General features: G+C 63.0%; 2 protein-coding genes across 4 annotated transcripts; one reads left to right on the top strand and one right to left on the bottom strand.

The window, feature by feature from the left end:
• Positions 1-23,120: 23,120 nt before the first annotated feature.
• On the bottom strand, positions 23,121-30,383 carry DACT2 (dishevelled binding antagonist of beta catenin 2). Its single transcript, XM_059699816.1, has 4 exons — positions 30,074-30,383; positions 26,368-26,500; positions 25,595-25,843; positions 23,121-25,254 (listed from the first exon to the last, which is right to left on the bottom strand). Exons 1-4 carry the CDS (start codon positions 30,302-30,304, stop codon positions 23,660-23,662), a joined length of 2,208 nt encoding a protein of 735 aa, XP_059555799.1. The 5' UTR covers positions 30,305-30,383; the 3' UTR covers positions 23,121-23,659.
• A 34,025-nt stretch (positions 30,384-64,408) lies between these two features.
• SMOC2 (SPARC related modular calcium binding 2) lies at positions 64,409-137,011 on the top strand. Of its 3 annotated transcripts, none has more exons than XM_059699804.1 (13): positions 64,410-64,674; positions 87,401-87,572; positions 91,536-91,642; positions 93,371-93,470; positions 104,537-104,584; positions 106,090-106,173; positions 107,940-108,014; positions 116,420-116,606; positions 118,809-118,891; positions 127,381-127,480; positions 129,270-129,544; positions 132,638-132,675; positions 135,602-137,011. In XM_059699804.1, the coding sequence occupies exons 1-13, from the start codon at positions 64,588-64,590 to the stop codon at positions 135,617-135,619; spliced, it is 1,374 nt and encodes a 457-aa protein (XP_059555787.1). In that variant the 5' UTR covers positions 64,410-64,587; the 3' UTR covers positions 135,620-137,011. The 3 variants fall into 3 exon arrangements, with proteins under 3 accessions (XP_059555789.1, XP_059555787.1, XP_059555788.1); XM_059699805.1 differs by having other exon boundaries at positions 64,412-64,674; positions 106,123-106,173; XM_059699806.1 differs by lacking the exon at positions 129,270-129,544 and having other exon boundaries at positions 64,409-64,674.
• The last annotated feature ends 1,774 nt before the right edge of the window (positions 137,012-138,785 follow it).

Raw genomic sequence — 138,785 nt, 5'->3', positions numbered from 1 at the left:
GAAGCACAAAGGTGTGGGCGGAGGGAGCTTGAGCTGGGTGTGAGCTGGGCTCCCCTGCTGCAGGGCGGGGGGCTGGTCCCCAGTCCTGGATGGTCCCCCCTCCTCGCCAAGCCAGGAACTCCGGTAGAGATGACACTGAGGCTGCAGGGCGGGGCCTTGCTGAAGGCAGAAGCTGTTCACAGTGGGGTGCACCCTGCCTGGGGCCCCGCTCCAGGGGGACATGGGAGCTGCTGCCTGAGCCCCCCTCCCCCCCACGGTCACAGCTCCGGTAGCTGGGGCAGCAGAGGACCCTGGGTCACTCCCTGTCTGTCCTTCCAGGTGCTGGACGGCAGGAGGGAGGGGAAGGAGTGACCAGTTAATTACAGGGGGGCCCCTCCCGCTGCCCTGGCTCCTCCCCTTCAGCTCAGCCCAGACCAGATTCTTTGCATTCCCTCCTCCTCCTCCTCCTCCTCCTCCTCCTCCTCCAGCCTGGCCACCACCTGCTAATTTAGGGTCGAAGGAAGCAGTGAGCTGTCAACAGGCCCAGGGGTGGGTTCAGGCAGCAGCAGCAGCAGCAGCACCAGCAGCCGCTGTGTGGAGAGGACTGACCTGATGGACAGACAGACAGGCCCTGAGCTCCCCACTCCCCTCCCACACCTCAGCGACAGGAGCACCAACCTCCTTCAGTTCCTTTAGTAAGAAGTTTAATGCTGCCACACGTCCTCTCAGTCCCCACTGACCACCAGGCCCTCTCAGTCCCCACTGACCACCAGGCCCTCGCTGGACCCACTGACCGCCAGGCCCTCACTGGACCCACTGACCGTGTGCCCTCACTGGACCCACTGACCGCCAGGCCCTCGCTGGACTCACTGACCACCAGGCCCTCACTGGACCCACTGACCACCAGGCCCTCACTGGACCCACTGACCGCCGTGCCCTCACTGGACCCACTGACCGTGTGCCCTCACTGGACCCACTGACCACCAGGCCCTCGCTGGACCCACTGACCACCAGGCCCTCGCTGGACCCACTGACCACCAGGCCCTCGCTGGACCCACTGACCACCAGGCCCTCGCTGGACCCACTGACCACCAGGCCCTCGCTGGACCCACTGACCACCAGGCCCTCGCTGGACCCACTGACCGCCAGGCCCTCGCTGGACCCACTGACCGCCAGGCCCTCGCTGGACCCACTGACCACCAGGCCCTCGCTGGACCCACTGACCGCCAGGCCCTCGCTGGACCCACTGACCACCAGGCCCTCGCTGGACCCACTGACCACCATGCCCTCGCTGGACCCACTGACCGTGTGCCCTCACTAGACCCACTGACCGCCAGGCCCTCGCTGGACCCACTGACCGCCAGGCCCTCGCTGGACCCACTGACCACCAGGCCCTCGCTGGACCCACTGACCGCCAGGCCCTCACTGGACCCACTGACCACCAGGCCCTCGCTGGACCCACTGACCGCCAGGCCCTCGCTGGACCCACTGACCACCAGGCCCTCGCTGGACCCACTGACCGCCAGGCCCTCGCTGGACCCACTGACCGCGTGCCCGCACTGTGGCCCCACGCCGTCCCAGCACCTGGACTCGTGGGGACCCACCGCTGAGAACAGACACGCTTCACGAAGTAAAATGGGTTTTGGCAAAGGCTGAGCCAGGCGTGGGGGCCACACGCTGGGGGCGCATCCCGTCTGCGAGGCTGCATTGGGCTGTGGGTGCAGACCCGGTCCCCACCGGCTGCCTGACCTCTGACCTGGGAGCGGTCCGGGGGCTGTGAGGGAGGTCAGGTGCCTGGCTCACGGGTGAATGACGGGGGTCACAGCTCTGCAGCCCCGGCCAGCTCCAGGCAGCTGCCTCGAGTGAGGCTGAGACGGGGTCTCAGCTGGGGACAGCAGGATGGGGACAGCGGGACAGGGGGACAGGGGACAGGGAGACAGCGGGACAGGGGGACGGGGGACAGGGGACAGGGGAACAGGGGGACAGGGGACAGGGGGACAGAACAACTTAAAGGATGGATGAACTTCAGACCAACACTGTCAGTTAAAGTTTTTTAAAAAAACTACACACACCACCATTCCTGCTGGTCACTAGTTCAAGCGACAGCAGAGCCGATCGCGGGGACCAGCGGCCTGAGGCGCCAGGTGCCGGTCTGGCGCATGTCCCAGCCGGCGATGGACACCAGCGAGCTCATCCCAGGAGAGACAGGACGAGGGCCGCACGTCTCAGGAAGCCGAGGTCTAACTGGACGGTGCGTCCGGCGGGAGGGCCCCTGGGCTGGGGGGCAGATGGCAGAGCGGATCCAGCCAGGCCTGGGGAGGAAGAGGGGGAGGCCTCAGGGCCAGTGGGAGCACCTCTTACCAGGGACTGGTGTGTCCGGTTACTAGCGACCCGGCTTAACAGTGACCCGGGAGGACCTCCAGGGGGCGGACGGACAGGCCGTGGGACGAGGGCGACCCTCAGGCCTCCTGGGGAGGGGGCGCAGCTCCTGTGCTGCCCCCAGTTCAGGGGCCGCAGCCGGTTCCATGAGGGGCCGCTGGCTGAGGCCACCATCACCGGGGCCCGCGAGGGCGCCCAGAGGAGGTGAGAGCCGCCGGGGAGTGAGAGCCCGTCCTCCCGGGGCGGGTCCTGGGCGCGAGGCCGCGCTGCTTCCCAGAGCACTGGCTCCGGGGCCTGCCCGGCTCCGAGCGGCCTCCCGTGCAGCTGGCCCGCTCTCACCAGCCCCTGCCAGGCCTCCCGCAGCCTGAGGCGCCAGGTGCCGGTCTGGCGCATGTCCCGGCCGGTGGGGGCTGGTGGAGGCCGGGCTGCGGGAGCCGGGCTGTGGGGGTGGGGGTGGCGCAGGGAGGGGCAGTCGGGGCCCCCGCAGGGGCCTGGCCCACCTTGCGCCCCCTGTCCCTCCCCGCTGGGTGCCCAGGTCACAGCAGCACCGGTTCCCCAGGGCAGGAGGGAGAGCTGAGCTCCGGGCCAGCCCAGGCCTGGGTCCCGCCCCTAAGAGCAGGGGCCTGAGCCGCCTGCAAGTCCCGTGTTGGAAAGCAGAAGGTGGAATTCTGCCAAGGACGATCCTTCAACCGGCGCAGGGGAGCCATTCTGAGAGCACCGCGCCTTCAGAGCCAGCGCCAGGCCCTGTCCACGCAGACACAGCTCTGTCCCCATCGACAGCGCGTGTGCGACGTCCACCTGCGGGAAAACCACGCCACATGCTGACCCCGGGTGGGGCTGAAACCCACGCGTGAGGACGTGCTGGAGGCTCCTTAGCCAGGCGGTTCCCCGCTGACTCCGCACCCCACCCAGCTGGCCCGGCTGCTCAGAGCCCCTCAGAACCAGCAGCCACGTCTCGGGCACCGTGTTCTAGGAGAAACGAAACCCGGAACCGCTCCAGGCCCCGGTCGGGGCGGCGCACACTGAGGAGCCGGCACCCAGTCCCTGCTAACGGGAGGGGCCCCGCCAGGCAGCCCAGCCCGGAGCGCGGCGGCCCCACCTGCCTCGGCCTCGTCTGGGGCCTGGGTGTCCTGAGGTTCCAGTTCGCACCCCTCATCCCCTGCGGGACCAGGGCAGGCGCGGGACCAGCACCTGGCGACTCAGCCCCATGGCGCTGCTTCTCTGAGAGGCCGCTCTCGCCGGTGCCCCGAGCGCCTCCACCCAGGCCTGGCCTCTGGGTCCGGGTCCCGGGCCTCACGCCTGCCCCCAGCCCCTGTCCACACAGATGCCCCCCTGAGCCCAGGAGGCCTGCCCTTGGCTCTGCAGGTGGCTGGGCTCCGGGCTTCCTGGCACCTGGTCCCGGCCACCGGCCACCGGGGCCCAGAGGAGTGAGCAGGGAGGGGAGGGCTGTGACCACAGAGCCTGCCCCCCAGGTAGAGGCCACCCCAGAGCCGGGCCGGCTCCCCTCTGCCGGCTCCTCCCGCTGCCCACCGACCGGGAACTGGGAGAGGGTCTGGGACCAGCTCACTCTTGGTCTCTGCCCTTTCGGCGGAGGGTTCTCAGAAAGGGCCCAGGAGTGCTGTGGGCTCCCAGCACGGCCCCACCCACGGGTCCCAGGAGAAGTCCAGCAGGTGGAAACCGCCCTCCCCCCACACCCCTCCCCCCACAACCCACACCCCTCCCCCCACAACCCACACCCCTCCCCTCCACAACCCACCCCCCTCCCCCCACAACCCACACCCCCTCCCCCACCCCTTCCCCCACAACCCACACCCCTCCCCCCACAACCCACACCCCCTCCCCTCCACAACCCACACCCCTCCCCCCTCAACCCACACCCCCTCCCCCCACAACCCACACCCCCCCCACAACCCACACCCCACCCCCCTCAACCCACACCCCTCCCCCCTCAACCCACACCCCTCCCCCCTCAACCCACACCCCCTCCCCCCACAACCCACCCCCTTCCCCCCACAACCCACACCACCTCCCCACCACAACCCACACCCCTCCCCCCTCAACCCACACCCCTCCCCCCTCAACCCACACCACCTCCCCCCACAACCCACACCCCTCCCCCCACAACCCACCCCCCTCCCCCCACAACCCACACCCCCACCCCCCACAACCCACACCCCTCCCCCCTCAACCCACACCCCCTCCCTCAGGACCCTCCGGCTGCAGCCTCACTTCCCAACAAAGGAAAGCGCCTCTGCTTATGATGTCCTCTGTGCTTTCTGTCCGCCCCGCACAGCCCCCCACACCCACCACCGCCATGCTTGGGGGGCGGGGGTCAGTCCTCGGGAGTTGGGGGGGTCAGTCCTGGGGGATTGGGGGTCAGTCCTGGCGGATTGGGGGGTGAGTCCTGGGGGATTGGGGGTTAGTCCTGGCGGATTGGGGGGTGAGTCCTCGGGGATTGGGGGTCAGTCCTGGGGGATTGGGGGTCAGTCCTGGGGGATTGGGGGTCAGTCCTGGCAGATTGGGGGGTCAGTCCTGGGGGATTGGGGGTTAGTCCTCGGGGATTGGGGGTCAGTCCTGGGGGATTGGGGGTCAGTCCTGGCGGATTGGGGGTTAGTCCTCGGGGATTGGGGGGTCAGTCCTGGGGGATTGGGGGTTAGTCCTCGGGGATTGGGGGTCAGTCCTGGGGGATTGGGGGTCAGTGCTCGGGGATTGGGGGTTAGTCCTCGGGGATTGGGGGTCAGTCCTGGGGGATTGGGGGTCAGTCCTGGGGGATTGGGGGTCAGTCCTCGGGGATTGGGGGTCAGTCCTGGGGGATTGGGGGTCAGTCCTGGCGGATTGGGGGTTAGTCCTGGGGGATTGGGGGTCAGTCCTGGGGGATTGGGGGTTAGTCCTGGGGGATTGGGGGTCAGTCCTGGGGGATTGGGGGTTAGTCCTCGGGGATTGGGGGTTAGTCCTGGGGGATTGGGGGTCAGTGCTCGGGGATTGGGGGTTAGTGCTCGGGGATTGGGGGTTAGTCCTGGGGGATTGGGGGTCAGTCCTGGGGGATTGGGGGTTAGTCCTCGGGGATTGGGGGTCAGTCCTGGGGGATTGGGGGTTAGTCCTCGGGGATTGGGGGTTAGTCCTGGGGGATTGGGGGTTAGTCCTGGGGGATTGGGGGTCAGTCCTGGCGGATTGGGGGTTAGTCCTCGGGGATTGGGGGTCAGTCCTGGGGGGTTGGGGGGTCAGTCCTCGGGGATTGCTCCCGTAGGGGCAGCCCTCCGTCCACGTGTCTCCCCCGAGGCTTGGGGGGGGGGGTTAGAAACCAGCGCAGACGCCCCCGGAACAGGACATGCGGGAGGGAAGCCCCGCGAGGTCCCCAGAGGCCTCGGCCCCTTTGCCTCCTGGAACCGAACCGGCTCAGAAACCCAAACGCAGCCACACCTGGGGGGGCGGTGCGGGAGGGAAAGAGGAGGCGGTGCGCCGGGCCCCGCCCCCACCCCGCACCTGCGCACCCGCCTGGGCCGGCAGGACCAGGGGCGGGAGGCCGGGCGAGGCCTGGCGCGGGGACCGGGGCCTCCCGAACCCTCTGCGGGCACCTGGGGCGCAAACCCTGAACAGCGGCACCCGCCGGTCCGGCCAGTGCCTGTCCCGGTCCCTGGGCGGGTCGCTGGGGCCCGCGCGCTCACCTGCGGGGTCCCCGTTGGGGTCTGGGTCAGGTTCACGGTTCCAGGTCCGGGGTCTGGGTCTGGGAGCGGGTCTGGGGGCGGGTCGGGGTCTGGATCCGGGCTGGAGTCCGGGTCGGGGTCCGGGCTGGAGTCCGGGTCGAGATCTGGGTCGGGGTCTGCATCCGGGTCTGCGTCCGGGTCGGGGTCGGGGTCGGGGTCGGGATCCGGGTGGGAGTCCGGATCCGGATAAGGGTCCTGGTCGGGGGAGGGGTCCAGGTTCGGGTCCCGGTCCGGGGCTGGCTGAGGGGGGGTCCGGGACCGGCGTGAACGCGACCCCCGCTCCGTTGGGGTCTGGGAGGAACCCCGCGGGCCACGGCTGTTGGGGCGGCTCTGGGGGGGGCAAGGGAGGGGGCAAGGGAGAGGCCCGGCTTCGATTGGCCGAAGGCGCCTACACGCCCCGCCCTCCGCCCCGCCCCCGGCCCGCTACGCCACGCCCACAACCCTGCCCTCAGCCCCGCCCAGTCCTCGCCCCTCCGCCCCGCCCCCGGACCCGCCCCCTCCGCCCCGCCCCAGGCCCCGCCCCTGGGCCCTGGGCAGCCGCGAGGCCGCGCGGGTCCGGGTTCCAGGTCGCCCATCGGGGGTCGCCCCGTCCCAGGGTCGCAGTGTCCTGGGGTCGCACTGCCCAGGGTTGCCCGCCCAGGGGGTGCCCCGTCGGGGTCTCCGTGCCCCGTGCCCCGTGGTCACACTGTTTGGGGGTCACTGCCTCCGGGTCGCCCATCCGAGGGTCGCCCCGTCCAGCTGTCACCCCAGCCAGGTGCTCCGGGGGGCGGTCTGGACCCCAAGGGTGGAGCGCACGTCGCCCCGAGGTGCCCCGACCACGCACCCCCTCGCGCCCTGACGCCTAGGCCGACCGCGCACCACGGGGAGGGGGTTGAGGGGGGCGCGAGCCGAACCCCACTGGCCGGCCCTAGTTTCCCCCGCTGACCTCCAGCTGACCTCAGCCTGGCCCCCCTGCTGTCCACTGCAGCCTCCCTGCCCCGCGCGCCCATTCACCCTGGAGGCGCCGGGTGCACAGCGGGGACTCCGCGGGGGTGGGGGCCCTGATGTCCTGAGGGGGGACCTGGCACCCACTCCTCAGGGCTTGGGAGGCCCAGGCTGGTGCCACCTGCAGCCCCAGGAAGGGCTGGGCCAGGGCCTTGGGCAGCCAGTCCTGCAGCCTGAGCCTCAGGGGCTGCGGTGGTTCCGGTCACCACCTGGGCCGCGGGCAGAGCTGGGTGGGATGACCTTGTGGAGGAGCCCTGAGGAGGGGAGCCGGGGGCGGGGGCAGCAGAGCCGGGGGAGCCCAGAGCGCCCCAGGCCTGGCTGCACCCGCCCCGCCCCCCCCCCCCCCTGCCGCCCGGATGCTGGGCTCCAGCCTAGGGGCGGCCGCCTCACCCCACGGCCCTCCCAGCCGAGCCGGCCTCACCGGGCGTGTGACGTGATTTCCTCTTCAGACCCAGCGAGCGTGTGCGCCCCACCCAGCACCCCTTTTCGGACCCGTGTTTCCTGCTGAAGCCGAAGCCTGGAGCTGGGGTCCGGATAGACACCTGTCAGCGCTGCTCCGCCTCCACAGAGCGCCTCCCTCTGGCCCTCAGCTCTGTGCACCCCCCCCCCCCCCATGGTATCACCGATTTGCCCGCAGCGCCCTTCCTACGTGCCCCCTCAGCAGGCAGCGCCCCTGCCGGGCAGCTTTTGTTAAAGGGTGCCCACCGTCTACTTGAGTCGTCAATATTCTATTGAACTCAGCCAGGTGGGAAGCAGTGCCCCAGTTTACAGAGGAGGACGCGGAGGGTCAGGGAGGGCGGGACTGGAGGGGCAGGGCCAATCGGGCAGGACACAGACCCCCGGATCGGAGGCCGAGCGCCCACCGCGGCCACAGCATTCACTCCCCAGCTCTGCTCACACAGGAGAAGCCTGCAGAGCAGGGGCATGTGTTCCAGCCGACTCCTCTCCATCGTCCGGTGGCTGTGTGACCAGTGGTTCCGAGTGGAAGCGGGCGAGGGCCTTGGTGGCGAGGCCCCCAGATCCCGGGCCCGACTGTGGGTCCGAATGGCGCTGTCACTCCCTTGTCCTGTGATCTCAGGCTACTCGCCCTCAGCCGGCCTCAGTTTCCCCACCTGCCCAGTAGGCTCATATTTCTTACGGGGGTGGGGGCGGGGTGAGGGTTTACTGAGGCGACGTCTGTAGAGCCTTTGGAAGGAGTGAGCCTCCTGCTCGTTCTGTGCAACAAGACCCCCGCCACCGGGCGGACGACCCCTGTGACCGGTCCGCTCTGCCGTCTTGGCCGACGCCCCTTCCCCGGCCCCTGAGGCTCCTGCACTAACAGAAGCAGCCGTGTGACTGAGGAGGCCCCGGCCACCGGAGCGCACAGGGACCACCCGGGTGCAGGACCCAGACCAGCTCGGCCGGGAATCTCCAGAAGGCCCCGGCCCCAGGCGTCCCGAAGCCGGACGGTGTGTGGCGGCTGTTAGTGTTTGTTTAGAAGCTTCTGGGAAAAGGATGCCAACTTCCCTGTTTCCCGAGCCTCAGAGCCTGGAACCCTCGCTGTCCTCTGAGCCTGGAACAGGCCCCGCAGGCCCGGGATGTGGGGGGGCCGTTCCCCTTGGGCTGCTCCCTCCTCCTGGCCCGCCGCCGCCCTGGGGGTCCCCAGGCCGCCCGCTCTGCGTCCGCCTTCCCCGCTGTTCATAAGGATCCGGTCACCTTGGGGCTCCTCCCGTGTGACCCCATCCTCGCTCCCCCGCCGGCAGTGACCTTCCTCCGGATAAGGGCGTGAGCTGAGGTCCTGGGGTTCGGAGGGCAACCTCTTTGTTTGGGGAGGAGCACAGTCCAATCGGAAGCATTAAGGCAGTGGTTCTCAGCCTCGGCTGCACATGAGAACCGCCCGGGAATCTTTAAAATCCTGGTTTCCGGGCCTCATCCTCCGGAAATTCTGTTTCTTTGTGATGGGGCGGGGCCCCAACATTAGTAACAAAAGAAACAGAATTTCCAGAGGATGGGGCCCAGAAATCAGGATTTTAAAAAGACTCCCAGGTGATTCTCATGTGCAGCCGAGGTTGAGAACCGCTGCCTTAAGCTAACGCACCGTGTCAGGTGTTTCCGTGATCGGGGTCAGGTGTTCCTCCAGGCCCAGGGGCCGAGGTGAGGGGGGCCGAGGGCGAGGCCGCTTCCCGGTGATCTGCTTCCCTCTGTTTCCAGCTGAAAGCAGGACTCGCAGCGGGAGCGCCAGGAACCGCCGGTTTCTCCAAGGCCCGTCGACTCCTTGGCAATATTTTCCAGGAACGGATCTGGCTTCTGACCCAGCGGAGCCGGGAGATGAGCTTGAGGAGGTATCCTTGCGACGCCCTTGCCCCAGGGAGCCAGCAACCGTGGCTGCACCTGAGGGGGTGCCTCTGCCTGACACCCCGCCGCCCGGCCGGCCTGCCGCTTCCAGCTCAGAAACAGCGGCCTGATCAGCGCCATCAGACTCCAGAACCCTGTGCTCTCCCCGTTCTGGGGCCAGAGCCTGAAACCAGGGCCTGAGCTCCCCGGAGGCTCCCGGGAGGGGCCTTCCCGCCTCTGCAGCCTCTGGGGGCTCCTGGCCGCATCCCTTCAATCTTCACATGGCCCGCCCCTTGAGGATCGACCTGTTTCCGGGGAGCCGCCTCCCTGGTTGGCTGTCCGCCTGTCCTCACACCTGTCAGCAGCCCTTTGACAAAGTCCTCTCTTTCCTGTGGGAGTGACAGCTGGGACTGAGAGGAGACAGGAGAGCAGCGGCCGTCCGGGCGGGAGGTCAGAGGGGCCTGTGCCGTCCCTGGAGGCTGGGGGAGGGGAGGGTGGTGAGGCGGGGGTGCTGACTGGGGAGCGGAAAGCCCTCAGGGCAAGTGGGGCGCACACACCAGCACCCCACACCTGTGAGGAGCAGCTGTGGCCCATGGCACAGGCGAGGCTTCTGCAGCACAGAGAGGGCGAGCGACTTCCTCGAGGGCACACAGCAGCAAAAGGGCGGAGCTGAAAAGGGAAGCCTGGGCTGCCCACAGCCTGTGACTCCTTTACCTGTGACCTCTGGGTAAGCGGCTCCTCACCCTGTGGCCATTTGCTCTGATGGGCCCCCCCCCCCCCAGTGGACAGGGGTCCTGTCCTCGCACAAGTGCCTCTGGGCGGCTGCTCTTTGTCCCGCGGGGTCCCTCCCAGCTGGTAACCTTGGGGGAGTCCCGCTGCCTGGGGCGAGGGCCTTGTGTGGAGAACGCCCCCCCCCCCCCCACCTTAGATGACAAAGTACCATTATTTTTCCCGGTCTGACTTCCCGATCTGGCTTCCGCCGCCTGCCTCCTGGCAGATTTTGTTTTACCTGGAAAAGAACTGGATTCAGGGTCTGCAAACCGGCCGGCTTCCTGCATTCGCTCTGCGAGCCATGGCTCTGCCCCGGTGCCGCCTGGTCCAAGTCCCTCCCTGATGCCCCCCCCCCCCGGCAGCATCTCTCACCCCTGCAGCCCCCATGCAGCCCACAGCACCCTCACCCCTGCAGCCCCCATGCAGCCCACAGCACCCTCACCCCTGCAGCCCCAGGGTCCTCAAACCAGCCTGGGAGGGGCCGGTGGGTTGACCCCTTAGACAGAGGGGTGCAGACACCAGGTGGGCACTCCGCCCGCCCCTGTGCCACCCCCCTGCCCCCAAAGGCTGTGGGCACCGAGCTGTCCTGCGTCCGGCTCCTGGAGGGCTCGGCCTGCGCAGTGCGGCCTCCGGAGGGACCTGTGTGCACAGTGGCAGGCGTAGCAGGCCTCCCGGGCAGCGGGATGCCCACCCGCCCCAGAGCCTCGCTCAGCCTCCCCCGCCCCCGCCCCCTCCCCCTGCTGACGGAACCAGGTGTGGTCCCCCAGCCCAGCTGTCTGCCTTGGGGGGCGGCGGAGGCTGTCGCCCTCTGCTGGCCGGTCTCAGTTCCTGCAGAAGGTGGAGCCCTCCCTGCCCCCAGCCAGTGCGGGGGGGGGGGGGGGGGCAGCCCAGCCCACCCTTCCCATTGCCCAGTCAGAGCCAGGCCAGCACTGCCCTCGGCCGGGTGGAGCAGAGCTGGACGGGGGGGCCGGGAGGGCTCTGCCGCTGAGGCGTGGGGCTCCCATTCTCGCGGACCCGGGCGGCTCGGGGCCCTGTGCCTGTCACTGTGGCCATGTCGCCGTTTACCCTGCAGAGAGGGTGCAGGAGCTCACGCCCCGAGATCTCAGAGACAGACCTCCAGAAAGGCTTTTGTTCAGGGGAGTGGGGGCCCGGCCTTTCCTCTGCTGCCTCCGGGGGCGCCCGCACCCCCGCAGGGAAGGGCAGGCTCCTGCTGGGGGAGGTGAGGCCATCCTGGAGGGCAGAGCTGGACAAGTGCCCTTTGTTTCCTTGTGAGGGAAACTGGGGCGCAGGGACGTTCTCTGGGTCCCGTGGACCTCGCACTGTCCACGCTGGTGACGCGCCGCCCTGGAGATGCCGCACACAGCCGAGCTGTCGTCTCTCCGGCAGCACCCTCCCCGGCCTGATCTACCTCGATCTCTGCGTCCTGTCCCGGCGGAAGGGGCAGTGCCCACGGCACAGTGAGTGAACGGTGAGCGCACGAACCCGTAACCACAGAGGCCACCGGGCTCTGCCGGGCGTGCCGTCCGGGGACGGGCCAGCACCTGCTGCCTGGGGGGCACCTGGTCTCGGGGCCTCGTCCCGCCTGTCATTCCTTCTGACTCGTCCTGGTGTTTTTAATTTGCTATTTAATGGGTGTGTTTTTTAAAAATACATTTTTATTTCTTTCAGAGAGGATGGGAGAGAGAGAAAGATCAATGATGAGAGAGAATCATCAATAAGCTGCCTCCTGCACGCCCCACACTGGGGGCTGAGCCAGCCACCCCGGCCTGTGCTGGGCATTGAGCCATGACCTCCTGGTTCATAGGTCGACACTCAACCACTGAGCCACACCAGCCAGGCTAATGTGGTTTTACGTAAAAAATAAAAAATTTACATCATTGGTAGTCTGCATGAATGCTAATCAAGTTAATAATACTAATAAAATAATAAAAACTTTGAATTTTATTCTTCATCATTCCATTGTGTGACGCCAGTTTTAAATGCAAAGCAGTGCGCTTACGCGAGGCCTCACCGAGGTCACAAAATGCGTGTCCTATAGTTCCTACAGCAGATGCTCTGTCCTCGCCAGAGCAGTGAAAAGACTGAGAGATGGACAGCAAGACGGTGTCACTGTGGTAAAATACAAGCCGCACACTTCACAGTGCGCGCATTCCTAAGGGGGCAGTGCATTCGCACAAAGGTTCAAATTGCTGTGCCATCACCACCACCTTCCACTTCCAGAACCTTCGCCTCTCCCCAGCGGACACCGTCCCGTGAGGCACGGCCTCCCTCCCCCCCGCCGCCCTGGCTCCCAGCATTCCCTGCCTCTCTGTGTCCTTGATCTCCCGGTGCCTTAGCACAGGGAACCTGCAGTCTGTGTGCTTTGGTGGCTGGCTTCTCTCAGCACCTCCTCCAGGCTCCCCCAGGCTGCGGCAGGAGTCAGAATCACCCTCATGTTCCAGGCTGAGCGATATTCCTTCCTACGGCCGGACCGCCGTTGTTTACCCACCATAGTCCACGGACACGTGCCTTGGGCCGTGGTGAATAGTGTGTTTTCCACGTTTTCTCCCTGCGGTTGATGTCCACCTGCCGAGAGCCCTCCTCCTTTCGGCCACAATTCATACTCGAGCCGTTTTCTGCCACAGGAGCATCCTCTCGCCTGTCCGCACCCACGTCCTCCGGCGCAGGATAGTCGAACCAGGAGAGGCAGACAGCTCTGAAAGAAAGGGCTACCCCAAGAGCCGTGGGCAGAGCCCCCAGAGCCATGAGAGGCCCGGTCCCTCGGCCGTCTCGGCACACGACGTCCTTCCCTGCCTGCCAGGTGAGGCGCATTTTCCTGTTGACACTGATCCTCGTTGCAGTACTCACTTTAGGTAACACTTTCCACGCCTCCGTGTTCAGTGGTGTCTGGGAGTGAGCCTGGGCCAAGGCCACAGCCGCACGTGGATCTCGGGACAGGTTCTCCGAAGTCGCCTCCGGCTCTGTGCCGGGACCTGTGCAATGCTCTGCCAGCCTCAGGTCCCCCGGCCGCTCCCTGCGCCTGCGCTCCTCCCGCCACCGGAAGCCGCCCGCGTGACCCAGGCTGTCGTGTTTGATCCCCATGGTTTCAAGTCGAGACAGCCATCCTCTCCGATTAGAGCGACTCTCCAGACGCGCCAGCCCTCCGCTCCGACTGGAGCTGCTGCCCTGGGAGCCTCGCGCCACGGTGCCTGCGGGCGGAGGTCTTCGTTTTCTGTGCAGGTAACTTTACATCCAGCAGCTAGAGGGAGCTCTGCGTCTTGGTCCAGACATGTTCCTCTCCTAATATATAGATTTTTAAGTCTTACTAATGTTCTTGCCTCTGTGGGCAAGAGCCACCAGCTTCTACTTCAAACTGTGTCATCACCATCATCACCATCATCACTATCATCACCGCCATCACCATCACCATCATCACCATCATCACCATCATCACCATCACCATCATCACCATCATCATCATCACCATCATCACCATCATCACCATCATCACCATCACCATCATCACCATCATCATCATCACCATATTCACCACCATCATCACCATCATCACTGTCATCACTGTCATCATCGTCACCATCATCTTCACCATCATCACCACCACCATCACCACCATCATCACTATCATCACTGTTATCACCACCATTATCACCATCATCACCGTCATCATCGTCACCATCACCTTCACCATCATCATCACCATCATCACCATCATCACCATATCACAATCACCATGACCATCACCACCACCACCACCACCACCACCACCACCGCCACCACCACCACCACCATATCATCACCACCATCACCACCACCATCATCACCATCATCACTATCATCACCGTCACCGTCACCATCACTATCACCACTGTCACCATCATCACCACCATCACCACCACCATCATCACCATCATCACTATCATCACCGTCACCGTCACCATCACCTTCACCATCATCACCATCACCACCATCACCACCACCATCACCATCATCACTATCATCACCGTCATCGTCACCATCATCACCATCACCACCATCACCACCGTCGCCATCATCACCTTCACCATCATCACCATCATTATCATCACCATCACCATCATCACCTTCACCACCATCACCATCACCACCATCACCATCATCACCATCACCACCATCACCATCATCACTATCACCATCACCACCTTCCCCATCATCACCATCACCATCATCACCATCACCACCATCACCATCATCACTATCACCATCACCACCTTCCCCATCATCACCATCACCATCATCACCATCACCACCATATCACCATTACCATCACCATCACCACCACCACCACCATCACCATCATCACCATCATCACTTTCACCATCATCACCATCACCATCATCACCATCACCATCACCACCACCACCACCACCATCACCACCGTTGCCATCATCACCTTCACCATCACTTGGGGAGACAGCTTGGGGAGCAGGGGAGTCTCCTCTGGCGCTGGGAATTTTGCCGACCTGAGCTAAGGGAGGCGGCTGGACCTGTCCCAGGTGCGGGTCTGTCTCGGGCGGGTGGGGGGCTGAGAACCCTGAGCTGGGCCTGGACGGCTGGATTCTGTTTTCTCCTTATTCCAATTTGGCCACCAAATCGTTCTCAAGTGTTTTTTGGGGAAAATGCAAAAAAAAAAAAAAAGTCATCTCAATGATAGACGCCTGTCTAATTTACCATCTAAACATGACTGAAAGTTCACGCTCTGGAAATGGAAGAGAGGGCACTTTCCCACGGGGCCCGGGCGGGGGGGCCTGGGGGGAGCAGGGGGCCTGTGCTCCTTACCGTTCATTTGCTGGTTGGAAGCTCAGCTCACGGCATCCCCATAAACCGCCCGCACCCTTCAATTACTGCGACGCTGGGATTAGACTCACAGCGAGCAGTGGGCTGGGAGCCCTCTCCTGAGGCCGATTGCTTTGAAGGTGGCGTGAACCACCAGAGGCGGCCAACCTAATCCCTTTCCCATCCAAACGTAAATACACAGCGTTTGACGCCACTGAGAACGGGCAGCCTTTCGGAACCTGGGGGCCGCTTGCTGGGAATTGTGTAAACGGTGGTTCTGGAACCTTCCTCTAAGGATATGTAGAACTCCGCAGTCCCACCAGCAGTTAGAAAGGTCTCTGCTTAACGAGGAGGCGCGGGGAGAATAAACATCTGGGTCTGAGCTTGGGCTCCACGCGTTTATGCGACTCAGGACGGTATTTCCCGACGTGACAAGGTTCGCTCACATCCGTTTCCTCGTTGGTATTTCGATGTTGACGTGGGCTCCCCAGGTCCTTGGACGTGGCAGTAGGAGCTGAGCTCAGGGCTGGGGGGTTGCGACCGCCGCCCGAGCCTTTGGGGTCAGGCTCCCGCGGAACCCCCTCGCAGCTGTCGTGGCGTGTGGCGGGTTTTGACCACGGCGCCTGGGACACGGTGGTTCTGAAAACCACGGTAATTGTTTCTGTCTCCAGGCAAAACCTGGCTTTGGTTTTGTTTTCAGCGTTTGCCTGTGGATCCAGCAGGGGGCAGGCGGAGCCCACGGATGACTGGGCCGAGGCGTGAGGAGGGGCCTTTGGGGGCCGGTCCTCTCCCCAGAGCGTCCCTGTCCAGCCTTCGCCTGGAGAGAAGGTTCCCACAATCTTAACAGGAAGAGCAGCCTGTACGCGAGGAGGCGGCCCCAGGACGGGGCAGGGAGGCCCTGGAGAGCCCGCGATGACACGCGTGACGATATGACTGGGAACGTTACTGCACAAATAGAACCCAGAGCAGCTGGGCACCCTATGGGCCACCGGGGCCTGGGCGTCCTGAGGCTGCGGTCGTCCTCGCGTGCTGAGGGGGCGCCCAGTGCGGGGGGCGGGGGTGCTGTCTCCTGCGGGCGGCTGGCCGCAGCCTGGTCTGTGGGGGGCGCGGAATGGGAGCTCGCGGGGGGTTCGTGCAGAACCGGCTCCCTGGCTCCGCTTCTCCTCGTGAGGGTCAGGGTCCGTCTGTCCGTCTGTCCGTCTGTCCGTCTGTCCGCGGTTGGCAAGTCGCCTGCTTGTTCTGACGCGATTGCACCGAACCTGCCGGTCGGCCAGGAAGAGCTGACACTGACAAAGTACTGAGTCTCCATCCACAACCACGTTCCGTCATTCATTCATTCATTCATGCATTTATTCATTTATTTATTCATTTTTAAATGAACTCATTTACTCATTATTTTTATTGATTTCAGAGAGGAAGGGAGAGGGAGGGAGGGAGGAACATCAGTGATGAGAGAGAATCACGGATCGGCTGCCTCGTGCACGCCCCACACTGGGGATCAAGCCCACAACCGGGCCTGTGCCCTGACCCAAATCGAACCGTGACCCCCTGGTTCCTGGGTCGACGCTCACCGCTGAGCCGCCGGCCGGGCTGTGATCTTTATTCGCCGCCCCGAGCGCCTCTCCTGTTGTGACGCCCATGTCCCCGTGCTGTCACTTCCCGGCGCCCCGTCCGTTGCCGGAAGCGCTGACTTTCTAGTGAAGTTGCTTCCACTGTCCAGCTGGTCACAGGGCCCAGCCGGGCCTCAGCTGCGATGCGGAGTGAGAGGGGACTTCAGAGGCTGGGCGGATGGCGGCTCCGGCGAGCCCTGGGAGGGTGGGAGGCCGGGGCGGCCCCATTCAGTCTCATTCACGAGAGGTTTCCTCCCTCACCCTGTGACTCAGCGCCTGCTGCCTGGAGGAGGCCTGGAGGTGACATCACGGGCCCTCACCCTGACTGACCTCTGTCCTGCTCCTGCCCCGCCCTGCGGGGGGGCCCCCCCCCAACGTCATTTCTGGAAGGAACACTGACTGGTTCTGACCCCAGAGGACACAGCGTGCGGCATGCGGGCTGCGTGGCCACACGCCGGGTGTCGCCTGGCTAGGGCATGGCCGCCGACTGGCTGGTCCACGGACACGGAGCCGTACGGTTTGCGGTCCTTCGTGAGTGATGACACGTTGTGAGCTCCTTTGGCGCCAGTAGAGGTGAGATAGGAGGAGGAGTCGGGCTCTGCCATGAACGCGATCGTTTTCCTGGGTTGGTTTTGTCTCTCGTGTCGGCTGCTTCTGACGGAGGTGCCTTTAATCCCTCTCCAGAGCAGTAACTGGTTAAACACAAACCAATCACAGCCCGGCCGGCGTGGCTCAGGGGGTGAGCATCGACCCAGGAGCCAGGAGGTCACAGTTCGATTCCCCGTCAGGGCACAGGCCCGGGTTGTGGGCTCGATCCTCAGTGTGGGGGCGTGCAGGAGGCAGCCGATCTGTGATTCTCCCTCATCATGGATGTTTCTATCTCTCTCCCTCTCCCTTCCTCTCTGAAGTCAATAAAAATATTTTTAGAAATCAATCAATCAATCAATCAATCTATCAACAATTACCTGCTGAGGTGGTGTGACGACGGGTCCCTGAAGCAGGCACTGCCTCGCTGTCACTGGGACGCCGATCCAGGAATCGGAAGAGAGGCAGGCGGGACGTCGGCGAAGGCAGGAGCCCCGTCCAGGGTCCAGTCTGAACGTGGGCGCACGCTCCAGGGGGGCCTCTGAGCACAGACCAGGCGTGTGGTGTTCAGGTCCCTGCGTTGAGTGTCGGATACGTCCCAGGTGCAGGGCGGCCAGGACCCCGAGGGATAGCACAGGGCAGTGCAAAGGGGTGCAACCACCGGCGGCTCCTCATGTCCCGTCTCTCCAGCCCTGTCCACAGGATGGAACGTCCCCTGTGTGGGGGGACGAGACGGGACGAGGCCTGGAGGCGAACGTAGGCCCTGCTTCCAGGGCCCCCAGTATTGGTCACTATGTCAGGCTCGTCAGGGCTGAATCGTGCCCCCCGACATTCAGATGCCGGGATGCTACCCCAGCACCTAGAGCCACCGTGTGTGTGGAGAGGGCTCTAGCAGGCGATCAGAGGAGGGAGGTCATCGGGCGACCCTAACACACAGGCCTCGTGCCTGCGGAACGGGGATCCGGGCACGGAGACGCGTGGTGGGCGGACGGCATCGACACACCAGGAGGCCTCCGAGGGGCGTCCATTTGGGATGAGCTGGGGCCTTCCTCTCCTTCATGTCGTTTCACGCTTGCTGGTCACAATGTGGAAGGCGTTCAGGAATGTTGGGCAGAGCGCTTCTGGGTGTGAGCCTGGACGGCACACGAACTCATCACGAGGCAAGAATGTCTGGTGAGCTCAGCAGGGCGGCCGGCGAGCCGTGGGGCGTTGCTGGGCCCGACCCTCCTGGGGGACCCGCCGCCTCCGCCCGGGAGGAGAGGGAGGAGAGGGAGGAGAGGGAGGAGAGGGAGGAGAGGGAGGAGAGGGAGGAGAGCTAGCCCAGCCCCGCTCCTCGCTCTGGGCCTCAGGGCCTGCGTTTCTATTTCTAATATTAAGTCACGTGGCCTCCCACCGCTGTGAGCAGCACCCCGCCCGCCACCCTCAGGGAGGGGGTCTCCTTGGGAGATGGGAAGCAGCATTTGGGGTGGGGCTAGGGGTGAGGTCGGGGCTCCCCCAGCCGGGGGGTGAGGCAGCAGGAATCGGCCTGGGAGGAGATGTGCCGGGTGGGGTGCTGCCCACGTCCCGGGTGCTGAATGGTCGTTTCGGGGATCGGCCACGCGTGTCCTGGTTAGAACAGGCTTTCGAGGGGGAGGGGGGCAGGGCACCTCCCAGCTTGTCGATGAAATGAGCGGTGGGTCAGGTGATGCCTTGCTTCGTTTAAACCCTTGCTTTTATTTGGGCAAAGAGACGACCAACCGTGCTCTCACGCCTGTCGCCTCTCTCCTGCGCGTGACACTCTGGTAGACATCTCTGGTTCTTGCCCCGCTCCCTGTAAGGTCTCCGCGTCACTGGGCGTCATGTTCGGAGGATGGGACTGTGTACACGGGTCACACACACGTGTTCACTTACGAGGACGCGGCGGCCGCAGAAGAGAAGCGCGGTTGTTACCTGGGGACTTACTGGTCACGCTGAAGAATTTGCGTTCAAGGTGAAGGTGATGTCCCAGGACGGAGCTAACACCAGTTCTCGCGACAACGCTGTGGCTGCCGGCGCCGTGCGGGTCCCTGCGGCCCGAGGAGCACCCGAGAAAACAGCTTCGCCTTTTCTGACCTAGTTTCCTCCCGCCCCTATCGCCTTCCCACGTGTATTCTTAATCTCCAGCAAAGCAGCAGCTGCTTTAAAACGATGGGCTGCAGAGTCCGGGTTCCGGGGAGAGTTCTGGTGTTTCTAGGCGAGCGGATGTAGCAGGCTCTTAGCCAGGGCCTCGCGGCGAATGCGTGCTGCGCGGGGTCCCGGTATCGGCTACACAGGGCTGTGTGTCCGCCGGGCCGGGACCCATGGGCGCCCCGCTCCCTCCCCGCCCCCCTCCTCCCCTTCCTGCTTTGCTTAGCTGCTTGGAACCTTCTCCGACGGCTTCTCGCGGGCTCCCCATCACCCTCCTTCCCTGTCTGTCCGGAGCTCCAGGAGTCCTGTCCGTCCGTCCGTCCTCCGAGCGTCAAGGTGCCGGAAGGGAGCTAAGTCCTTCCTGGGGATTGCACTTCCCTGCTCCTGCTTACAGCACAGACCCCAGTGACGCCTCCTCTGGGCGTCATGGGAATGACCGTCTCTCTGTGGGAAGGGCCCCTGCCTGCACACAGGGCCCTCCAAGGGCAGGGCGGGCCTTCGGGGGGCGGAGGCCTGGAGGAGTGGACATTGGTCCATGTTTACAACGCCCATCCCGGTCGCATCGCCAGCGGCACGAGTCCCCTTGCGTGGTGGCGGCTGCGTTTTTGCCGGGAGAGGTAAGCAGGTGACGTTGCTCAGAGGCAGGTCATGGATGTGGGTGCACTCCCCTCCCCCCCGCTCGCTCCCCCGCCCCCTGCATCCTGATCCCGTGAAGGGGGAGGGGGCGGGCCGGTCGCCTGGCAGAGGTGGCACCGGGCGTCCCCTCCATGGCCCTCGAGCTGCCGGACCAGGCCCTGCAGACATCCCAGCACCGGGAAGCGCGAGTGAGGCGAGGAGAGAATCGGGGCGCAGCCCTTACACATAGGACGGCTCTGAACCGGAGCCCTCCAACCATGACATGAACTGGGGTCCTGTGAGAAGGTGAGGCTGGGCCCCCTAAATTGTCCCGTGAGTCTTTCTTGAGCTCAGAAGCATCTGACCAGGAACAACCCCAAGCTTCCTTTTTGAAAGTCCCCTTTCTGGTCCTCCAGGCCCCAGGCTCCTAGAGCGCCTCGGCCCTCGGTCTGCCCGGCCGGGCTTAAGACGCGGCTTCTGTCGGCCCACAGAGGGTCTGGGGAGAAGGGGTCGGCCCCGCAAACCGCACGCGGAAAGGACTAATTGGTCCCCAAATGGAGGCCGATGGCTGCTCTCAGGATCTTGACTTTGAAGATATTTATTTAAGACAAACATTGGCAGCCGCGGTTCAGGCTCTGAGTCCTCTTGACCCCGCGGCCTCCCCCTGCGGGCTCTCTCTCTCTCTCTCTCTCTCTCTCTCCCTGGGGGATGGCAACTCGAGGCCTGTATTTATTCTCCGGAGTCTCGGAGCAGTCACGGACGGTTTAAAAATTAACCCAGCCCAGACCCTCAGCGCACGCCCCAGCCAGCCGCCCAGCAGCCGGGTGCAGGGCCCGGGCACCATGGCAACCGGGTCTGGACCCCCCACCCCCCAGCCCTGGGGGCGCTTCCGCTCTCTGTACATAGAAGCATCTTTTCCTGCCCAGAGACGGCAGTTAATGCGCTGAGGGGGGCTGAGCGTGGTTGGGGGGGGAGGGGGGAGGAGGGAGGCTGGTCCCCTGAGTCCTCCCCCCTCCCCTCCCTCCCTCCCTCCCTCTCCCCCTCCCTCCCCCCTCCCTCCCTCCCTCCCTCCCCCCTCCCTCCCTGTGAGGGACACGCCCCTGTGTGTGAGACCAGAAGCAGTGGCCCGAGCGGCCTCAGGGCTCAGACGCACCTGCCACTGTTGGGGGGAGTCATATCGGGTAAACCTGGCGAGAACAGAACAAAACACACACGGGGTCCGTGTGCGGGGACCCTGCTGACGGGCAGGGCCCAGGTTGACAGGCGGCTCCTCCTCTGCCGGGCAGAGCCGCACGGGCCCCCCTTCCCTGCACGTCACCCTCTCAGCTCTGTTCCCACCAGGTAACCAGACCAGGAGGGGAGACCCGCGGGCCGGACGGGACGGTGTGGACGCAGCTCCGAGAGCTCTTCTGCTGGCTCAGGCTCCGCGTGTCAGAGCCACCCGGGCAGGGCCACGGGCGCGAGGCAGCCCGACCTGAGGTCTGTGTTCTCGCCCCCACCGCCCGGGGCCCGTCCAGGAGGCAGGAGGCCGGGCCCCATTGTCACCGCCACTCCCCCAGGTAGAGGCCACGGCTCAGTTCAAGCCGCACAGCCCCTTCCCGACGGGGATGGAGTCCGGGGGCCCCTCCGCACGGGCAGACCCGCCGCTGGGGCGCGTGCACAGGCCGCTCAGTTCAAAGCACAGAAACCGGGGTGTCCATGTCGGTCCTGCTGCCGCTTTACGAGATGGAACCACGGCGCCCGGGGGCCCCTCGGCCGAAGCGGAGCCTCTGGTGCTCGCGGGGCACAGGCAGGGCCCCCTCACCACAGGCAGCGAAGGGCGAGCCGCTCGGAGGCCGAGGCCCAACTCGCCAAAGGCGCTCCGTGAGGTGAAGTGGCACACGGACGCCGGGAAGTGGCGGGAGGCGTTGCTGTGGGATTTCTCCAGCAGCTGGGGCCGCAGAGCGAGTGTCCCCCTCGCAGGGCAGCGCCCGGGGGCCGGGGAGCAGCGGCCGGCAGCCTTTCGGACTCACGGACCACCAGGGGCGACCACAGCTTAGGACGAAGGACTCCCACACCCCTCCTCACAGCGTCGGGATCAGACGCTCCCGCAGCCCCCGTCTCTCAGGCCTCGGGGGGCCGAGCGGCTGCCCTACCTCCCGCGTCCTCGTCGGGCCCACACGATGGAGCCAACGCCCCTCTTGCCTGTGACCCCGGAGGTGGCGGCAGGAGCGAGCCGAGGGACCGACACCACCGCCATCTGGACGTCTCCGCCCGGTGAAGTCAGCACCGAGGGCGCGGCCGAAGCAAAGAGGATCCCGGGCAGACAGTGAGGTCATGAGCTTTGCTGACACGAGGCCCAGCCCGTCCCCGAGGGAGGGACAGTGAGTCAGGAGGAGAGAGGGGCGGGAGCCCGGAGGACGGAGCGCGCGGGACGCCTGGTGACACAGGTGAGCCTGACCGACCGACAGCCTCTCCGCCCGCGGGCTCAGCGCCAGCGGTGCCGGAGACGGGGAGGACGCCGCGGCATCGCATCGGGAGGGGAGGTGCGGGGCCACGAAACACGAGGACCAGCGTGCCCGTCACGGCGCAGAGCAGCCGCCGACGTGAGGAAGCCTGTGCCTTCCCAGCCGGGGCGGGAGTCAGGGATAACACGGCCTCATCATAACGCGGGGAAAACCAGCAGCGGGCACAGCCACCAGCAGGCGGGAGGGGAGGTGGGACATGAGCCCACGCGAGCCCAGAACCGAGCAGGCCTGACCGCGGCCCAGGACGGTGCGGGGGGCTGGCGGGCATCGGGGCACAGGGGCCGGGGCACAGGGGAGGCGGCTGCGGGTGTGGCAGGTGTGAAGAGACGCCCCACAGGCCGCGAGCCCGAGTCTTAGAAGAGAGGCCCACGCACCGGGGGACAAGCAGTGCGGAGCGCAGACCCGCCGGGCAGTCCTGCCGGCCCTCAGCAGGAGGACGGTGTGAATGGGGGACCGGGGACCCCCCCCCACCGCCGGTCATGGCGAGACCTGCCAGCCCCTCCTGTGATGAGCAGGTTACCGGGAGCACAGAGGGGCCGAAGCAGCCAGGGCCTTTCGTGGATCCGGCGTCACCTGCCAACAGGACCTGCGGGGCCCCCCCACCCGCCCGAAGGAGGCGCAGGGATTCTGGGCCCAGGCAAACCCCGAACAGCAGAGCCCGAGGCCCTCGGCAGACCGCCGGGGCCCAGCCCACGGTGACTCAGAGACGGCGGCCAATCCTGGGTTTATTCACCTGAGGCGGACGTGGGGGTCTCGTCCCCCCCAGTTGCCCGCAGGGTCCGGCCGCCGAGCCCCGAGGAAGACGCTTTCAGGGACGGGAGCAGGACCGCGTGGCCACCCGGGGGCGGCAGACGCCCGGGCGAGTCCGTGTCTGGGGCGGCTCGTGAGGCCCCACAGCTCGAGTTCTCCGGTGTCTGACGGGGCGGGAGGCGCCCGGGGCTCGGGGACCCTCGGCCCAGCCTGGCACCTGCTCCTCCCTCCACTCCGGGGCGACGGCCACTTTTCCAAGCGGAACTTCAGGCCACAAATGGGCAACAACATGGGAGAACCCACATCCGCATAAGAAACAGGCGAACACGCTGGACTTTGTCCTCGGCACTGGGAGGCCCCTCCGAGCCTGTCACACCCTCCCCCCAACCCTGTTCCTCAGGAGGACGGCTTCCGGAACACAGGTCAGGTTGCCTGGCCTCACACGGGGTCATGACCTTCAGCGCAGCGGGTTCACACCAGGGTCATGACCTCCAGCGCAGCGGGCTCACACCAGGGTCATGACCTTCAGCGCAGTGGGCTGGAACCGGCAGATCTTCTTCTTCAGGGCCTTGGAGGCCTTGATGCGGCAGAGCTTGGGCACCGGGGACAGGGGTGGCTGGGAGCCAGGGGTGCGCAGGGGCTGTGGGGGGCTCGTCCTAGGCCAGGCCGGCCGGCCCCTCACGTCCTGGACTCCGCCCTCCGCGTCGCTGCCTCTGGACTCCCGGTCCCCGAAGCGGCCGGCCGTGTGGCCGCTGGCCCTGTCCGCGCTGGTCGCGGTGGCGGGGGAGTGGAAGAGGGAGGCACACGCGGCCGCGTGCTCAGAGCCAGACTCGCTCCTGGCCTGCGGGTGCCTGTGGGGCGGCCTGAGCCGGGCCCGGGAGCACGCAGGCCGCGGGCCACCCCCTCTCCGCGAGGCCGGCCTTGGGGGCCCCAGACCAGGGCCCTGGGCGCCAGGCAGGCGGGCCCGGGCTGAGATCTCCACGGACGACCGCCACCTGCGCTGCCGCTGCCGGGCCGCCCTGCTGGCCACCCCAGGGGCCTCCTCCCGGGGGAACAAGGCCTGGGCGGACGCCCCGTGGCCTTCCCGGCGGGCCACCAGCAGGGGGACGAGGAGGGACACTGGGTAGAGGCTGCACTCGGAGCAGGACCGGCCGGGAGCCCCCCTGGCCTGGGAAGGCCTTCTCTGAAGTCCAGCGCCCCATGTGGGGGGCAGCAGGGGGGCCAGGACGGCGGCCCCAGGTGGCGGCTGCCTCCCCGGCCTCGGTGCCCTGTTGCTGGCTCCCCTCCCCATCTTCACAGCCTTTGTGGTGGGGAGGCCAGGCTTCTGGCCCGTTCGCAGCCCCACTGGGGCAGCGCTGCAGACGACAGAATGGGGGTGCACACAGGGCCCCAGGCCCATCCTGGTGGACAGCCTGGCTGTGCCCTCCCGGCTGGTAGGAGTGGCCTGCAGAGCCCGGGGCGCACCCCCCAGCTGAGTGGAGCCCGGAATGATCCCCGCATGGACGCAGCTACGGGGGGGTTTCTGTCCCTCCTCCGGAAGGGGGGGTGGGGGGCTCCCACAGGGCGCAGGTCCCCACTGCTCAAGGCTATTCCCACCCGTGTCCCTCCTCAGAGCCCCCCCTCCCACGTCTGCTCTTCTTGGGGAGCAGGTCAGCCCCCCTGGGTGACGCTCAGTCTCTGCTCTCTGGGCTGGGGGTCCCTGCTCACCCACATGGCCCCTTGGGGTGCCCCCTAGGCCCCGCCGTCCAAGCAGCTTGTCTATGTAGGCTCGGGCTGCGCCAGCCTCGGGGATCGGTCCCGTCCGGATGGGGCGTGGCCCTGAGTGGCCGGGAAGGGACTGGCTGGAGGGCTGCGGGGGGCTGTCCCTCTGAGGGGTCTCCGTGGGCAGAGCGAAGAGGGGGCTCTGCAGAGCCACCGCGTGCAGGGGGCTGGGGTACAGGTACACCTCCCTGCCCCCCTTGGACACCAGGTCACGCTGGTACGTGGGGTCCAGCCTGAGGGGCAGGGGGCCTAGCCCGCGGCGGAGAAGCAGCGTGGACACGGCGTCGACGCCGGCCGTCGGGGGCCCCGCCCCGGCCAGGGGGGCTCTCTCGAGGTCACCTGGGAACGAGAGAGGAGGGGTCCGGGAGGAAGGGAAAGCGCTGGCACGCCTGTCCCGCCGACAGCCCACCCTCACGGCGCAGGTCTCCCCCCGCGGGGGCCCCTCGTGCACACGGGTCCCCTGCCGGCTCCAGCCTCCCCTCAGAGCGACCGACGCGTTTTATTGCAACAGCCCCACCCCAGGGGGCGAAGTGGGTGTTTGACTCCCACCTCCACCCCAGCCCAAGCTGCTACAGGGAATGGGAAGCCGCCCGAAGGGAGGTGCCCCCCCCCACAGGCGCCCGCTGTGCTCGCCTCCCACCGCCTGGATGGGACCCCCACCTTCCCGGCTCTCCCGTACCTGTGGACACGGGCCTGGGCCGTGAGGGGCCCGCACCGTCCTCGGTGGCCTGAAGTCCCCCCGCGGGCAGGGGCACCCCGCACATGGTGGTGCCATCGGCCGACCAGGGCCGGCCGTCCCCTGCGCTGGTCCTGGCCTGCGGGGCGCTGGGCAGCAAAGCGCCCAGGGAGGAGGACAGGCGATCGCTGCACACGGATGTGCAGGAGGCAGACAGGGAGCAGGAGCCGCCGTCGCTCATCTCGTAGAAGCCTGGGCGGGCAGACAGGAGGTCCGTGCAGGGCGTGGGTCTGGGTGTGTGTGGGTCTGGTGTGTGTGTGTGTGTGTGTGTGTGTGTGTGTGTGTATGGTGTGTGTATATATGTGTGGTGTGTGTATGGGTGTGTGAGCGTATGTATGTGTGTGTGTATGTATGGGTAGGCGTATATGTGTGTGGTGGCGTGTATGGGGATGTGTGAATATATGCGTATGCATACATATGTGTATATGCGAGGCACATATATATTATATACGTGACATATATGTAGCAGTGCATGAGCTCACACATATGCACACGTGTACACACATGTTTGTGTACACAGGCGCATGCATTTCTGTTACCATGTGTGTCGATATGCGCACACACATTTCACATACGTGTCTGTGCATACACATGTGTATGCATGTGTGCCTGCGTCTGTGTGTGTGCGTGCACACGCACAAATGTGCCTGCTTTCTCTGTGTGCAGTGTGTCTATGTGTACACACACATGTGCCTATGCCTGTGTGTGGCGTGTACCTGAGCTGGGCCGACTGTCGCCGTCGGGGCCCTCGGTGGACGTCCTGCACACGTCGAGCTGCAGCTCGCTGATCTGCTGGTCCAGTTGGTCCAAGTGGGTTTTCAGGCCGAGGTCCTGGCATCTCAGCCGGTTCTAGCACAGGAAAGAGCACAGACACTGGGACGCCACGGCCGTGTCCATCACGGACACAGGTTAAGCCTGAGGCCCCCCGAGCCCCGCGCATCCTCACCCTGCAAGCAATCCGCCCGCTCACAGGAGAGAAAGGCCACTGGCCCCCACCCCTTCGTGGTTTCCTCCTGATCGTAGCCTTATCAGCCATGGTCAACTGGACACTTTATACACACACACATAGACTCACACTCACACAGACACACACATACATACACACAGAGATACACACATAGACTCACACTCACACACACACACACACACATACATACACACACAGACTCAGACACACAGACACACACACACAGATACACACACACCTACACTCAGATACACACACACATACACACATACACACTCACACACACACACAGACACACACATACACATATACATATTTCAGAGAGAAAGGGGAGGGAGCGACAGAAACATTAATGATGAGAGAGAATCACTGATTGGCTGCCTCCTGCACGCCCCGCACTGGGGATGGAGTCTGCACATGGGCATGTGCCCTGACCGGGAATCGAACCTGGGACCCTTCAGTCCACAGGATGACGCTCTATCCACTGAGCCAAACCATCCAGGGCTCATACAGACAGAGTGACTCCGCCCGTGAGTGAGATCAGGAGCCGACAGCACAGAGACGCCCAGTGGCCGGCACCGCACGCAGATTCCCACCTGCTGTCTGGTTCTTTGCACATATTGTACATACAGCACATTAAGTAATACACATATAGTACACATACGTGTATATCAATAACACACATGGTACACATGTGTATATTGCACCACACACAAAGCACACATAGGAGTGTATCTTATATAATACATAGCACATGTGCATATTATATGTGTGATACATAAGTGTTTATATAATACATGTGGGCATGCCACATAATATACACGTGTACATTTTATAGAACATACACTACATGCCTGTGGATAGTGCTCAAAACACATCCACAGTGTTCGCACACAAATGTGTATATTACACAATATGCATATACACACGTGTGCGGTACATGTGACACAGCCATGTTATATACCGCACGGCACATGCGTGTGACGAGTGCTTATCATGCATGTACACACGTGCCACCAAGTGCAGGTGAACCACCTGCCCTGACTGTTTAATAAACGCTGATTTCTCCTTTCAGTGGCAGAACCTCGCTGTGTTCAGGGTCTGCTGCACACGCTTCTTGTTTTGACTAACGATTCATTTTAAGGAAAATAATTAACGAACGTAATTATGTGGTGCGTCCTGTTCAAGGAAATCATTAATTGTGTTTTGATTTCACCCAGGAAATGAGGAAATCCCGGCTCAGGACCTCGCTCCGGTGCCTTCCGCCCCGGGAACGCAGCGGCGCGAGGAGGCGGCCGCGGGAGGAGCGGGCCCAACCACCGTAGGCTCCCAGGGGTCAGGCGGGCGCAGAGTCTGACAGCCCCCGGGCCAGGCCCACCGGACGGCTCCCAGGAGTGGGGGGGTGCCGCATGAATGCAGATTCCCGGGCCCCTGCCACCCAGGGGCCGGATCCCAGGCCAGCCTGCATGCTTGGCCACACACCACAAACGGCCGGGAGACGCCTCCCGGGGCCACCACTGGACACACCTGGGGCTCACCCTCCTCTGCAGGCCACTCACAGGGAGGGGACAGCTGCCCGGGCTTGGTCTGTGCCCTTCAGGTGCCCTGTGGGTGGGCCGCGTCACCCTCCCCCTGTCACCCTCTCACGGTCCCTCAATCAGTAGCAAAGGCCGGGGCCCAGGTTAGCCTCCTGGACGGCAGGCAGGAGCCACCAGGGTCCGGCCGGCGGCCGCACCCTCCCTGTGACCTTGAGCTCAGGCCTCCCCGGAGGGCTCAGGGGTCAGGCCCAGGGCCCTGCACGCAGCTGGCCCCGCGCTGCGCCTTGTGCAGCTGCCCGGACACTCGGGACAAGCCGGGACCCGCAGCCTCAACCCTGGGGAATTCCTAGGGAACCTCTCAGGCAGGGCCGGCCGCCCCCACCTGCCGCCCGAGGGCACGCCTCCTGCTGGGCGCGGAGCCTCCCGCCTCCTGGGCAGCCCAGTGTCTCCAGCCGCCTCCTCTGGGGCGGAAGCAGGTGAGCACAGGCTGCCCAGACAGCGTGACTGCTTGGGTCAGAGGTCACGGGCTTCAGCCACAGGGAGCGGCGAACCCTGAAATCTCCTCTCCGTGGCACATCAGGGCGCTCACTGCCCAGTGCGCACTGACCGCGCCGAGGGCACCCTCCCGTGACTTCGGACGCAGCGCCTGGTGAGTGTGGATGCGAAGGCAGCCTGTCAGCCAGGAAGCCCTGCAGGGTAAGGTGCTGCCGTCAGTAGGTCCGGTCGGTCCACACCCTCCTCCTGCCTTCACACCGGCTGGTGAGCCCGGCCGGGTGGGCGTGGCAGGGCGTGTGCATGTGCGTGTGTGTGCGCGCACGTGTGTGTGAGCGTGTACCCACGTGTGCACACGCAGGGGTTAACTGGGAGTGGCTGGCGGGTGGCGGCCGGGACGGAGTCTGGCTGTACTCTGCACCCCAGGGCGAGGACACTCCTGTTTGTCCCCGTGCTCGCGCTGGGCTGATGTCACAGTCAGTCTTCTCTTCGGATCACGTAATCCGTTCCGAGAACAAAGTCCCAAGACAAAGTCTGCGTGTTCCTTCTGGCCCCCACATTAAAAAACTGAAACAAAAGAACCTGTTTGATCCTCTCCTCCAAAGGCTGCGGGTAATTAAAGGCTGGCGCGCACCAGCTGATTTGTTACTGAACGTTAATCATCAACTTGTGCGCCCCCCTCCCTCCCTCCGACCGCCTCCCCTCCCAGCACAGCTCAGGGCACCCCCTCTGCGGCTGCTGTGTGCGCCCCGCGCTCACGGGCAAGGTACGATGGTCCGGCCGCTGGGCCCACAGGGAAGGCTGCCGAGTGAGGTGTCTGCAGGGAGGGGAGACCCCAGGGTCCTGGGGCGGACACAGGCCTCCCTGCCCCGGGACCCGGCTGTAACCAGTCAGTCATGACCCAGCCCAGAGCCACGGGGCTTCGTGGCTACTTTGTAAGGAAAGCGACTTCTACCCAGGGCCTCTCCGCTTTCCCTTAGAAACAGGAGCACTGCAAACACCTGCAAACCTCACAGCCCAGAGGAGCTGTCAGGCCACAGAGGACCTGGGGGGTCACCAGGCCGAGACCCCCCCAGAGGACACGCCTCTCTCTGCAAGTCGGGGCGCACCCACGCGGGCTCTCCCCAACCTGTGGTTACAATAACACGACCCCATGCAACCCCAGCACCTTCCTGGGGCCCCTGGGGGTGCGCTTCGCACGCAGGTACTTCCGGCCCAGAACCTGCGGCAGGAGAAGCGGGTGCGGACCGATCCCAGAACCTCTCAGACCCGAGCCCACGCGTTCTCCCCAGGACGGCGCGAAGCTCAAGCCCAGGAATGCGCCCCTGTCCGCGGGGAGCAGCGCGCCGTCCGGCAGCTTCCTGGATCCGGAGGGGTCCCCGCGCCCCGCGCCCCGCGCCCCGCGCCCCGCCCCGCGCTCCTTACCAGCTGCTCCTGCAGCGCCACCAGCACCGCCTCCAGCCGCTCGTGGGCGCGGGGCGCGCGGGGGGCGGCGGGCGCGGGCGGGGGGTGCGAGGCCAGGGCAGCCCGCACGGCAGCCTGCTGCCTGGCGCGCAGCCCCCGCAGCTCCTGCAGCCCCGCGAGCGCCGCCAGCAGCCGGGCGCGCACCCTGCGGCGGTCCCAGCCCGCAGGCCCGGGGTCGCGGGGCGCCCACATCCCTCGCTTCCGCGCCCAAAGCCTCCGCAGCCTCCCCGGCCTCCCGGGGGCGGCGCCCGGCCTCTCCCCGCCCCGCCCGCAGGTCGCCCAGGTGGGGTGGGGCCTATGGCCAGGAGGGCGGCCTCTCTGCACCGCCCCAGGTCATGGCCGCCGGGCCCTCCCAGGGGCGGGGAGGGGACGGGAGGGAGGGAAGTGGAGCAAACATGTGAAAGCGCTAACTTGTTAGAAAGACACTCCAGGCACAGAGTCGCTGGGGTGGGAACTGTCTCCGCTGGAACCTGTGGGTTTGGAAGGCACCTCGCCCGGCCTCTGTGCTGTGGAACCCTCGCTGGTCTTTGAAAGGGCGGCCTCCTTGCGCCGTGGTGGGCAGACCAGGAGGCCTTTGCTGACGCGCACAGCTCCGTGGCTCGCGGTCTGTCCACGCGGTTGTCACTGTGACCGACCATTTCAATCGGGACCCCGGGCAGCAGGGTGAGCGCGTGCCCTGGCGGCAGGCAGAGCCCTCAGCCGGACCGGTGGCACGGGTGGGAGGCCCCCGGGCACAGAGCTCGGGGTTCATGGGCTCTGCGCCCAGACTTCACGCCTGTCCCTTCGGCCCCGCCCTCCCGCTCAGCCACCTGTGCACCTGGGGGCGACTGGCGACCCGGTGGCTGACAATGTCCTGAGAGTGAACCGGAGGCCTGATGACCGAGAGTCCGGGTGCCGTGAGGCCCCACAGGCGGGCAGGGTGCACCTCGACCCCCTGCCCCTCCCTTTGCTCACGTCGAACCAGCTACCTGTGCTAAGGCGCTAGGTCAGGTCCCCAATGGCAGTCACCCCCACTCCCTGGCTGCACCCCCATTTCTAAACTATCCGTTGGGACATTGCATGAACGTAGCTCCTACGGTAAGGTCTCTGTGACCGGCTCCTCTCACTGAGCGCGTTTCCCAGGTCCGCCCACCTATTTCCTTCTTTGTTGGTGAGTGATATTCCTCGTGTGAATAGAGCACTTTATTCCTCCTCCGCTCCCTGTCGGACGGGGTCTCGGCTCCGTGGCCGGTAGGAATGATGCCGCTGGGACATCCATGTTACCATGGGGACATATGTTGTCATTTCTCTTGGGTCTCCGCCTGCGAGTGGAACTGCTGGGCCACAGGGAACTCTGTGTGTGACTGTATGAAGAACTGGCAGCTGCTTTCGAAAGTCTGACCCCCCCAGCGCTGCCTGAAGGCCCTGCCTCCCCACATCTGCCCACAGCTGTCGCGGCTCTAGCACCCCGGGGAGTGAGGTGGCGTCTCGCTGTGGTTTTGCCAGGCGCCTCCCCGTGGCTAATGCTCTGGCTGATGCGTGGAGGAGAGCGGGCCCGATGAGGACCGGGGTGCACGGGGCACGGCCATGTGAGGGCCCAGGGGGCGGACAGCTGTCTACTGACCGCTGCCCAGGTCACTCGCTCCTGGACGCAGCGCCCGGTCACCACCAAGCAGCCTGTCACTCATCTGCTCTACACGCTGCGTGGTCCCAGCCCCGCTCAGGGAGGCCACGTGCGCTCGGGTGGGCTGGGAGGCGCTCTGCCATCCGACCCTCCTCCGTCCGACCCTCCTCCGTCCGACCCCTCTCGCTCCTCCCATCCGACTCCTCCTGGCCCCTCCTCAGCCTCCCCCGACCGCCGGCCCCCCCCCTCCCTCGCGCAGTCGCCTTGCAGTCTCTCCAGTGCCCGGGACCTGTGCCGGGCGGGCCTGCAGCTGGAAGGCGCGATGGACTTCTGCTCGGTCCCCGCTCCCCGCGTCCTCCTCCAGGCCTCCCTTTCCCACCAGGTCCGTGGGCGCTGCAGGGTCCCGGGCCTCCTCACCTTTGGAACACCGTTCGCAGCTGACACCTGCTCGCACCGCTGTAGTCGCCTCCTTAAGGTGGTTAGGATTCCTCGCGTGCCTCCCCTGGGCTGCGGGCTGGGTGAGGAGAGGCGGCTGCTCTCACAGGACGCAGCTCCGCGCGGATGGAGGGCTGCTCGCTCACAGCAGCTGCCGGAAGCCGGCTTGTGGGGCTCACCAGCGGAGGCCGGCGGAGGGGCTTGGGCGAGCGGTTCGGCCGCTTCTCTCGATCGTCACTAAACGCACGTCTGGCTCCTCGCGGGGAGCTCGCTGCGTGTGCAGGTGACTGCGTTCTCCTCGCAGTTTGACGCCCTACCTCTGCGTGGGGACCTGCCTGACACTTGTCCACGTGTGGGCTCCTGCGGCCGGTTCAGCTCACCCCCGGCAGCCGGCCGCTCCCCTTGCTGGCCAGTGGGCCCCTGCAGACCCTCCCTGCGGGCGCCGGCCCACAGCTGCCCCGGTGCCCGGCTCAGGGGCTGGCTTGCTGCCCTTCACCGGCTTTGAGGGCAGGAGACAGCCACGCCGCGGCCCCCAGGAATCGGGGAGGGAACCCTGCGGGTGCTGACGACGCACAGGCTTGCTCTGCGCACAGGAGAGACGTGTCTTTCAGGAGGCGTTGCCTCGAGTTACAACCGCGGACGCAACAACTGGACAGAGTTTCCAGGAGAAGCGTTTCCAACCGTCGGGAGTGCAGGGCAGCGAGGCGCATGGTCTGCAGGGCCCTGCGCTCAGGAGGGGGCCCAACCAGGGTCCCCAGCGCCACCCGGACTCCCCACCACAGTGCAGGACGCAGAGCCCTCTGCCCAGGGACCAGGACAGGACAGCACCAGGCACCAGCGCTGGGTCCCCTGGTGGCGCTGGGTCCCCTGGTGGTGCTGGGTCTCCTGGTGGCGCTGGGTCCCCTGGTGGCGTGGGTCCCCTGGTGGCGTGGGTCCCCTGGTGGCGCATGGTCCCCTGGTGGCGTGGGTCCCCTGGTGGCGCTGGGTCCCCTGGTGGCGTGGGTCCCCTGGTGGCGTGGGTCTCCTGGTGGTGTGGGTCTCCTGGTGGCGTGGGTCTCCTGGTGGCTCTGGGTCCCCCTGGTGGCGCTGGGTCCCCCTGGTGGCGTGGGTCCCCTGGTGGCGCTGGGTCCCGTGTGCATGGCTTCCTCTCCCCACCCCACCCTCCTGTCGGTTAGACACACCCCAGGGCAGCGCTGCGGGAAAACAGGGCCAGGAATGAGCTCAGGGTGGGCCGGGCGGCCAGGAGCCGGGGGGCGCTGTGGGGATCACATCTCCCGGCCTCCTTGCTGGGCGCTGACTGGCATCACCCAGAGGTGCCTCACTCAGCGCCGTCACTCAGCACTCCGCCCGCTGACTCCACGCCCTGTGCTGTGCCCTCACCCCGCCCGCCCTCCCTCTGGGATCGACACCTAGGGCTCCAGGAGCCGCCCCTCACACCTCCTGTCCTCACCCCGTCCTGCCCCGCAGGCTGTTCCCATCTGCCCTCCCAGGCCGGGCAGAGGCTGGCAGAGGTGCAGAGAGGAGCCGGCCACCCCCTCAGGGTCCACCGTGGCACTGGGGCCCCACCTCTGGCCCTGAGTGAGGAGAGTGGGAGGCAAGGGATTATGGGAAAAGTTTGGGGAGAAAAACCTCAAGGTGAGAAAATTGTTTCTTCCAGACAATTGGAAACAACAAAAGAACACACCACACCTCCTCCCTTGTCCTCTGTCCACTGCAGGCCCTGCCCACACGTGTCAGTGGAATGCGTGTCGATCTATTTTTCTGAAATTATTTCCTCCTCCCACACCCACCCCATCCCATCCCTCCACCCGCCTCGTCGCCCCTAAGCCTAAGCCTCTCGAGTCACCGGGTGGGAGCGGCCTGGCCCAGAGGAGCCTTCGCAGGGCTCCCCCCCCCCCCCCCCCAGACCAGGCCTGAGAGAGGGCACTGCCCGCGGTCGCCCCTGGAGGCAGCAGCCTGGCGGGCGTGCGGGGCTCAGGGGAGCTCGGGGAGCCTGCCAGGCGGGGGTGGGGGGAGGTGGGCAGGGAGGGAGCGTTCCATTCTTCCCGGGAAGGAGGCAAGGGGGACGATGTCCTGTGGGCACCCAGATGCAGACAGAGAACACAGATCCCCATGACCTTCTGTTGCTGAATTCAGAACTTCATTGAGGAGCACGACATGGAGTCTCATGCAGTTTTCACATCATGAACTCGTCTTCTTGGGGCTGCTTCTCAAGGCCTTTGGGTGTAAGGACCGTCCTCAGCTCATGGCGGACAGAAGCAGCGGGAGGGCGTGGCCGGGTCTGCAGGGAGGGCTGTGCAGGGCTGTGCAGGTGGGGAAGGGGGTGCAGGGGGGTGAAGGGCTGTGAAGGGCTGTGCAGGGGGTGAAGGGGGTGCAGGGGGGTGAAGGGCTGTGCAGAGCTGTGCAGGGGGGTGAAGGGCAGGTGCAGGGGGGTGAAGGGCGGGTGCATGGGGGTGAAGGGCGGGTGCAGGGGGGTGAAGGAGGGTGCAGGGGGGTGCAGGGAGGGCTGTGCAGGGGGGTGAAGGGGGTGCAGGGGGTGAAGGGCGGGTGCAGGGCTGTGCAGGGGGGTGAAGGGGGTGCAGGGGGTGAACAGCGGGTGCAGGGCTGTGCAGGGGGTGGAGGGGGTGCAGGGGGGTGAAAGGGGGTGCAGGGGGGTGAAGGGGGGTGCAGGGCTGTGCGGGGGGGCGGTGGCGCAGACTCGGGCCTAGGCGTGGGCTGGCTCTGGTTTATAAGAACATCTAGTCTGTGAGAAAGTAACCAAAAAGCTCCTCCTTTTCCCCGTAAACGTGGGTAACAGCCGTGGGGGGGGCTGAACCAAACCCTGCAGCCCCCGCCCCTCAGGGAACATCGCCCGAGCCCCAGGCGCCCGGTGCCGCCGGACCCGCTCCTCTCACCGGCCGCGAGGCGGAGGCCGGAGCAGGGGGACTCTGGCGGCCACCTGGACAGTGGACATGGACAGTGGACATGCGCCTGGGCGAGTGGGAGGGACGGCACGGAAAGCCCGGCGCCTGCGGGTCTGGGCAGGGAATCCCGTGGACAGGCCGCAGGGCTGCCTCTCGGTGAGGCCGGCAGGGCTGGGTGGGCGGAGCTCCTGCCCCTGGGGGCGGGCAGAACCGGTTCTGCTGGGGGAAGGTAGTCCCCCAGGACCCAGGTGCTGCAATAAAAACACACGGAAGCCCAGCGTGTGCCTCAGCGGTCGATCCAGGAGGTCTCGTCCAGTTCCCCGTCAGGGCACCTGCAGCTCGATCCCCAGTGTGGGGCGCACAGGAGGCAGCCGATCCATGATTCTCTCTCAACGTGGATGTTTCTCTCTCTCCCTCTCTGAAGTCAATAAAAAATCCTACACACATACACACGCATGCACACACATGTGCACACGCACATGCATGCACACACGCACGCGCGCGCTCACACACTCATGCAGATGAGCACACCACATGCACGCTCGCACATGCACACATGCACACGATCACACACACACATGAATGCACACACACACGCACGCACACACACACGCACACGAGCACTCTCTGCGTTTCCCTCCTCCTTCCCCTGGTACGGGGGAGCCTGCACTGTCGGGGGTGGAGCCGCCATGGCTCAGGGCAAAGGCGCAGCAGGAGCCTCTGTGTTTATCCTCACGGGCAACGGTGACTGTTTCTTTACATTTAAACATTAGTTCCAATTACGCTTTACATGTAACATATTGGAAAACTGGGAATTAATTTCGGGAATTCACACATTGAACACAGGCGCTGCGCGGGGCAGTGGGACCCGCCAAGTGAGCGGGTCTGCGGCCCCGACGAGCTGAGGACCCTCAGGAGGCGCGACGCCGTGCTCTGCGGGGCTCGCAGGCGGCTTTGGGACCGATCGGGAGGAGGGGATGGTCGTGTGCGGCTTTGGGACAGATGGGAGGAGGTGACGGTCGTGTGCGTGTGGCCCAGGGCGTGGCCTGTCTGGACGCGTTCGGTGCATGAACGGGTTCGTGCGGGTCGCCGGCAGGGAGACGTGCCTGGCCGGTGGTTGGGACATTCTTCCTCCGTCGTCCCCTCTGACCGGGGAGCACCGCTGCGGTGTTTCTCCGGGACCCTCCCCACGGCCTCCCAGCGTGGAGTGTAGCATCCTCATGGGGGTCTGGCCGGCGCATCGCATTGGTCACTGCTGCGTCTTCACTCTGCGTCAGGCCGCGGTGCCCTCGGGCCAGGCCCCGCCCAGCCAGCCCGGGTTCGGGCGTCTCGGGAGACGGGGGCTTCTGTCAAGTGGCATTCCCCATCCACGCGACCGTGTGACCTCAGCAGCCCCGTAATCGAAGAGAACAGGTATTTACACATAAAAAACGAGGAACCTGTTAAAGTTCCCCCACGTCCCGTGTGGTTCAGGGCTCAGGATCTGGAAGAGGAGCCGCACGCAAATGAGAGAGAAGAGACAAGAGATAATAGTTTGGAAATGCTGGGGGGCCAGGCGGGCAAGTCCAACTCAAGGGGAAGGACTTCCCTGGTGCTCAGGCCCCGCCAGCCTTTTATTGGTTTGGGATCCGCCCATGGCCCTTAGGCAGGCAGTTTCCAGTGACAGGCTGACTAGCCCATCAGCAAGGATTTACATAACAGTAAACGGGGAAGTTGCTTCAGCCATCACTGTCTGGACTAACAGTGGGTGCACAGCCCTGACCGTTGCCAGAGCTCAAGGGTCGCCAGCCTCCCGGGATCCTCGGCCACTCCGCTCTGCTGGTGAGGACCAAGGATGCCTTCCCACACCGACGAACACATAGATGGATGAACAGAAAGGACTGAGACAGAGAGGCGGGACACAGACTGTGGGATCTCCGGGGGGAGGGGGTGGGGGAGGGAGCAACCACGGAGCTTAGATCAGAAGCACAGCCATGGGCAGACAGTGGTGCCTGGGGTTGGAGCGGGGAGAATGGGCATGTTAACGTAAAAACCACTGAAACCTGTAAAGAATTTTTGTGAGTTTATTTGAGCCAAACTGTCGACATATGCCGGGAAGCAGTTTGAGATAATTGAGATAGTGCTCCGGAGAATGGCGGGGTTACATCCGTATTTATACATTTTCAATCAGAGGAGGGACGGAGGTGGGTTACATGAAATCCATTGGTGACAGATTAAGGAGGAGGGATAAAGCAAAGTGGGGGGGGGAGGACCCCTGGGATTGGATAAAAGTAAAATGATGGACACATGCTTAGGTGGGTGCAGGATCACTTAACATGATGGTGAAGGGATTGGTGGTCTCTGTCCTGGCGCCCAGCACACCTGGCTGTGCCCCAGGGGCTCCAGAAAAAGGGGAGTTACAAGTTACCCAGACATTTCTAGGGTGTGTTATCACAGATGCAGAAAGACAGACAGGCTCAGTGAAGGTAAAGGTTGATCTTGTCAGTGAAGATACCGGCCCAGGACGTAACTGCCTGCCATCACTGCTTTAGTTACAGTTTAACTTCAGGCCATCCTTGGTGGTGACTTTAGGTCTGAGTTTGCAAGACGGCCACGCAGGCCTCCCTGAGTTTGTCTGGTCAGCACGTGGCCCCTTTCGTCCACAGGGGGAAACAGTGGACGTGGGAATACCTTCAACAATAAAGATATTTTTTAAAAAAGAACCGAATTCTGTTAATTTGTCCATCGTAAAATAAATCATAAGCAGATTTCGGGACAGCAGAGCGAGCACCTCCTGTGGGAGCCCCACCTGTGGCATCTCAGTCCCCCTCCCCCCGCCCAGATCCCCCTCCCCCCGCCCGAATCCCCCTCCTCCCTCCTGGTCCCCCTCCCCCCGCCTGGTCCCCCTCCCCCCGCCTGGTCCCCCTCCTCCCCCCGCCTGGTCCCCCTCCCCCCGCCTGGTCCCCCTCCCCCCGCCTGGTCCCCCTCCCCCCGCCTGGTCCCCCTCCTCCCGCCTGGATCCTCCTCCTCCCCCCGCCTGGTCCCCCTCCTCCCTGCTGGTCCCCCTCCTCCTGCCTGGTCCCCCTCCTCCCCCCGCCTGGCCCCCCTCCTCCCCCCGCCTGGTCCCCCTCCTCCTGCCTGGTCCCCCTCCTCCCCTCGCCTGGTCCCCCTCCCCCCGCCTGGGTTCCAGGGGCCCAAGTTCCGTTCCCGCAGCAGCAAACGCAGTGTGAGCCTGTGGCCCGTCCCCACGGGAGGGACCCCGATCCCAGTGTCTGAGTGAGGAACAGGCCCCCAAACTGGGTCCTTGTAAAAAGCAGCCCCGATGGAAACTGCAATGGCCGGGGTGTCCTTCACAGACGCAGGTCAGGTGTGGTCAGTGCCCGAGGGTCAGGTGTGGTCAGTGCCCGTGGCTCTGGCTCAGGCCTGTGGGATGAAGCACGTTTTTGGTGTGAGCAGGGCGCCCCCTGGTGTGCCTGTGGGGAACCACATGCAGGTGTGAAAGGGTTAGGGGCTCTGGCTTCCTTGTCCACCCTCCCCCCCACCCCCCAGCCCCCCCAACCCCACCCCCTAGCAGATCACAGCTCAGAAGCCCGGGAGCCCCAGCGCCGCTCAGCTCCACCCGTGAACCAGGGGGTCACGGCTCAGTTCCACTCGAGGGCACACGCCGGGTGCGGCTCGATCCTCAGTGGGGCGTGTGCAGGGGGATCCTCCCTGAAGAATCGCGGCACCTGCTCTGGCTCAGACGCCGCATCAGGGAAGCCAGGCCCCCCCCCCCACACGTCTCTCGCTGAGGAAGGGGCGGGACCTCAGAGGGGCCGTGAGGAGCACCTGGCCAGCGGCCCAGGGTCAGGAGAGCTGCGGCTCTGAGGGGTGAAGTCGGTTCCGACCACAGATGTGGGGGGGACGGGGTGGGGGGGCAGGGACCAGGAGGTGGTGTCTCCGGAGCCCTCGAGTGAAAGGAAGTCACTCAGCTCCAAGCACAGCCACGGGACAGGGGGCGCGGGAGCCCCCAATGCAGAGGCCAGCGCGGTGCGGACCAGCGGGAATCCCGGGCGCCTGGAGCTCCGCGCGCAGGTGTGGCAGCGAGCGCACAGGTGCAGCCGCTCAGCACGCCCGCTGGGACGGGACGGCGGCCTGACCTCGGCCGTGGGGCGCTGGGACCACGCTTCTCCTCCCCGGCCCCCACCTCGCCCAGCCCGTCTTCCTGCCGCCGTCGGGGTTCCCTCCGTCTGTTCTCTGTCCCAGCTCTTTCCCTCGGGGATGATGGTCTTTTTAAATAAATATATATATTTTTATTGACTTCAGAGAGGAAGGGAGAGGGAGAGGGAGGGAGAAACATCAGTGATGAGAGAGAATCATCGACCGGTGCCTCCTGCACACCCCACACTGGGGATCCAGCCATCACCTGGGCCTGTGCCCTGACCCGGAATTGAACCCTGACCTCCTGGCTCGAGGTGGATGCTCAACCCCTGAGCCGCACCGGCCGGCTGGGTGATGGATTCTCAATGAGCCGAGCGCCTCTCTCTGGCTCAGTCTGCGTCCCTGGCGCCGGAGCAACGAGGCTCCGGAAGGTGTGGCCTGGGCTCAGCGACACTCAGCTGCGTGCGACAGGGACGAGGTCGCGTGGGGCCTGGCTTCCCGGGACTCCGAGGCCCCTGGGACGGTCCGAGTGGAGGAAGCCACGTCTGCGTGGAGGAGAGAGCCTTTCCCAGGTCAGTCGGGCAGCTCCCCCCGAGGCGCGGCCGCCTGGGGAACCCCCCGGAGACGCAGACCATTACCGTCTCTCTTGTTTTTTTGGGGGGGAAGGGGGTTAGGGTCTGCACCCTCTGCGTCCCGTGGACACGGCGAGGCCGCCTGACCCCGAAACTCTGCCCTCAGCACCGTTTCACGCACTCTGATTCCCAGGGAGCCAAGCGGGTGTGAAATACACAAAACCGTGTTCCGGCCGCCTGGCTGCACGCTCTGTGTCTGAGCCCGGCCCTGCCCCTCGAAACCCACCTGCCTCGGTCCCTTGAGACCATTTCCTGTGGCCCCACTGTGTGCTGCTCTCGGTGCAGGGTGTCTGGGGGCGCAGCTCTTGTGGTCCCGGGAGGAGCCCCCTGCCTGGTTTGGCCCCTGCACAGAGGCCGCGCCTGGGAGCTCCAGGGTGCGGCGTGCCCGTCGGGCCAGGGAGGGGACGTGCCACACGCACGGGGATGTGTGGCTGGTTTCATTTCCCCGCGACGGGACAGGGCAGTCGGCGCGTTCTCCGTGGGTGATGTCACTGCACCACGAAGACAGTGTCCGATCGGACTGCGCAGTGGTGGCCATTGACACCCAGTGCACTGAGAAGATGGACATATGTGAGCGGCGTCCCTCTATAAACCCGCCGTTCCGTGCAGTCATTGTAATTTCCTGGTGATATTTAATCGTGTTTGTTGTTTCGGTAAAGTGGTCCCCGGAGGTTTGCGCTGCAGGCTGGTGAAGGGACCCCAGCCGCTGGGCCCTGGGCTCGCCCCGTGGGAACCGCCGGAACCGGCTCTGAGCTGCGGGGCAGGCCTCACGGTGCAGTACCGCCTCCGGCCGCCAGGGGCAGCCTCGGCCCGCGCCGGACCAGGTCCCGGGGCCGAGGACGGAGAATCCAGGCCCCGCACGTGCAGGCGCTGGGCCGTGGTCTGGGAGCAGCGGGCTCCGCGGCCTTCGGAGGGCTGCACGGGGGTGGGGGTGGCGGGGCGGAGGGGGGAGGCGGGGAGCTGGTCTCTGTCCCGCCCAGGCGCAGGCGGCTGCTCAGCCCTGGCTTGGGGACCAGCACGGGGGAGGCCTCGGAGGACCCGCCACCAGATGGCGCTGCTGCCCAGGGCTCGTCCAGGCGCCAGGTGTCCTCGGCCCCTGGGACTGGGAGCCCAGGAGTGGGGGTGGGGGTGGGGGTGGGGGTGGACCGAACCCACGCCCAGGCGCGCTGACCAGCCGCGCAGCCCTGTCCGTGTGTCTCGGTGGCCTGGGGCGGTGGGAGAAGTGGGTAAGGGTCTGGCCATTGACAGGTGGCCGGGCAGAGAGGGGGCCAGGTCCCCGGAGCAGCTGCAGTCGGAGCAGCAGGGACAGGAGCTGGAGAAGATGGGGCGCAGGCCCTGAGCCAGGGGTCTGGGGCCCACGCGCACATGCACGCACACGCTGCACATATGGGTACAATGCACACGCGTGCACACATGCATGCACCTGCTGGGAGCAGACCCTGGCCGGGCTCGCGGCAGTGTGGCCCCTGCCTGGCATCGGGCCTATGGGAGGGGCATTGACCCTGGGTCTCCCCCCCAGACCCTCCGAGCCTGGCTCTCAGCCTCTGGTGCACGCCCACAGCTCCCACACCTGGAGGCAACAAAGGCCCATTCAGCCCGGCTCCCTTTATGGCCCAGATGCTGGGTTTCTGCTACTTTGATGTGAGTGTTTGCACCTTCAGGGCAACAGTCCGGCTGGGGTCCTGCTCCCAGCCACAGCCTTTACTGCCTCCAGGTGCGCGGCCGTTGGCCGTTACTGATAAGCGCTTAGCACCTCCCGCGGGGCAGGCCGGCTGATAGGAGGAGAAAGGGCGATTGTAGGGGCTGCAGCTCAGCCGCCCTCCTAAGGAGCACCTGCGTGGACGCGTTCCAGGGGGTCGCCCCCACCCGGCGTCTGTTTCCAGAAACCGCCTCCGCGTCCCTGCCCGTCAGAACAGCCGCGGCGGATAGCTGGTCCTCGTAACCGAGGCGCGCAGGTGGCTGTCTCCGGGCACGGCCTTCCTGGTGGCTGGGCCCACACGTGCTGGGGGCGGGGTCTGGCCCGAGCCCTGGCATGGCCACCGCCTGGAGGAGGGGTCGGGGACGCCGTGGCACCTGTCCCTCGGGGCTGACCGGGGAGCAGACGCCTCTCTGGCTGGGTGTCCCCCGCGTCTCCCGTGGCTCCTCCCAGGCGTCCGTGTAACCTTCACCCCTGACTGTCCCCACTGTCCTCCCTCTGAGGGGACAGCGAAGTCGCTGGCAGGTCGTTTTCCTCCTCGCCTTCGTCTACCTTCAGGCACGGGGGGTTCTTTCGGAGACGGGCACCCAGCACCTGGTGTGACCGTGAACCCGAGACGTTTACGGTGGGACGGCCCCGGCCGCCCTCCCTCGCTCAGCCTCTGAGGTCAGGAACGGGTGCGGCGTGCCTGCCAGGTGGATGCAGGCACCCCCGTGGGGAGGGGACGGGGCGCCGACACCACGCAGCGATGCCATCTCGGTGCTGGGCAAGCCAGGGGCAGCCCAGCCGGGAGACGCTGAGATCCGGCAGGTCCCTGCCCCTGGGCCCCGTGTGTCCGCTGTGTCCCCACCGTCCTGAGTGGGGAGCACAGGGCGTGGGCATCGGGAAGCGACGAGTGTTAGGGTCCCGGCTGCCAGCTGCTGACCACACAGTGTGTGTCCACAGACGTCCCTCCTGACCTCTGCCCCAGAAGCCACTCTGCCTCAGCAGGAGTGACAACCCAGAGGGAGTGACCAGGGCCTGAACCCAGGCCCCAGCCACTGACCCCTCGCAAACCTCGCGGGATAGAGCCTAGGCACTGGGTTCCAGAGGAACATGCCCGCCCCCCACGTCTGGCCCTCCCCCCACGTCGGGCCTCCCGCCGCATCTGGCCCTCCCCCCACGTCGGGCCTCCCCCCATGCCTCCAGCCCTCCCCTGCGTCTGCTCCACCACCCAGCCCGGCTCCGCGTGCAGCTCTCCCCCTGCATCTGCGTCTGGCCCTCCCCCCACTTGCCCAGCCCTTCCCTGGGTCCATGTCCACTCGCCCCCTCCCCCGGCGTCCGGCCCTCCTGCCTCCCATGTCCTGCAGCCTCTGGGGTGAGCTCAGCCCAGCACAGCTGGACAGACACGTGATGACCAGGGTGAGGCCATGCTGAGCCTGAGCGGAGCGCATGGGGCTGCGTGTCCCTTTCCTTCACTGGGGGGTGGAGCGCAGAGGGTGTTGCTGGAGGCCCCTCTCCCACCCCGTGGGCTGGGCAGTGAGGCTCCTGCAGGTCTCTGTGGCCATGAGGACGATGGGGAGGTGGCCTCCAGGGGTGCCCTGAGGGCAGGGGGGTGGGTCGATGTGCCCCCGTCCTGGGTCCTGGGATGGTCAGCCGAGTGCGGGTGTGAGAGGTGGGCGGGCAGGTGTCCGAGCCCTGGGACTGAGGGAGGGAGACCGCCTGCGGTTCTGGCCCTGGTTCCGCCCGACCCATTCGCAGCGCCACAGGGAGGGGCGTGGTGTTTGTGGCCTGGGCACTGGGCAGGGACAGCCAGCGCTCTCCCGAGCCTCCCGATTCTCACCGTCCTGAGACGAGACCTTTGCAGGGAAATGTTTAAACCCACCCGCCCAGCAACAGGACACCTCAGGCCCGCAGGGCGGCTGCTGACAGACAAGCAGAGGGCCGGCTCGGCTGCCAGGCCAGGTGTGCAGTGCAGCTCCCAGCCGCTTGCCAGCTCCCCTCCCAGGAAGCCAGCAGGACAAACAGCCCCGGGCCTTCACCCGGGAAAACGGTCACCTCCGGAGCGAAGCCGGGGCCTCTTGTGTTTGCACACCTGTGGGAGCGGGGGCGGCACAGGCCCAGGAGGCCCAGGATCTGGGCTCAGGTTATGAAAGACCCCGATCGTGGCTGAGCAGAGGGTTGGGTGCCAGCACTGGGGCTGGTCTGCTGGGAGAGGCCGCGCCCCGGCTCCCCGGTCCCGCCCGAGCCTCAGCGGCTGCTGGGTGGATGGCAGACCCGGGCAAAGGAGCAAGTTCCACCCACGGCCCCTTCCCATCAGCAAGTTCCACCCACGGCCCCTTCCCGTCTGAGGGGTGAGGCCGCGGAAAACAGGGATCTGGCTCCCAACCAGGGCCTGTGATGGGGCATCTCTGATTCCCGGGATCCTTGTCGTCCCTGTGCACACCCCCCATTATGCCAAACCGAGAGAGTGGGGCGCAGCGGGCCCACACCCCGCCCCTCGGGGACCTCTCTGTTGTCATCACCGCCATCTGACGCGCGTGGTCTGCCTTCCAGCTTTGCGGAGTCGGCGGCCGCCGGCGTGTTCTGCTGCTTGTCCTCGTCACGTGCGTGTCTGCAGGCAGGGGGACCTGGCTCCCCACTGACCCGCTGCGCAGGGAGGGGCGGTGCGAGCGCGCCAGGGCCTCGGTGCTTGTCCCCCGGGTGTCCAGGGCCCTGGGGCCTCGCTGCCCCCTGGAGCCCCCAGCACGTCCAGGGGTGGGGCCAGCGCGAATCTAAACGCAGTTCGCAATGTCCCTCGTTCCAGCCAGGACCAGGGCCTCAGGAACAGGAACTGGGTACGAGGTTGCCGGCTCCCGGGCGTTCTCCTCTCACTCAGCAGGGCCCAGCGAGTGCCCCCACACCACCAGGGCCCTGCCCCCGCTGGGGCGGGCGGGCGTCGCTCTGCCCTCCAGGCGAGTGTCAGGCCTCTCTGCCCGTCCTCGTCCTCGGGGCCCCGGGCAGCGGGCGGCTGTGGTGAGGGGCCGAGGGCACGGCGGGCGGGGCGCCGGGAGGGGCAAGCCTGGCCGTCTGCTCATGGCAGGGGGTGCTGCTCCTCCCACAGAGGTGCTCAGAGCTGTGTCCCCCCGCCCTCGGGCTCCTCCAGGCCTGAGGTCCCCCGCTCCCTGGACAGCCCTGCTTCTGTTCACTTGTGTATGTTTCCGGGAGATTCCTTTTGAAAAAGGAGTCCGAGGCTGAAAATGGTCCTGGAAACACACACACACACACACACACACACACACACACACACACACACACACGTTCGGTCCCCGGGGCGGCTGTGCGCTCCCCGCGCTGAGTAAACGCACCTGCTCCCCGTGCGCGCAGGTCCAGGCCAGGCCGCGCGGGCTCTGACGCCTGCCTCCTGGGAGGGCGTCCCTCACAGGGTCCCGAGGCCTGGCCACCCGGGGGGCAGGCTGACCTCGCACCCAGGCTGGGCGGACGGCGTGGCCTCAGGGCTCGGCCCTGCAGTGGCTTTTGCCTTGAGAAAGCCCCAAACTGAAGGCACTGAGACTCGCCCGAAACCTGGTCATAGACGGGAAAAGCTCAGACCACGCGCAGCGACGCCTGGAACCCGGCGCGGTCGGCTGACTGTTTAAAACACACCCTTCGTGGGGGTTTTGTTAGAGACACGGATCAAAACGTGTCAGTCCCTGCCCTTTGATACGAGCGCGTGAAATACAATTCCGTTCTTTCAAACAGCGGAGCCCCTGTAACAGAATCGCTGTGTCCCGGGCACATTGAAACGTCACCCATGGCCCTGACCGGTGTGGCTCAGTGGATAGAGCGTCGGCCTGAGGACTCAAGGGTCCCGGGTTCGATTCCGGTCAAGGGCATGTACCTTGGTTGCGGGCACATCCTCAGGGGGGAGTGTGCAGGAGGCGGCTGATCGATGTTTCTCTCTCATCGATGTTTCTAACTCTCTATCCCTCTCCCTTCCTCTCTGTAAAAAATCAATATATATATATTTAAAAAGAAAAGTCACCCATTGCCAGCAGATGTCCCGTGGTAACATTCCCTTGGGGAGGTTTCTCCCCTCTGACGTGCATGTTATCATGGTCCTGTGTGTATGTGTGCCTGTGTATCTGCATGCATGTGTAAGTATGTGTGTGCATGTGTTGGGCACGTGTGTCTGCGTGTCTATGTGTGCATGCGTGAGTATGTACTGTGCATGTGTGCATGTGTGTGAGGGTGCCTCTGTGTGTGTGTGTGTGTGTGCGCTATGCATGTGTGCATAGGTGCACGTGCATGAGGGTGCCGGTGTGTATCTCTGTGTGCATGTGTTTATGTGCTGTGCATGTGTGTATATGTGCTATGTATGTGCTATGCATGTGTGCGTGTGCATGAAGGTGCCTGTGTGCGGGTGTGCAGTGAGCCCTCTGCACGGGAGTGTCCAGGTGGCCCTGGGCAGGTGTGCATCAGGACTCCACGCGCCTGTGTCCTCAGGGCACGGCTGGGGAGTGGGGGCGGGGACCCGTCGGCACACGTGCAGCCCCCTGGATCGTCGCAGGCTTTTGGTTTCTGGCCAAGCACGGGCGTTTTGATGTTTCGTGTTTGCTCATTCTGGGCAAATCACAGGGCTCTGCTTTTAAGAGAAAAGGATTAAAAGGCCATTAAGAGGCCTCTTTGACGTTAAATGGCTCAACTATTTCAAGGAGCTCCATGCAGATAATCAGAGTCAGGCGTGGGCCTGGCCGGATCTGCCCCATGAAACGTTTATGGCCGGGCGCACAGCGGGGAGGCTGCGGGCCCCGAGCCCGCGGAAAGAACTCGGAATCCACGGGACGCGTGGCCGGGCTGGGACAACGCGGCGGTTCCTGGGCACCGGCCGGTCCCCGGTGCCGCGTCCTGGCCTCCCCCCAGGTCTGTCCCGGTGCGGCAGCGCCCGGCCCTCCTCCATGGAAACCGCATTCCTGCTTTGGACAGAGGACAGGCTTTCAGAGTGAAGGCTTTTGCACTTTGGCCCTCGTTTGCAGTGTTGTTACTCAGAAGCCATTTTATAAAACGGGAAGCATCCTGAGTGGGCAGAGCCCATCTCTGACCGTGAGGGCCACGGTTCCCCACGCACTTCGGGGCGTCGTGTCCCTGGCCGCACCCGCCTGCCTGGGTGCCACCTGGGCCCTGGCTCCCGGGGCCTCCCGCCCGCAGCAGGGGCGGGGGCTGGGCCCCAGGCGGCTCCTCCTCGGCTTCTGCGGACACACCCGTCGGGGTTGAGCACTGTGGCCCCACGGAGGGCATCCTGTTCTGAGGAGGGAAGACAGTGTTTGTCTCTGAGCCCTGAGAACGGTCACAGACTCCTTCATTAAAACAAGGTCCTGCGGGCGGCTGGCTCAGGGCTGAGCATCGGCCTGTGAACCAGGAGGTCAGGGTTCAGTTCCCGGTCGGGGCACAGGCCTGGGGTGCGGGCTCGATCCCTAGTGGGGGGTGTGCAGGAGGCAGCCGATCGGCGATCCTCTCTCCTTGTGGATGTGTCTGTCTCTCTCTCCCTCTCCCTCTCCCTTCTTCTCTGAAATCAATAAAAATAGAGAAACAGAAACCACAACCACGCACCCCTGCGCCAGACCCGTCCTGTGGTCAGCGGGGAGCTTCCAGGGCCCGGCCGGCTGCTGCCTCGAAGGCCCCAAGCCTCACGGAGCCCAGAGCAGAAATGACCGAGAACCTGCCGCCGGGGTTTATGCTCAGGGCGTCCTGACGGTGACGATTCCTGAGCTCGGTCGTGGAAATACAGACGTCACCACGGCCGGGACGCGTGCGGAGGGACAAAACGTTGGGAACAGATGTGTCATCACACGGAAACCAGCTATTGAGAAAATAGACTTGCGGCCGCAGGGGAGGCAGGCACCGCGCATCAGTCAGTGACACGGAAAGGTCCCCGCACAGAGCCGCCGCGCCTGCGTGGGAAACCTCGCGTGACCTTCCCGGTCCCTTGAGGTCGCGGCCTGTGCTTCCTGTTACGTGAAAGGCCTGGCCGTGCGCCTTGCAGCCCCAGCAAACGAGAGACGTCGTTGAGGCTGAGGAGTGACCCTTGGACCCTCCGTGGGGAAGGGGTTTCGGGGGACGAGGCCGCGCCCAGCCAGGGGCTCGGGGTGACGCGGGGGCGTGTGGACGAGACGGTGGGGACGCCACATCTCCCGCCCTCTGCCCAGCGCAGTGCGCGGCCTGGGCCTTTGTCTGCTGCCAGCAACCCGGGCAGCGGGGTGTGCGTGGGACACACACCCGTCCTGCCCGTCAGTAACACGGCATCCCGCACATCACACACGTGTGCTCTGGTGGCACAAACACAGACTCATCATCCCACAGCACGTGCTCCGTGTGCTTGTCCAACAGCGAACACGAGTGCGTGAATCGGCCTGTTTCCCGACCTTCTGTCTCTGCTCAGTGAGACATGAACTCCGGGCTGACGGGTCAGAGGTCAGCTGGAGAGTAGGGCAGCCCTCCGCCTCCCACCGTGCGGTCAAGATGTGTAAGGATATGAGTGCGATTGACACACTCACGGCAGTACCCACTCGGGACAGCTCACAGAACAGCTCACACTCAGGACAGCTCACACCCAGGACAGCGCACACCCAGGACAGTGCACACTCAGGACAGCGCACACTCAGGACAGCGCACACTCAGGACAGTGCACACTCAGGATAGTACACACCCAGGACAGCGCACACTCAGGACAGTACACACCCAGGACAGCGCACACTCAGGACAGCTCACAGTCAGGACAGTACACACTCAGGACAGTACACACTCAGGACAGCTCAGAGTCAGGCCAGCTCACACCCAGGACAGCGCACACTCAGGACAGCTCACACCCAGGACAGTGCACACTCAGGACAGCGCACACTCAGGACAGCGCACACTCAGGACAGCTCACACCCAGGACAGTGCACACTCAGGACAGCGCACACTCAGGACAGCTCACACTCAGGACAGCTCACACCCAGGACAGCGCACACCCAGGACAGCGCACACTCAGGACAGCGCACACCCAGGACAGCGCACACTCAGGACAGCTCACACCCAGGACAGTGCACACTCAGGACAGTGCACACTCAGGACAGCGCACACTCAGGACAGCTCACACCCAGGACAGCGCACACCCAGGACAGCGCACACCCAGGACAGCGCACACTCAGGACAGCTCACACTCAGGACAGCTCACACCCAGGACAGTGCACACGCAGGACAGCGCACACGCAGGACAGCTCACACCCAGGACAGCGCACACCCAGGACAGCGCACACCCAGGACAGCGCACACCCAGGACAGCTCACACCCAGGACAGCTCACACCCAGGACAGCGCACACCCAGGACAGCGCACACTCAGGACAGCTCACTCCCAGGACAGCGCACACTCAGGACAGTGCACACCCAGGACAGCGCACACCCAGGACAGCTCACACTCAGGACAGCTCACACTCAGGACAGCGCACACCCAGGACAGCGCACACTCAGGACAGCTCACACCCAGGACAGCGCACACCCAGGACAGCTCACACCCAGGACAGCGCACACTCAGGACAGCTCACACTCAGGACAGCTCACACCCAGGACAGCGCACACTCAGGACAGCTCACACCCAGGACAGCGCACACTCAGGACAGCGCACACTCAGGACAGCTCACACCCAGGACAGCGCACATTCAGGACAGCGTACACCCAGGACAGCGCACACCCAGGACAGCGCACACTCAGGACAGCGCACACTCAGGACAGCTCACACCCAGGACAGTTCACACCCAGGACAGTGCACAGCCAGGACAACTCACACCCAGGACAGCGCACACTCAGGACAACTCACACCCAGGACAGTACACACTCAGGACAGTGCACACTCAGGACAGCGCACACTCAGGACAGCTCACACCCAGGACAGTACACACCCAGGACAGCGCACACCCAGGACAGCTCACACCCAGGACAGCGCACACCCAGGACAGCTCACACCCAGGACAGCGCACACTCAGGACAGCTCACACCCAGGACAGCACACACTCAGGACAGCACACACTCAGGACAGCGCACACCCAGGACAGCGCACACCCAGGACAGCGCACACTCAGGACAGCTCACACCCAGGACAGTACACACTCAGGACAGCTCACAGTCAGGCCAGCTCACACCCAGGACAGCGCACATTCAGGACAGCTCACACCCAGGACAGCTCACACCCAGGACAGCGCACACCCAGGACAGCGCACATTCAGGACAGCTCACACCCAGGACAGCTCACACCCAGGACAGTACACACTCAGGACAGCTCACACCCAGGACAGCACCCACTCAGAACAGCTCATACATAGGACAGCTCACACCCAGGACAGTTCACACCCAGGACAGTGCACAGCCAGGACAGCTCACACCCAGGACAGCTCACACCCAGGACAGCTCACACCCAGGACAGCACACACTCAGGACAGCGCACACTCAGGACAGCTCACACCCAGGACAGCACACACTCAGGACAGCGCACACCCAGGACAGCGCACACCCAGGACAGCGCACACTCAGGACAGCGCACACTCAGGACAGCTCACACCCAGGACAGTACACACTCAGGACAGCTCACAGTCAGGCCAGCTCACACCCAGGACAGCGCACATTCAGGACAGCTCACACCCAGGACAGCTCACACCCAGGACAGCGCACACCCAGGACAGCGCACATTCAGGACAGCTCACACCCAGGACAGCTCACACCCAGGACAGCACCCACTCAGAACAGCTCATACATAGGACAGCTCACACCCAGGACAGTTCACACCCAGGACAGTGCACAGCCAGGATAGCTCACACCCAGGACAGCTCACACCCAGGACAGTTCACACCCAGGACAGCACACACTCAGAACAGCTCATACATAGGACAGCTCACACCCAGGACAGCTCACTCAGGACAGCACACACTCAGGACAGCTCACACCCAGGACAGTGCACACCCAGGACAGCTAACACCCAGGACAGCTCACAGTCAGGCCAGCTCACACCCAGGACAGCACACACCCAGGACAGCTCACACCAGGACAGCTCACACCCAGGACAGTGCACACTCAGGACAGCGCACACCCAGGACAGCTAACACCCAGGACAGTGCACATTCAGGACAGCTCACACCCAGGACAGCGCACACCCAGGACAGTGCACACCCAGGACAGCTCACCCCCAGGACAGCACACACTCAGGCCAGCTCACACCCAGGACAGTGCACACTCAGTTTCACACTTTAGTCCAGGAGTAGCTGAGCACCCCTTCTGCTGAATGCCATGTTTCATTTCCAGAGAGAGCAGGGCAGCCCTCCTTTGAACCTCTCTCTACAGGAACCAGCTGTGGCATCTCTGTGCACGTGGGCCGCCTGCTGGTCCACAATGAGGTACCCATGGCTCCAACGAAGTTTTCAGATCTGTTATAGCCACTGACCAGCTGCACTGAGAGTCCTTCCCTCCCCCCTGAGTGGCCACATTCAAGGCAGAATCTCTGCGTTTCCCGGCTTTCCTGGTATTTGACAGAAAGAAGCGCTTTCTCAGAGAAATGATACTGGAAGCAGCCTCCGTTCTTCTTTATAATCAAATTCGTGGCCGGGTGCACGAATTCATGCACATTGAAAGGAAATTAATTAGAAGAAACACTTTAATATCACTATTCGCCCTTTCTCTATAATAGAAGTGTCAACCAAATTCACGATCGACAATGGCAGATCAAAACACATGCGTGCAATTGGTGCCAGCGAGAGCTTTATACGTATCATGTGTGCGAGAGTCAACTTAGCCTTTTATAGACACAGAATAAACTTGCTTCATTAGACCTGCTTTCTGATTTAGCTAAAGATTTCCCAGCCCAGTGAGGCACCCCAAATTCTCTTTCAGGTAATTGTCAGCAACACAGCAACAGATATCAACATGAAGCAGATTATTATTGTAGATCACGCGGGGAGAACCAAGGGTGAATATTTAACTGCAGCCGTGTCTGACTATGTTCTGCACAGTGAGAAAACCTGAAGTCGTTTTCAAGGTCCAGCATTTCTTCTTTTCAGTCGGGTCAAGTTTCTAAACTTCCTAAATGTCCGTTTTCCGGCTGATGAAAATAGGATTCCACCGAGTCTCCTATCTCCCTACTCCAGGCCTTCGGTGAGGATCAAATGAGATGAGGCAGGGAAAACACTTCACGGACATTTGGTTAAACTGTGAAATGTTTGCACCTGGCTATAAAGCAAGCCGTGTCCATGGGCTGAAGAAACTCCAAGGAGGCTAGTCACTAGGGAGAGGAAGCGAGGGTTGCTACATGACATCATTACCAGGCGGCCACAGCCACCATCTCCAGGCTGGGCTGCGGGCTGCTTTTTGCGCCGTGGGGTCTCGGCCGTGTCGGCTGTGATTTGGGTGGCTGTCGCTCTGGGGTGGTGGTGGGGCCTGTGTCCCACTTGGGGGAGCCGCCTGTTGCTTTTTGGCACCAGGTCCGCGGTGCTGTTTCTCTGTAAATGGCCAGTGTGCGCGCCATGCCATGGCAGCTCCTGTGATGAGCGTCTGCCCCCCGGTGGTCAGTGTGCATCATAGCGACCGGTCGGATGGACACTTAGCATATCAGCCTTTTACATGTGAATACTTACCTGGGGTCCAGGGTGTGGAGGGTGAGTCATGTGACAGGGAAGACACAGCAGGACCCGCGGGCGGGGAGGAGGCTGCCCTGTCACCTGGCGTCTCCCGGGACCGGGAAGCCCCGTGCGGCTGCCGGCTTCGCCCCCGCTCTGGGCTCCGCCTCCTGGATGGCTGACCGTCCTGCTGGGGGGGCGTGTGCTCAGGACCCGAGCGGCTTCCGGAAAATGCTGCTTCGCCTCAGCAGGGGTCTCTTCAGGATCCGCCTCGAGCCGGGAGCTGGACGAGGTGGCAGAGATGTGGTCGGAGAGGGGCGCGCCCTGCGATTCCTGCACCTCCGTGGCCCTGGCTTGGCTCGGCCCACAGAGCCACAGACGGCCCTCAGCGTGTGCACTCCTCACAGCCGGGCTGGGGGTGGTGTCTGGTGGGCGCGCCCTCCTGGCGTGTCCTCCCGGGGCCTCTGCTCCGTGTTCGGAGCGTGAGAGCGGTCGCCCTGGCGTGTCCTCCTCACAGGGGCTCCAGACCGCAAGCTCCACCCCGACCTCACCTGCCCCAGGTGCCTCCTTAAAGGCCCACCTCCACCGACATCGCGCTGCATGCGGGGGGGACGCAGTCTGTTCCGCAGCAGGGCCCTAGGCTCCTCTGGGCCGGGTGAGAAAGCAAGGTGTCTAGTTGAGCTGGGGCGGGGGGGGGCGGGCAAGACCAGGCAGCTCTGTGCACATGGCGCTCATATCAGCCCAACAGACCTGCAGGCTGGGGCCCTCTCCCCAGGTGCCCTCTCCCCCATTCACCTGGCCTTCCCCCCCCTCCCCACACCTGAACTCCCCTCCCCTCCTTCCTGAGGCCCCTGGTCAGGGAGAGAAGTGTCTGAAGCTCCCAGAGAAAGTAACCTTTGAGGTCCTGCTGCCTTAGTGGTTCTCAACCTTCCTGATGCCGCGACCCTTTAGTACAGTTCCTCATGCTGTGGTGACCCCCAATGTCATTGTGACAAATTGAACATAATTAAAGCATAGTGACTAATCACAAAAACAATATGTAATTATAGATGTGTTTTCCGATGGTCCGAGGCGACCCCTGTGAAAGGGTCGTTCGACCCCCAAAGGGGTCGCGACCCACAGGTTGAGAACCGCTGCCCTCGACCTTAGTTCTGCCTTCAGAGGTGGACAGCGCCTGGGCATAGAGCTGCAGGCGGGAGGGCTCCCATCACAGCCATGGGTGTCGGGGGAGGGACGGACATGAGGGAGCCAGGCGGCAGCGCAGGGCGGGGCGCGTGGGGAGCGAGCCCAGAGCTGAGGAGGGTCCCTGCCGCCCCAGGAGGAGGGCAGCGCTGGGCACTGTCCTCTCTCTCCTCCCCCCTTTGTCTTTTTTAAAGATTTTGATTGTGACATAAAACACGGAAAACTCCCTGTCGCGGCCGTTTTTAACTGTGATTCCGGGGCGTGAAGCAAACGCACTCGGAGCGGGCAGGGCGGCCAGTGCCCTGGGCCGGGATGTGCTGGGAGCACCGGGTGGTCGGCCGCGCCCTGGCCAGGCTGCTGCAGGGGACCCGCTCTCGGGGAGGCCGTCTCGCTGGCTGTAAACAGGCCCCTGGACTCCTGGTTGGGCTCGGACCTCTCCCCCCAGGCCTTTCTCCCTGTAAAGTCGGCTTTGAACTCGGACACGGTCCATCTGGTCGAAGCAGAAAGGACGCGTCCGCGGTGCACATGCTGGGGAGGGAGCCGCCGGCCGGCAGCCGCGTCCGAAACGGAATAACCCGGCGCCGCCACTTAGCGGTGAGGCCGGGCACACAGGCTGCTCTGTGAACCGCGCCCCGACTCCAAGTGAAGCGCCCCTTTGTTCCCGAAACAGCCAGGGGCATCGCCTCTCGGGGGAACCCAGCCAGCAGCTCCCGGGAGGCTGTGAGTCACCGCGGGGACCACAAGGAGGGTCTGTGAGCGAACCTGGAGGCCGTCCTGCTCCGTGTGGGAGCCGCACGCGGGAGAATGGGGCTCTGTGAGCCCACGCGGGCGGCGCTTGCCCGTGGGCACCAGTCTCCCGGTGCCACTCGCAATTCACGGCTGCTCCTCAAGGCTCTGCAGGGGGTCAGCCCAGATCCATGCGCCCCACACCCCGGGCCAGGGGCTGGTTGCAGACTCAGTAACCTTCAGCTGCTGACGTGGTCGCACGTGAAATCGCCCCAGTGCGCCCGGGAGCTCACCCTCCTCACCCTCCGTCCCTCTCCAGGGCGGTCCCTCCCGGCGCTCGCGACAGGGCTCTGCGCCCTCCTGACTCCAGGGCCCAGTCCCCAGCGGGCAGACGCGGAAGGGGCTGCCAGCCTGGCTCTCTTGTCTCGGGCACAGCTCTGTCTGCCCCAGGCCGGGCACCGAAGGGCAGGGGCCTGGGAGGGCGGCACCTCATGGCTCGGTGATGCCAGCAGAGGAGAGGCACCTTTCCCCGACTTCCCTCCGTGGCCCCGACCAGGTGGTGGCACTCGGTTGCTCCTCCTGCGGAGAGGCAGTGGGCTGGGCAGAGGGCCAGCTGGTGCCCCGAGTGGCCCGCAGAGAGGGGTTTTGTGGGTGAGAGTGTCAGGCCCCAGGCAAGAGCAGGAGCCCCTGGGACTGGTATCCCCCAGGCCCACGGCGTCTGGAAGCTTCCTCGTGACCTGCACTCAGGACGGGGTCCCACTGGCTTCCTGCCTGGGCCAAGCTCCTGTCCCTGGTGAGTCAGCCACATGCCTGCTCTCCTGGCCCCCTCCCCCTCCCCCTCCCTCCTCCCCTCCTCCTTCCTCCCTCCTCCCCCTGCCCCTCCTCGCTTCTTCCCCCGTCCCTGCTCCCCTCCTCCCCTCCTCCCTCCTCCCCTCCTCTCCTCTCCCTCCTCCCCTGCCTTCCCTCTCCTCCTGCCCCTCCTGCCCTCCTCCCCCCCCTCCTGCCCTCCTCCCCCCTGTCTCTCCCCCCTGTGCAGGCCAGAGGCTGCCCACGCCCTCCCGCGCTCACATCTGGCCAGGGGCCTGGCCGCTGCGCCTGGCAGACCACCAGACGTCTATGCACACGCTCAGACCCTGGTGGGGAGTCACATTCCAGGCTCCCCGGGAAGAAGAAATCTTCTCCGTAATAAAAATACAAATGGCTTTCTGGCTTGCGGAGCTTCATTAGATATTTATCAGACATGGGAAGGCTTGGCCCGCGCTCCTCCCCGCCAGCTCCGGCCGCAGGCCTCACCCTCTCTCCTGCGCGGGCCAGCGCTTCCCTAGAACACACGCGTGCCCGCCCGGGGCTGCAGGCCTGGCGTGCGGGGCCAGCACGGGGGCGACATCCGTGCACAGGAGCCAAGGAGGCTCCCTGTGGCTGGAAGGTACACGGACGCCCCCACGCCCCGCGCTGCGGGCGGCGGAGGGTTCTCTCTGGCCCTTTTCTGAGCGTGTGCCCTGCAGGCTCACCCCACTGGCTGCTGCTCACATCTGGCCGAGCGACTCCAGGTTCCGGAGCGGGGCCGGGCTGAGGGAGCTGCGTCCCGGGAGTGGACCCCGGGGACAGTGCCAGTGTTTAGGGGGATCCCATCTCCCAGGTCCTCTGCTGTCTGACAGCCGTGTGCGCTGGAGTCTCCAGAGGACCAGCAGGGGGCAGAGAGGGCAGGAGGGAGGAAAGCGCTGACCCCGGAGGAGGGAGGTGTGAGGGGAGCCCTGAGGGGAGACGGGGACCAGGAACAGAGGGTCCCCTTCCAAGGCTCCCCTTCCCGTGACCCTCTGCTGGGCCAGGCCAGGCTGGGGTCCCCGGGGCTGGCGCAGGCGGACGCTCGCTGCCTCTGCGGATCACGCTGGGCTCACCGGCTCCTGGTCTGCGCAGGCTGGGACGGGCGGGGGGGGCGGGGGGGGGGGAGGATAGATTCAGGGCCCGAGGGAGCCGTGGCTCAGACAGAGACGTTGGCACACAGGACACGGGGCAGCAAGTTCCCTGCAGCGTGGACGCCAGGTGTGGGTGTGCAGCCCAGTCGGTGACCAGAGAGCATCAGGGAAACGGTGGGGGAGGGAGGCTGGTTCTGGACGTGGTGACCTGGGTGTGGAGGTCCCGGGTGCTGAGTTGGATCTAGAGCGGCAGAGCTGAGGAAGGGCTATTCCCAATGCCTGGGGCTCCCGACCTGACCCCGGGCCCACAGGGTCGGGAGGGGCCGGGGCAGAGGCCTGGTGGGGTCTCCCCGGCCGAGGTTTCCCAGAGCAACCCCATCCCAGCCCCCGGCCGCTGCTCTCTCGTGGCCCCGGCACCTGCTGTCCTCGCGGTCCTAGTTCCTTGTCTGCTGCCACAGGCGCCGAGCGCTCCTGGCTTCAGCGGGCACTTCCCTGGCCGACGCCCTGCGTCTCTCTCTGTGTGTGTTTTTGCACGGGTCTGTCCTCTGGTGAAAGTCTGCTCATGTCTTTCGTCCAGTTTTTAATTGGATTTTTTAAGTGGAGTTTTTAGAGAGAGAGAAACATCAGTGATGAGAGAGAATCATGGATCAGCCGTCTCCTGCACGCCCCATCCTGGGGATCCAGCCCGCAACCCGGGCCTGTGCCCTGACTGGGAATTGAACCGTGACCTCCTGGTTCATAGGTCGACGCTCAGCCACTGAGCCACGCTGGCCGGGCTAATTAGATTTTTGAACGTGAGTGTTAAGATTTCTTTGTATATTCTAGTGACCAGCCTTTCCCGTTGTCAGAGACGTAACTTGTGAGGATTCTGGGGAGCTCTGGTTACCTTCATTTTACTCCACGATGACTTGCCACCAGTACAACACCCTATTCACTATTCATTTTTTAAAAATGCTCTTACTGAATAAAGTCCTGGCGATGCACGGAGATGAAAGAGTGTCTGTGTGGACCTCACACCCACAGCCTGTGGCGAGCAGAAACCATCCCCCATGGAGCGGTTACGTGGAAAAGGCTCAGACGGTGGTGGGCCCGCTCTCGGACAACCGCTCCATGGGGGTGGGGGTAGGCGTGGGGGCCGACCTTGCCCGGGCCTCGCACAGTGGCCAGAAGCCCACAGCCTGCAGGGGGGTTGGAATGATGATGCATTAAATCACCAGAGGCCCGGTGCACGGATTCATGCACATTGAAAGGAAATTATGTGAAGAAACACTTTAATATCACTCTTCGCCCTTTCTCTATAATAGAAGTGTCGCCCAAATTCACGATCGACAATGACAGATCGAAATACATGTGCGATTGGCGCCAGCGAGAGCTTTATATGCATCGCGCGTGCGAGAGTCAATGTACCCTTTTATAGACACAGAATAAACTGGCTTAATTACACCTGCTTTCTGATGTAGATAAACTTTTTCCAGCCCAGTGAGGCACCCCAACTTCCCTTCCAGGTCACTGTCAGCAACAGCAGTAAATACCAACACGAAGCAGATTACTATTGCAGATCACGCGGGGAGAACAAAGGGTGAGATATTTAACGGCAGCAGCGTTTGACTATGTTCTGTGCAGCGTCGGCTGCGATTGGGTGGCTGTCGCTCCGGGGTGGTCATGGGGCCTGTGTCCCACTTGGGGGAAGCCGAGTGTTGCTTTGTGAGTGCCAGGTCCGCTGTGCTGTTTCTGTGCGCGTCATGGCAGCTCCTGTGTTGAGTGTCTGCCCCCTGGTGGTCAGTGTGCATCATATTGGCCAGTCGGACGGTTAGACACTTAGCATATTAGCCTTTTATATATATAGATGAGCATAGAAACACAGTTAAAGGTGTAATAAAACGAACCGATATCCAGATGAGGAGATGCAGGCCTGGCCCGGGGCCACCTCCCGCCCTGCTCCCCCCGAGAGAAGATGTCCGATGTCTTGGGTTAGCCCTCCTTGTGCTCCTCGTGCCCAGATCCAATGCAGCCTGCCTTCCCGGCCTTCGTTTTTATTTATTCTTTAAAAATGCACTTTGTTGATGGCCCTCATTTTTATACACGTAAAAGGATGAATGTTAGTACTTTATCATCACGCACCAACTCACTGCTCCTCGCGGCCCGGCCCGGCCCAGCCCGGCCCGGCCCAGCCCAGCCCAGCGCGGGGAGGGCTGCAGGCAGGCTGCTTTCCCGTAAACCATGGACTAGTGACTGCAGCGCTAGCTCCCCGTCTGGCCAGGCCTCCCCGGGTGCCCCCGAGAGGTCCCGGCGATGACCCTGATTCCGTCCTCCCCTCCTCGGGGCCACACGGAGCAAAGGATGTGGAGGGTTCATGGAGCGCGCTGTCCGTGCCCACGCCAGGGCCCTGCTCTCTCCCCGAAGGTGGGGTCTCCCTGCAACGAGGACCCGGTGTCTCCCGTTGCCGAGTCGGGTGCTGCTGCTGAGCTCCCCTGGGAGCCCCGCCCACTCCGGTGCTGCCAGACCCGCCCACGTCCTGCCCTCACCAGCTGTGACGGACGGGGGCTCCCACGGTCCCTGGGCCAGGCCGTGCTGCCGTGTTTGGGTCAAACACCGTCTCGATGTGGCTGGGAAGCCTCTTCTAGGAGAGGTGGGCACGTAAGCCGTGGGCTCCGAGGAAAGCCGATGGCCCGCCACTGAGGGCCTCACCGGTCAGCTCAGACGCTGAGAGAAAAACGACCGAGGTCCCCGAGGAGGAGGGAGTCTCCTCCCAGTGGTCTTTGGACTCGACTTCAGCGTCCGCTGCTCCCGGGCTGTCAGCCCGCTGGCCGCCCTGCGGCTCCAGATGGCTGACCCACAGCCTGTGAGCCAGTTAAATCTCCTCATCCTTGCTCTCCCTCTCTCTGGAGGACCTAGTACAGGGACCCTATCGCTGCCACGGAACACGGAATCTTTCCTGATGTCCGCGGCGCCCCACTGGGTCTGACCTCACGCGTCACCGTGTTCACCGATTTCCTTGCATAAAACCCTGGTCGTCCACGGCTTCTCTTGGGCCCACGTCCAGTTCACAGTCGCTGAGCCGTTCCTGCTGTGACGCCTCTGCTGTCCGTCGTCCTCACCCCCCTGGTCCTTCGGGAGTTCGTTCAAGCCCCTCCTCCTCTGCGGTCACGTCTAACCTAGAGCCCTGCCCGCTGCTGGTGACCCGTGACCACTCCCAGGGGAACCGCACGGGGACCGGGCACGCGTCAGTGCCGGGACCCTGAGACGCGGCCATGGGGCCTCTCGGTGCCGGAGGAAGCTGTGGGGTGGGCTCAGGACTCGCCGTCCGTCACGCCGCGCGCAGAGCAGCAGGGAGCAGGAGGAGGGAGGTGCTCCGAGGGCGGGCGCCGGTCCCGCGTGAGCCCGCTCTGTCCGGCTCGGGAACCGGAATAGCAGGCGTGTTAGTCAGAGATCCCCAGAGCCAGATTCGGGGGCAGCCGGCCAGGCCCCGAGGTTGACGAGCGCCTAGACAACCACAAACAAACAGAGCGCGGTCCCCCACCTGGTGGGACGGGCCCTTTCCCCGGACCGGACGCCCGAGGACAGCCCAGGCCTGCAGGGGACGCAGGTGGACCCACAGGAGAGATGGCCTTGGACTTGGGTGCAGACAGGACGTCGAGGGCCAGAAACCCAGGGCCCGGAGGGAAATTTAAATTCCACAGGAGCACCACACTGCCAGCGAGAGGACGTTTGTGACTTATCTCGGCCGTAAATCGCTGCGCCCGCAGCTGCCTTCCCTGGCCGTGCGGTGCCTCCAGCGCCTGGGCCCGAGCCAGCGAACGGGCGGGCGCGGCACCGGGACCCCCGGACCTGCGTCCCCTGCCGGCCAGGCCTCCGGACACAGGGAGGTCGTGCCACAGCCTGGACATTGGGGGGCGCAGACTGCACCCGTTCTCTCTCCCGGCCCTCAGGCGCTGAGCGTGTGTTGGCTACAGGAGCAGATGGACCACAAAAGCCCATCCTTCGAGGATGTGAGCAGCAGCCCAGCGGCTGCACGAGGGACGGACACTCTGGGAAGAAGGGCGGGACTTCCTGCCGGAGGCTTCTCAAGCAGCGAGCCACGTGGACATGGGACCGATGGCCACATGGGACCGTGCGGCTCCCAGAACCGGCTGGGCCGTGGGCGTCAGGAAGGAGCAAGGCTGGTGGGTGACGTGGCCCAAATCCCGCCACCACAAGGCGGTCCCCACAGACGGGAAAGCCGGTCGGCGGGGCCAGGCCCAGGCCAATGGTGTTTATGTCACTGTTTCCATGACCGCAGGGCCTGCGGGTCTGAGGGACGGGGACGGGGATGGGGGTGATGTCCGTGCAGCCTGCAGCTCGGGACAAGGAGGGGTGGGAGGGGGCCACTGGGTGCCATCCTGGCAGGCATGTGGGCATGGGACATGGGTGCTGAGGGTAGAGAAAAGTTTCTTTATTGGGGTGCCTTCTCACACTGCTTTCGGTCGGTGTAACATGAATCTGTGGCCCCCGTGCCACTGAGGGCTCCTGGAACGCGATATTTCTGTTGCCTTTTAACCTTTCCCCCCTAAAGGCGGGAAGGGCCTCCTAGCCCATGGCGTCAAGGTCATCTGAGGTCGGAAGAACTCGGCTGCTGCCTGCCCTGCGGGCTCTGGGCCCCTCCACGGGCACATCTGGGCCCAGGCCTTTCCGCGCCCTCACCTGCCGCCAGGGTCTTGGGTGCGATGGGCTTGCAGTATTGCGTTTAGCTCTGTGACTGGTACATGCCCCGTGAGGTGGATGCATGAGTGGGAAGGCGCACTGGCTGCTGGATGTTCTCAGACGGAGGCTGTCAGCGCTCCTGTGCCGTCTCCGGCTGCCGCATGTGCCGTGGCTCTGTCCCAGGACGCACCCTGGCAATGGCCCGGCGTCTCCCGTCACCTCGCAGCTCCAGGCGCAATGTTCTCGCCGTGAAAGTAGCAATTCTGCACTTGGCTTTGCGAGCAGAACTCTGTTTGGAAACATTAAACCTGAGCTTGGAGAGTACAGTGGGAACGGAGCCTGACCCATGAGTCAAAAACAAGTGCTGTTTTTTACTTGTTTGTCAATGGGTCTCAAACAAGATGGGAAACGGGGCCAATGCCGGTGTCTGTGCCCACTCACAGCTGCCGGCCGGCAGGAGGAGGGAGCTGCCCTGGGTGAGCCGCGTCAGGGCTCCGCTCCACGCCTGCCGGGTGACCTGGCAGGTCCGGGAGTGCCGGGGCCGCACCATGGTCACCTGTGAGGCAAGCTCTCCGCCAGGCTAATTAGATAAAACACCCAGCATGTCGCTCTTGACGGAAAAGGTCCAGAAAGAGCCCGAAGGGAGTTGTCATGACACTTGCGTAGGCGTCTTGAGGAGAAGGGGCCGGAGGCTACAGGAACCACCAGGAATGGGCCTTCCTCTCGTTCAGAGGGAAAGCCCGGAGTAAATCCGCGAGCGGAGACGAGCGTGACCGCCAGACGAGAGGACAATTACCCTGAACTGACCCGAGGGCCATGGGAGGTTCCTCCTGCCAGGGGTCAGCAGAGGCCAGGAGACAGGAGAAACGGGGACGTGGCTGGAGACGGGGGCCGTCCTGGCCGCACAGCGGCCGGTGCTGCTGCCGGTCACTCGGGTGCCCCTCCGGGTGGTGACCGGGCTGCGCACTGAACACCGAGGCGCAGGGACAGGGCCGAAGGTCTCCGGCTTTGCACAATGGTGGCGGGGAGTGAGCCCACACAAAGCTTTCTGGCCGATCACAAGTTACCCAGAAATAAGAGTTAAGATCCCGTCCACCCCGGAGAAACCTTTCGCAGTGGCAGCCTTCTCACCTAAAGGATGGAGCTGGGGCCTGCCAGGGAGGGAGGCCCCTGAGGAAGGCAGGATGGCCCCAGTCCCGGGGGACCGTTTCTCCTGCTCGTCCTTACGGCAGCTTTCACGGCGACACAACTGAAATCCCGGATCCACAGCCAGGATTCAGGATGGGCCCTTTTCACGCTAATAAAAACACCCGCGTTTCCAGGGAACTTTCTCTGCTGTCGTCTGTCCTAGAGGGACTGGTTGGAAACAGGAACCGCTTTTCCTGCCTTGATTCTGAACCAAGTAAAGGTACTTGTGTATCCTTCCCTGGCGTCCACGCCAGTGTGAACTCTCCTGTCACACAGCCGGGCCAGCGTGGCTCAGGGGTTGAGCATCGACCTATGAACCAGGAGGTCAGGGTTCGATTCCCGGTCAGGACAGAGCCTGGTTGGGGGCTCCATCCCCAGTGTGGGGCGTGCAGGAGGCAGCCGATCACTGATTCTCTCTCATCCTTGATGCTTCTCTCGTTCTCTCCCTTCCTTTCTCTGAAAATAGTAAAAACATTAAAAAAAAGAATGTTAGACAGACATATTGATTTCTTTTTTTTTTAATATTGTCTATTGATTTTTTACAGAGAGGAAGGGAGAGGGATAGAGAGTTAGAAACTTCAATGAGAGAGAAACATCGATCAGTTGCCTCCTGCACACCCCCCACTGGGGATGTGCCCGCAATCAAGGTCCATGCCCTTGACCGGAATCGAACCTGGGACCCTTCAGTCCCCAGGCTGACGCTCTATCCACTGAGCCACACCGGTTAGGACAGACATACCGATTTCTCAGTGTTTTTAGTAAATGTATCGATTTTCCCCATGAAAATGGGACTTGGGGATGTCCCCACACTCTGCTTCTAGCAACCAGGATGTGCCCCCCGCCCCCCCCCCACCCCCCCCGCACCCAGGGGCCCAGGAAGGAAGCTGGGATCCCAGCATCTGCAGTTGGTGTGTGAACATTGTTTGAGATTCTGAATAAAAGGCCGGAGGGCCTAGCGGTCGCCTCCTGGCCCCGGCCCAAGCCTCCAGAGCAAAGTGGGCCGTGGCCAGTGCTGCACGCTGGGCGTCGGGCCCTGCCCCGCTGCCTGTGGATCTGGCTGCCCACCTGCCGCGGGTGCCATGCGGCCTCCCCTGTGAAGTGGGGATAATTACCGACTCCTCGTCCTCCGCGGGGAAGCTGATGGGAACCAAGGAGCCTGATTCCAGTCCTGTGAGCTCCAGAGCCACGCGCAGACCGGAGGGCACGCTCCGGCCTGGGCCGCGGGGAGCAGAAGCTGAGGGCCCGGCGGCCGCGGCCACATCCAAGCTGTGCTGGCTCTGGAGGGCTGTGTTCTGCTGAAGGATCTGAGAGTTTGCGGTATTTACTGCTTCATTTCTACCTTAATTTTTACGGAGCTTCCCGAGGGCACTGCTTGGCCACTTAATCACTCGCAGCTGCTCCACTCACCACTCACCTGCTTCTCGGACCCTCGAGCCCTCCTGGGAGTTTTATTATCATTTCCTCCCGCGCCCTCGGGCCAGGAGGAATGAATGTGTTTAGACTTTAAAGCGCTTAATAGATTCTCTGGGCCCAGGAATTTGAGTAGCCCCCTCCCCGGACAGGCCCGTCTTCCCCATCCGTGTCCATCACGTTGCTTGTGGAAGCGGGGGGCCTCCCCGCTCCCGGGGGGGCCCCAGCCGGGAACACTCCGCCTTTGTCTCAGGGTGGGCCCCGGCTTTGCGGCACGGTCCCTCCCCCACCCGGGGCTACAGCTTCGGATTAAACATCCGATTAAAGCCCAGATTTGGATGTTCTAGGTTTTGTCCCCCCCGCGCTGCCCCCCCCAGTCAATCGGTGCATTGTTCTTGCAAATCCTCGCTCCTGGTTGTCGGAGGAGCCAGGACTGGGCTCCTTCCTGTGCAGTCGTAGCCGGGGCTAAACTATTCCAGCAATGCCGTCTGCAATGGATCCCATCCAGCGTCTGCGTGCGCACAGTCCTCCCGGATTCCCCCGTCTCCATGCGGAGCCTGCGGCCTGCGCAGCCCCGTGGCCCCTGAAACACCCACCGCGTGACAGGGCGGCCCCACCCAGGCACTGCCCAGCCCCACCTGCGGGCCACCCACCGCAGCCTGCGGCTCAGGACCCGGCCGCCCGCGGGGATGAACCTGGCGGAGGCCATTTCTGGAGGCTGTGGTGTCGCCGGCTGCCCCTGCCTGAGAGCCGGCAAATTTGAGTGGGGCCTCTGGGCTGCACCAGGTGCAGTGACAGTCCAGAGGTTGAAGAGGCGGGGTGGGGGGAGTAGGGGGAGTGGGGTGGGGTGGGGAGGGGAGGGTGGCTGGGCTGACCTGGGTTTCTGGTTAATGCAGGTGGGAGACCCAGGCCGCGGGGGTGGGCCTGCAGGGACCAGGTCCAGGGAAGGGAGGAGGGTGCAGCGCACCTTGTGGTTGGGCCAGGGAGCTCTCCCAGACGGGCACGCGTGGTGTGTGCATGTGTGTATAATGCGTGTGCATCCATGCGTGTGCGTGTGCACTGCCGGGAAGGAGGCGAGCACACAGCACCCGGGGGTGGCCCCTGCGCCCCAGCGGCATCTGAGCGGAGCCGAGCGCTGCGGGCGCAGGAGGTGGGGCTCTGGGCTGGAGGGGAGGGCGGGGAGGGGAGGGAGGAGGAGGGAGGAGGCAGGAGGCGCTGCAGTTATTTGACAGGAGCCAGGGCAGCCCTAAAGGACGCAGGACCTCTCCGTGCTGGGAGGGCAGCTGGTCGAGCCGGGCCGCCCGGAGCGGAGGGGAGACCGCCCGCAGGCCAGCGCCAGGCTCCGGCCGCCGCCGCCGCGTGTCGCCGCTCCGGCCGCCCGCGCGCACCATGCTGCGGCCCCGGCTCTGCTGGCTGCCGCTGCTGCTGGCGGGGCTGCTGCCGCCGGCGCCCGCGCAGAAGTTCTCCGCGCTCACGGTGAGTCCCGGTCCCGGAGCAGAGCAGGTGACCCCGGGGGCGGGGGCCTCCTCCTGCCGGCGGGCTGGGCAGGTGGGACTTGGGCTGGCGGGTGCTCGAGGTGCGCTCAGGGCGGGGCTGCCGCCAGCTGCCTAGGGCGCGCTGGGGGCGGAAGGGGCGGAGGAGGGGGAGAGCTCCAGGGGACTGCGGGTCGGAGTGTGCTCCCCCACTTAGGGGTGTGCAGGGTCCCGCGCGCCCGGCACAAGGTCTGGGATCGCCAGCGCCGCCCCGTGGACTGTTCGAGGCGGACCCACCGGGGACGGGGTGCCCACTGGCCCCTGGAGCGCGCCTGTCCATGGGCACTGAGCTGGTTGGAGGGGCTGCGAGCCTTGGGCCCTCCTTGTCGCCCCCAAGGTTGGGGGGGGCCTTTCTGGAGACCCTCCTGTGTGGAGTTAGGAGAGCAGATGGCATGACAAATAGGGGTCATTGGTCACTGGTGTAAACGGACAGAAGGGGGAGGGAGGAGTCCCTGCGCCCCTGGGGCCACTTCGCCCCACGGTCCCCCCCCACCCCCCCACCAGGCTGTGCGAGCCGCGGGCGCGCGCCCCAGCGCTTGGGTCACTGCGGTTGACCGCGGCGTGTTTTTCTTTCTTAGCTGCAACTTCTAGGCCAAGGCCCTGGTCCACCCGCGCGGTGCCAAGCGCGGAGCTGTGTCCAGGGGCTGCGCCAAGCCACGGCCGCTGGCCCTGCTGAGCCTGCAGCCCCCAGCTCCACAGACCTCGCGGCTGGCAGGGGCGGCGAGCCCATAATTAATGCAATCTGCAGCCGCGAAAACACGCCGCTTACATGTGTTCTGGGACAAGTGCTTGAGAAAACGTGAAGGCAGGGAGCGCACCTCTGGTGGAGAGGGTGTACGTGGCCGGGACGTGCCCTCCGGCGTCCCCTGCATCAGAAATAGAGGCTGTGGTCCGTTCGCTTTTCAGCAAAGGCAGGCGCTCCTGCGAGCGTCCCAGCAGCGGGAAGGCGTCGGCTGCTCCTGGTTCATACCTAAGATTCTTCTGGAGCCGCCTGGTCCCTGCCTGGTGTCTCCAGGGACTTGTCGACTGGAGGCTGTTCCGGAGGCTCGGAGGTTTTCACACACCCAGCCTTCCTTGCAGACGCGTATCTCCCCAGAGGGGCCCGCCCACCACCAGGCACTGCCTGTGTTCATGGGCATACACATGTGTACATACGTGTACGCAAGATGCACGCACACACATGAAAACAGACCCCCCCATGGTGCGTCAGAGGGTGAGACCAGCGCTCCACGAGACCCACGGCTCCGGCGGGGCCACGGCCGAGGGCGACCCGCGTGGCCGCGGAGCGGGGCGTGCGCGAGGCAGCCTGTCGCGGGCCGCGTCCTGGGGGGCCCGGCCGGGTGGTCCCGGAGGAGCAGCAGGATCCGTGCGGTTAGTTATTGGAACAATTTAAATCTCCGCAGATTTTCTTTTCTTCTCTCCCTCCCCTCTCCCGACTTAACCGTTTCCTCGCAGCCTCTGGTGCCTCGCCTGCGTCCGCGGCTCTCGGGGCCTCTGGCTGCAGCCACGCCAGCCACACGTGGGCTCCCGTTGCCAAGCCGACCTGGCGGGGTCCCGGGGCCTCCCTCACGGCACGGCCCAGAGGATGTGTGGCTTTAACACCACAACTTGCCAGGGAAAGCTGTGCTGCTCTTGCACCAGGAGAGGAGTTTAAAGCCGTAAACTATTTGGCAGACATTGTCTTACCCCGCCCCCCAACCCCTCCGCCCCAGGACACCAGGAAGCCAGCGATGGGCTGGCGGAACGGGAGGTGCTGGTGTCTCTGTAGATGGCTTCCTGGGGTGCGGGGATCCCTTTGTTCCCGGAGGAAGGCCCTCGCGCAGCCCTCACGTCTGGTCCTGCATAAATCAGAGGCCCGTCGGCTGCCCGAGGCTCCGGGAGGGGTGGCTGGGGTCCTCTCTCCGCTCCCCTTCTCTGAAGGGGACGCAGCAGCTCTGTCTGCTCAGCGCATGAGGAGTAGAGATAAGGGCTCTGATGTGCGTGGCACAGAGTCCTTCTCCAGTTGACACGCATCCGACGCCCCGGCCCTCGTCCCTCTGAGGTGTCACCCCTCGCGCGGGCCTGGAAGCAGCCCGGGCCTCCCCACCGCACGTCCCCTGCGCCCGCGCTCTGCTCTCCTGTGCGTGGCCCCGTCGGGTGTCCGCCGTGGGGATGGACGGCCCTCGCGTGCTCTGCCCCCGTTCGCCCGCTTCTCGCCTGGACACAGGCGCCTGCACAAGTTCCTGGGCCTGGCTTCTCAGGACACGCCTTCTCCCTGCTGCCCACTCGAGGGGGCAGGTGTGGCCAGAGGGCCACTGGGCTTTGTGCTCGAGACCAAGAGGATCTGCTTGCTGGAGAATGGGCTTTTTATTCATTCTCCCTTTGGTGTGTTTCCTGATGACGTTCCGTGGCCTGGCCTGCGTCCTGTCCTCACCGACCTTGGCCTTGCCGCCCGCCAGCAGGTGGTGTGACGGAGTCCAGTCCGCCCTGACATGGGCCCCCGGCCAGGCTTCTCCGCTTCCCAGGGGAGGGCTGGCGCTTCGCTTTAAATTTCTGTGCACGGCCGAGACCGGGACACGTCCCAGTGTAACGCATTGGCTGGGCAGACAGGCCCCAGCTCCACACGGTCCCAGGTGCAGGCCTGTGAGTTTGCCTAATGCCCTGCCGCTAGGCCCACACCTGAGTGAGTGAGTGTGTCCTGTCGCTGGGCTCACACCTGAGTGAGTGAGTGTGTCCTGTCGCTGGGCTCACACCTGAGTGAGTGAGTGTGTCCTGTCGCTGGGCTCACACCTGAGTGAGTGAGTGTGTCCTGTCGCTGGGCTCACACCTGAGTGAGTGAGTGTGTCCTGTCGCTGGGCTCACACCTGAGTGAGTGAGTGTGTGTGTCCTGTCGCTGGGCTCACACCTGAGTGAGTGTGTGTGTCCTGTCGCTGGGCTCACACCTGAGTGAGTGAGTGTGTGTGTCCTGTGGCTGGGCTCACACCTGAGTGAGTGTGTGTGTCCTGTGGCTGGGCTCACACCTGAGTGAGTGTGTGTGTCCTGTGGCTGGGCTCACACCTGAGTGAGTGTGTGTGTCCTGTCGCTGGGCTCACACCTGAGTGAGTGAGTGTGTCCTGTTGCTGGACTCACACCTGAGTGAGTGAGTGTGTCCTGTCGCTGGGCTCACACCTGAGTGAGTGAGTGTGTGTGTCCTGTCGCTGGGCTCACACCTGAGTGAGTGTGTGTGTCCTGTCGCTGGGCTCACACCTGAGTGAGTGAGTGTGTGTGTCCTGTGGCTGGGCTCACACCTGAGTGAGTGTGTGTGTCCTGTGGCTGGGCTCACACCTGAGTGAGTGTGTGTGTCCTGTCGCTGGGCTCACACCTGAGTGAGTGAGTGTGTGTGTCCTGTCGCTGGGCTCACACCTGAGTGAGTGTGTGTGTCCTGTCGCTGGGCTCACACCTGAGTGAGTGTGTGTGCCCTGTCGCTGGGCTCACACCTGAGTGAGTGTGTGTCCTGTCGCTGGGCTCATACCTGAGTGAGTGAGTGTGTCCTGTCGCTGGGCTCACACCTGAGTGAGTGAGTGTGTCCTGTCGCTGGGCTCACACCTGAGTGAGTGTGTGTGTCCTGTCACTGGGCTCACACCTGAGTGAGTGTGTGTGTCCTGTGGCTGGGCTCACACCTGAGTGAGTGAGTGTGTCCTGTCGCTGGACTCACACCTGAGTGAGTGTGTCCTGTCGCTGGTCTCACACCTGAGTGAGTGAGTGTGTCCTGTTGCTGGGCTCACACCTGAGTGAGTGTGTGTGTCCTGTCGCTGGGCTCACACCTGAGTGAGTGAGTGTGTGTGTCCTGTCGCTGGGCTCACACCTGAGTGAGTGAGTGTGTGTGTCCTGTGGCTGGGCTCACACCTGAGTGAGTGTGTGTGTCCTGTCGCTGGGCTCACACCTGAGTGAGTGAGTGTGTGTGTCCTGTGGCTGGGCTCACACCTGAGTGAGTGTGTGTGTCCTGTCGCTGGGCTCACACCTGAGTGAGTGAGTGTGTCCTGTCGCTGGACTCACACCTGAGTGAGTGTGTCCTGTCGCTGGTATCACACCTGAGTGAGTGAGTGTGTCCTGTCGCTGGGCTCACACCTGAGTGAGTGTGTGTGTCCTGTGGCTGGGCTCACACCTGAGTGAGTGTGTGTGTCCTGTGGCTGGGCTCACACCTGAGTGAGTGTGTGTGTCCTGTCGCTGGGCTCACACCTGAGTGAGTGTGTGTGTCCTGTCGCTGGGCTCACACCTGAGTGTGCCCCTTGGGGCGGTGCCCAGAGGTGCTGGAGGGACCACGGCCGCGTGTGGAGCTGACCCTGCCTCTGTGCCCCACGTGAAGGCAGCGTTGGGGGAGCCCCTGCCGTTGCTCACAGCCAGTGAAGGCGTGCGCCCGGAGGGTGCCTGTGGGGACTGACTGGGCTCTGTCTGCTCATTGGCCCCCTGCCCCCCACAGCGAGGCACACGCTCTGGTGTGTCCACGTTCAAGGGAAGGGGATCCGAGCCCCAGAGACCCCACAGGAGCCCCGGCAGCAAGGTGGCCTGGTGCTTCCAGACCCCGGAAGCCGCTCTCCTTCCTGGGGGGGCGTCCTGGCTCCACTCTCCTGTCACCTTTAGACCAGAACTGGGCACCCCTTTTCCATTCGGGACCCTCCCACGTGGTCGCTCGGACGGGGAGGGCTCAGGACTGGCTGGTCTGGGGCAGGGGTGACAGGGGAGCAGCCCCCCTCCCCTCCGTGTATTTGCCCTGAAAGAGCGGGAAGGAGGCGGGAAACAGCCCTGGCTCAGTTACCAGTTTCAGACGCTTCCCTGTCGGCGTGTCCGTGAGGAGACCTCCCGTGGACGTGCCGCGTACCAGCCCCGAACCGCTCTCCTCCGCCGTCCTGGTGGGCGCTGCTCCCACTCAGCGTGGATCCCTCAGGAGCGACTGCGGCTTCTCCTCTCCCCTGCGCACACTCGGGGGGCGTGGACGCCCCGGAAGGCGGCTTCGTTCCCAGCGCGAGACGGCCGGCCGGCGGGGCTACGGAGAAGGAACCTGACCCATCAGGGCCCCCCGGCCGGGGAGCCCCTTCCTGGCGGCTCGGGACCCCGACGTCTGGGCGGCCACTTTCCTTGTGACTTGAAGTCAAGACCCTCAATAAAACCTGAAGCCACTCCGGCCCGAACGAGGCTGCGGTCACGGCCGGATGGGCCCAAGGGTGCAGGGGCTGGGGCCACGGGGTCGGAGGGATCCTGTGCCCTCGCGAGCCTCCCTGGGGCTACTGTGGAGATGGGGTGTGGCCGTGTGGGGAGGGCACATCTGTGTACTTTTGGATTGAAAGGTGCCCTGTCCACACATAAGGACAGACGTGGATGTGGTTTCCAGGAGACGCCTGGAAGTAGGAAGGAGTCAAGAGCAGGTTGTCTGCGTTCCTGCAGGGGTGGGGCCTGGCCCTGCCAAGGGTCAGTGGATATCGATACCATCATTCGAGGGCCACACGAAAGGGTCAGCGTAATGACCAGCCTGCTCTACCTGGTCACTCACCCCTAGTGCCTGGGCAGGGCCAGACCCCAGGCTTCCGCGGGCCTTCTGCAGCTCGCGGGCCGGACGTCCCCCACCCCGGGAATGTAAGGAGTTAGAACCGTCACCCGGATGCTTCCCCGAGCGACGGTGTGGGTCACGGGACAAGACGTCGTGGTGGACAGGCGTACGTCTTTGGAGGTTGAACAGCAACCCATTGCACATTTTACCTGAAGCCCCCGGAGGAAAGGTGTCAGGAAAGGAAGTTTGGTTTTACCCGGAGAAGGATTATTCTGAAAGTGAAAATAGCAGACGTTCTCGTGGGATTTGGTAGCCCCAGGTTGGAGCTCCCAGAGCCAAGGTTTGTAATAAACCACAAACGAATAAAAGCAAACCGTCAGCTCGCATTTCTTCTGTCCGATGAACAAGGAGGAATGGTACGTGGAAACTCTGATGCTGGAAGCTCTGGCCAAATTTAGTCAGAACCCTCGGGTGACGCTGAGACCAGGATCACAGTCAGGTTCCGTGGCCTGCGGCATCATGCAGCCGCCGCCCATGACGCTGGGAGGAGGGGCGGCGGCCGAGGGAGCGGCCCTCCCTCCCTCCGGATGGATGGGTCTCCCTTTGGTGACTTTGGTCTTTCCCCGGCGTCTCTTTCCGTTCTCTCTCGTTCTCTCTCCCACTTCTCCCGAATCGCATTCCTTCCGCGCTCCCGTGGTCTTCATGTGCCGACGCAGGGGTTCGCGACCTTCTGGCCCTTTAATACAGCTCCTCATGTGGTGACCCAACCATAAAACTATTTTCGCTGCTACTTCATCACTGTCATGTTGCTGCTGTGATGAATCGTCATGTCAATATCTGATCTGCAGGACGGTCTTAGGCGACCCCTGTGAAAGGGTCGTTCGGCCGCCAAAGGGGTCGCGACCCACAGGGTGAGAACCGCTGTGCTGACGGGTTCTGCATTGGCACTGGCGGCCGTTCCAGAAGAGGTCTTTCAGTTTCTGTTCCTCCTCTGCTGCTTCCCCCGCCCCACCTCCCACCCCGAGCGCCTCCGCCCGCCCCTCTGCCAGCTGCGCCCTGGTGGTGGCGTTGCGGTGGGTGGGCCACACCGTCATTCGATCCCAGCGTCAGGTTACCGACCCCGTCCGTTAGCCAGCCTTGCCCAGGGCAGATTTATTCTGGGGGGACGAGTAAGCCAACTCGGAACGTCTGAGGTTGCTGGCAAGGAGTCCGCCAATAGTCCTGACGCTTCGCAGAGCGTGAAGGGCCGCGGGTGAGCATGAGCCGCGGTGGGTGTGATCGCGGGCCGAGCGCGGCGGTGGGCATCGTCGCGGGGCCCGCTCCCCTCTGGGTACCTCAAGTTCGCTGAGTTTAGTGGCTTCGTAAAGAGCAAGCTCATCAGTTTGTTGGGGGGATAGAAGCAGTAGTCTGTAGGTTGACCTTGTCTGAGTCGGGTGTTTATTTATTTTTTAAATATATTTTTGTTGATTTCAGAGAGGAGGGGAGAGAGGGAGAGAGAGACATCAGTGATGAGAGAAAATCATGGATCGGCTGCCTCCTGCACGCCCCCCACTAGGGATCAAGCCTGCAACCCGGCCTGTGCCCTGACCGGGAATGGCACCGTGACCTCCTGGTTCATAGGTCGATGCTCAAGCCCTGAGCCAGGCTGGCCGGGCTGTACCCGCTTCTCTAGCTCGTCCTCAGGCGCAAGCGTGCACTCGCCTTTCTTCACCGGCGCGTCCGGTTTTCTGGTCACTAACCTTCGCTGGGGCAGGCCCACTCACCGAGTCCGCTTACTCTGCCCTGTGCTTTTATAACATGGAGGAAAGCGCGCAGATCAGAAGGGATCCACGGAGCCTGGGGGCCGCCCTGGCCGAGGCACAGTCACCCTCCCGCACGGCAGAGGCCGAACCGAAAGAAAGAGGCTTCCTGAGGTGCCGCCGGCCCTGGATGAGAACCACTCCAGGTGCACGAGTCACAGGCCGCCGTCCGTGCCACGAGGAAGTGAACAAACCAGCACGTGTAAGATCACTCTTAAAACAGTGACTTTTCTGGAAAAGCAGCTCTTCTCCTGCGTGCTGAGGGCTGGCAGGACCCAGGCTGTGGATGGAGGCGATCGGAGGGCCGCCCACAGCCGGTGCTGGGCTCAGGGTTCCGGCCGCGCTCCCTGCCCCTGGCGCCCTTTCTAGGAAACCCCGTGAACTCCAGGGCAGCCAGGTCACACGCTGAGCTTCCCCATCACACGTTCCTCCCCAAGAGCAGTCCCTTCATGTTAGTCGATCGTGGGAGGGACTGCCCTGCCTTCACGGCGAGGCCCCTGTCCAGCCCCATCTCCTCCTCCCAGGGCTCAGCACTGGGCGCGGCCTCGGCTCCCCTCCAGACACGAGCGTCCTCCGTATACGGTCCTGGCTGCGCCCGTTAGAGGCTCGTCGCGAGCGGGGGAGGGGTCCCCGGGGAAACACCTGAAGATGGGGCGTCACTCAGAAGACAGTAACCATCAGGCTTTGAGGATGGACAGAGACCACAGGCCACCCGGCCGCGCCCCCCATTCACTGCGGGCGAAGGGGCGTGAGGAGACCCCACGGAGAGGCCGTGAGCCGGGCGAGGCGGCTCCCATCAGGCCGAGGGACCACTCAGCTGCCCACAAGTCAAGGACTAGCTGTTCCTCGGCGTCTAGTGGGCACCTGAAGAGGAGCACCCTGTCCGCAGGCAGGCCCTGTCCGGCCCCCTTCCCCACAGACTGCTGTCCTCCGCCTGGGGGACTCTGGCCAAGAGCCTCCTCCCTCTCGGACCCTCCCGCCAGTGCTGCTGGGTCAGGGCGGCCCTCAGTCCCGGCCTCGGGCACCGGCGTGCGGCTGCCCCACGGCCCTGAGAGCTTCCTAAGCCAAGATCCGGGCGAGCCCGGTCCCCGGGCAGCTGATCCGGGCGACCCAGGCCAGATCCGGGCGAGCCAGGCCCCCCGGGCAGCTGCTGCCTGAGGTCTGAGCCCAGGAGGGATGTAGGGTGCTGTTTCCAACCCCTTCATCCCGGGTGGGGCACCCCCTGAGGTGCGAGCATCCTCCGTCTTCTGCGACTGGGCAGCCGTAACACCCCTGAGGACAGCCAGCCCCTCTCCCAGGAGAGGACACTCGGGTGAATCCACTCACTGCCTGACTGACCCTCCTGCCCCCACCTCCCCAGTCAGCAGCTTGGAAACCATCAATAAAATGCTGCATTGGGTCCGGCCGGCCTGGCTCAGGGGCTGAGCATCCACCTAGGAACCAGGAGGTCAGGGTTCGATTCCCGGTCAGGGCACTGGCCCGGGTGGCGGGCTCCATCCCCAGTGTGGGGCATGCAGGAGGCAGCCGGTTCATGATTCTCTCTCATCATGGATGTTTCTCTCTCTCTCTCTCCCTCTCCCTTCCTCTGAAATCAATAAAATTATATTTAAAAAATAGACATAAATAAAATAAATGCTGCATTCAACCCCCAAGTACATGTTACTGTGAATCGCGGTTTAAAGCCTTTCCACCAACCCAGTGATAGACACTTGGTGGTCCGGCCCCCTCCCGCCCTGGGGCGCAGGCCCTGCCGGGACACACACCTCCTCCCAAGGACAGGGCGCTGTGGCTGGGACGGGCTTGTCCTCGGCTCCTCTCCCAAGCGGCGCGCCTGCGCCCTGTGCTCCCAGGATGGTATCTCCCCTGCCCTGGCACCTGCCGGCGGCGGGTGGTGTCGCGTGTGGGTGTGGCTGGGGTTGCGGAGGCACCTGGGGGTAAGGAAGGTGAGCAAGGCTCCAACCTGAACCTACACGCCTGAGCCGTGCGCTGCCCCGGGTCCCGGCGTGCTCGTGCGATCAGCCCTCATTCTTACAAGATTGATCTCGTCAGGGGGTTGCCAGGGACAGATCCTGCCTCCCATTCAGAGATAGAATCTGGGTGGGGCTGCGGGTCCCGCTCTGCTCTCCTGGCGGCTCTCCCACCTGGACGCCCCTGAGCACAGGTGCGGAGGCTTAGCCAGGGGGGCGAGGGGGCGCCCCCTCCTGGGTGGGGACTGCGGGAGACCCCCAGAGGGCGCCCGAGAGCGGCCGGCCCCTCCTTGGGGGACAGGGGCTCCAGGGAGGGGTTCAGGGCCAGGGCCCCAAGCCAGGCTCCCGCCACCTCAGAGACAAAAAGGGCCCCGGCTGTGCCACTCAGCGTGGGTTCGGGCACCATACGGACTCCCGGCTTTAAAGACGTGACTCTGGCGCCGAGATGCTAAATTGGGGAGGGGAAACCGGGGACCCTCCGCCTCCCAGTGCCTCGATGTGGAAGCCTGGGGTGCAAGGGCCATCAGGGCTGGGGCTCAGCCGGGGAGGGAGCGGGGACCTGTGGAGTGACCGCGGCCAGGCCAGCGGCTCTGCGGGAGGCGTGGCTTCCTGTGTGTCTGCGGAAGGCACCGTATTCCAGCGCTGGTGTCAGCGCAGCCCCTCTTTCTGCGCCGTTCCCGCATCCTCAACCCCCAGCACGGGAGGGGACGGGGGGGGGGGGGTCATGGCCGCCTCCCGGGAAGTAGGTAAACAAAGTCACATCCTTCCCTCGGGCATCTGCACTGCTCACAGGGGCCAGGGGACATCAGGGGAGGGACATGGGATCTCTGGGTGCTGGGGCAGCTGGGGGGGTCCCGCCAGAGAGCATCTGGGGAGGGAGGAGTCTCCTGAGGGTGCTGGCGGGTGTGGGGGTGAAGGGCTAAGGGCAGGTAGGCGGGCATCCAGGGGGGCCTCCCAGGTGTCAGAGCAAGGGACAGGCTCCTGGCGCAGCTGTGATGTGGGGGTACAGACAGGCTCCTGGCGCAGCTGTATGTGGGGGTGCAGACAGGCCCTGGTGCAGCCGTGATGTGGGGGTACAGACAGGCCTGGTGCAGCTGTATGTGGGGGTGCAGACAGGCCCTGGTGCAGCTGTATGTGGGGGTGCAGACAGGCCCTGGTGCAGCTGTATGTGGGGGCGCAGACAGGCCCTGGTGCAGCTGTATGTGGGGGTGCAGACAGGCCCTGGTGCAGCTGTATGTGGGGGTGCAGACAGGCCTGGTGCAGCTGTATGTGGGGGTGCAGACAGGCCTGGTGCAGCTGTATGTGGGGGTGCAGACAGGCCTGGTGCAGCTGTATGTGGGGGTGTAGACAGGCCTGGTGCAGCTGTATGTGGGGGTGCAGACAGGCCTGGTGCAGCTGTATGTGGGGGTGCAGACAGGCCTGGTGCAGCCGTGATGTGGGGGTGCAGACAGGCCTGGTGCAGCTGTATGTGGGGGTGCAGACAGGCCTGGTGCAGCCGTGATGTGGGGGTGCAGACAGGCCTGGTGCAGCTGGATGTGGGGGTGCAGACAGGCCTGGTGCAGCCGTGATGTGGGGGTGCAGGCAGGCCTGGTGCAGCCGTGATGTGGGGGTGCAGGCAGGCCTGGTGCAGCCGTGATGTGGGGGTGCAGACAGGCCTGGTGCAGCCGTGATGTGGGGGTGCAGGCAGGCCTGGTGCAGCCGTGATGTGGGGGTGCAGACAGGCCTGGTGCAGCTGTATGTGGGGGTGCAGACAGGCCTGGTACAGCTGTATGTGGGGGTGCAGACAGGCCTGGTGCAGCTGTATGTGGGGGTGCAGACAGGCCTGGTGCAGCCGTGATGTGGGGGTGCAGGCAGGCCTGGTGCAGCCGTGATGTGGGGGTGCAGGCAGGCCTGGTGCAGCCGTGATGTGGGGGTGCAGACAGGCCCTGGTGTAGGGACAGAGGGGCTGCTTTCCCTGGACCCGTGTGGGCTGCAGATGTTGGGCCTCGTCTGTGAGTTTCTTTGAAATCAGAACATTAAATGCAAAACTGGTAACAGACTCACGTCCTCCGTGTCTCCTATTGTTTCTCTGAGAGTCAGGGCGGCGGAGCACAGGGGCGGCGGGACGGTCGCGCGGCAGCTGCGGTGGCGGCTGAGCCGGGGGTTTGCCCTCATGGGCGGCTGGCCTGGCCCCCTCCTGGTCTCCGCCTGGGAGTGTCTGCGTCCCACTCCGAACACTCACTCCCTGTGATGGCTGCCGCCCGCATCGCACGGAGCTACCGGGCAGAATTCGGTGAAATTGTGCGGGTTTCCTGGTCACAGGGGTCGGCCCTCGGACTTGCTGGTGTCCCGGCCGGAGGGTGAGTGGCTAGCTGTGGGGTCAAAGGGTCCCTGGAGACAGCGTCTGCAAAACCCCAACCCCCGGGAAGGACTCGGGAGCAGGTCGCAGCGGGCAGCTGGGAGGAGGTTCCTGCGGGCTGCACCGGAAGCGAGGTGGTGCTCGGGGACCCCAGCCAGTGCCTCGCGTCCCCCTCTGCGGGCTGAGCTGCGGGGTGCAGGGCCTTCCCGGCGGGGAGCACAGCCCGCGGGCGTGTCTGCTGGGACCCAGTCCGGCGCGGGGATGTGAATGCGTGGGCCACGCTCGGGGGTGTGGGGCCTGGGGCTGGATTCTGAGCGCTGAGTCACTGGACCGTTGGACAGCTGGTCCCACACGCGTCCCTCCTGCATGCGGTGGCCGGAGCCGCCCAGCTCGTGCTCCGCGTGAGCCCAGGAGGCGCGGGGGCAGCATGGAGGGGCCCCGGCAGTGGCTGTGGCCGGTACAGGGCCAGTCCTCCCCACCAGCCGTCCGACCTGGCGGGCCCTGTCTCTGGCTCCCACAGGTGTCCAGGGGGATGTGTAAACACGAGCGAAAGCCCAGGGCAGCCTCGGGGTGCAGTCCCCCCTCTTCGCTCAGGAATCCCGGCTGCAGAGCACCCGGCGCCCCTGACCCCTGCGCAGCCACCGTCCGGGCGGGTCCCGGAGCCGAGGGCGGGCGGCTGACGGTGGTGACAGGTGGCGCTCGCGTGGCGCTCGCTGAGCCGTAATGACTCAATCCGTGTTCTGCCTCTGGGCCGCCTGGTAATTACAGGGACCTGAGCGTCACGGCTACACACGCGTGCCAGCTTCTAACCACACGCACGTGGCGAGGTCCTCGGGGCCGGCAGAGGGGCGACGACACGCCTCAGCCTCTGGCCCCAGCGCTGGGGGGGCGGGGGGGGCGAGAGCCTCCCCGCGGGTCCTGTGCCCACCGGGGCCGGACCGTCAGGGTGAGGGTCTGAGGCCGCCCAGGCCCCGTGCAAAGGGCACTTAGCTGTTTGGGCAGCGGAGACCTGAGGGGCAGGTGTGCAGGGCAGCGCCTCTGGGCAGCAGCCTGGCTCTGTTTATTTTTTATTGATTTTTTTAGAGCGAGGAAGGGGGAGAGAGAGAGGTAGAAACATTTGTGATGAGAGAGAATCACTGATCCATCAGCTGCCTCCTGCACGCCCCCCACTGGGGATGGAGCCCACACCCGGGCCTGTGCCCTGACCGACTCGAACCCTGACCTCCTGGTTCATAGGTCGCCGCTCAACCACTGAGCCACGCGGGCCGGGCTCAGCTCCATTGAAAGTCAGCGCGGGTTTGCAAATGAGGAACTCAACCGCGACTCGAGCCTCAGGGACCCCGATGTCGAGTCAGAGGCCCCTGGATTCGCGGGCTGGGATCCCTCAGGGACAGGAAGGGCAGCCCGGGACAGCCTGGACCGGAACCACCGGCTGCATCTGGAGGGAACGTTCTGGAAACAGATACGATCTTCCAGTTAGTCACCCCTGGGAGGCGGCACTGTGAGCTCACCTCCGAGGAAGGAACACGGGACGCGCTGTCGCGGGCGCCCCAGGCGGGCGGAGGGCTGTGTTTCGTGGGGGAGGCCCGGGTGCTGGGCCGGGTCAGGGCGGGGATGTTGGCTGATGTTTCTCCCTCGTCTCGTCTCTGAATCACATCCGCCCAGGGGCTGGCGTTTCCGTCATGTTGACTCACCCACGCTCCTCTCGCTGAAAACTTGAATGGTTTAAATACATTTTGATTTATTGTCAATAAGGTGAAGTTCACTTTGATTGACTGATACTCCAGATTTCTCAGACTTACATGCCCCCTCGCATGAAGGTTAACGTGTGAGGACGTGTACCTCTGGGAGTCGAGGGGTTTGCAGGGCTGCAGGGCCCCTCAGTCCATGGGAAGCCCGATCCGGGCAGCGGGCAGCGGGTGCGCAGCCCACGTGGCCACCAGCCTCCTGCCATCCTCCTCTGCTCACTCCATGTTTAAAGGGCATTTAAAAAATATTCCTATATAATAAAAGGCGATATGCAAATCGACCAAATGGCGGAACAACCGATCGCTATGACGCGCACTGACCGCCAGGGGGCAGGCGCTCAATGCAGGAGCTGCCCCCTGGTGGTCAGTGCGCTCCCACAGGGAGAGCGTCGCTCAGCCACAAGCTGGCTGATGGCTGCCAGTACAGCGGGGTCCTCCGCAGCAGTGATAAGGCTGTCAGACTGCGGTTTAGGCCTGCTCCCCAGGCGGGCCTAAGCTGTCAGTCGGACATCCCCCGAGGGCTCCCAGACTGCTAAAGGGCGCAGGCTGGCCTGAGGGGAACCCCTGCCCCCGAGTGCATGAATGTCGTGCACCAGGCCTCTAGTATATTTATATTTATTGATTGAGTTTAGAGAGGAAGGGAGAGAGAGAGAGAAACATCAGTGATGAGAGAGAATATGAATGGCTGCCTCCTGCACGCCCCACACTGGGGATCGAGTCCGCAACCCGGGCATGTGCCCTGACCGGGCAGCAAATTGTGACCTCCTGGTTCCTGAGTCGATGCTCAATCAGTGAGCCACACTGGCAGGGATTAAAGGGCATTTAATGCCCGATTTCAACAAAACGATTTCCGCATCCAGCCCTCTGTGATGTCTCACATTTATCATTTTGGCTGGAACATGTTAGTAGACACCAGCATCCCTTTTAAAAATTAAAGATGCAAAATATGGTGAGTGTCGCTGTGGGTGTCCGTGGCTCAGACGCTGCTGAGTGAGAACCGTGGCGGTGGGAGCCCTGCGGGTGTCGGCAGGAGACCCCGGGGCCTTGGCTGCCGACTCCGCCGGGCGGGGGGCCCTGGGGTCAGGCCGGGGTTGCTCAGGCTGTGTCCCTGGATTTCCCATCTCCTCCTCTGGTAACCGCTCGGGGCCGGCCCGTAGCGTCCCTTCCGCAGTGATGAGCTGTCATTGCCTCGCAGCGCCATTTCCGGCGAATTATTTCCGCCGTGGAGGGCGAGACGGGAAGGAGCAGGACCCTGTGGGATCATTAGCAAGTGATGGGTTCGGCAGGAATCCCTGTCATGAGTGTTCCACTCGTTTCCCGTGTCCCTCACACGCCCTCTGCACGCGGTGCAGGAAGCGGGAGCCACATGTGTCAGCCGTGATGCTCCCACTCCCCCGGCCACGCCGTTGGGTGTTTAGTACTGAGCTTGTGGGCCGTGACGCCCGGAGGCCCCTGAGGGCTGTGCCGGCCACATCACCCGCCCGCCAGGAGCAGGCGTCTGGGGCAGTCGTGTGCTAAAGAGGAATGAGAGCATAAAACACCAGAGCGGGGAATCCAAGTCAAGCCATGTGTGACCAGACGCCCGCGGGCACCTCCCCAGCCCCAGGTGAAATAAACGGTGAGTGTCCCAGGGACGCGTGGGCGTGGCCAGGACGGCGTCCCACCCAGGCCGGGGCAGCGTCGCCGTGGGCTGCAGGCCGGACAGACGACACCAGACATGGCACATCTCTAAGCTGCATCTGCTCACGGAAAATACCTGATTTTAAATACATTCTGTTCCTCAAAAGTGGCCTTTCTCAGTGACCTGGGCCTGGTCGGTGCCGAATGTCTCGGGGGGAGGCAGCCAGCACCCATCGGAGCCGCCGCCGCGCTGGCCTCCCTCCGAACCCGGTCAGGACCCACAGATGGAGCCGGTTCTGCTCGGCCAATGTGGTTCAGTGACTGAGCGTCGACCGACCTACGAAGCAAGAGGTCAGGGTTTGATTCCCCGTCAGGGCACAGGCCCAGGTTGCAGGCTCGATCCCCAGTGGGGGGCGTGCAGGAGGCAGCGATCCATGATTCTCTCTCCCTTTCTCTCTGAAATCAATAAAAACATATTTAAAAAAGGAAGGCTAAGCTGTCGGAGGTGGAGATGTGTTCCGAGGTGACCTCAGTGAAGGACCCTGACCTGAGCGCCGGTCTTTCTTGGTGTAAATCTCTTAGGTGCAGCAGTTCTCAACCTCTGGCCCTTAATACAGCTCCTCATGTTGTGACCCAACCATACAATTATTTTCGTTGCTACCTCATAACTGTCATGCTGCTACTGTTATGAATCATCATGTAAATATCTGATATGCAGGCTGTATTTTCATTGTTACAAATTGAACATAATTAAAGCATCGTGATTAACCACAAAAACAATATGTAATTATAGATGTGTTTTCCGATGGTCTTAGGTGACCCCTGTGAAAGGGTCGTTTGACCCCCAAAGGGGTTGCGACCCCCAGGCTGAGAACCGCTGGCTTAGGAAGAGCCATTCCCGCTGCTCCACCATCTCCCCTCGGGCAGGACAGCACGCGGCTCTGCACAGGGAGGAGGCCGATGTTTCCCAGATGGTGTGCAAGCTCCAAAGGGAGGGACGTTCCCGGAGCCTCAGGGCAGCTTCTCAGAAATGAGGCTCCGAATACGAAGACCGCGCCATCGCGGGGGACACGTCCCTGCAGCATCACCGCTTACACGCATGTCAGTTTGACGTGTTAATACCAAATGTTTGGGGTAGTAGTGATACCGGTCGGTTAAAATGAGCTTAGATGGGAGTTGGTCATGTGGGTATAATCCCCCCAGGAAGGTGTGTGAGCCCTGCAGCCCTCTTTCCTGTGGGGTGGCAGGTGGGGTGGCTGGTGGGGTGGCAGGTGGGGTGGCAGGTGGGGTGGCTGGTGGGGTGGCAGGTGGGGTGGCTGGTGGGGTGACAGGTGGGGTGGCAGGTGGGGTGGCAGGTGGGGTGGCAGGTGGGGTGACAGGTGGGTGGCAGGTGGGGTGGCAGGTGGGGTGGCAGGTGGGGTGACAGGTGGGTGGCAGGTGGGGTGGCAGGTGGGGTGGCTGGTGGGGTGGCAGGTGGGGTGGCTGGTGGGGTGACAGGTGGGGTGGCAGGTGGGGTGGCAGGTGGGGTGGCAGGTGGGGTGGCTGGTGGGGTGGCAGGTGGGGTGGCTGGTGGGGTGGCTGGTGGGGTGGCAGGTGGGGTGGCAGGTGGGGTGGCAGGTGGGGTGGCAGGTGGGGTGGCTGGTGGGGTGGCTGGTGGGGTGACAGGTGGGGTGGCAGGTGGGGTGGCAGGTGGGGTGGCTGGTGGGGTGGCAGGTGGGGTGGCAGGTGGGGTGGCTGGTGGGGTGGCAGGTGGGGTGGCTGGTGGGGTGGCAGGTGGGGTGGCTGGTGGGGTGGCAGGTGGGGTGGCTGGTGGGGTGGCAGGTGGGGTGGCTGGTGGGGTGGCAGGTGGGGAACCGATTTCGCTGCCTGTTCCCTGGCTCTTTCCTGGTGTCCCCGTCCCTGTGGTCGCCATGTCCGTTGGTTCTCGCCGTTCGGAAGTGTTTGACGTGAACCCCTAGAGGAGTTGCTGCTCACAGCACGTACGTGCATCCTGTGCGTAGCCGTGATTTCTGTGTGTCAGAGCGTGGACTCCGTGAGTTTGGAGTACCAGGTGGTGGGGTCGTTCTGACGCCTGGAACCGTCCAAACGGAGTGCTGCCCGCGTTCCCATCCCCGACCGCACGGCCTGGCTGCGTCCTGGCGCGTGTGTGAAGTGGAGGTACCGGGTGTCTTCACGGGTTGTCGTCCCCCCCCCCCCCGATGCCGAGTGAGTTTGTTCTTCACGAAACAGCGCGGTGCGGGCGTGGAGCCGGGGGGCTGGGTCCGCGGGCGGGGGCGTCGTGGGACCCGCCTCGCACTCCGATGGGGGTTCAGGCTGAGGACGGGGTGCTAATCCACTGAGCAGAGGAGGAAAGGTGGGCCAGGTCCCCTCTTCCCGCGGCTGCTTCTCTGGACGCCAGGCCTCGCCGCCGTTTCTCAGCACCTCCTGCGGCTCTCCCGGGCCAGAGCCCACTGCCCTCTGGGTGACAAAGACCTGGACGTGGCCTCTGGTCCCCCATCGCTGTCAGGGACGGGGCACTGTGAGTCCCCGGGAGTGGCAGTGTCTTGTCTGCTTAGGACTCACCTGGGTTTCTGGGCCGGGGAGCCCCAGACTGGAGCAGCCCGCTGGGTCCCAGAACCCAGCACCGAGTGGGCAGGGACCCCGGGACAAACAGGACATTGGCTTGCCCCCCCTCCCCTGAGGCTCTCTGGGAATTGAGGGAGAGTCGGCTCAGCCAGGATCTGGCACTGGCCCCAGGCTCCCCGAATCCTGGTGCCACTGGCCGGGTGTTTAGGGCCACACAGGACCCGTGCCCGCCACGCGGACTCGCCCAGGCTGGGACTGTTTCTCCGCGTGATGTTTGGACCGGGGGTGTCTTGGGTCAGGGACAGGCTGCGCCCCCTGATCCCCAAGTCCATTCTGGGCCGGGGCTCCCCGAGGGCTGCGGGTGCCCCTGGGGGGCCGACGGGGCCCGGTGACTCTCAGGGATTCTCGTCCCTGACGCTGACTGGTGGCCCGGGCGGCGTGTCCCACTGAGCCGTGGGCGTGGAGGCGGGTCCAGCATCGGCCTCTCCTCTGGGAAGGTGACCGCTCTGGCCTCGCTGCAGCCTCTCGTGGACACGGAGGGCGTGCCCGGCGCCCTGAGCTCTGCCGAGGAGCAGCGAGAACGGGCGCGGCGGGCACGCTGTCCGTGGTTCGCGGGGACACGGGAGTGTTTGGTGATGCTGTGGTTTGGAGAAGCCCCGTGGCGAGGGCGGGCGGGTCTGTGCCCCCACGGGGGCTGCGTGACTTACTGTGAGGGCCCCCCACGCCCCCGCCTGCACGCGCCCCCTCCCCCTGTGCTGTCTCAGGTGCCCGCTTAGTTCTGCGGGCGGCTCTGCCCGGGGCAGCGGGCTCGGGCATCTCCTCTCCTGTCCCCTGATCCCTCCGGCCCCTCTCCCACCGCTTCTCTCTGGACTGTGGACCCCGCCGCCCGCAGTCCCCTGGGGGTCCCCCCAATCCTCTTACTCCCTCTGCAGAAGCCGAGTGCCCTTCCCCTGTAATTAAGGGATTTCTCTTTTCTGTGTAATTAAAGGTGTGAGTTCCCAGGCGTTAAGGGGAAAGACGGTCTTTTCTCAGCGTTGTTTTGTCAGCGCTTTAGCCACGGACGGGCTCTCAGGGTTCCTGTGCAACTGTTCCTTTAAAACTCGGGGTGTAGGAGCTAGTTTAGGAGGTTCCCCCCAAATTCCAGCTCATAGATGGCAGAGCCGGGGAGACTGGTGTGCCCTCAGCCGCCCAGGCTCCACACAGGCGCCCGAGAGCCGAGATGCAGCCTGGACGCAGCAGCGGAGCCTGGCTCTCCCAGAGCTTCTAGGAATGGAAGCGCGAGCTCCCTGCCGGGCTGCGGTATCTGCAGGGCGGGAGGGTCTAGAGCCCTGTGTGCTCCCAGCCCCAGGGCTGGGGTGAAGCGCCAGCACAGGTGCCCCAGCCGGCCTCCGCCTCCGCCTCCGCCTCCGCCCTGAGACACCGTGGGGAGACGCACAGACGGGGCTGCCGGCTCTGCCTGTCGCCTGGGAGGGCGCAGACACCGGGGAGGTGTCGGTGACAGGGGCCAGGCGCCGCGGCAGGGCGTGCATCTCGGAGATTGCGCCTGCGGCTCAGGGTGATGTGACCTCGAGGTGGGGGGGAGGGGGCAGCGGGGGGGGGGGGAGGCGGTGGGGGGGGCAGGCGCTGTGCAGAGAGGCTGCCCAGGGGCCGCAGGCCTTGCTGTCTCGCCTCCTCGCATAGCACGCTGTCAGGGAGCGTGAAGCATCTGTGTCCTGCGTCGCCCAAGGTGACGGGGTGGCCTTTGCACTTCGGACGAAGCCGGAGGAGCCAGCAGGAGTCAAAGCCGGAGTGGAGCTGGGGCGGGAACAGGGGCTCTGAGCCCTGAGGCCCAGCCCTCGTCCGTCCATGTCACTCCCCAGGCTTCCTCCCCTAAGTGCTCCCGTGGGGGTCCTAGAGCAGGAAGACTCGCCGTGCAGGGCGGAGGGGGGAGTGGGACCGGGTCCCAGGTGCTGGTTGGGTGCCAGCGGCATCGCAGACAAGCTGGTGACTTCCGGGAGCCTGGTCTCTCAGTGGTCGCGTGAGGCAGCTGGGCTTGGGGTCCTCCAGGAACCTCTGTCTCCTCCTCGGTGCCTGTGAGCTGCTCCCACCTGCCCTTCGGCTCCGACAGGTTCCGTCTGAAGGGCCAGCTCTGCATGGCCCAGGCCGGGAGCCCGGACCGTGGTTGCCTCTGTCACAGGGCGAGGGAGGCTGGCTTCCCTCCACAGGTGTCTCACTTGCGGGGGCAGTGTCGGTGTTTGGGGGACACGGGGGGGAGCTGAGCATCTCCAGGGCCCTCTGCGCTCGCCCTAGTCAGTGAGCGTGCACCCCGCAGTGGAGGGGAGAGCAGGGTTCTCACTGCCTCCAGGATGTTCCATTGTACCTGGGTCCCTGCCCACCTGGGTCCCTGCCCACCTGGGTCTCCTGCACCTGGGTCCCCTGAATGTGGGTCCCCTGAATGTGGGTCCCCTGCACCTGGGTCCCCTGCACGTTTGCTGTCCCTTCTGGCGGGGGTGGGGGGTGGCGGTGGGGTTGAGGGGAGGGAGGACTAGGCCTGCAGTGGGAGCACGTGCAGAGGTCTGGGAGTCGGGTGGGTGGGGAGCACCATCTGTTGGCCAGGAAGTGCTTTGTGGGAGCTGGCAGCCGGGCCCAGGCCTCTGGGGGGACACTTAGATCTGAGGGGTGTGTGGGGGATAAGGAGGAGCCGGGCAAGGACAGGGAACCTGGGGTGTCCTCAGGACTGGGGACCATGGGGGGCCCTGGGCAGGGACTGTGGGGGACATAGGCCAGCCCAAGAGCCATCAGGCCTCCACAGAAACCGCTCCCCTGGGCCTGGGCGTTGATTCAGAAACTAGAGGCCTGGTGCACGAAATTTGTGCACTTGGGGAGGGGGGTCCCTCAGCCCAGCCTGCACCCTCTCACAGTCCGGGAGCCCCCAGGGGATGTCTGACTGACAGCTTAGGCCCGCTCTCTGCGGGGAGTGGGCCTAAGCCGTCAATCGGACATCCTTAGAGCTTCTGGGGAGGCGGGAGAGGCTCCTGCCACCGCTGCTGCGCTCGTCAGCTGTGGGCCCCGTTTCTGGCACACTGACCACCAGGGGGCAGCTCCTGCATTGAGCATCTGCCCCCTGGTGGTCAGTGCATGGCATAGCGACCGGCCGTTCTGCCATTCAGTTGATTTGCATATTAGCCTTTTATTATATAGGACTAGGGGCCCGGTGCACGAAATTCGTGCACTGGGTGTGGAGGGGGGGGAGTGTCCCTCAGCCCAGCCCGCCCCCTCTCACATACTGGGAGCCCTCAGGCGTTGACCCCCATCACCCTCCAATCGCAGGATTGGCCCCTTGCCCAGGCCTGATGCCTCTGACAGAGGTGTCAGGCCTGGGCAGAGGACCCTCATTTCCCCCCATCACTGGTTCTGCCCCCTGCCCAGGCCTGATGCCTCTGGCCCAGGCGTCAGGCCTGGGCAGGGGGCCCCCAGACCCCTCCGATTGCTGGCTCTGCCCCTTGCCCAGGCCTGATGCCTCAGCCAGAGGCGTAGACCCCCATCACCCTCTGATCACCTGATCGGCCCCTTGCCCAGGCCTGATGCCTCCGCCAGAGGTGTCAGGCTTGGACAGGGGACCCCCATCTCCCCCCAATCACTGGCCCTGGCCCCCGCCCAGGCCTGAGGCCTCTGGCCCAGGAATCATGCCTGGGCAGGGGACCCCCATCTCCCTCTGATCGCTGGCTCCACCCCCCGCCCAAGCCTGACGCCTCTGACCCAGGTTTCAGGCCTGGGCAAGGGGACCATCATATCCCCCCAATCCCCGGCTCCGCCCCCCGCCCAGGCCTGATGCCTCGGCCAGAGGAGTTGACCCTCATTACCCTCCGATCACCAATCACCGGATCGGCCCCTTGACCAGGCCTGAGGCCTCTGGCAGAGGTGTCAGGCCTGGGCAGGGGACCCCCAGCTCCCCGCGGTTGCAGGCTCCGCCCCTGCAGGATGCCTCTGGCTGAGGCATCCGGCTCGGGCAGCGGGGACCCGCAGCTGCAGCGGCCCCGCGATCGTGGGCTCCGCTTTAGGCCCAGGCAAGGGACCCCTAGCTCCTGGGGCTGCCAGCTTCGACCGTGCCCAGCTCCCATCGCTGGCTCCACCCCTACTTCCTGCTATCACTGGCCAGGGCGGCAAAGGCGCCTGATTCTCCGATCATGGCCCCAGGGCCGCCTTTGCCCTGCCCCCGGCTCTTAGCTCCCCCCTGGGTTTCCGATCACTGTCAGTGGCAGGGGGCTTCTTCCTGCTTTCCCTTTCGCCTCCCTGCATTGTGCCTACATATGCAAATTAACCGCCATCTTATTGGCAGTTAACTGCCAATCTTAGTTGGCAGTTAACTGCCAATCATAGTTGGCAGTTAATTTGCATATAGCCCTGATTAGCCAATGAAAAGGGTATCGTCGTACGCCAATTACCATTTTTCTCTTTTATTAGTGTAGATAGGAACCTAGTTCAGGCGAGATGCACGCAGGGGCCCAGGCCGTGGGGGCCCACCTCCCGATTTCCTCACCGACTCCTCACCTCCCAGATGAGGGCAGCGTGGGGTGAGTGGGGAGTGACTGGCAATGAATTCACAGACTCCGAGGCAAGCCCCGCCCCCCGTCCCCCTCTCCCCCCCTCCCCCACGGTTCAGAAGGAAGGTAAAGGGCGCACTGGCCTCTGTGAGATGGGGCGGTTCACACGCCTCTCAGCCTCTACGATTCAGCACCAAACGCGGGCGTAGAGAATAGTTGGTTCCTGAGACCTTAGAAAACAGGCGACGGCCAAGAATGCGCAGGTCTCCCTGGTGTGTCCGGCCGCGGCTCCCAGACATCAGTGGCCTCAGGTCGCCATCTGCTCTCCGCTGCTCTGCCGAAAGTATTTCTTTAAAAAATATGTGCATATTTATTGGTGTCAGAGAGGAAGGGAGGGAGAGGGAGAGAGACATCAGTGATGAGAGAGAATCATGGATCGGCTGCCTCCCGCACACCCCACACTGGGGATCGAGCCCACAACCCGGGCCTGTGCCCTGACCAGGAATCGCACCCTGACCTCCGGTTCACAGGTCAACGCATAGCCACGGGCCCCGCCGGCCGGGCTGCAAGCGTTTCTTCAGGTCGATCTGCTTCTCTTCTCCTGCAGTTTTTGCGAGTCGATCAAGATAAAGACAAGGACTGCAGCCTGGACTGCGGGGGCTCCCCCCAGAAGCCGGTCTGTGCGTCTGACGGGAGGACCTTCCTGTCCCGTTGCGAGTTCCAGCGCGCCAAGTGCAAGGACCCGCAGCTGGAGATCGCGTACCGGGGCAACTGCAAAGGTAAGCCGTCCGCGCACACACGCCTCGCAGCGCCGGTCGGTCCCACGGGAGTCAGTCCCACGGGAGTCAGTCCCATGGGAGTCGGTCCCATGGGAGTCGGTCCCATGGGAGTCAGTCCCACGGGAGTCAGTACCACGTGACCGCCACGCTGTGAGCTTTAGTCCCACCGCCGCTGCATTGTCGGGAGGGACTCAAGATGTAAGTCTGTGAACGTTTCCGATCAGTGGGAAGAAGAGCGATATCCATGACAGAGACAGAGCCCTTTGACGGGTTTGTGCTCGCTCACCGCTGGCCCGCACTGGCCGGGGCGGGAAGTGGGTTTTAAGACCAGGAAGAGATTAGGTGCCGTGCGAGGCGGCCCATCACCGGCCGGGGAAGGAGGGCGGCTGGGACCAGCTGCTGTCACTGGATGGGAGCCTCGGGGAACGGCCACTGAACGGGAGGCCAGTGAGGCCCGGAGCCAACGGGGAGGGCACAGCCAGCGTTGAGAGTCCAAGCACATCAGGGCCCGAGGCCACGGACACGCGTGCACGGGTGACCCGAGGACTCGCGGGTGGAGGCGTCCAGGCACAGACGCCCACGTGGCCCACGAGCCGCTCACAGGCCCTGAGCCCCGCAGGCAGCACAGGGAGGCGGGTGGGCGGGTTTCCTTGGAGCGATGACAATGGTGGTTCCACGGGTGGCGGGCGCCTTGAGGCCACCGAGCCCCACGCTCTCAGATGGTCACGACGACGGTTTGAGGTTTCGTGTCGTGGATCCAGGGAAAAAGGGGACGGGGCTTATGTTGTGAGGATTTAATTTTCAAACCGTTAAAAACAAAGTGCCCAGAAAGAAAAACAAACAAACAAAAACCCCACAAGGTGTCCAGGGTCCAGTCTCAGCCAGACCAGGAGCCGTGCGGGCCGGCCGCGTCCTCCCTCCGACCACAGCCCGGCGTGAGGGAGCTCGTCCAGGCGGTCCCCAGGGGAGGCGGGGAGCCGTGACCTCTGTCCCGTTTGCAGAGAGCAGTGGGATGCAGTGGGATGATGCCATGGGAGGCTGTGCTGAATGCTGTGATTTCTGTAGGGCGGGCGTTGGTTTAGTCTCGCGCAGGAGCAGGTCAGCCACGCGCCGGTTTAAAGTGAAGGATGGGCCTGGCGGGCGGGGCTCAGTGGGTGAGCGTCGACCTATGAGCCGGGAGGTCACAGTGTGAATCCTGGTCCGGGCACAGGCCCGGGTTGCGGCTCAACCCCTAGCGTGGGGCGTGCAGGAGGCAGCTGATCGGTGATTCTCTCTCAACATTGACGTTTCTATCTCCCTCTCCCTTCCTCTCTGAAATCAATAAAAATATATTAAGGACATAAAGCTAAGGAGAGGAGGGGGCTCTGCTGTGGGCCCTGCCGTGGGTTGCCCCGTGACCCGAGTGGATGGTGCACAGGCAAACGGCCGAGCCTGCGGCCTCACGTCACGTGTCCTGACCACGCCAGAGCGAGTAACACGACACAGCAGCACCGGGCGGCCTGAGCAGTTCTGAGGGAAACCGCCTCGTGTTTTGCATGTTTCAGCAGAATCGCCGGGAGGGCCGTCCAGGCTCCTGGCCGCAGGCCGTGGCCGGTGCTGAGTCAGCACATCTGGCAGGGGGACCGCAGCAGGGGCGGGGCCGCCAGCTCCACCCGCAGGCCTGGACCTGGGGGCGACGGACGGGCCGCAGTGCCTCGTGGGCCTGGCTCCCCACCTGCATCATCGCCCGCAGCAGCCGGGGACCTGGGACTTCGCGCCTGGCACGCGGGGCTGCGGGTTCGAGAACTCCCGCCCGTGGCAGAAGTGCCGGTGTCTTTAAAAGGTGGTGCTGTCCATGCCCCAGGCTGGGAACGGCCCGCCCCGAGCGTTTTGGAAAATGGATGCTTTCTGCTTGTTCCACGAGAGTTCAAACGCTGGGCACAATTTGTAACTCCATCCGCCACACGGGGCCCTGGCCAGCGGGGCCCATATCACTTCTCTCTTTAGACAGTCAGACCGCAGGCTGCCCTAAAACAGGAGGTCGGGGCCCAGCAAAGCAGTGATTTCCGCGGCTCAAACACAGAGCGCAGTAAAACCACACGTGCGAGGCGGCCGCCGGCCCAGCGTGGACCAGGACGGAGGCCCGCGCCCTGGCGTTTCTGCAGCAGGAGGCCCCTAGGGACCAGCTTGTCGGGGGTGTGGGGGCGCAGCCGGGCTGCCCACCTCCGGCAGGGTCTGTGCGCAGCTCAGGGACGCCCGGAGCTACCAGAAGCCCCCCGGCCGGGCTGCTGCTGGGATGGCACCTCCTCGCGGCCGGCAGCTTGACTGCCAGGCAGTGAGACGGTCACCGCTGGAGCCGCTGGGCAGTGGCGCGTTGGAGAAGCAGGTCCAGACAACTGGTTATTTAAGTCTGGAAACACTTAAGACAACTTGGGAAAACCATTATTTTCAAGTTTTAAAATTCAAATGGGCTCCAGGGTCCGGGGGCCCAGGGAAGGAAACCAGTGCTTGTGAGGGTGCCCGCGGGCGTGAGGCGCACGAGGACCGGGAGGCCGCATGGGGACGTCTGGCCTCCCTGCGCCGGAGGCTCCTTGGCCACTGGCCGGGTCGGGAAAGGAGGGGCCCTGGTTAGCGGCCGTCTCGCCCCTTGAATCCTCTCCTGGGGTCTGGCACCAGCACCAGGATGGCCCCCCTTCCCGCCTCAGGAGCGTAGGGCAGACGCGCAGCCGTGGGGCGAGGGGGGCCTCGTGGGGCCGCAGGCCTCCCTTACTGGGCACCCAGGACCCCCACGGTCCGTCCTGCTGACTCCGCCCCTAAGCCGTGGGCAGAGCAGGGTCAGGGGGCTCAGATGTTTGCTTCTCTTTCCATGTCATTTTGCATTAGTTTCCGGTGCCCAGCATCGCGGTTAGACAGCCAGATACTTTGCAGAGTCGCCGATGTTTCCAGGCTCCGCCGGGCACAGGCGTAGTTATGGCAACATCACCGTCTCTGTCCCGGGTGCTGTGACCCCCGACGAGGGTGTAACCAGCGACCTGTAGGCCTCCGTGGACGACACGGAACCACCAACATCCGAGAGGAGATGCGGCTGGAGTCCCGGACATTTCTCAGCAGTGCTGTTTCTGTTGGCGCTTTTCGACTCTTCCTTTTCACTCGTTTGCCGAATCCCAGGGTTTCTTCCTGAGGAGCCCGGGCCCGCGCGGTGCCTCGGATCGTGTCTGAGCAGTATTTGTAAAAATATGTTTTTATTGATGTCAGAGAGGAAGGGAGAGGGAGAGTTAGAAGCATCAGTGATGAGAGAGAATCACGGATCGGCGGCCTCCTGCACGCCCCACACTGGGATCCAGCCCACAGCCCGGGCCTGTGCCTGACCTCCTGGTTCACAGGTCGACGCTCAACCACTGAGCCACCCGGCGTCGCGGCTTTGAGGCGGTGCCTGAGCGGCGGGCAGGCTGGACGGAGGCGCTCACTGCTGGGCGGTGGGAAGAGGCGGATCTTGGCATCGCTCCGAGGTCCTAGGAAACGCAGACACAGAGCAGAGAGGCCCCCTGGTGCCCCCGATGGTGTTTCCAGGGGGTGGCTTGGACCCCGCTGTGGGCCAGCACGTCCCAGCTCCCGGGGGCCCCGTGCCGCCTCCCTCCTGCTGGGCCTGTGGACTGGACCCCGTGGGCTCCGGTGGACACGCTGGGACCTGAAGAGACGCCGACCGGGCCCGGCTGGACAACAGCTGTGTTCCCTCGTTGGCCGTGATGCAGGTCCCAACTCACCGGGACCAGCCAGTAACCTGCTCCCAGCCTCTGCCCCGGCTCCTTAGTGTCGAGAGGACCCGACTCGGAGCAGCCAGCCCCTCGCTGGTGACCTGCGGTGGCCACTCGCCCGCCCAGCTGGGGTGGCTGCCCCGCACCGTCGCGCCCGCGTCTCCACGCGCCTGTCTCGGGTGTTGCCTCTTCCTGGTGTGTAACCACACTGCTCTGCTCCTGCCTACAGACGTGTCCCGGTGTGTGGCCGAGCGGAAGTACACGCAGGAGCAGGCGAGGAAGGAGTTCCAGCAGGTGTTCATCCCGGAGTGCAGCGAGGACGGCACCTACAGCCAGGTACACGCTCTACAGCCAGGTACACGCTCTACAGCCGGAACACGCTCTACAGCAGGTACACGCTCTACAGCCAGGTACACGCTCTACAGCCAGGTACACGCTCTACAGCCAGGTACACGCTCTACAGCAGGTACACGCTCTACAGCCAGGTACACGCTCTACAGCCAGGTACACGCTCTACAGCCGGTACACGCTCTACAGCAGTTACACGCTCTACAGCCGGTACACGCTCTACAGCCAGTACACGCTCTACAGCAGGTACACGCTCTACAGCCGGTACACGCTCTACAGCAGTTACACGCTCTACAGCCGGTACATGCTCTACAGGAGGTACGCGCTCTACAGCAGGTACACGCTCTACAGCCGGTACACGCTCTACAGCAGTTACACGCTCTACAGCCGGTACATGCTCTACAGGAGGTACGCGCTCTACAGCCGGTATGCGCTCTACAGCCGGTACACGCACTACAGCCGGTAACACGCTCTACAGCCAGGTACGCGCCCTACAGCCGGTACACGCACTACAGCCGGTAACACGCTCTACAGCCGGTACGCGCTCTACAGCCAGGTACATGCTCTACAGCCAGGTACATGCTCTACAGCCGGTAACACGGTCTACAGCCGGTACACGCTCTACAGCCGGTACACGCTCTACAGCAGGTACACGCTCTACAGCCGGTACGCGCTCTACAGCAGGTACACGCTCTACAGCCGGTACACGCTCTACAGCCGGTACGCGCTCTACAGCCAGGTACACGCTCTACAGCAGGTACACGCTCTACAGCCGGTAACACAGTCTACAGCCGGTACACGCTCTACAGCAGGTTCCGGGGGGAGCGAGGATGGCACCTGCAGCCAGCCATTTGCTCTGCCCATGGTGGGGCAGCGGGGGCCGAGTGGGGACCCTCTCCATGTGGGCGCCTGTGACTGGGCTCACCTGCAAGAGTGGGTGGGGAATGGGTCCCACTCCTTCCTGGCCAGGTGCCCCGTGCCATTGCTCTAAGTCGCCATTCCGGTGTGAATGGGGCTGGGCAGTTGGTGGTGAGCCTGGGGCACCCTCACCTGCTCTTTGCTCGAGGCTGCTCCGCGGGTCGACTCGCCGTGGCCGTCGTCAGCCAGAGGCAGCGCCCGGAGCCCCGGTGCCCGCCCCGCAGTGCGGCCACGCCTATCGTCAGTGCTGCCGTCCTCCCTGAGGAGAGAGTTCGAGACAGAGGCAGCTCTCGCGGGGCGACAGGAGCCCAGGGGCTGCTGGGCATCGGTACACAGAGAACTCTGGGCAGTTTTATAGCCAGCATTTGACCTTTGAAGGAGAGAGAAAGGAGAGAGAGAGAAAGAGAGAACTAGAGAGGGCGGAGCTATGGGGAGGGACCCCTGGCTGGCTGGCTGGGAGGGAGACCGGGGCAGGATGGACGCCAGAGGGACCCGGGTGGGGGTGGGGTTGATGGAAAGAGCCTCCTCTCCCTGCCTTTGCCCTGGGCACACGGAGTGAGCAGGTCTCTCGACACCTCGGTGCCTCAGTCTCCCCATGTGTAAGGTGAGGGCTTGGGCCTCCCCTCCAGGAGGCAGGGATTAGATGCCCGCGGAGGGGCCAGCGCACCCTGGCCTGCGGTCAGCGCCTCCGGTGGCGTGTGTGCGCGTGATCCGGGTCGGGCATCCCTCTCTCTGGGGGTCAGGGGAGCGGCCTGTGTGGTGAGGCCCCGCCCTGACGCCGCGTCCTGTCGCCTCCAGGTGCAGTGCCACAGCTACACGGGATACTGCTGGTGCGTCACGCCCAACGGGAGACCCATCAGCGGCACCGCCGTGGCCCACAAGACGCCCCGGTGCCCGGGTAGGTCTGCGGTGCTGACGGGAGCCTCCTGATCCGTCGGCTGCTTTCTGAGCCTCTCGCCTGTGTTTGCTTGTAATCCCAGGAAACTCAGTGCCGGGGCCTCGGGGGGAGCCCCGGGAAGGGGGGTGTCACTGGGCAACCCCACGGTATTCTGAGCCCCCTCTTCTTAAGACAGTTCCCGACGGAAGGCCGGCTCGCCCTGCGCAGTCTGGGCCGCGGGGCGTTTAGGAATAACCGCGAGGACTGCAGTCCACGGTGGGAAGGACCAAATAGTTTCTTTGGCAAAAAAACAGACAAACAAGGCGTCTCTGGTTTGTGTATATTTTTGCAAAGGAAATGCGGTCGTTGTCCGCTCCCTGTCAGTGGCTCTTGGTTATGTCTGTTACTCACCACAGGGCTCGCCTCTGAGCGTAGCAGCACTGCCGGGGAGCGACCTGTACCGTCATCTCTTTTCCGTTAATTTTGCCAAAAACCTTATCTGTGACGCGACCGCTTTCATGTGACAACGGCCTGCAGCCTCCCATGTCGATGAATGTTTGAGGACACCAGTCAGATCATCTGTTAAGTTTCATGGTGGCCCCCACCAGTGTGGCTCAGTGGATAGAGCATCAGCCTGCAGACCGAAGGGTCCCGGGTTCGATTCCCGTCATGGGCACAGACCTCGGTTGCAGGCTCCTCCTCGGCCTGGACACGTGCAGGAGGCAACCAATTGATGTGTTTCTCTCACGTTGATGTTCCTCTCTGTCTCTCCCTCTCGTTCCCTCTCTCCCTAAAACCAATGGAAACATATCCCCGGGTGAGGATGAACAAAAGAGGGAAGTTTCATGGTCTGTGCCTCCAATCCAAGGTTAGGTTTCCTAAAACAGGCAAACACATCCCTATCCAGCCGTGGGCAAACTACGGCCCGCGGCCGGATCTGGCCCATTTGAAATGAATACAATTAAAACAAAAAAAGACCGTACCCTTTTATGTAATGATGTTTACTTTGAATTTATATTAGTTCACACAAACACTCCATCCATGCTTTTGTTCCGGCCTCCGGTCCAGTTTAAGAACCCATTGTGGCCCTCGAGTCAGAAAGTTTGCCCACCCCTGCGTATAGACCAACAACATCTTCCTGCTGTTTCTCATGAATTGTGTGAACATTTGTACGTGGAGTTTCCTTTTAGACGGATTTTCTATTTGGAGGGCGGGCGGTTATCGTTAGAAAGTCTGTCCGATGCCGACATCCACAGGCGGAGGGGCCAGGGCCAGGCTGCCGGCTGCCAGGACGATGGCACCGTCATTAGCGGGAACTCGCAGCCTGACACCCGGTGGCTGTGGCCACTCGCAAGCCCCGGGGGTGCACCACGTGGAGGAAAACAGTGTTATTTTTAAAAACTGTTTTGTCACCCAAGACCTAAAATTGGCTGAAAAAATATTTTTAGTGAGCGAACCCTGCACCTAATAACTCTTTTACGAACTCGGGAAGTAAGTGAGACAGAAAAAACGACACGCTAAGCCGGCCCGTGTGTTCCCCGGCCTGGAGACACCGTCACACGCTGGCCGCACGCCATCCGAGGGCTGGCCTCCTCACTCCCCTCGCGGAGGGGCCGTGGCGTGTCAGCTTCTGCGGTTTCAGTGACAGCGTTTGAGAGGCTAGGGAAGTGATGGCGAACCTTTTGAGCTCGGCGTGTCAGCATTTTGAAAAACCCTAACTTACCTCTGGTGCCGTGCCACATGTAGAAATTTTTTGATCTTTGCAACCATAGTAAAACAAAGACTTATATTTTTGATATTTATTTTATATATTTAAATGCCACTTAACAAAGAAAAATCAACCAAAAGAATGAGTTTGCGTGTCACCTCTGACACGCGTGTCACAGGTTTGCCATCACTGGACTGGACTGTCCCAGAGACTCTCCCAGAGAACTGCGTGCGAGCTCGGCCGAGGTTCACATTCCCCAGCCCCGGCTTTGCTCTGGGAACCGGCCCTCGCCCTGTCCACTCGCCTGTTTTCTGGCGCCAGGAGCATCTTGCTGGATGGAAACGCCCCGTTTTCCACGGCCCGGGATGGTTTGGGTCCGGGTGACGGTGTTGGGAGAAAGAGTTCTGTCTCCTGGCTGCACAGTCTGGTCCGTCGTGTGGGAAAGGTTATTCGGGGGAGCCAGGGACCGAGGGGTCTCAGGTTCAAGGTTGGGTGCGGACCGGGCGCTCCCCTGACCCTGCCCTCCGTGTGTGTGTGCGTGTGCATGTGTGTGCATGCGTGTGCGTGTGCATGGCCGCACTTCCATGGCACGGGTCCGTGGCTGTGACCCACTTATTGGCGTGGCAGGGTCAGCTCACACCTGTTGGTACGAACCCACTCCGCGCCTCTCCCTCAGGATTGTGGGAAATTCCATACATCGGTGCCTTCCCTCTGCGAGAACCTGGGCGTGGAGGGCAAGCGCCGCTTCAGGAGCCCCCGTGAGCCTGTGGCGGGGGTGGTTGTGGAGGAAGCGCTGACGTTTCAGGGCGAGTGGGGAGGGTTAAGCACACAACTGCACAAGGAGTTTATGACAAACTGTCGTGTGCTTCATGGTTTCCCAGCCGTAGGCAGCCTCACACACAGCGCAGAGAGGCCGGCGATGGGACACCCTTTGGGAGGGTGGGCGTGGCAGGTGCCATCAGTCACAGCTGTGCAGGCTTTCATCTGCTGACCCCAGGGCCGCAGTGTCCAGGCCCCTCTGCACCCCCTCCGTGCACTCCCTCCCTGCACCCTCTTCCTGCACCCCTCTCTGCACTCCCTCCCTGCACCCCCTCCCTTCCCCGGTGAGTTAGCTGGTGCTTAGTATGGCTCAGTGGCACCACCCCCCTCTGCCCAGGATGGGGGTGGGTCCCAGGTCATTCACACGGGAAACGTCGCTGCTCAATGGCTGCCTTTTGTCCTGGAGTTTACACCGAGCCGGCCATGGAGGCCGGGGAAGGACGTGCTATAACAATTGAAAAATCAGAAAAAGAGATTTCAAATTTACCCACAGGTCGTACCTGCCACTCAGGATGTGCACCTGTGTGTGTGAGCTCACAGGGACGCCGGAGGCAGGCCCCGCGGGAGGGCACAGAGGCCCCTTCTGGGCGGCCTGGGGGGATGGAGGGAGCCCTGTCCCGCTGCCTCCTCGCTTCTCCAGGAAGATCTTCCAGGGGGAGGGTCCGAGCGCACAGTCATGCGCGTTGAGCCGTTCCTGCCAAACACCCCAGCTCCCCCTCAGCACTAAGAACAACCAGCCGTGAGGTGGGGCTCAGCCCAGGGCGACCGCGTTGAGGCTGGACCATGTGGTTCTTGTGATGGTGAGACGCCCTCAGCGGGAACGTGGGGGGCACAGGCCTACGACCCAAGGCCTGGGAATTCCGTGGGCGCCTGGGCCACACGTGGGGGTGGGGGCGAGAGCAGGGGCTGGGGCCGTTTCATTAGGGCCCAGGGTGGGGCCTGGGGCCCCGCAGCTCCCTTGTGACGGAGAGCGAGAGCGCTAACGGCGGGACCTTACAGCGCAGGAAGGAAACACGCCAGGGGCCTGGTGGCCAGTGACCGGTCAGCAGGGTCTCCAGGCACAGGAGGGCCGGCTCTCGGGGTGAGGCCGGGAACGTGTTCACCCAGACGCCGCACGCAGAGGCCGCGGGAATGGGTCTGCTCGTCCCGTGGGCCTCGAGCTCCGTCCGGGCGCCTGGGTCAGAACGGACAAGTCCCGCCCCAGATCCATGAGCACGTGGCGGTTCTGTCTGGGCCTGGGGGGAGGGGGGCCTCCAGGACAAGGAGCTGTGAGCTGCCTGAGCGAGGCCTCCCTGCTTTAATAAGCTCTCGCCGACGACCACGTCCTGACGACCGTCGTGGGAAATGGGGAACCGTGAGCGCAGACGTTTACACCGGCCAGTGGGCTGCCGCCTGTCTGCGGCCACTGTGACCGGTGACCAGGGGGCCAGCCGTGGGGAGCAGAGAATGTCGGGGTGTCATCAGTCCCTGCGCCCCGTGTCACCTGTGTGCTAGTGCTGAGTTGTGCACAGGCAGTGGCTGCCCTAAGTATGTGACTGGAGCCCAGCCTGCAGGGTTCGATTCCCAGCGGCTGAGTGTTGACCTATGAACCAGGGGTTCAGGGTTCGATTCCCGGTCAGGGCACAGGCCCAGGTTGTGGGCTCCATCGCCAGTGTGGGGTGTGCAGGAGGCAGCTGATCCACGATTCTCTCTCTTCATTGATGCTTTTATCTCTCTCTCCCTCTCCCTTCCTCTCTCTAAAATCAATAACAATATTTTTTGGAACTATGAGTGATGCCCTGACTTTAACGACTGAAGGCTCCGCATCCCAGCGGCAGGAATGGGGAGGCCGTGGCCTGGCCGGGCTCTCGCTGCTCATTCTCGTTCCCTTCCCGTTACCAACTCTGAGCTCGTCCATCTGTTATCCTTGCGTTTTCCTGCAGTGCCTCGCGCTCTAGCTCCCACCTGGAATTCTGGAACTCCGTGTCTCCATGAATCTCCAAGTGGTTTCTGAAAACGTTAACTTTGTGGAAAGCAGCTGTGGGAGGGGCTCTGGCATCCGGGGCCGAGGCCATTGGCGTCACGCGGGAAAGCGTTCCGACGTGAGTAGTGCCGAGTTTGCAGCGAGAGAGAGTTTATCATGAGGCAGCGAGACGGGGAGCCACCCCTCCCCAGGAGAGCAGCCCCTCCCCAGGAGAGCGGCCCCTTCAGCGGGATTGGCTTCCCTCATTGAGGCTCATTTAAAGGGAGGTTCAGTGGGGGGGTACTCAGGGTCCCCCGGGAAAGGGGGAGGTTCCGCAGAGGAGCTCGCTGCACTGTGCTCATCTGGGCCTCCTGCTCCTGATCCTAGCCGTGCGGCTGGTGTGTGTGCGGCTGGTGTGCGTGCGTGTGTGTGAGTGAGTGTGTGTGTATGTGTGGCTTGTGTGTATGTGTGTGTGTGCTTGCGTGTGTGTGTGGCTGTTGTGTGCCTTGTTTCAGATGCAAATGACTACTATCCTATATAACAAAAGGCTAATATGTAAGTTGTTCCCTTGACCGGGAGTTCGACCAGGGGGCGGGGCTGGCCGGCCAACCACCCATGTCCATGAATTCGTGCATCGGGCCTCTAGGGAACATATAATGAGGCTGAAATCAGTGGCCATGTTGGGTGGAGCTGGACTCAGCTGGTTTTAAGCATAAATCCGGGTGGGGTGGGTCTCATCATCTCCCCTACGGCCCCTGCAGCTTCGTCCATCGGGCTGTCTCGCCACATCCCCTGTCTCAGCACTTCCTGCGATTCCGACGCCCATGAGGGTCTGACTGCGCACCCTCCTCGGATAAGGGGAGGACTGTATGGACTGAACTAAGGACTCGATTTTTTAAAAAAATATTTTTTTATTGGTTTCAGAGAGGAAGGGAGAGGGAGAGAGAGAAAAATCCATGATGAGAGAGAATCATGGATCGGCTGCCTCCTGCACGCCCCCACTGGGGATCGAGCGTACAACCCAGGCCTGTGCCCCGACCAGGAATCGAACCGTCACCTCCTGGCTCATAGGTCGACGCTCAACCACTGAGCCACGTCGGCCGGGCAAGGAGTGATTTTTTGAAGGAAACTGTGCACCGTGTTACCCTCTAACACGGACTCTCATGGCCATTTCTGAGGCAGCGAAGAAACCCATTTGACACCCACGAGGAGATAAAATAGTAATTTGATTCAGCACAGGATGCGTGACGTTTCCAGTGAAAGTTCCAGCTTCTGGGAGTCTCCGCCGGCGCTGAATTCACTCTGCAAGTGAAGAAACCAGCCGACTCGTCCATGAGGAGACCACAGGGCGTGGTGACCACACTCAGCACGACCCAGAGCCCGTGGGATCGAGCGAGGAGCCGTGAGTGACGAGCTCTGACAGGGAGGCAGGAGCCAGACCTGGTCACGTGGACGTGGCTCGGCTGGCGGGGCCGGGGGCGGGGGTGGCGCTGGGCGCATCTGTGCGGAGTCCACCCGGGGCCCGCCTTCTCTCTTTTTAATTTGGACTCGTTCTTGAACTACTCAGGAGCGTGGTGTTATATACAACATTCTGGTGTTATTGTTTTTCCTTTAGGAAAAACGCTCGGTGCTTTTATTGCCACTTTTCAGGGAAAAAGCCCTTCCAGGTGTCCAGTTCTCGCCTTTTCATTACGTCTGTCGCTCGGTCGCCGTGCTCCCTGGGACGTTTAATTTGGTGGCTAATTTGTAATTGAATTTTTCATCACTTCAGAAGTGTATGAAGTGTTCTTTTCCGTACCTCGCCGACAATGGCTTTTCCCTCCCGTTTTCTAATATTTAATAAAACCATAGAAGAAACCAAGAAGCCTTTCAGAAGCAGATGGTTCCAATTCACAGGGCCCGTCAGAGCGGCCTGCCCTCCCAGGGCGGCCTGTGCTCATGCGTTTCCCTCCCGGTCCGTCCCACCAGCAGCCTGTTCTCACAGCACTTTTTTATGTGCAACCGCGTCGGCCAGCGGCCAGCGGCCAGCGGGGGAGGCTGATGACCGCGAGCGAGGCAATGCCGGTTCCCAAGGACGGTCGCGCACAGATGAATGCTCCTGCCTCGGAGTTTGCAGAAGCCAACATCCAAGTGGGGGCTGGGAGCCCAGACGACAAAGACAGGGAGGTGGACGCTGCGGGAGGCGCCGGGAGCTCGCTCGTCCCCAAAGGAGACTCAGGAGCCAGTTCCTTCTGTGCTTTCGAGGAGGACGACGGGCTCCGACAGGGCGGAGGGTGGGCGGCTGGCAGCGGTGCCAAGCGCCCTCTGCGCGATGCTCCGCCCACCAGACCGGACCAGCTGCTCTGAGCTGCCCCTGGATGGGAACAGGGGGAAAGGGAGCCCGGCCACCACCCCGGGGACAGACCCGTCCCGCTCCAGCCGGAGCACTGGGCGCTAACGGAGGGGAAAGGAGCCCACCTGCTGGGCTCTGTGCCCAGAAATAAACGCTAGCAAAGCACGGCCCGCGTGGCTGGGGCTCACGGGGCTCGTCCTCCCAGAGCGGCCGCTGTGGGCGCCTGGCTGCTGTTCCCACCGTGTCCAGGCCCCGGAGAGGGTGCCCCTGCCTTGCTGCCTGCGGGTGGGGTGGGCATAGAGCCGATGGGGTGTCACACAGCCCCACGGGGCGTGCTGGTCCACCCGCGTGGCTTCCCGTCCCCGTGGGGCTGGCTGCTGACCGAAGACTGGCACAGGGTCGGCTGGTTTTCCAGAACTCGGGCTCCAGCCTCACCTACACCCGGGCCCTCAGCACCTGGCCCTCCCACCCACACCGCGCCCTGTCTCGGCCCCGAGCCTGCCCACAACCAGGCGTGTGTGCGTCGGAAATCAGACGGTGCCCCTGGAACTAGCGGAGTCTCTGACCTTCAGGAACGGTGCCCAGGCTCCCATCCGACTCACACGCAATGTCCGCCCCCCGCGCCCGCCCCCCGCGCCCACCACGCCAGGGAGGCCGCGACACCACAGTGAGGCAGGTCCTGCCCTGAGGCTGAGCCCAGAAAGGCCTGGCGGGGGCTTGCGGAAGACACACTGGCGCCCGGAGGGCCGAGTCCCCTCTGTGCTCCTGACATGCAGTGCTAGACTCACCCCCTGCCATGGGCTCTGCCCAGTCGCCCTGGTGTATGGGAGGGACGTGGACTGGTGACCGGCACACCGTAGGAGCGCGTGTGCACAGCTGTGACCTCAGGCATCTCCGTAGTTTCTCTGTAACGCCCGCCCCCAAAGCAGACAGGACTGTCCTGCGTGAAAGCCTCGTGTTGCTGGTCTACAGACACCGGAGACGCCTGGGTCAAATGAACAAATGAATGAGTGAATGAGTGAGTGAGTGAGTGAATGAGTGAGTGAGTGAGTGAATTAATGAATAAGTGAGTGAGTGAATGAATGAATGAGTGAATGAATAAAGTCATCCGAGAGAGAGGCTGAGGCCCTCTGGCCCGCCGTGTCCCTCGTGGCTGCGCGTGGCTGACCGGCTGCTCTGCCGGAGACAGTGTTGCTCTCTGTGGTGAGCGGGCTGCCACCCCCTGACATGTAAAATCCACGTGTGTGAAGAGAGGCTACACATGTACACGTGACCCCCACACTGAGTGTCCTGAGCATTTAGGGGCACGTGTGTCGTGTGCCTCGTGCGTGTGCTCTCTGCTCCACGCCTCCCGCAGCCCCGGCACGTGCTGCCTGCGACCCGTGCGCAGATGGGAGCTGAGCCTGCGGGCGAGGCGCGTGCCGGTCCCAGAGCCGCAGGCGGGGCTGCTCCGTCCACAGTCCGCCTTCCTCCGTGGTGCCACACCTCCCGGGACTCCATCCCTCGTCACCTGCTCACCCTCCTGATCAGGGGCGAGTCAGAATCGGCCAGAAGGACATCCGTGCACAGAGGAAGGGCCAGGAGGCGTGGAGGGACCATGACCACGGTCAGGGCTCGCTGGGCCGTGTGCCCCGAGAGGCCCCGTCCGGTGCCAGCAGTGCTCAGGGCGGCAGCTCCGGACGCTGGTCCCCAACAGGCAGGGGGACGGCCGACTGTCAAAATGGCGTTGAGAAGGGAGGACCCTCCGTCAGGAAGGGAGTCGGGCCCTTAAATCCGGTGCGTCCTTGGGTCCCAGCACAGCCCACGTTTGCGTGGCGCCCACACCTGGCACGTCTCTCCCTTTCTGCACCGACACCTGAACCTGCTGCTCCAAACGCTTCTGCAAAAACCTCAGGAAGCAGCCGCGAAGCCGGAGGCGAGCTTCTGGCTCGGGACCCGCCGGTTCCAGTTCCCATCTCCGCTTTGCCGCGGGGACGGCGGTGTGGCACCGCGTCCGTGTCCCTGGGCTGGGGCGGGAGGGGTGCAGGAGGCCGGCAGGCAGCTTGGGGAGCCTGCGTGCCTAGAGGCCGGTGGAGCAGCTTCTCGGGACCCATGGGCCTGGTGGGAGGTGACGCCTGCCTGCGAGGACAGGATGGGTGATTGTGTGGATTTACCCCAGGAAATGCCAGCTGGGTTTAGGGCCATGGTTCGCAAACCGCGGCTCGCGAGCCACAGGCGGCTCTTTGGCCCCTGGAGTGTGGCTCTTCCACAAAATACCACGTGCGGGTGCGCACGTACAGTGCGATAGAAACTTCGTGGGCCATGCGCAGAAGTCGGTATTTTGTGGAAGAGCCACACTCAAGGGGCCGAAGAGCTGCATGTGGCTCGCGAGCCGCGTTTTGCCGAGCCGCGGTTTGCTGAGCCGCGGTTTGCCGAGCCGTGGTTTGCCGACCGCTGGTTTAGGGGCTGGCGCGCGTGCTGACGTGTTGGCTGATGCCAAGAGGAGAGAACTTTTAAAAGTTGTCTTCGGGCCTGGGCCTCTGATCACATGGTGGACCAGCAGTTGGACTTTTCTGTCCTTAGATTATAAAATATTATCTTAATTCGACCGGAAAGCTCTGGGGGAGGGGGGGGACAAAGAATTATTATTAGGGAGTTTGCATTTAGCTCAGAATAGCAAAGCCTGCATAGCCATATTCAGAAATATCACCAAACCATTATAATTTCCAGCCAAAAGTAGAAAACGTTATTTTTGACTCATGGCCGACACAGGATAAAAATAAACAGCGACTAGAAACCCCAGCGCGAGAGATCTGGGTGGTACAGACGGCACAGAAGGAGGAGCCGGCGGCGTGGGTCTGAGGGCTCCGTGGGGGCCACACAGGGGGGCCCGTCACGGGCGCGGGGCGGGGACCTGGAGACCACGTACGTGGCACCGGTGGTAACAGTAACCCCGGGAAGGAGCTGGCGTGGCAGGCCCCTCGCGCCCGCCGTGCAGACCGAGCAGGAATCTGAGCTCAGAGGCACCCGCACCAGGAGGAGGGGGGTCCGTCTCCTGCTGCGGTTTGGGGGGGAGGGGAGGCGTGTCTCAGGGCCGTGTGCTGTGTTCCTTTGAGGAAACCCGCCGCCTCGAGTTTGGGTGGGGATGGGGACCCCCTGGACGGGAGCCCCAGGTTCTGCGTCTTCTCTGCCCTTCGAGGCCCTGATGTCTCCTGTGAGTTGCAGCTGTGTGTCCCAGACACAGCGTAAGCCCCTCCTCCTCAGGGTCTATGGCCCGTAGGAGTCGGTCTGTGTTTAATGCCAAACTCACGGTTGGGAAAACAAGCAATGGCCCAGCCAGCTGGCTCCGCGGTTGGGCATCGACCTCTGAACCAGGAGGTCCCGGTTCGATTCCCGGTCAGGGGCCAGGCCCAGGTTGCGGCTCCATCCCCAGTGAGGGGCGCGCAGGAGGCAGCCGACGCGTGATTCTCTCTCGTCGTCGATGTTTCTCTCTCTCTCTCCCTCTCCCTTCCCCTCTGAAGTCAATACAAATATATTTAAAAATAAAATAAACAAGGAATTTCAAGTTCTAGTTCATGGGGTGCTGTTGCTGGCAAGGAGGACCTGGCATGTGGCCGTGGGCACTCTCACCGAACCCGGGACGGAATATTCCGGACCGAATCGGCAGATGCGCCCAAGTCCTTTGAGCAGAATAAAGCGAATCCGGGGAGGGTGCCTGTCCTGAGGGTGAAGACGGGCGTTGGTGCCTGTCGAGTCTCAGCCTTTCGGGGGAAGAGCAGGCCCCGTGGGGATGCCCGGGTCCCCGTGTCGTGTAAACACTGCGCCGGGCGCCGGCGGCCGCCGTGCAGGTCCGGTTCCGAGCCACGGGAGGCGGCTCCTCAGCTGGTTTGTTTTTCTATAAATGGGAATCCAGCGGAGACCGAGGTCTAATGTATCTGTAGGTGCATCACTTCTCATTTCAAAACTTTGAAGTGTTAACTCTCGTTCCTGCCCCAACGTGGTGGTGCAGGGCAAGGGGCACGCTGACGCTCCCAGAGAAGGAGGTGCCGTGTGGGGCACCAGAGGGTCTCAGGGGCGCGGTGGACAGGCAGCAGCAGGGGTGGGGCTCCTCTCACGCTTCCTGGTGTCGGCCTCGCGGTTTCGGGGATGGGGGGCGGTGCGGGGGGCTCAGGGCCCAGAGCGCGCGTGCGATGTAACCGGAAAGCCACAAGCACTGTGACTGTGTCAGCGTGGGAGAACATGTTTGTAACAATTACTGATGGTGGTTTTGGAGCCCAAATAATCTCATTCCTTGTTTCCCCTCGTAGGTTCCATAAACGAAAAGTTACCTCAACGGGAAGGCACGGGGAAAACAGGTAACTGCTTTAAATTTAAAGTGAATTCCCATGACGGTATCTATTGTATCGGATCCAGCCTGTGTCTTAAACTAGCTTCTCAAGTTAACAAGCAAATTTGAGCTCCTAACGACCATGAGAGCCAAGGCAGTCTGTTCAATATCCATCCACAGACGTGGAGGCTGGGCGTGTGATCTGCCCCCCGTGCCCACCTGTGCCCCCGTGCCCACCTGTGCCCCCCGTGCCCACCTGTGCCCCCGTGCCCACCTCGGGGCTTTCGGCCTGGCTGGTGCCGGGACCCCCGTCGATGGGGGAGGCACCCCTCCCGCGGCCGTGCCCGGGAGAGGAGTCACGTTCGGTGTCTGGGCTGTGGCACATGTGATTCTAATGCCTCCCTGGCAGGACGGGGGTCTGTTATGAAGGGAGATGTGCAGGTTGGCACAGGAGCAAATGCCAACCTTGCAAGGGGCCCCTCTTCCTCTCGGGGACGCCCCTCGCTGTGCTGGGCTAGCTCACACCCACGGGCCAGTCACTGGCCCAGGCGGGGACCTGCCCAGGCCTGAGCCACCCCCGCGACCCTGACCGTCCATCGATTGTCCTCCTCCAAAGCCCTTGGATGAGTGAAGGCTGTTCTCAGTGTGTCCTTTTAAGGGTTTCATTTAAAACCGCGATTATCGTACAGCAAAGCCACGCGGTGCGCAGGGACACGCCGGCTGGCCCTCGGAGCCCACGGCGCCTGGTGCCTGTGACGGTCCCTGGGCTGAGGGGCGCCCTGCCCCCCCCCGGCTGTGTCTCAGAACCCAAACCTTACACCTGACCAGGGGCCCAGAGTCTTTTCAACGAGTTAAATCAAGATGATTCATTTGGAATATGAGTCGTCAGTGAGATGACCCAGTTCATTCCTATTCCTGGTCCCTTTCCTCCATTCCCTGCTCTGCCACTCTTGGCCCCGCCCCCATCCCCTCCCCCACACCGAAGGGCCCCCCAGTGTCGTTCTGCTGCCTGGGGGGGGGGAGCAGTTCAACCAGGAGACCTTCATCCCTGCCCTACCCCTCGGGGAAACGGGCACAGCCAGGGTGTCCACCTGCCCAGCCCTGCCAGGCCCCGCCCACAGCCCTGCCAGGCCCCGCCCACAGCCCTGCCAGGCCCCGCCCACAGCCCCTACCAGGCCCCGCCCACAGCCCTGCCAGGCCCCGCCCACAGCCCTGCCAGGCCTCCTCAGGACCTGTGGCCACCTGACCTCCTGACCTTTCAGGCTGAGTTTTCCTGGCACTGGGTTCCTGGCTCACCCCCCGCCCCGTCACCCCACGGGCGGCTCAGGGTGCAGAACCCCATCCGGCCTCGCGGGCCTGTGGCGGAGCCTCGCGCACGCGTGTCGAGCGAGCCGCTCCCGGCACGGTGTCTCCCACTCGCCCCCTCGCGTGCCCCCTGCGTGTCCCGGGCGGGTTCGCGTTCACCTGTGGGCGGTGTGCAGACCATAGCCTCACCCGCACGCACACTCACTCGGCTTACTCTCGTGCTTGTAGTCTCCTTGCAAATGTTTTCCGTTCTGAATTCAGATGATGCCTCAGCCCCCGCGCTGGACACCCAGCCTCAAGGCGACGAAGAAGGTGAGGGGGGTGGGGGAGGGGGGCGGGCCTGGGGGGTCTGATGGGGGGAGGGCGCTGCTGCGGAGGTCCACGCTGAGCGGCATGGGGCCACCCCACGCCGTGAGCACCCACTGACCCCGCGGACCTGAGGGCTCCACGCGCTGTCCTATAGCAGAGCACGAGGTGTCGTCCTAATGAAAACCTGTGCCCTGAAGTTCTGAAACGTGGATGACATACAACCGGTGTTTCCAAAGAGCGGGATGGCTATGGCGGGGCCCCTGTTCACGTGTCACACCTCCCGCGTGGTGTTCACACCCCGGGGGCCCCGGACACGCTCCGTGCCGTCCCAGGAGGCGTCTCGGGGACACTGCACCTGTCGTCACGTAGAGCTGGGCTTCCCAGGCTCGGCCGCTCCTGCCCTGTCTCGGGTGTTGGCCGTGCGCCCCAGATCTTCAGGCCAAAGGGTCAGGGTGTGAAGACAAAGGGTGTCCCAAAATTCATGCAAGAAGTAATTTTGATAGAAAACACAGGTTTATAATTTAAAGTTGTAAATTTTTAATTGATTCCTAAAGTATACAGTATAGGGTTATGTATGGAATAGCATATCAGGTAAATGGCCTCCACGGCTTTGCTGGCACATACGCACTCTTTTGTTGAAATTTTCCATGACCGTTTTGCCTAACTGTGGCTGGATTTCGTTGATGCATTTGTTTCTCAACAATCACTCGTGGATTTTCTGAACCCCAAATGTGACAATTTTGTCGACTAACCAAGCCATCAAGATGAAAATGAGCCTCATCGCTGAAGATGTTTTTGTTCGAAAAATCAGCAACCCCTTGTTGTTCCATAATCCATTCAACGAACTCTATTTGCGGTGCGTGGTCAGTAGGCTTCAGTTCTTGAGTCAATCGAACTTTGTAAGCATGAAGATGCAAATCTTTCATGAGAATACACTGATATGCTATTCCATACATAACCCTATACTATATACTTTATGAATCAATAAAAAATTTACAATTGTTAATTATAAACCTGTGTTTTCTATCCAAATTACTTCTTGCGTGAATTTTGGGACACCCTTTATAAGGGACGCGCATAAATGAATCTGAGAGTGAAGGTGGAATTACACTGTGCTTTGCAAACAATAGCTTAAATAAGTAATAATAACAACCAACGTGGGCATAGCCTATGGGCTCCCCGTGTGCCCTGCAGCACGGCCCCCTGGACCCCAGAATCCCGTGTCACAGGCGAGAACACAGGGGACTTGTCCGAGGTCATGAGGCCGGTGCCTGGCAAAGCGGGGCTGGACCTGGCCGGTCTGCTTCCGGGAGGTTCTCAGGCCGTGACGTGACTGACCAGCCTTTACATACTCCTTTATGCTTGTTAACCAAGTGCCCACAACACGGGCTCCCAAAACGCTTTGCGCAGAAATCACGCCTCACTTTGGACCTTTCCGATGAGTGCGACCCGCACGCCGTGTGCACGCCCGTCTGGGCCTCCCAGGACGGTTCGGGAAAAGCCCACGTCGGCCACGTGAGGCCTGTCTGGATCCTTCCGACGTTTGTTTATACTTTTGGACGAAGAGAGAAGAAAATAGTCTGAAAATATAAATGCACACGATTGTTTCTTGCTGTCGTGTGCAGAGTTATCTCGTAACTCTTTTAAAAACGTGCAACATGTACTCATTATATTGATGTTTTTGGCTCTTAGGCTACCTGCCGAGGTCTTTGAGAGACTGTATTTTCAAGATGAACTAAAAATGACGGTCCCTTCGTTTGCTTTGTTAGACATCGCCTCGCGTTACCCGACGCTGTGGACGGAGCAGGTCAAAAGCCGGCAGAACAAAACCAACAAGCACTCAGGTACCAGGGCCGGGGCCCCGGGCGCTGCCTCCTCGGGGTGGAGTGTGGACGGCACGCGTGTCCTTGGGGACGGCGTGAGCACCGAACCTCAGAGCTCAGATTTCGGTGTTTTTATTACGTGTTCTACAGTCTCTGCAAGGTTTCTCCGTAGGCGCCCAGCAAACAACAGCTTCAGATAAAGATGGAATGTTTGCTAAATGTGTGTTTTTGACCTAGTGCCAGGGATGTCGAAACACGTGACTAATTTGATTCATGATCCTCAAAACTGCGTGATGGCTTTGCTACAAATCGACAGACTTTACCTTTTTTTAAAAAATACATATTTTATTATTGATTTCAGAGAGAGAGGGAGAGGGAGAGGGAGAGGGAGAGGGAGAGGGAGAGGGAGAGGGAGAGGGAGAGGGAGAGGGAGAGGGAGAGAGAGATAGAAACATCAGTGATGAGAGAGAATCATGGATCGGCTGCCTCCTGCAACGCCCCCCACTGGGGATCGAGTCCACAACCCGGGCCTGTGCCCTGACCGGGAATCGAACCCTGACCTCCTGGTTCATAAGTCAATGCTCAACCGATGAGCCACGCCGGTCGGGCCAGACTTCACCTTTGAACCTGACATTGGACATTGCAGACAGGCGCGGGCTGCTGCCTGTCTGGTCCGTGACCCGCTGTCCGTGAGAACCAGCCGTGTCTGCGTGTCCCCGGGCTGCCCGAGCCTGCGCGCTCCCTCGCCTTCCCGATGAGCCTCCCCCGATGCTCCCTGAGAGAACGCCGCTTCTGGGGTTCAGTGTCCGCAGCCTGAACTCCCGTGGTCGATTTCGAGGGGAGTATCGCAGACCTGTACACACCGCCTTCGCGTCCGGACCTCATCACCTGGGGCTCCAAAGCCTGTTTTAACGCCCTTGTACATAAGACGTTCACAAGTCTATCGACGTTTGGGACACAGAGTAGTTCGATCGCCATGCGGACCCGGACACACTGTGGTTGCTCAGTGACTGTGAGGAGGGCAGGTCGCCTCCATGCTGGGGGCTCCTCCACAGGCCCGGGGCGTGGGGGGGGGGAGGCGTGTGGGGGCAGGAGACAGCGTGGCGTTGGCGGGGTGGAGAGGAAGCGTGGCGAGCTCTGCACAGACGGCGCCCGCCTGTCCATCTTCTGAGTCAGGTAATACCTGAGGGGACCCTGCCGCCCATTAGCTTGGCCCCCACTCCCCAGGTGAGTCCTGCACCCCGACACACGGACGCTGATGTATTCCCAGGCGGGCGATGCTGCCACGGAGGGAGGTGGGCAGCGTGGGGTCCTCACCAGGCGTCCTCTGTCCTCTGGGTAAACTGAGGCACTGGCTTTTCTGTGTGGAGGACAACATGTTGGTGCTCCCCCTGCTGCCTCCGTCGCGTCAGTTCTGATCCCCGGGGGGGGGAGGGTGTCTGACGGTCTGGGGGTCGGTCTGAGGATCGCTGTGTGACGTCCCCCCTGGAGTCCTGGTGGCTGACAGCTATGCACAAGGCAGGCTCCCCCGCCAGCTCCCGGTCGCCCAGGCTGCCGCGCCCGGGCCAGCTGAGAGGGCGCTGACAGGGGCGGCGCCCAGCCCTGGGGGCCGGCGTGTGTGGCCATAGGCGCTGCCCGTCCCCCTGCGCCCCCCCCGGCTTCTCCAGGGCTCCGGGGGAGGCGCAGCTCGCAGACACGCTGAGTCTGGGCCACTGGCCGTTGGTCTCGTTACTTATTTCAAATCGGAGGTTGGTGATCCTAGCGCGTCTGCTTTCTGTCTCGGCCCGTGGCTCTCCCACATCCTGCGCCGGGCCGCGGGGCCGGTCTTCCGAGACCCACGGGCGCGGGGCTGGGGCCACGGACGCTGGGCTCACAAGGGCCCCGCCCCAGGCAGAGCCGCCTCCAGCTCGCCAGCCTTTTCATTTACGGGCTCTGCGGGCTCTGCATGAGCGGAGACCAGGCCCGAGTGCTCACCCCTGTGATGCACCCCCCTTCCCTGGGATAAAAGGATTCCTCCCCCCACCCCCCTCCACCCCCCCACCCCGACCCAGAGGGCAGCCCGCCGCCCGCCTCCTCCTGCTCGCGATGTTCCCGGCGAGGAGGGCTGTGGTTTTATTGCACATTAAGCTCGGGGCCAAGAGATAGTCATCTTCTGATTCTGCTCTAAGTCCTGGCAAATCTCATTCCCTGGGGAGAGTCAGGCCCATTCTGTGTTCTTTGTTGGTTTCTCAGTTTTAAAATATTCTCCCCCCATTCTCTCATTTCATCGTTTAAACGCAAGCTTGCACAAACATCAAGTACCAACGAGACCTTAAGTGATGAAGTTTTTGGTCATTTGAAGAGATTAAAATACGGAAAAAAAGAACGCAAATATTGTTTAAAGTATCACAAATAGTAATAATGTCTCCTTTCCCCAACTGTACAAGGGGGGGTCCTCAGATCAGATGGAACCCTTAGATTTCAGTGTCCAAACTGTGGTTCTATAACTGGGCTGCCACCTACTTCCTGCTATTTTTTTTTAAATGTTTTTATTGATCTCAGAGAGGAAGGGAGAGAGAGATAGACACATCAATGATGAGAGAGAATCAGATCCGCTGCCTCCTGCACCCCCCCGCCCCCCGGACACTGGGGATCCAGCCCATGACCCGGGCATGTGCCCTGACCGGGAACCCAACCTGGGCCTGCAGCCTGCAGGCTGGTGCTCTACCCACTGAGCCACGCCAGCCAGGGCTCTTCGTGGTCTTTCATGACACGTTGGCCCGTTTCTTTCCATCGCCGAGTCCTTTTCCGTGGTCTGACGGACTTCCGTCCATTTGTCCGTCCCCAGAGGGGCCTCCTGGTTGCTTCCAAGTCCGGCGGTTGTGGCCAGAGCTGCTGTAAACGTCCGTGTGCAGGTTTCGCTTGGATGTCAGCTTTCACCGTTTCGGGGACACCACGGGGGCCACTGCAGGACCTGAGCCTGTGCAGCTTCGTCAGGACGGCCACACTGCCGTCCAAGTGGCCGCCCCCTCTGCTCGCCCGCCAGCCGGGGGATGACTCCGTCCGCGGGGCCGGGAAGTGGGCAGGGGGCGCGGGGCCCCAACACTGAGGAAGGGGCGAGGTTTCAGGGCGGCTCCTGCCCAGCTCCGCTGGGGAGGTGGGGGCTCTCGCTCAGGGTCGCCCCTGAGCCCTGGTTTCAGGGGGTGATCTGCGTGTGGGGCCACGTGACAGGAGGCAGGGGACCCTCCTCACCCAGCCCGGATCTGCCCTGACCGCCGTGCAGTCACATAGCCCCCGTCCCTGGCTCCGGCGGCCGGGGTGGGGGGCGGCGGCTCCTGCTCCCCGTCACACGGCCCCAGCTCCTCAGGGTGTCTGGGCGCGCAGGACGGGCCGCCGCACAGACTGGACCCGGCGCTGCCTTATTAGGCGACGCGCTTGGTGCCAGACTCGCCGTGTCCTGAGCCCTGGGAGCTGCACAAGTTAAATATTTAGAGTCTGTCTATTTGCCCATTTCTACCAGACACGTCTGCAGCTTCCTCCCGATAGGAGGGGGGCTTGGCCGCTCAGGTCGGCATGAGGTGACCGGCCTGGGCAGCGGGCTGAGCGGGCTGTGGCCACGCTGGCCTCCTGGGGGCCCACTGACCGCAGGGCCGACCGCAGGGCTCGGTCTGCAGCTCCCTGTTTAAACCCAGTTGTTCTGTGATTTAACTTTTACAGTAGATTGTACCGTGGGCAGTAGACATGTGTTTTTGATGTGGGACGGGGTCCCCTCAGCAGGACGGGGTCCCCCCAGCAGGACGGGGTCCCCCCAGCAGGACGGGGTCCCCCCAGCAGGACGGGGTCCCCCCAGCAGGACGGGGTCCCCCCAGCAGCCAGCAAGGCCCGCAGGATGCAGGCTACCACCTTCTCCCCGAGGAGGAGGACGAGGACTGTGTCCCGGTTTGGGTGTCTTTGCAACGGAAGGCAGGCCAAGCAGGGGGTCTGGCCTGACCGAGGAAGCAAACCAGCTGCAAACATGGGGGTCACCAGCTCGGGGAGCAGCAGGCTGGGGGGGGGGGCTGGTCGCTGGGATGGCCCCAGCTGGGGCTCCATCAGACACACATGGCCGGCCAGTGGGCGGCTCCCCTGGAACCCTGGAGGCCTCCCGGCCTCTATGATTAGGGCGCTGCTGCTCTCGGGGTCACTCGGTCATGGTCAGGGCTCCCCCTCTGTGATTAGGGCACCACTGTCCTCGGGGTTACTCGGTCACGGTCAGGGCTCCCCCCTCTGTGATTAGGATGCCACTGTCCTCGGGGTTACTCGGTCACGGTCAGGGCTCCCCCCTCTGTGATTAGGATGCCACTGTCCTCGGGGTCACTTGGTCACAGTCAGGGCTCCCCCCTCGGGCTCGGAGGGGCGGCTGTCATTCCCTGATGGTGACGCCCTCACAACAGCCGAGCAAACCCAGCGTCCGTCCGCCTGTTGGCAGCACACGGCCGCCGACCAGCCGTCAGTAGGTCAGCACGCGGCGGTGCACGGCCTCGACCGCGGGCCTGGGTCCCGACACAGCCCCCGTGGCTCTGAGTCCAGCCCAGGCCAGGGCTCCCAGGCTTGGCTCCTCAGGGACCAGCGTCTCGGAGCCGAGGGAGGGAGGGAGGGAGGCCGAGGTCAGTGTGGAGCAGCCTGGCCGCCCGGGAGGGTGGACACGCATCAGCTCTGGGTGACACCGGCCGTGCGACTCTGGAAAGGGTTTCACCTCCCACCCCGTGCCCTCAGGCGGCCAGCGTGGGCCACGCCCCGCACAGGTCAGGGGTGAGGGTCACGTGGAGCCGGGCGGCTCAGGAGCGAGGGCCGGCAGTGGGGTGAGCTCAGCCACCTGTGGGCGGGCGTCCGAGCTCCCGGGAGTGGTCGGCCCCGTGCCCGGCTGGACAGGACCCTCGGAGGCTGTGGCGACTCTGCGAGTGAGAGCACGTGTGCTGAGATGCTGGGAGGTGCGCAGAAACGGGGCCTTGTTTTCTGTAAAGTCTGTCCCGTCGGAGGCCAGCCTGGCCCCTGAGCCCTTCCTGCTGCTTTAGTTGGTCCGTCCGTCCGTCCGTCTCCGAACACCTCCTTGCAGACCCGGCACCGCCTTCCCTTCAGGTTCGCAGCAAGCGGCACGTGCGTCTCAGCGACCACAGGCGGCCGCACGCGGTCCCCAGGGGAGCAGGTGCGGGCGCTCAGCATGACTAGGCTTCGGGGGGTCGTGAGCCGTGCCAGGAGGGCCCGGGAGGGGGCTCGCTGGGTGCGAGCTGCCCAGATGTGGTGGTGAAGGGACTGGGGTCGCCGGGGCGGGTGGGGGGGCTCGTGGCGCCCAGGCCCTGGTTGGGGACCGTGACTGCGGAGGGGGGAGCGGGAGGGGTTTGGGAGGCGCAGTGGAGAGCTGGGCTCCGTGTGGAGGCTGAAAACGGAACCGCTTTTCCCGTTATACGTCATGGAAGCGGAATGAACCGCCCAGACCCCGAAGGACCCGTGTTGCCCTTCCTCACGCACAGCGTTGTCTATTGCACCGTCTCGTCTATGAATAAAAACTCTAAAGACAAAGGAGCATGGCGTTTAACAAGAGGAACGGAGACGCCAGCAGAACATGAGGGTGGGATGGTGTCAGCAGCAACAAAAGCAAGAAGCACGGACGCACCCCCCCGCGGTTTCGGGGACGTCGATGCGAGTTAGCGGGGGGGGGGGGGGGGGGGGAGGGGCTGGCTCACTCGCGCTCTGCTCTCCCTGTTGCCGGGGGGACGTGCTGATCGCCAGGCTCAGCGGGAAGGGGCTGTTGGGTGAAGGGAACCGTTCGGGCGGGAGACGGCCGAGCCATGAGCGCGACTGGATCGCAGGTCTCTGAGAGGCCGGGGTTCCCACGGGAGCGGGTTTACTGGACCCAGCGGCAGAGGTCACCGCCCGTCGGCCAGATGTTTACAGGAGCAACACGGCTTCTCCCATGCACAGCACCACCTCGCGAGCTCACCCCCGGCAGAGCCTGAGAGCCGGGGGGCCAGTCGGTGGTGGGCCTTCCTACGTGGAGCCTTCCCGTGAGGCCCACGGGGACGGGCCACGGCTGTCCCAGGGGATGTCTGTGGCCGCAGCGTGTCCTTGGATACACGGGGCAGCGCCTGTGCCCAGAGGGTCACCCCACAAGTCCTGCCACTGGCAAAGCTTTGCAAAAGGGCCAGGTGAGCGGTCAGGTCAGCGATGCGTTTCCCAGGCAGCCGCGGGGAGCGTGTCTCCGCCATCGCCGCCATCGCCGCAGGCACAGCTGCATCTGCAAACACTCAGCTCAGCCCCTGGGCGTCCTCACAGGGTCCAACACCCTTGGTGGCCGTTTGGAGAGAAACGCGGCCGTCGTCGCTGGCGGCCACGCCGTTCCCAGTCACCGTGGGAGCGAGAACCTCTCCTTTACGACACCGAGCGACACAGGGCCAGGCTGTGTGTGTGTCTGTTTTTAAAATTTTGTTTTTATTGAGTTTTGAGAGAGAGAGGAAGGGAGAAGGATAGAGAGATAGAAACATCGACAAGAGAATCACTGATCGGCGGCCTCCTGCATGTTCCCCGCTGGGGTCAAGCCCACACCGGCAGGTGCCCTGACCGGGAATCGAACCAGCAACCTTTTGGTTCATGGGCTGATGCTCAACCTCTGAGCCATGCGGCCGGGCTGCTCATGGATCTGTTTGCTGAGCAAGATCGTGAGCTGCTGAGGGACCCGGGGGAGGCAGTTGGTGTGAGCTCAGCGCACACCGGGGTGGTGGTGTTCCCAGGAGTGGGGGGGAGCCGCGTGCAGGAATCCGTGAGGCTGGGCCACCGCCAGCCCCTCGCTCGGCCTGGCACCGCCAGCCCTTCCTCCCGTGTCTGTCCAGAGCATGCGTCAGCTGAGTATCAGTGTCATGAAGACCAAGTGCCCAGGCCTGTGTCAGACTCTGCTAGAGCCAGAACTCTGTTACTTAAAGTTCTTAACTTACAGACAAAAAAGGAAATCCGCTTCTGGGTAGCGAACACCACAGGGGCTGTGGGGGAGCCACAGGCCTCAGATCGTGGCTCCCAGGGTCCTGGAACGGCCCCCGGTCCGGACACTCTCGGAGGTCAGCGCCTGCGCGCCCCGGGGCGAGAGCGTGCACGTGGCCGTGCCCGCGGGCCCTCTGCGGCCTGAGCGCTCCTGGAGGAGCGGACGCCTGCCCACCTGGTTCTCCCGCACCTGTCGTTCAGGCAGCGCTGTGAGCACCTGCTGTGAGACGTTGCTGCCCGCCACGTCGGCCTGGAGGACGGGATCTCGCTCCCCCTCGCTGGGGCCCCTCCGGGGGCTGCGGTCAGCCGGGGAGCCGCCGCCGGGCTGTCAGAGAACCCGAGGGTCCCACGGATTCCTGTTTCTTCCAGGACGTCCACAGTAAACACGCTTGGACAGGCGCTAGCAGCCACGGCGACGTGCAGAGCTGGCCCCGCGCACACACGTGCCGGGAGCGGAGGGTGACCCATGGCAGGTGTGACTAGGCAACGCCCACCTGTCCTGAAAGCCAGGCTTTCGCTGTGCCCTCCGGCCTGTGGTCCGTCTGTGCGATCCCACACGCAGCCCCACTCAGCCGCGCGCCCTGTGCCCCGCTGCCTCCCAGTGCCGGCCGGGGGCTGAGCATTGAGTCCAAAGGCCAAAGCAGAACGAAGAGCGAAACCTTTCCCACCGACTTCAACCGTATTTTTAAGGACTTTTACTTCATTTGTCTTTGATTTTTCAGATTTTGAGCTTAGAGTTTCTTTTTTTATTTGTGTGTTTTCAGCAGTAAACAACTCTGCCCTCAGCTCATGTGTAGAGGAACCTGCAGTGTGTGTATAAGTGTGTGCATGTGTGTAGGTGTGTGACTGTGTGTGCATGTGTGTGACTGCATGTGTGTGCATGTGTAGGTGTGCGACTGTGTGTGTAGGTGTATGACTGTGTGTGCATGTGTGTAGGTGTGTGTGTGCATGTGTGTGACTGTATGTGTGTGCATGTGTAGGTGTGCGACTGTGTGCGTGTGTAGGTGTATGACTGTGTGTGTGTGTGTGAGTGTGTGCACATGTGCACAGTGCAGGGCCCTTTATACAAGCTGTGCTCACCAGCAGAAGGTGACATGTTACCTTCTGTGTATTAAGCATGTTACACTGTGTGACCGTGTAGAGGGGGGTCTGTGTGAGGGCCCTGCTCCAGGAGGGTCTCTGTGGACTTGAGTTTCCTGACTCAGAGTTTTCACACGTGCCCCAGCTGTCCACATCTGTGTTTGGGACGTGTGTGGGGCGTGTGCAGAGCTGTGTGTGTGGCGTGTGTAGGCCTGTGTGGGGCGTGTGTAGGCTGTGTTTGGGGCGTGTGTGGGGCCGTGTGCACACGTGCGTGCAGGGCCGTGCGCTGTGTGTACGGGGCGTGTGCGGGCTGTGTGCCTGTCCTGGGGCACTCACCCCGCCGCCCCTCGCCCTAGCGTCCTCGTGCGACCAGGAGCAGCAGTCGGCGCTGGAGGAGGCCCGGCAGCCGCGCAACGACAACGTGGTGATCCCCGAGTGCGCGCACGGCGGCCTCTACAAGCCGGTGCAGTGCCACCCGAGCACGGGCTACTGCTGGTGCGTGCTGGTGGACACGGGGCGCCCCATCCCCGGCACCTCCACCAGGTGAGCCCTGGGGACCCCACAGTTCCCCCGCCCACTGCTCTGTGCTTCGCATCCATGGAAACAGTGGCCTTGGCCACGGGGACGAGGAAACTGTCCCCTGAAGGTGACCAGGAGCTGACGGAGTGACCACGGCCGGTGGGCAGCGTGGCCTTGTGCGGGCGAGTGTGGAAAGCGCTCTGCCGTCTGGAGTGGCGGGGGCACCCGAGTGTGGGGGAGTGTGGGGGAGGGTGGGGGTGGGTGGGGGAAGGTAGTGTGGGGGAAGGGGGAGGGGGGAGGGGGGAGTGTCCCGGTGTCGGCCAAGGAGCCAGCGTTTCACACGCTGAGGGCGCCGCCCCCCGAGGCCTTTCTGTGCCATGAAACACGTGCCCCCGCGGTTCCCACTCGGAAGAACGGCTCAGGGCCGGGTGAGCGGCGGCCTATCCCAGGCCCAGACACAGGCCCTGAGAGCTGGGGTGTCAGCCAGCACTTCCTGCCGCCCGGGGGTCACGGCCCGGGGGTCACGGCCTGAGGGGACACGGCCTGGGACACAGCCTGGGGGACACGGCCTGGGGGACACGGCCTGGGGGGACACGGCCTGGGACACAGCCTGGGGGACACAGCCTGGGGGCCACGGCCTCGCTCACAGAAGCTCATTGTGGGTAAAGCTTTCTGTGCCTTGAGCTCCAGTTCCCCACGTTTGTGCACACGAAGCTGACGAATGTGTCGGGCTGCGCCAGGTGTTGCCCCTCAGCCACGGCGCCCTCGGTGCTGGCGGGCTCGCCCACCTTCCTGCGGGACGTCCCGACTGTCCCCACGTCGCCTGGGCACCACGAGGGGGACACACAGGGCCCTCCCGCAGCCTGGGCTGGGGGACCGCTGACGAGATGCCGTCTGCCTGGCCCGCTGTCCGTCTGTCCGTCCCTCTGTGAAACCATCTCCCGGGCGCTCAGCTTTGGGACTCAGACGAGCTGCGACTCGTTCAGGCCAGGCCATGGTGGCCAGTGCGTCCCCACCCACCCCCCAGCCACGGGGACAATGGAGACCCCCCCCCCCCCCGCCGCCTCCCCACCACACACACACACACACACACTGGATCACGGCGCCCAGCACAGCAGCGCCCGCCGGAGCTCGGCCGGCCAGGGCCCGGCCAGATCAGCACAGGGGCCTTTTCGAGGGTTTGCTGTGAGATGTTTTGTTCCCGTCACATGCTGTCCCCTAAGGATCCTGGGAAGCAGTGTTTCTGCAGTTAACAGCGGCCTGTGTTTAAGTCGGGCATTGGTTCCCGGCCCGGCTGCCCTCGCAGAGGGAGTGTGGCTGGCAGGCGTGGTCCAGGCACCAGCCAAGAGACAGCCTCCCGCCCCTGCCCGCCAGCCCGGTCTCTAGGGAGGGAGGGCTGTGTCCGCAGCGGCAGCGCCTCAGCCGTCCCTGCTCGGCCTGCGGGCGCCCCCCCCCCCCCGAGTTCCAGGGGACACATCAGGTCAGGGAGCCCCTGCCGCCTGCCGTTCTGCAGCACCCGGTCACCTGTCCACTCGCTGGCATGACGCTGATGGTCAGCACCATCCCACACCCTCCCAGGCTCCGAGGAAGCCGCCTTGAGCTCGCAGAGGGGCCTCCTCTCTGGGGCTGGACCTCCTGCTGGGAAGGTCGGGGTGGGGGTGGAGGTGGGGGTGGCCCGGGGGCTGCCTTCCGGGCGCAGTCAGACACCAAGCTGCCTCCCGGCTGACACGGAGGTTCAGGTTGATTCAGCATCCAGTCCGAGGACATGATTTTTTAAATACATATTTTTTATTGATTTCAGAGAGAAAGGGAGATGGAGAGAGAAACACCAATGATGAGAGAGAACCGTGGATCGCTGCCTCCTGCACCCCCCTCCCCGGGGGATCGAGCCTGCAACCCAGGCCTGTGCCCTGAATGGGAATCGAACCCTGACCCGCTGGTTCACAGGTCGATGAGCCACGCCGGCTGCGCAGGACGTGATTTAATAAGCCGACTGCTCTCTCTCTGCCGGCTGCCGCTTCCCAACTGCTCCGTGGCTCGGGTGTCACCGGCAGCCATGAGGACCCTGTGAGCCCTCCCACAGCAAGCAGAGCCTCCTCAGCCCCTCCCCCAACCCGGACTCCCTCACCCTAACTGGCCAGCAAGGGTCCTGCTCTGGGACCAGCGCGAAAGGGAAGAACCCCCATCAGAGCCCTGACCCCACTGACCTCCCTTCCCCCCTCGTAGGTACGAGCAGCCGAAATGCGACCACACGGCCAGGGCGCACCCCACCAAAGCGCGGGACCTCTACAAGGGCCGCCAGCTGCAGGGTAAGTGGGCGCAGGGCCGGGGGGGGGGGGTGCGGGCAGGGAAGGACCGACACTCAGAGCTTCTTGGAGGCTGGGAAGAGAAAGAATGTCAGGGCGGGGTCTCCATCATCCCCATGGAGGGGCCTGCGGGAAGCAGGGTGAGCGGAGACGCTGCAAGAGCCCGATGCAGGGCCCGGCACCGCGGGGCGGCCGCGTCCGACTCGCAATGAGCCGCGGCGAGACCCACACCCGAGCTTCCGGCGCTTTTCCGAGAGAGAGCGGGACTTCAGTGCCGTTTTCTGAGATTCCTTTAAAAAATCTCTACTGTTGAGATGTCCCCCTTCTCCCCCCGTGGCCCCCCTCCACCCGTGCCCGCCCCGCCCAGGCCTTCACCACCCTGTTGTCCGGGTCCGTAGGTCACGCACACGCACGCAAGGTCTGCGGCTAATCTCCTCCCGCGCCCCTGCCCTCTGAGAGTCGTCCGTCTGTCCCGTGTGTCCAGGCCTCTGGCTCTATTTCAGTCATCAGTTTATTTTGCTCTTTCGATTCGTTGTTCATTTATTTTGATTTTTAGATTCAATTGTGGATAGATATGTATTTGTTGCCATTTTATTGTCCATATTTTTTAAAAATCTTTTCTTTTCTTCTCCTTCTCCTTCTCCTTCTCCTTCTCCTTCTCCTTCTCCTTCTCCTTCTTCATCTTAAAAAAGACCCTTCAGCATTTCGCGTGATTCTGGTTTGGTGGCGATGAACTCCTTGAGCTTTTCTTGTCTGTGAAGCTCTTTGTCTCGCCTTCAGTTCTAAATGAGCTTTGCTGGGCAGAGAAGGGCGAGGCAAGAAATATTCAGGGTGACGAAGAGCGAGGACCGGCAGCCAGGGCGACCTTCCCTTTGAAAGGACGCGGCTGCTCCGGCCGAGGGCTCCGTCTCCGTGAAACCGGGTCGGTCTCTGCACCGGGCGCGCGGGGTCGCGGAGGCCTGTGGGAGCGTCGCTGAGGCTGGAGCGTGACCTCAGAACAGTTAAAGGCACGTTCGCGAAGGGATGCGTGGGCTCTCTCTCTTAAAAAGCCCCGCGTGCCTGGGCTACGCCAGCAGGGTTCTTTAACACCGAGCCTCCGCCCGCAAGCCCACCGCCTCCAGGAGCCGGCGGGAGGTTGGACGTGGCCACGCAGGTGAGGCCGGCGCCTGGCGACCCTCAGGTGTCAGCGGCTCGGCCGTCCGGGCCCCGGGCGCGGGACACAGGCTCTGACGTCACCACCGCACGGAGGACTTGAGGGCATCGGCAGAGCTTGTTGCTGTTCTGTTTTATTTTCATCTCCTTTCCCCTTTAAACCTCTCCAGGCTGCGTGTGCTTCAGAGAGGAGCAGCCTCCGCAGCCTCCTGGGCGGAGAGCGTGCCTGCGATCTGGGCTCACACGCAGCGGATGGAGGCCTGTCTAGAAACACGTGTGGGTCTTGCATGGGTTGTGCTGTGACCGATACAGAGGGTTTTAGATTCTGCACGTAAATGTGTTTCCTGCTTATCCACGAGGGCAGGAGGCCGAGCGCAGCCACGGGCACAGCCATGGGCACAGCCACGGGCACAGCCACGGGCACAGCCACAGGCCTCCACTCACTCACAGGCTCCGTCCAAGGCCATGATGCTGGCGCTTTGCACACGGAGGGGGCCGGGGACCAGGGTCAGGCGGCAAACGCGGGACCGTGGCCGTCCCAGGCCCGGCTTTCCCGGCCCTCCTGTCTCAGTCGGATCTCCCGCTCCGCGTCTGTAGCGTCTTCCTCTTGGGGCGGATCAGGCGTCTGTGGGACGTGACGTCTGTCACTCGCTGCTCCTCCGTGTGGTGGTCAGCGCGGGCTTCGTGACCAGGCTTCCCCGGCATTGTGGTGGGGGCAGGGGCAGCATGAAGGTGCAAACACCACCGTGCAGACGCCTCGCTGAGCGCCTTCTGTGCACCTGGCGGCGTCTCCCCCTCCGTCGGGGGCTCCCCATGTCCGCGACCGGCAGCCGGGGGCTCTCTGCCGCCATCGCCGGGGAAATCCCTCCTCCGCCAGGTGGCGGATTTGGTGGAGGACAGTTTTCTCCGCAGGAAACAGCGGCTCCGGCCTGTGCTGGGCGCCCGGAGAGCCCGCGGCGAGCACTTGCTGGCCTCACGCGCGTCTCAGGGCCTGCGGTCTGTCCCTGCGGGCCCGGGAGTCTTCATGTTTCTGATCAAACAGGACTGCACTGTTCCTGCATCGACCTGCCTGCTCATGAGTGTGCCCTGCACGTCGCCGGCATCGGTGCGGCCGCGGTATGGTGTCCGCGGCAGGCGGTGGGGAGCTGTCCCCACGGAACCCAGCCCTGACGCGACGCCGATCCTGACTAAAGGCCGGGGTGGGCTCGTCTGCGGGAACAGCTGGTCGTAGGAGGCGGTCCTGCCAGTGTCGCTTGTCTGGGTGTCAGATGTGCCTTTGGAGAGAGAACCTCTAGGGAGAGCGCTGGGAAGAGGTCTTGTCCCAGCTGTGGGAGCCCCACCCCTCCCCTGCCCTGGAAGCCCACCCCGCCGCTGCCCCTAGGAGGAGACAGGGCGCTGTCACCCGACGCCACCTCCCAGGCCTCCCAGGCCTCAGACACTACCCAGAGGCCGGCGCAGGCTCAGATGGCTCAGCCTGCCCGCCGCCGCGGAGGTTTGGGAGTGGGGGCGCCTTCGTCCTGACTCTTTGGAGACAGGATCCTTATTAGGGAAAAGCAAGTGGCCTTCAAACGACTCCGTCGAGGCTGCTCTTGGTGCAGAGCAGGCTGTTCCCAGAACAGCAGGCAGCGGCGTGGGCAGCTCCTTCAGCCGCGGCCGGTCCTTCCTTCTGGAGGCACCGCTTTCGTTTCCGGCTGGGACAGTGGGTGGGATGCGGGTCTGGCTGAAGCAGACGCCCTCAGAGCACCCCAGGGTTTCACATCCTATTTGAGCACTTCCGGGGGGCGTGGCGCGGTCCCCCCTCCCCACGGGTAGCTGAGGCCGCTCGCCAGCAGGCGGTGCCAGCTGACCCCGTGCCTGTGCCGCGGGCCGCCCGGCCCTGCAGATGCCCGTTCCCTTTCCTCCACTGGACTCGGCCTTCGAGGCTCTGTCACAGGCAGGAGGAGGAGCCGATGTCTCACCCATGAAACATGTCAACTTCGGTGATTTCCCGTCAGATCCAATACGTTTCATAGACGCGAGGCTGCGGAATGGTGGCTGAGCCGGGAGGGGAGTCTAGGTTCAGGCAGGTAGCCCCCTAGTCCTGTGGATGCAGAGAGTGGGTGCCATGCTGTGCCCAGGGCTTCCAGCCACACCTGGAGGGCTTCCTGGTGCCTGCCTCCCTGGTACTGTTCAGGGAGGACAGGTGTGCAGGTGAGGTCAGGTGTGCAGGTGAGGTGTGCAGGTGAGGTGAGGTGTGCAGGTGAGGACAGGTGTGCAGGTGAGGACAGGTGTGCAGGTGAGGTGAGTGTGCAGGTGAGGTGAGGTGTGCAGGTGAGGACAGGTGTGCAGGTGAGGTGAGTGTGCAGGTGAGGTGAGGTGTGCAGGTGAGGACAGGTGTGCAGGTGAAGTGAGTGTGCAGGTGAGGTGAGGTGTGCAGATGAGGTGAGGTGTGCAGGTGAGGACAGGTGTGCAGGTGAGGTGAGTGTGCAGGTGAGGTGAGGTGTGCAGGTGAGGTGAGGTGTGCAGGTGAGGACAGGTGTGCAGGTGAGGTGAGTGTGCAGGTGAGGTGAGGTGTGCAGGTGAGGACAGGTGTGCAGGTGAGGTGAGTGTGCAGGTGAGGTGAGGTGTGCAGGTGAGGTGAGGTGTGCAGGTGAGGTGAGTGTGCAGGTGAGGTGAGGTGTGCAGGTGAGGACAGGTGTGCAGGTGAGGTGAGTGTGCAGGTGAGGTGAGGTGTGCAGGTGAGGTGAGGTGTGCAGGTGAGGACAGGTGTGCAGGTGAGGACAGGTGTGCAGGTGAGGTCAGGTGTGCAGGTGAGGTGAGTGCAGGTGAGGTCAGGTGTGCAGGTGAGGACAGGTGTGCAGGTGAGGACAGGTGTGCAGGTGAGGTGAGTGTGCAGGTGAGGTGAGGTGTGCAGGTGAGGTGAGGTGTGCAGGTGAGGACAGGTGTGCAGGTGAGGACAGGTGTGCAGGTGAGGTCAGGTGTGCAGGTGAGGTGAGTGCAGGTGAGGTCAGGTGTGCAGGTGAGGACAGGTGTGCAGGTGAGGTGAGTGCAGGTGAGGTCAGGTGTGCAGGTGAGGACAGGTGTGCAGGTGAGGACAGGTGTGCAGGTGAGGTGAGTGCAGGTGAGGTAAGGTGTGCAGGTGAGGACAGGTGTGCAGGTGAGGTCAGGTGTGCAGGTGAGGTCAGGTGTGCAGGTGAGGACAGGTGCGCCATGTGTGAGAGCGGATGTGAAATGCCTGTTTGCTGTTGCTTGTGTCAGTCTGCGCCGGGGCCCTGCGGGGAGGGGCCGATTCTCGAGAGCAAAGCTTGGAGAGAAAGAGCGACATTGTTTCACGTCTTAGGCCTGCGTGGATGATTAAATATGCAATTAGGTTTGTAGAATGACGAGTCCTTCAGAAGAAAATTGCCTTTTATGGGAAAAATGGCGAATAAATAGACCATTACATCCAGCGTTACCGAGGAAAGGATGCTGCGGATAAAACGCAAACCCACACAGACGCTCTGGCTAAAGACCTCGTGACGGGACTGGGGCTCCCTGGGGGGGGTCCCAGCTGGCGAGGGTGGAACCGGGGCTCCCTGGGGGGGTCCCAGCTGGCGGGTGTGGAACCGGGGCACCCTGGGGGGGGTCCTAGCTGTCGGGGATGCGGCAGGGGCTCCCTGGGGGGGGTCCCAGCTGGCGGGGGTGGAACCGGGGCACCCTGGTGGGGGTCCCAGCTGGCGAGGGTGGAACCGGGGCACCCTGGGGGGTCCCAGCTGGCGAGGGTGGAACCGGGGCACCCTGGGGGGGGGGTCCTAGCTGTCGGGGATGCGGCAGGGGCTCCCTGGGGGGGTCCCAGCTGGCGGGTGTGGAACCGGGGCACCCTGGGGGGGGGGTCCTAGCTGTCGGGGATGCGGCAGGGGCTCCCTGGGGGGGTCCCAGCTGGCGGGTGTGGAACCGGGGCACCCTGGGGGGTCCCAGCCGGCGGGGGTGGAACCGGGGCTCCCTGGGGGGGTCCCAGCTGGCGGGGGTGCGGCAGGGGCTCCTCTCGGGCGGGAAAAGCCCTGCAGCTCCCAGGAGCCGGCGTGAGACAGTCCTTCCTGTAGGACGTCCTGCTTCCTAAAAGCAAAGTCGCCGGGAGGCTGAGCGGGTGCAGGAGGCGCAGGAAAGGCAAGAACTGGGCTCGGTAACTGCCTGCACGGGCAGAGGCTATGAGGCTTTTATGAGAGTATTTAGTTCAGTTAATTATTTCCTGATTTTTAAGAAAAGGAGAAGTTGGGGAAAGCCTGGGGGGAAATGGTGGAAATTGCTCGTTCACAGTAAAATAAGAACAAAGGACGACGAGTTACAGAGGCAGGAAAGGCAACGGGTGCCCATTGAAACGCCGTTACGGAGGCGCTGGCACGGTCCCGCCTCCTGCACGGACCCGCGGAGAGCACGCGTGTCGGCCGCTGCCGGCTGTGGGGCCAGTGACAGGGGCTTCCTCAGAGGCCAGGGCTGCCCTGGACGGGGCGGCGAGTCCCTCCCATTCATGCCAGCGCCGTCCTGGTGAACGTGGTTTACCAGCGGCAGGAGCGGGAGGGCCACCGCGTCCTTTTCAGTGGGCTGTTTGTGGGGCGCGTGGGGGGCTGGGGCTGGCTGTGAGGCGTGGGGGCTGCGTGGTGGGGGTGTTCATGCCGAGCCCTGTTTTGGGGGTTTCCCTGAGGCAGCAGCAGCCTGAGCGTGTTTCCGTTTGTATTGAAAGAAAATGGGAAAAGAAGAAACTGTATGAGTAGATTTTCTGAGACCAGTACTCTCTGTACAAAAAGCTTCTTGTTTTTTTTTTAAACCTTCTGCTTCACAGAAAGTGCGGAGCACACTCGTTGTCTATCAAGCGCAACACCTCCTGCTGGAGGCATCGGGGCGGCAGGTCCAGGCCCTGGTGCAGGCGGCGAGGCAGGCGGCAGGTCCAGGCCCTGGTGCAGGCGGGCGAGGCAGGCGGCAGGTCCAGGCCCTGGTGCAGGCGGCGAGGCAGGCGGCAGGTCCAGGCCCTGGTGCAGGCGGCGAGGCAGGCGGCAGGTCCAGGCCCTGGTGCAGGCGGCGAGGCAGGCGGCAGGTCCAGGCCCTGGTGCAGGCGGCGAGGCAGGCGGCAGGTCCAGGCCCTGGTGCAGGCGGCGAGGCAGGCGGCAGGTCCAGGCCCTGGTGCAGGCGGCGAGGCAGGCCTCGGGCAGCATGAGCCTCCTCACTGGGAGGGACAGGGCCGGGGCGGGCAGCGCGCCTCCTGTGGGGGCAACCAGGACTGGAGCCCAGGTGTTTGCAGGAAAGCAGAGCCGATGCCAGTGTTTCCGGGGGTCCCGCAGAGAGGGGGTCAGCGAGCGTCTCCAGGCGGAGCCGGGAGCTTTATTTTGCGCGGGTTTGAAAACCAGCTGCTGTGGTGACTGCTCTGCTTTAGCGAGGGCAGCGGCGTCCTCTCTCTCCAAATGGCACTTCCATCGGCTGCGAGATCCCCATCAACAGGCCAGGCGCCCACCCATCCTGGGCCCCTGGGGCGGGGCTGTCCCCTGCGGTCCCTTCTCTGAGCTGAGACTTCTGGGCTGTGCTCTGGGCTCTGCTGAAGAATAGCTCATGCCTACAACTGGTCGCTGGGCGGCCTGGCTGGGGGGTGCACACCTGCCCTGGGACACACCTGTGCCGGGACACACCTGCCCCGAGACACACCTGCCCCGGGACACACCTGTCCCGGGACACACCTGCCCTGGGACACACCTGTGCCGGGACACACCTGCCCTGGGACACACCTGCACTGGGACACACCTGTGCTGAAACACACCTGCCCCAGGACACACCTGTGCCGGGACACACCTGTGCCGGGACACACCTGCACTGGGACACACCTGCCCCGGGACACACCTGCCCCGGGACACACCTGTGCCGGGACACACCTGCCCTGGGACACACCTGCACTGGGACACACCTGTGCTGAAACACACCTGCCCCAGGACACACCTGTGCCGGGACACACCTGCCCCAGGACACACCTGTGCCGGGACACACCTGCCCCGAGACACACCTGCCCCAGGACACACCTGTGCCGGGACACACCTGCCCCGGGACACACCTGCCCTGGGACACACCTGTGCCGGGACACACCTGCCCCAGGACACACATGTGCCAGGACACACCTGCCCTGGGACACACCTGCGCCGGGACACACCTGCCCCGGGACACACCTGCCCTGGGACACACCTGTGCTGAAACACACCTGCCCCGGGACACACCTGCGCCGGGACACACCTGCCCCGAGACACACCTGCCCCGGGACACACCTGCGCCGGGACACACCTGTGCCAGGACACACCTGCCCCGGGACACACCTGCGCTGGGACACACCTGCCCCGGGACACACCTGCCCTGGGACACACCTGCCCTGGGACACACCTGTGCTGAAACACACCTGCCCCGGGACACACCTGCGCCGGGACACACCTGCGCCGGGACACACCTGCCCCGAGACACACCTGCCCCGGGACACACCTGTGCCAGGACACACCTGCCCCGGGACACACCTGCCCCGGGACACACCTGCGCCGGGACACACCTGCCCTGGGACACACCTGCACTGGGACACACCTGTGCTGAAACACACCTGCCCCGGGACACACCTGCCCCGGGACACACCTGCGCCGGGACACACCTGTGCCGGGACACACCTGCCCTGGGACACACCTGCCCTGGGACACACCTGCCCTGAGACACACCTGCCCCGAGACACACCTGCCCTGGGACACACCTCCCCTCGGCCTGGAGAAGTTATCCTGGGGTCAGCCAGCCACTGGTGCTTCCTGCCACAGGGACTGGACTTGGAGCTTGGCCTGTCCTGGCCCCCGGGTCAGGGTGCTGCTCGGGACAGGAGCTGTCCCGACAAAGGCCCGTCCTCGCTGAGAGGGAGCTGGGGCGGCCGCAGAGGTCCCCAAGGCCCAGTCCTGGAGATACACCTCCGCCTCCGTCTCCTACCTCCCGCCGGGGGAGAGTTAACGAGAGCTGCTTTCCTGCAAAAGTCACACTGCCCCGGGCTGTGGGCTCCCTGACGGTGGCCTCCGTCCTTCTCCGGCACCGGAGCTGCTCTCTCCTCGGCCCCCTCCCCCGTGCCCGGCTGGTTCCCGAGGGGCATTTAGTGACGTGGAAGCCGGCGGGACACGGTCCGGCATCCGCAGCCCCGGGTGCTCGAGGGGTGATAACAGGAAACCCCGTGCCCGCGGGGCCTGAGCGTCAGTGTGGGCCCCTCCTGAGTGAGCCCATGAGCCCAGCTCGCCCTCCGCCCATTAACGCGACGCCTCTCTCCTCACAGGAAAGGCCCGGTGCTCTGAGTTCTGTGAGTGAGAAAACGTGCATCCTCCTTGTTTCAGGTTGTCCTGGCGCCAAAAAGAATGAGTTTCTAACGAGCGTTCTGGACGCACTGTCCACCGACATGGTCCACGCCGTCTCCGACCCGTCCTCCCCCGGCAGGTACGTCGCCTGTGACGCGGAGCCGGGTGCTGGGAGGGAGCCCGTAACCGGAGGAAACTGACCCGCTAGCCAAGTCCAGCCCTGGCTCTGAGAGCCGGCCGCTGAGCCGGCCGCTCACCTGGGAGCCGCAGGGCGGGCACGAGAGGGGGCCTCCCGCCCCCCAAACGGGAAGGGGCTTCGAGGGGTTGGAGGTGACTCCTTTAGTGTCTTTGTCATGCGATTAAGCCACTGAGGAGGTTGTCCTGTTGGGGAGCCGCCAGACCCGCGGGATTTTCCGTGATCCCCTCGGGCGGTGGGCCAGAGAGGGGAGGAGGGAGAGGGAGGGACAGGTCTAGTTTAGCGGCTTTATGCTTTGGAGTTGCATCTCACAGCAGTGGACTGGATGTCAAACACTGTGTGTGAAAACGTGCACTTTAAAGGTCTCAAAATATCATGGATTTATTGTGGGAACCATATACATCACGGAAAGTGTACCATCTGAGCTGTTTTCAAGCGCACGATTCCGTGGTTCGCTCCCTGACACAGTGTGAACCCTGACTGTGGAGCTGTATGCATTCTCTCCGTGCTCAGGAGGCACCCGGGCTCCTCGCGTCCTGAAGGTCCTGCCTCCTCCCCCTCCTTCTCGTCCTCCTCCTCTTCCGCCTCCTCTGGCCCCAACAGCCAGTATGAGGGTGGCTCCCAGTGCCTCCTGGGTGTGGCCTTTCAAGCCTCAGACCCCCCGGGAATCTGCAGTAACCTCTTCATTTTAAGGGACATTCTTTTTAAATATATTTTTATTTTTATTGATTTCAGAGAGGAAGGGAGAGGGAGAAGGAGAGAGAGAAACATCAATGAGCAGAGAGAATGAAACCAGGACCCTTCAGTCCAACGCTCTATCCACTGGGCCGCACCGGGCAGGGCCGCACCGGGCAGGGCCACACCGGGCAGGGCCACACCAGACAGGGCTGCACCGGGCAGGGCCACACCGGGCAGGGCCGCACCGGGCAGGGCCACACCGGGCAGGGCCACATCAGGCAGGGCCACAAGGCATCTTTAACATCTGGGACTGTGTCCAGCCCTGACTCAAGTCCAGGCCTCCCAGAGGAGCTGCGCATAGTCACATCTTCAAATACAGAATCTTTAATTCAAGGAAGAACATCCAGTTACCCCTTTAAGTTACGTTTTGGTTTGCACCTTTCATTGTCCCTGTGACGTAGCTGATATGACAATGAGCCACATCGAACGGCGGAGGGACCTCGGGTCCCAGGGTTTGCAGTGGGTCCTTCACGTGTGGCCTGATCTGCCACGTCCACGGAGCACAGAACTGCGGACAGGGCGCTCTGTCCTCCAGGACTTGGCCAACGCCGGGTGCATAGTTGGCATGCACACATTCAGTGTCATTTGCAATTTCGAAACCAACTTGAAAAATTTTTGCTAAATCCCTTTCTCTAAATTATTATTATTTTTTAGAGAGAGAGGAAGGGAGAGGGAGAGAGAGAAACATAGATCAGAGAGAAACATCCATGGGCTGCCTCCTGCACGCCCCCTACTCGTGATTGAGCCTGCAACCTGGGCATGTGCTGTGACCAGGAATCGAACTGGCGACCTTTTGGTGCACGGGACGATGCCCACCCAACTGAGCCACACGGTCCAGGGCTCCCTAAATTATTTTTAAATCCAAGTCCCATCGCGTGGCACTTCCAGGCGGGCTTGGCAGCAGGGCCGGGATGGCACAGGGAGGGGGGCGAGGGCGGAGGGAGGCGCGGCGGGCGCCCCGACCTCCCTCCCTCCCTCCCGCGTGCTCCTCCAGGCTCTCCGAGCCCGACCCCAGCCACACGCTGGAGGAGCGGGTGGTCCACTGGTATTTCAAGCTGCTGGACAAGAACTCCAGCGGGGACGTGGGCAAGAAGGAGCTGAAGCCCTTCAAGAGGTTCCTGCGGAAGAAATCCAAGCCCAAGAAGTGCGTGAAGAAGTTCGTGGAGTACTGTGACGGGAACAACGACAAGGCGCTCTCCCTGCTCGAGCTGATGGGCTGCCTGGGCGTGACCAAGGAGGAGCGCAAGGCCGGCAGCCGGAAGCGCCACAGTAAGCCCACCCGCCTGGCCGGGTGCCCCCGGTTGTCCTGAGGGCCAGGCAGAGCGGGGACGCACCCTCGGGAGCGGCAGGGCCCAGGGGAGGAGGGTCCGAGGGCACGTTCTTCATCGTCCCCCTGTGGCGGCCCACGGTCGGTCCCACGGTGTGGGCCGCGATGTGTGGGTCAGATCTCAGAACCATTCGCCAGAACGGGGGAGCCCTGCAGGGGTGCAGGCATGTCCTCTCGCTTCAGGGGTGCGTCCTGACACACCGAGGGGCCGGCAGGGTGGGAGTGCCAACCCTGATTGGGAAGAGGGGTGCAAGCGGAGGACCGCAGGGTCACTCACGAGAAACGTCAGTCCCTGCGGGGTCCCCGGGCCCGGGGCTGAGCTGCTGTGTCCGAGTTTTACTCTCCTGTTGGGAACGGAGAGGACCCGCTAGGACCCTCTGCGCCCAAACAAACGGAAGTGGGTATTTTGTCGGAAAGGAGCGCCGGGCCCTGGAATGCATCGTGTGTTGCTTCTGGAACCCGTGTGTGTTCCCTGCAGCATTTTCCTGTCTTTTTCCTACTTTATTTTTTTTTTTTTCAGTTTGACGATCAGGTATTTTCCCCACCCTGTGCTATTTGAATCTGAGAAAAGTCAGAAAAACCTAAATGTTCAGGGGAGGACTACTTGGGATTTCCTAAATATCCAAACTGTTACCGATCTCTTTCGTTCCCTTTACTACGTAAGAATGCAGTTTTTTATTCTAAAAATATGAGGCATCAAATGACGAACATCAACAACATGTGAACTATTTCTTCTCAGACATCATCAGCCCTAGATCCATACTCATCACCAAACCCTTCTATGCTGACTCGTCACTGCAAAAGGGCTCCACACATACACTTGCTAATCACATGTATTTTTTGTTCGTTTATTTAATTCTCACCCAAGGATATATTTTCCCCAGTGATTTTCAGAGAGAGAGGAAAGAAGGAAGGGGCGGGGGGGAGAGAAACATTGATGCGAGAGAGACACATTGATTGGTTGCCTCCCGCACGATGGGATCAAACCTACAACCCAGGTCCGGGCCTTGACCGGGAATCGAACCTGGACTCTTCGGGGTGTGGGCAGACGCTCCAGCCCCTGAGCCAGGCCGGTGAGGGCTCTCTGATCAGAGCCCTCTCATCACCCGCGTTTTAAGCAACGGCACAAGATTTTGCATTTCAATTACTGCAACAGAGATAAGTTATTGGAAAGTTTGATTTAATCTTTCACTATGACAAAAAATGCAAAAGTGAAAAAAATGACAAACTATTAGGAAATGAGACTGCCAAAAAAGAACGTATTTCTGAGGAATTCAGGGGAAAAGTCACAAAAGATTACATCATGCCCTTGTGATTCCCTAAAGTGACCATTACAGAGAAACGCAGCACTTAGGAATTATCCAGTTTAGACCAAATTGTCTTTTTCCACCAAATTGCCATGCTCGCTGCATCGCTTCCAGGCAAGCTTTCTCGCGGGGTGTTGCCGCCAGGTCACCTGGAAGCGATCAGGGTCATTCGATCCCGATGACATCAGCTCTCCCGACTGGGCTGTTCCAGGCTGGGGGGCAGGGGGCGGGGGGCGGGGGGTTGAAGGATGGGGGAGCGGGGGGCGGGGAACAGCCTTCTCTCTCAGGGGAAGTGCCTTGCTTCAGGCCGACTGTGATCATGTACATTCTGTTTCATCGAAAGACCTCACGGACAACTTTATTTCCCTGCTCTTTGTACGTTTTATTTTATTTTAATTTTTTTAAAATAATATTTTTATTGATTTCGGAGAGAGGGAGATGAGAGAGAATTATTGATCGCCTACCTCCTGCACGCCCCCGACCGGAATAGAATCTAGGACCCTTTAGTCCGCAAGCCGACGCTCTATCCACTGAGCCAAACCGGCTAGGGCTGTACATTTTAAATGGTGATTTTCACTGCTCTGCCTTGAATGAGATATTGCACCAGGTGTCTTTTTTTTTTTTTAAATCATGACCCATTAAACTTTACCTAAGACTCTTTTTAAATATATTGTTATTTATTTCAGAGAGGAAGGGAGAGGAAGAAAGGGGTAGAAACACCAATGATGAGAGACAATCATGGATCAGCTGCCTCCTGCACGCCCCACACTGGGGAGCCAGCCTGCAACCCCGGCCTGTGCCCTGACCAGGAATCAAACTGTGACCCAACCCCTGAGCCACACCGGCCTGGCTGCACCAGGTGTCTCGAATGAAATTTACCTTTTTCATCTATACGGCAAGGTGTTCTTTTTCTTCTCAACACTTAAGGAGATTAACTTTGACTCTTGTGACTTACCTTTAACCTAGAGCTACCTCCAGTTACCAGGGACACTGGTACTTGTCATAAAAGAGACCAAGAAAAAGGCGGCAACTGTTGAACAGCCAAACTGGCTTAGACCGGATCCCAAGGCTCACTAACGTTCTTTAAATTGGAACCAGTGGCCCCACGTGTTTCAGTAAAGCAGGCATTCCAGAGGGAGCCACGTGGTGACAATTACCCTCGCACTTGAATCGTTCCAACCTACAATTGAAAAAAATAGTCCATTTATCGACATTTTTGCAATTGACTCCGTACCTTTGTGTCTCGACCCTGCATGTGGCGGTGTTTCTCCGAGTCAGCGGGAGGTTGGAAATGGAACGACTTTGCTCCTTTCTCGGTGCTTTTTTTATCTCACAGCCAGAAGGCAGCCATCAATCAAGGCCTTTGGGGTGAAAACGCTGCCCTCTGTCTACTGAGTGGCTGAGTGCTCCCTGCTCTAAAAATTGGCAAAACGACAGGAAATAGGCAAAACCCAGGCAGGGGAGGGAAGGCCTGGCCCGGCCTTCGCGGACTGGGCGTGGGGAAGGTTCGGCGAAATGAGCGGCCCTGAGGTTGGGGAGGGCTCGTGCGTCCTGTGAGGAGACGTTCACAGCAGGGTCCTGTGGGCTCAGCGTTGCCATGGAAACACCTTCGCTGTTGCTGGCGTCATCCTAAGGCGACATGGTCCCTCCCTGAAGCGGGCCTTGAACCGTTCCCCGAAGGGAGGGTGTGCAGCAGTTAATACCGTCTTTGTGTTTTCTCCCCAACAGCCCCCAAAGGTACTGCGGAGAGCACTTCTAATAGACAGGTGAGTGTGTCTCGACTTTAACCTTCATAACCTGCTGGTTCACTTATAGGCAATAAACATTAGGGTTCTGCAGATTTGGGAAGTAAAGCACCTTCCAAGAAAAAAACCCAAAACGCACAATCCCGACGAGGCGCATGCCTGTCCGCCCTGATCAGATTCTGTCAGAAATCAGCAAGCTAGCCCTCGCTGGTGTGGCCCAGTGGATAGAGCGTTGGCCTGCAGACTGTAGGGTCCTGGATTTGATTCCGGTCAAGGGCACATGCCCGGGTTGCGGGCTCGATCCCCAGTGTGGGATGTGCAAGAGGCAGCTGATCCATGATTCTCTCTCATCATTGATGTTTTTCTCTCTCTCCCTCTTCGTTCCTCTGAAATCAATAAAAATATATTAAAACAGAACAACAACAAAAAGAAATCAGCAGGTTAAGTCAATGGGAAGATTTTGCCTTAATTTTCCTTTTTACTATTTGAAATTTCAATTACTTCATTATTATTATTTATAAGTCGAGTCCTCTTGTTCTGTGGACATAAATGCTTGCTTTGAAACAATTCTCCGAGGTTCGGTCTGTATTTCTGACATGTTAGGAAGGAGATGAGGGACAGGGCACGCCCTGGGGGACCAGCGGCACCTCCCTTTCCATCGAGGGGCCCTGAGGGGTGTCAGCTTTCTGCTGCGTGTTGTGAACACTCTGTGTCTGTGAGTCTGTCTCCGCGCTCAGTTGGAGGCCATCGCGGTGTCCCTGCCACAACCACCCCGGGCCCAGGACACCGTCCAGACAAACAGGAGCGGCCCGTGTCCCCCGAAGCCAGGCCGAGCCTCCGTTCCCAGGACCACGTGCCGGAGCGTCCTGTCCCCCCCGTTTGGTGCGGCCGCATTCCCTCGGTGAGCCCCGCACCGGTTGTGGGTCCTGAGCGGAGGCCTCCAGCGCACACCTTGGGTGTAACGTAAAACCGGGTCATCAGACAGATGTGTGATACGGTTTTCGTTGTTTCGCAAATGTTTACGGCTTTAACTTTTAAAAAAATCCCGCCGCAAATCACTTGCATGTGGGAGCAGGGCCGGCTGAAAGCCATGACGCTGGCGCACGCCCAGCTGTGCGGGGGTATGTCGTCAGAGCGGGCGGGGTGGGCCCACGCAAGCCCCCCTCGACCTGAGGAGCCCCATTCGGAACAGGAGCCTCGCCCCCAGGCTTTTCCCGGAGAAAGAGACTGGAGCAGGTAACTCTCCAGCTTGCACGCTGCCCAAGAGGCTGCAGGGCTCCGTGCCATCGTCCAGAGCTGTTCGCCTGAAAGCTCGAGGCGGCTTGGCTGGCATCGGCCCAGTGATCCAAACCCGTCGATATTTCCCCAAAGAACACAGTAGCTCCAAGCGCCTCCGTCCTATCTCATCTGAATAACGGAGACGAGAGGATTGCACGGGGAGAGAGGAGGACGAGCGAGCTAGTACTCGATCAGAAAGTGAGCGGTCTCTCTTGGTCCCGTCTCCAGTTTCCATGGGGATTCAGAAGTGGGCGGCACCCTCAGGCGGTGGGTGGGGTGATGCTGGAGCCACTGCCTGCAGCCCGTGGGCCCGGCCCAGGGACTGGGAAGCACCTAGAGAAAGGGCTCCGCCTCTCACGGCGGGACATTCCATCCCCATCCCACTCGCATCTCCATCCCCAGCATCGCCCACCTGAAACCCCCTCAATACCCAAGACAATTCTGAGCGATGAGGCAGACGCATGGAGCGCCTGTGTGGTAGGGGTTGGTCCGCCTGGAAGAATGGCCAGGAACACTGTTCCCAGCTCTTCCTTTCTCTCTGGGTTGCTTTCAGTTGGCAGTCAGGATGCAGAGCTTGAGTAGCTTAAACTTTTAACATATATTTTTATTGATTTTTAGAGAGAGAGGAAGGGAGAGGGAGAGAGAGAGAGAAACGTTGATGAGAGAGAATCATGGATCGGCTGCCTCCTGCAAGCCCCACACTGGGGATGGAGCCACAACCCAGGCATGTGCCCTGACGGGTAATCGAACCCTGACCTCCTGGTTCACAGGTCGATGCTCAACCACTGAGCCACGCTGGCCGGGCAGAACTTGAGTAATTTAAACAAACTTTGCTCAATGTATTTCTTCTGAGAGGTAGTGACTAAAAAGAGCAAAAAGAAAAGTTAAGAAACCAAGGATGTCTTCATCGAATTGGAAGCACAATTAGATTATTGAAACGATTAGTATATTGATCCAAGGGAACTTCTGCAGGGTGTTTGATATGTGGAGCCCACTTACAACATTAGGAGCAAAGGCTCATTTTCTCACCCAGCATGTTCCCCCAACATTTCTGATCCTTGAGGGGAGGACGGTGGTAGAAGGTAAGTTGTCTTTTCTGTATTAACTAGAGGCCCAGTGCATGAAATTCGTGCACCAGAGGGCAGGGGTCCCTTAGCCTGGCTGGCACCCTCTCACAGTCCGGGATTCCTCAGGGGATGTCTGCCTGCCAGCTTAGGCCCGATCCCTGAGGCCTAAGCCGACAGTCAGACATCCCTCTTGTAGTCCAGGACCCCTCGCTCCTTACCACCCGCCTGCTCGCTGCTCCTCAGCACTTCCGTGGAGACGGGAGAGGCTCCCACCACTGCTGCTGCGCTTGCCAGCTGTGAGCCCGGCTTCTGGCGGAGTGGCACTCCCCCGTGGGAGCATACTGCCACCAGGGGACAGCTCCTGTGTTGAGCATCTGCCCCCTGGTGGTCAGTGCACATCATAGCGACCGGTCATTCTGCTGTTTGGTCAATTTGCATATTAAGTTTTATTATATAGGGTCATAGCAGCCAAAATCGCCCCGTTTAAAAGAACGCTTTCCCCTGGTTGTCAGCAGACAGGATTATTTCCTTCCCGGAAGGCAGGCCTTCGTCACGGACGGGGATGAGAAGGTCTCATGCTATCTTTCTCGTCTCCTTTCCAGCCCAGGAACCGAGGATAAGAGACGGCGGCCGAGGCGCCTGAGACGTGTGGGAGGCTCCCTCACCAAACGCAATTAAAAAACAGAAACAAAACCCATAGTATTTGCACTTTGTACTTTAAATGTAAATCCACTTTGTAGAAAGGAGATATTTAAACGGACTGCTTTAATCTGTGAAAAGGGAGGGGCTGGCTTCGGCAGGTTAATCACATACAATGTATGTGTCCTGTGACCGTGGACGTCTCCGCTGTTCGGGGTGGGCTCCGCTTGCTCTCTGGGCCCCATGGGTGTCCGCGTGGAGGACGGCGGGTCGGGCACAGCGGCTGCAGCCGTGGCTCCTCCCTGGCGCCGGATGGGGCCCCACAGGCACTCAGCTTCCTCCGGCCGCTGCTCTGAGACGCACCGTGTTGGCAGCCTCGGGTCGCCGTGGGAGCTCACACTTTGGTCTGTAAGGTGTGCCGTCAGCCGCTGGCCTGGCGTGCAGGTGGCGCGTGCCGGGCTGTGTCTCTCTGGGAACTGGTCCCTTTGTTCTGCTTTCTCGAGGTCTCGCTCCCGTCACGTTGGCAAGCACACAGCGGCGATGATGGGGTCTGGGGGACAGTCCCCGACACCTTCGTGCGCCTGCTCTGCCACCTCAAGGTTGGCCGCAGGCAGTGAAATCAACGCTGGGGGACTCCCTCCCTCCTGCGCTGGCTCCAGGCAGCGGGCAGGGTTCAAGGTCAGAGAGGAGTTGGCATCAGGCCACAACTGCCATCTTCCCACCTCTTCCCTTCCACCTGGCCTTGCCTTCCCGGGGCCCTGGAAGGTGAACTGTGCCCTGAGCAGCTCCGGACAGTCTCCTTAAAGGAGGCGCTGGGCCAGCTGGGCGCTGGGTGGCGTGCCCTCGGCAGGCAGGGGGCTGGGCCTGGGTTCTGTCTCCTCCTCATTCTTTCCTGAAGGCCCTGAGGGCACAAGAACTTGTCACTGGGCCAGTCCTCTGGGGGGCACTGGGGAGGGATGGGCCAGGACCAGATGCTCACACCGAGAGCCACAGAACCGGCCCCTGTACAGCCAGGGGCCACTGTCCGGCTGGACCCCGCACTGAGCGGCCACGGCTCTGCGGCCCCTGGGAGGTCGGCGGGGGCTGCGTGTGACCAGCCGTGAGGCTGGCTCGGCTCCGACGTGTGGTCAGAAAATCACCCCCGTGGGCCTCACTCCCCAGCACGTTTCGGACACCGGCCCCGGCGAATAGGCGTGAAGACGGCGGCTTCTCCTTGTTTAATGTGCAGAGTGAAAGCCGAACCTGGAGCCGCGAAACCCTCACGGTTGCTAAGGACACAATTACGCTCCTAAACTTATTGGATAACCTTTTCTATTTCTGAACTTTGGACTTAATCATTTTTCTTAGATTGAAATAAAAGACGCTACCAAGACCGTCCCTCTTCTCTTCCTTCCGGCTGAATGCACAGGGTGGCACGTGCTTGACTTTGGGGGTGCCCCCTGGGGGAGGCACGGAGGAGGCTGGGCCCCCTGCTTTGGAGTCTGGCTCCGCCCCACGGGGGTGTGACGAAGGGCGGTTGCTGAACCTTTTCCCGCTTCGGTTCCCTGTGGACGGTGGGACGCACCTGGGCGAGGCTCTCGGGGTCCGTGTGTGCCGCGCCCCGACTGTGTGAAACAGCCCTGCGCTTGCTCGGTGAGTCTCCCCTGCTGCCTGCTGCTGCAGGGGCCGTAGAGGAAGCAGAAGAGGCTCTGATTTGGACGGAAGCGGGTGCTGTTCCCTGCGTCACACGCCCCAGGCCTAGGCCTGCCCCTTCTCTTCTCCGGCCCGGGCCCTGTCCTGGCCGGACCCCAGTATGTCCCACTGGCCGTGGCTGTGGCTCTTGCCTTCTTCCCGTCCCAGTGGTGCTGAGACGTGACTGACACCTGCATGGCCTGAGTGTACGGTGCACAGCGCAGCGCCTGCCTCATGTTGTGAAACGACTCCCGGAAGTTTAGGTCCGTCCGTCCTCACAGGGACAGACAGCAGTTGCTTCCTGATGCAGAGAACGTTCAGGTTTCCTTTCTGTGGTGCCACGTGCGGTGTCAGCGACGGCCGCCATGCTGTGCCTCACGCTGATGCTCCTGGCGCCAGGCTCCGCAGGCCCTCCCCCTTGCTGCTCCCGGAAGAGGGGTCCCCGTGAAACCATCTCAGCATTCGTGTGCAGTCAGGATGATCCCCGAAGCGGGTTAGGAGAAGGGCAGCTGTCAGGACACCTCAGGGAGGTGGGGCTGGGACTGGTCGGAGCGGGTGGAGGGGATAACGTGTCCGTGTCCGGGAGGCTGCGAGCCCAGGGGAGGGGCGGGCGGCGGGGTCTGGGGCGGGCGGGGAGCCAGGGCGCCGGGCTGCGCAGATGGTTCTCGTTGCCCAGCATTAAGATTCAAATCTAAAGCAGAACGCTGGTTCCCCCAGGTACCGGCGCAGCTGGCTTCAGTGACAGAGGCCTCCCTCCCGGGTCCTCCCTCTCCCTCCTCCTCCTGCTTAAAAGGCAGCCTGCATCCTTGTCAGAAATCCCCACGTCAGACATTATTTACAAGTGCCCGACCAGCTCATAAATCATGCCTGGATCCCACACCAGCCTTTGTGAAGTCGTCCAGGTGACAGGAGTCAGCATGTTTGTAATCATGTGTAGGAAGGGCTGACATAGTCATAGACTGCCAAGTGGGCACGCAGATTGTGCAGCGCAAAGCTGCTCCGGAGAGGAAGGAAGGAAGTGTGCGGCGCTACACGCGGCTGAGATGGCAGTGGTGGTGATGACGGAAGTGGGGGTGATGATGAAGGGGATGGTGATGGTGATGGGGATGGTGATGGTCATGGTGATGGTGGTGATGGTGGTGAGGGTGGTGATGGTGACGGGGATGGTGATGATGGTGATGATGATGTGATGATGGTGATGGTGATGATGGCGATGATGGCGATGATGGTGATGATGGTGGTGATGGTGGTGAGGGTGGTGATAGTGACGGGGATGGTGATGATGGTGATGATGGTGATGGTGACGATGGTGGTGATGGTGATGATGGTGATGGTGATGATGGTGATGGTGACGGTGGTGATGGTGATGATGGTGATGGTGATGGTGATGGTGACGATGGTGGTGATGGTGGTGATGATGGTGATGGTGATGATGATGGTGATGGTGATGATGGTGATGATGGTGATGATGGTGAT

The sequence above is a fragment of the Myotis daubentonii genome, chromosome 6 (genome assembly GCF_963259705.1).
Source record: "Myotis daubentonii chromosome 6, mMyoDau2.1, whole genome shotgun sequence".
Lineage (NCBI taxonomy): Eukaryota > Metazoa > Chordata > Mammalia > Chiroptera > Vespertilionidae > Myotis > Myotis daubentonii.
Note: the sequence above shows the minus strand (reverse complement) of the source record. Positions and strands in the feature narration are given on the sequence as shown.

Bases quoted from the DNA above. Each gene is read 5' to 3' on its own strand.
- SMOC2 (XM_059699804.1), top strand. From the start codon at position 64,588: ATGCTGCGGCCCCGGCTCTGCTGGCTGCCGCTGCTGCTGGCGGGGCTG. The intron at 64,675-87,400 runs GTGAGTCCCGGT...CTTCTCCTGCAG, and splicing joins AGAAGTTCTCCGCGCTCACG to TTTTTGCGAGTCGATCAAGA. The intron at 108,015-116,419 runs GTACCAGGGCCG...CCCTCGCCCTAG, and splicing joins CAAAACCAACAAGCACTCAG to CGTCCTCGTGCGACCAGGAG.
- DACT2 (XM_059699816.1), bottom strand. From the start codon at position 30,304: ATGTGGGCGCCCCGCGACCCCGGGCCTGCGGGCTGGGACCGCCGCAGG. The intron at 26,501-30,073 runs GTAAGGAGCGCG...TTCCTGTGCTAG, and splicing joins TGGCGCTGCAGGAGCAGCTG to AACCGGCTGAGATGCCAGGA. The intron at 25,844-26,367 runs GTACACGCCACA...CTGCCCGCCCAG, and splicing joins CGACAGTCGGCCCAGCTCAG to GCTTCTACGAGATGAGCGAC.